Genomic DNA, 142,888 nt, shown 5'->3' on the forward strand with positions numbered 1-142,888 from the left:
AAAGCAGTCACCAAAGTGGCTTTGGACCAAGGATACATCAGTGTGTCCAACACAGGAAGTGCTTTTGAAGTTTTCAGATGTCATTCTACCAATCTGAAGGTTGTGATTGGTCCTGTTGAACTGCCAGGCAGCTACCTGCAAGACTCGGTTAATCTCTGGCCACGCCTCCTTGAGTTCCTTGGAACTCCCTGTACTCTCTGCTCTCTCCTCTTACATATCTTATTCTGCCTCCTATCTGCAGCTAAAAGTTAATTTCAATCTAAACTTTTATCCTCGAAAAGTTTTTTTTCTATCTTCTCCTACCTCCTCAATCCCCCTTACTCCCTTCTACCGAGCTATTTGGTTTACAACTTAAAAAAAGAAATGACGTATGCTGCTCATTTTCCCGTCCCCCAGCTGTCACCAACTGTCCTACAGTCTTCTCTCCTACTCTACCTTCCTTTTCACCTTTCTCCCAAAGAGGTGTGGTCGCTGGTTACCAGCACCAAACAACCTGCCCTCTGCATCCTATCCCTTCACCTTCTTCAGACTTTCGGCCCGACCCTCTTCCTTTCTTTCCCATCTCATTCACTCTTTTGACTTATGGTTGCAAACGCTAAGCAGCAAGAGTGAACCCTTCTTTTAAAGAAACCCACACAATTACCAGCCTGTCTCTCTTCAACCACTTATTTCCAATACACTTGAGCGTGCAGTCTTTTCCCAGCTGTCTGCATTTCTTCACCAGAATCACCACACAACCCTCACCAGGGTGGATTCAAGGCAGGCAATTCAACTGAGACTGCCCTCCTGGACCTTCCAGCATTCTCGACACAGTGAACCCCCAGATCCTCAACGGTCCAAAAACTTGGAATCGCAGGCTCTGCAATCGTTCAACTCCTACCTCACGGACCGCACTTTCTGGACAAACTGAAAGGAGTCTTAAATTCTCACTACTGGGATCCATCTGGGTTGTGTTCATTTTTTTAAACTTTGAGGTTCTTAACCATTAGGTTGGGTCCCCCTTACAAGAAATGAATGGTATTTCACTTCCTTATCTTTGCTTTACTGAAATGTAGCCTTGACGTTAAGCAACCGATTGACCAAATGAGAAATTAAGCTAATGCTGGTCCGAGGCAATCTATGTATGTTTGTGCACCAGTGATTTCATTTTAATGACCTAAATCGTCTCTCGAGACTTGATAGCAATATCAAAACGCTCAGACCTTATGATTTTCGAGTTTTGATTATTTGGAACCAGGTCCTGATCCCTACAATTAAGAGCTATTTAATTTAGCTAGAAGCAGACCCGTGGAGAGCTGCATTGTTGAGCGGCTGATCCCCCTTACAATAACTGAAGCACCCGAGACGATCTGTCACTCCTTCGCTTGACCGCCTCGCTTGCTCCAGTTTTGCGGCACTGTTTAGACACGTGTAGAAAACCCATGGTACGCGTTTCTACCCTGGGTACAAACATTTACCCACCAGTGTGGCTTATAGCCTTCTTAGATTTACTCACCAAACGGAAAAATGTAACCGCATTTGGTGCTTGATTTCGGAACCTGCAGGGGAGGCATCTCCCATTCACGACCTCCAACAATATTGACAACTCTGTGGGCGGGGCCTGTGACTCAGAAGACAAGAACATGGGTTTGAACCTGGGTGACCAGCAGCCCTTTGCTGCCAACATTGTTGCATCCACCCACTCCTGCAGATCTATGCTGTACATCAGGAGGCCTCCTTTCTGCTAACTGGCTCACACTCCCTCTATTCGCGAGAACCCTAACAAAATCTTGATTGTTTGCTGTCCTGGCTCCACGATGGTTGAACAAGCTCCCCACTGACCTTAGGACAGCTAAAAACCATCTAATCTGTTCAGATTGCATCTTGGCCCATGAGGTTACATTTTTATTGTCGATTGCACTCATTTTAAGTTGCTTTGGAGAAAAAAGTCTGCTAAATTAAGTGCAAGTGAATCAGATGTACACATATTTTAAGATGCATTATGGGTACTAAGATTTGTATGCAACATTTTTCACAGTACTAAAAAATATGGAACTATCCCGTTAACGACTTGTAACAAGCCTCTGTCTCTCAGAACAGGAAGCGTCAGCGTGAGGAGGTGTCCTGCCCCTCGGGGGGCGGGGCGTCAGACGGGGAGCCCCACCCCTCGCGGGCCGACGTCATCAATGAGCGAATAGGCTTCAAGCCGACGCCCAAGATGGCCGCACCGCCCACCTTCTTTGGGAACTTGTAGAAATAAGTAGACATTTTAGGCGTTGATTCTTTGCCAGCTATTTCTGTAAATATTTTTTCTAATAAATTGAAAACTTCAGCACGAAAAAATGTCTATATACATTACACACAAGAATTTTTTATAAAAAGACATTTCAATCTTTATTTTTTGATAAACATTCACATACTCCACAATATTCAGTATTCTGCTTAATCTACATTTTACTTAAACTTTGCTCCTACGAGATTTTCATCATCGACTACCATTTTATATTAAGAATTATTTTTTACAAAAAGAAAATACATTTTTTGACTTTTCTAAAGACCAGACATCCGATTTCATTTGTATGACTCAATGACATTAGTAACCAGAAGCCAGAGTCTGCTGTTGAGTTAGAAAACAAACCAAACGCACCATTTATGTGTTATATTTCATCATGTTTTACTGGTTGCCTGAATCACTTCCTGGTTTGACCATTAGCCACCCCTCTCCTTCACTTCAACAATACAACTCTAAATATATATAGATATATAGAGAAATATTTAAACAACGGTGTGACACCCTGCTGCGTTTACTTTCTTCACGTTTTCTTTAAGACACAATTTGCACATTTGTTAAACGTTATTTTTAATATTAAGGCGATTAGTGTTGCATCCTAACAGAATATGAAGAAAAAAACGACTTGCTACGACTAAGGGATATAAAATGCTAGTAGTTTGGTATGGTGTGTGTTGGCAAAACAAGATTGCCATTTTCTGGCTAAATTTGACATGATTTGGCGCTAAAATTGGCAAATCATTTTAAGGTGTATATAGGTTTGTTGTTATTCCTCAACCCTGTCGACAGCTTTAAATTCAACATAATTTACCTGCTCTGAAATCTCATCTGTAGGCCTGAATAAGATATCAGAGCTCGATTACCAACATCGCCGCCGGCTAGCTCAATTAGCATGGCTAAGCTTCAGCAATTATAACATCAATATATATGTAAATTTTAATGTTAGTGTGTTTAAAATAAATGTAAAATGTTAATCAAATCGTTCATCAATAGCACCCTGTGCTAACAGAGCAGGTGACTACTGCTCCACTAGCCTCCACATGTTTAGTTCATGATTGTCCCTTCAAACTAAATGCTATAAATCATCAGCTGCCATGCTAATGCTAGCTGGCTACATTTGCTAGCTGATTGGTGTAAACAGACAGACAACCAATGTCCCCACTTCTCTTGATTGGCCAACTGTTAATGTAACCATATCAGGCTAACTAGCCTACTATAACAGTTACCAGCTACATAGAAGTTGATTCTTGCTAAACCAGCTAACAAGTTAAACTACTTTCAGCTTGCTAGCCATAACAGGCCTACAGTAGTTTAAACTAGCTGGCTAGCTATAACACACTGTAGCTGCTGTGATGATAATGCACAGGCAACTACTTTTATGATTCGAAAATCAAAGACGATTAAAAAGAAAATCAACAAAAAAATTAAACAAAATAAAACTGCCTTAGCAGCTAGTAAAACCTCTAGTGACAGCTAGCTAGCTGTTATTGACAGCAAGCTTCTAGTGACAGCCAGGGGTTAGTGACAGTGCTCCGTGATGTCGACGACCACCGCTTTGCGCCAGCTGAACAGGAAGTAGCCGGCCCCCGCGCCGAGGGCCACGGCGATGCACAGGAAGCCGTTGTAAGTCATGAAGATCAGCATGAGCAGGTAGGACACGCTGACCTGGAGCACGTGCAGCAGCGTCTGGACCAGGTGAGGCACACTTAGCATCCGCTGGCTGCCCCGGGGTGGGGGGGAACAGGGAGAAGGACACAGGGAACAGAGGCTTTGTGATTGGCTGAACATTGGAATAGGATCATAGCAAAGATGCTCTGATAAGTAGAGTCTTGAGTGTAGCTGCTATCTACTCATGTTCAAGCTACATTCACATGTTTGGCCCTGCTGTCAATTCATCTGATAACCTCCATGATGGAGTCAAGGATATTTATCAAATGGAGCTTTTATTTTTGATAATTATGCAGATTCATTCCTTCGTTGCAGACATGAATAAATAAAACAAAGTTCATAATTAGATTATTTTTTGATTCTAAAAAGTAAATTAATAGTAAGTCGGGCATGCCTGTAGCCAGCTGTGAGGACACCCATGTTTGACCGAGGTGAAGAGCTTAAATTCAAATTCAAAACTAAATAAAACTTAAAAAAAAGTTTAGATGAGTTACTTTGTGTCTGCCATTTGTGACAGAGGCCACAAACAAAACTGAACCCTCCCAACTGAAGCCCCCTGGTCTAGTCAAGGTTATTTTACCCTACAGTCTGGTCCAGTCCAAATTATTTGACCTACAATCTGGTCTAGTCTGGTCATCTTACACTACAATGTAGTTCAGAGTATCTTTCTTAAATGATAATCAAATACATGTTCCCAATCTCAAGTCATTATTGAAGCTCGCCGGGCCAGGCTATAAACGTTGGCCAACAATCTATTCTATTTAACAACTTAACAAAGAGAACCACTTAAATAATATAATCGAGGCACCAACAAATTTAACTTAACAATCTCCCCTCTTGATACTTGGCTGTTTGTGACAATATCTAACGAGTTTTGACACAGAAATGAAAGGAGTTGCATATGTTAATTACAGACAAAATATTTTTTAAGTAAAATTTGTTTGCGCCTCTATTATATTATCTATGGTAGCCATTTACGCGGGAGCGCACAGTGATTAGTTGTTCTGATATTTGATGTTTGATTGTTATACTGTCAGGACCTTGGAATAAATGGAATAAACAAGTTAGAACAATTATTGAAGTTTAACTTGCATTTCTTTTTTTTTATACTTTAGTTTTTATCACATCTCAACTACACATATTAAGATCAACTTGCAGATGTCAATTCAGTGCAGATAAAACAAACATACAATAATGAACAAACAATTATAACAAAAACAAACAAAAACGGAGCCTGTGGGAAAACGTGGCGTAGATAAAAAGATTAAATACATACCTATGTAAAGATTAAGCGCAGCTCAAGTAGCTGCCTTACACTTGAATGCAAACAGACTGTGAGCCAGTGTCCTTATAGTTCGTCTAAGTAAAGTATCCACTTCTGCCATCTCTTAGCATACAAATCTAACCTCAAACGTATCACACAAGTCAGTCGTTCCATTGACCTTATTTCCTGAATGACATCAAACCATTGTTGCTGTTTAGGTGAATCAGGTTTATACCAGCTTCTAGTTATGGTTTTCCTTGCTGCTGTAAGGAGTACTTTTACCAAGTATCTGTCCCTCTGTAGAGTAACCAGTGAAATGTGACCAAAGTACAAGACAGTGCATGACAAAGGAATCTTATATCCAAGCACATTAATTAAGATTGAATGTACATCTTTCCAAAATGACTTCAGTTTTTCACAACTCCAGAAAATATGCGTGTGGTGTGCTTCTAAGCAGCCACACTGTCTCCAACATGGTTGGGGTGTTGAAGATGCTTTACTGCTGATTTTAGGTGTAATAAAAAAACGCACCAAATTTTTCCAGTTGAAAACCCTCAGTTGTTGTGAACTTGTGGAAGTATGTTGAGTTTCACACATATCGTACCATACATCTGATGAAATGTCTACATTTAATTCTTTTTCCCACCTTAATTTTAGATACAATGTTGAGTTGCCCTTACATTCCATAATACTGTCATAAAACATGGAGAGTACTTTTACACTTTTACTATTTGGTTTATATGCATTGATCATATTCTTTATAACTGGGTTTATTTCGTGAGAAATTTCCATCTTCATTTCTTTATTATAATAATCTCTAAATTGTGTATACCTAAATAAATCCAGATTATGAAGAGAAAATGTTTCTTTTAGTTTTTGGAAAGTCTGTAATTCTTTGTTTTTTTCCATCAGTGTACACACTGCCTTAATACCTTTTACTCCCCATTGCTTAAATATGGCATCATTTTCTCCTGGTTTAAATTGAGTGTCAAAGGCTAACCATCTAAGTGCTTTCTGGTCTTTCCTTAGTTTGAATTGCCTTACAAAATCAAACCAAAACTCCAGTGAGCCAGAGGTTATTGAATCTATTTGACTTTTGACTAATAGGGGGATTTCTTTTTCTCCTAAAACCGACTGGATCTGATAACCCTCAACATATGTCTCAATTTCCTTCCATCTAGCAAAATAGTTATCATTACACCACAGAAAAAGGGGACGGAACTGAGCTGCATAAAAGTAATCTTTGAGATTTGGGAGTGCCATTCCTCCTTTATGCTTGGCCAACTGCAGTGTTGTGTATCTTATTCTAGGCTTCTTTCCATCCCAGATAAACCTAGAAATAAGTCTATCCCAGGCAAAGAACTGGTGTTTAGGAACCCTACTGGCAAAGCTTGAAACAGGTATAGCAATCTAGGCAACATGTTCATCTTAATTACATTTATCTTACTGCCAAAATCCAATGGATAGGTGGACCATCGTTCAATATCCTTTTTAATATTCTGATTAATCAAATTATAGTTTGCCTCGTATAATCTGTTCAAATTTTTTGTAATGATTACCCCTAAATATTTTATTTCTTCCATATCCCATTTTAAATCATGCCTATGTTTTATTTCTTCTGAAGGCTTGTAATTAAATGACAAAAGTTGTGTCTTTGTAATATTTAGTTTGTAACCAGCATAATAATTAAATTCTTCGAGGATGTCCTTCAATATGGGGAACGACTTCTCAGGATCCACTAAATGGACCAAAATATCGTCTGCGAATAAACTAATTAAATGATCTCTATGTCCAATTGTGATGCCTTGCAGTTGTTCATGTTGACGGATTGTCTGGGCCAGGGGTTCAATATAAAAAGCAAATAATGTGGGGCTGAGACAACAACCTTGTCTAGCTCCTCTTTGTAATATAAATGATGGAGATAATGACCCATTAATTTTAATTTTTGCTGTTGGTTGTTGATAAAGGGTTCTCTTAAATCTACGGATTGCTCATTGAAGCCAAATCTATCTAAAGTTTGATACAGGAATTGCCAATTGACCCGATCAAAAGCCTTTTCAGCGTCGAGGCTTAGCATTACTGCCTTTTTATTTTCCCTTTCTATTCTATCTATCAAATGTAGAGTCCTTCTAATATTGTCATGTGTTTGTCGGCTTTTTACAAATCCTGTTTGGTCCTCGTCTATTAATTCTGGGAGAATATTCTCAAGTCTTTTTGCGATAATGGCTGTGTACATTTTATAATCTACATTGAGAATTGAAATAGGCCTATAATTACTACTATATTTCCTATCTTTGCCCTCCTTTGGGAGTATTGTAATGACTGCCTCATTCCATGATGGCGGAAGTTTACATTGTCTTTTAATCCAATTAAATGTTTTTAGCAGGAGTGGAGCTAGTTCTTCTTTAAAGGTTTTATACCACTCCGCAGGGAAGCCATCACTACCTGGAGTCTTACTTGATTTTAAGTTGCCAATTGCATTATTTATTTCTTCTAGTGTAAAATCTGCTATAATGAAATCATTTTGTACTTTGCCAATACAAGGCAAATCAAGTTCATTAAGAAACATTTGCATGGCTTCCACTTTGGTATTAGAGGTCTCTGTATACAATTGTTTATAATAATTTAGAAAAATTGCCTCTATTTCCTGTGGTTGATATTTCAAATGATTTGTTTCTGGGTCCCGTATCTTATGGATGGAACTATCCACTTGTTGTTTACGCAAGCGTCGGGCAAGTAATTTGGCTGCTTTAGGACCTGATTCATAATAGGTCTGCTTATAGAATCGGGCCGTCTTCTCAACTTCTTGTTCTAATAGATCATTCATCTGTTTCCTTAATTGTTTTATATGCACCAGCAGTTCTGCGTCTGTTTTTTTTATGTTGTTGCTCCACATTTGATAAATCTAATACCAGGTTATTATATTCCATGATTTTCTTTTTTTTGTTTAATGCTGTTAAAGCAATCAAATTCCCACGCATCACCGCCTTCAATGAGTCCCACAGTATAGATGGGTCCACCTCTCCATTGTCATTTATCTTCAGATAATCTTTAATTTCCAGTTTTATCTGTTCTACAGCTGCTTTGTTATTTAACATACCTACATTTAACCTCCAACCCGTCTTCCTCTTCCTTCCTTCCTTCTATTTGAACCGTCAAGTACACATCACTGTGGTCAGAGACATCAGCTACCCCAATTCTACATTCTTTCACCCTATAACAGTCACTTTTTGGCATAAAAAAATAATCTATCCTGGAGTAAGTACAATGTGGAGCTGAGTAGTGAGTGTAGTTTGTGTCAAATGGATTAATATGTCTCCAGACATCACAAAACCCGATATCATCCCAGGTTGTGTTAATCAATTTTGATAATTTATTTCTATTTCTCGTTAAGCTAGTTGTGTCTAAATGTTGATTTAATACTACATTAAAATCACCACATATACAGACACCCTCAGCTTCCAGTGCAATCACATCCATTAATGATTTGAAAAACAGTTTGTTAGTATCAGGTGGTGCATATACATTTACTAAGTTTACTATATCCTGTTCAATCCTACCCTTAACAATGAGATATCTGCCCTCCTTTTCTTTTATTTCTTTAAAAGATTCAAATTTGAATTTATTAGCAACCAGAATAGCAATCCCTCTTCTATGACTTTGCACAAATGAATTATAGAAAGTATTTTTAAAACCAAATCGTTTCAATTTCTCATGCTCTTGTTGGGAGAGATGGGTTTCTTGCATAAAAATAATATCTGCCTTCTCTTTTTTCAATTTTGCCATTACCTTAGACCTTTTAATCGGGTTTCCCAAACCGTTCACATTTAAGGACATTAGCTTTACCTCATCTGGCTGCATCATAACTTAACTGAGTCAATCTTATAACATTATGTTTCCACAGGCTTAACTTAGTAACCAATGATAACTGGAACACAATAACAAGCCCAGAACGGCTTAGAACAAGCATTATAACTGTAAAGTGAAAGGACTTCCAAAGTCTGAAGAGCATTCTCCAGTTTTCAGCTGAGGGGGAAATAAACCTCCCACAAGGAAAGGACCCCCTCCCCAATTAGTCCGCTACAAACAGTCACTTGAACTGACGTGTGAGTCCGTTGGTAGGGCCGAACTCTCACTGCCCCGCCAGCCAGCGCATGAATACAATGTTTATCTTTATGTTAAGGGTCGCTTGTTTACCATCCGTTTTTTAAACACTACTGTTCTTCCTGGCGTCTATGCCGAAATTTCCGTAGGCGCTCTTTAGCGCGTCTGGCAGTGCCTACATCTGCATTTGATCCCACTCGCTGCCACGGTGTAGCCCGCTGGAGAAGCTCCAACAGGTGACTCCTACCGGGTGGTCTCTGTGGCACCTCGGCGCTGTATCCCTGCTGCCAGAGCTCCTGCGCTGCCTCCCAGGCACTGCCGTACACCTGCACACCGCTCTCCCAGTGAATGCGCATCCGCGTGAAGGGCGTGTGGAAACGAATGCCCTTTTCCTTGAGAGCCTTTTTGATATTGGTGAACGCCTTGCGCTGTTGTAGAACGGTAGCTGTATAGTCTTGATCGAAATACAGCGGTTTCATTCCCATTGTGATTTTCTGTCGCCCTGCTTTTTGGATAACCATCTCCTTGGTGCTGTATTGCTGGAAATTGATGATAATAGACCTCGGAGGCGAGTTCGGGCCCGGTTTGGGCGCCAGGGCTCTGTGTGCGCGTTGTATTTGTAAATCCACATCGTCGTTCAGCTTGAGTTCGGACCGGAGCATTTTTTCGACAAACTCCATCACCGAGCCTTGTTCTGCGTCCTCCGGCACACCGTGGATCCTCAGGTTGTTTCGTCTTGCCCTCGACACTATGCCATTCAGCTTGTCTTCTAGCTTCTGCTGATCCTGTATGGTTTGCTGAAGGGCTGCGTTAGCCTCCGCGCTCCACGTTTCGGTGTCGTCGATCCGCGTAGCCATCTCGTCGATTTTCTCGTTGTGCTCCTGCATGGCTAGCATGTTTGTAGCTAGCTGCCGGTTCACATCTTGCTTGAACTCGATGAGCTCTTCTCTCATGTCACGTTTAATTTCGTCTTTGAACATTGTTAAGTCTTCCTTTAGTTCAGACTTGAGTTCGCTGATCTGCTTACTTATAGTTTCACGCCCTGTGCGCACCGCTCCCGGTGTTGAGTCGCCGCCATGTTGGCCCTCATCTCCCCGCATGTCGTCCTCGGTTTGTTCTGCACGGTGGGAATCATTCTCCGCTGTATCTTGCGCCCCTCTACCTCTGCCTTTCTTTCCCCCCATCATAATGTGAAAAGAGACCACTTCGTTATATTTTAATTAAGTTAGCGGGGGTTAATAATACGCTGACTCGCGGGAGCAAAGTGCTCAACCTGCCATCTTGTTCTGTAGCCAACCGGAACTAACTTGCATTTCAATGGAATTATAAATTCCACAGAATTTTCCTCCTTGAACTGAACTACGGTGCATTCGGTAATCGACTTGTATGGACTTCCTGTAAACATGGACCTACCGAATTTTTCAAATTCAAAACAGTTTGGCCGCGACAGCCAATCAAATTTGGCGAAGCCGCTGAACAGGAAGTAAGCAAGTAATTTCACAGAAGCCCTTTGACATATCATAACCAAACTTGGTACATAGACCCATCACATCATCATGGGGATACTCATCAAATTGGTGACCTTTGACCTCTAGGGGGCGCAGTAATGAATGAAGATGTGTTTTAACTCCTCTCTCTTCACATGAGTATCTTTCAAACTTATTGCCAATGTCTGGTGATACTGTCAGACCAACTCGTATAGCTGATGAATAATGGCGGCCAAAATATCAGATTTTGGCCGCCAAGTTGAAAGTTGTCAAAATCAATAGTACATATCCACAGGCCACAAATTCTGTCCAATCTTCGTGAAACTTGCCCGACTTGATCTTCAGACCAAGCTGATCAAATGCGTACGTCAGCTTTTTCAAAAGCGTTTGGCCATGACAGCCAATCAAACTTGACGGCAAAGCCGCCAAACAGGAAGTAAGCCCATTTCTCAGCAACTCTTAAACATATCATGGTCAAACTTCCCCAACAGGGAGTAAGCCCATTTTCCAGCAGCCCTTTGACATATCATAACCAAACTTGGTACAAAGACCCATGCCAAAACTATTTGTCTGTGACAGCCAACCAAACTGGAAAGCAAAGCCGCCAAACAGGAAGTAAGCCAATTTCCCAGCAACTCGATCAAATTCCTTATGAACATCTTTACTGTACCGACAGCGATATATTGTTTCACTTCCTATGACAAATGTACTTATTGTAACAAATGCACTTATTGTAAGTCGCTTTGGATAAAAGCGTCTGCTAAATGCCCTAAATGTAAATGTAAAATGTAAATGTAAACTCTTTGACATATCATAGCTCAACTTGGTACATAGACTCATGACATCATCCTGGGGACACCCCAGTGTTTCCCATACATAGATCAATGTGAGGGGCAGCGCCACAGAATGAACACAGAGCGCCACAAATTGATTCTGTTTTTTTGTTGTTTTTCGCGATTTTGAAATATAAATATTGTTCCGTTCATTCATCTCCGCATAGCACTCTTTCTCCCGTCATTCTCGTTCACACACGCACACAGAGACAAGCGCGCATACATGCCAATGGTGCGCGGGTACACCACCACTTATTGGATAAACCCGCGCTTCACTGATACACTGCACACGCACTGACAGCGGATTCGCCCGCGCCTCCTCTCAACGCGCCTACAAAGAAAAACCTGAAGCAGCGGGATATTTGCGATTAATGTGAAATGCAGTTATAGCTTATACAGTATATATTACGGTGTTAGACCTCCAGGCCATTGTGCCGGTGATTTGAATTCTCTCTGCAGCAGGGACTGGAGAGTCCCCGCCCCCCCACGATAGCAGAATACGTATGGCAGCCCTGATACGTAGGCGGATGCGTTAACAGCAAGTCTATTCCAGCCCTTAGAAAGCAACTTCAATGTATTTTCATTGTGATAACTACTAATTACTGAGACGGTCATCATGTAGCCACCTAACCAATTATGTCTGTCCACCAAAATTAGTTAATGGAGTCATATTCTGCTTGGACCTCTCATTGCTGCTCGCAGCTATATATTTATCTGGACCCTGGGTTCAACCCTGGGTTCAATTTTCGCCGGAATTACACTTAAAGGACCCAGGTTAAAATAGGTGCATCCCAACTGCCCTGTCTGTGCCTCTTTCTCCAACAGAGCCCACTAAGGAACAGATCCACAGTTCAGATTCAGTGTTTACACGCTACTGCACACCCTCCCGGACTTAGAGGTGTGCGGTTAGAACTCTGAGCCAAGATGGTGTCTTTTTCCCCTTAGAACCTCTCCCCTTCAACAGACGTTTCACAACCGAAGCTAGCCTCTGATCTCTGACCGGAGCCGGGCCCCCATACCGTGAGCCGGCTCTGCAGACGCCCCAGACCTGTTTAAATTGTCCTTTCTTTTCTGGAAGTTTGCCCAGGTGGAACTATTGCGGGACTTGGACCTTAGTTAGCCTATATACCAAAATAATAGGCTGACACTCACCAATCACTAACTAGGTAACTTACAAAATGCGCTGTTGGATAAAGTCTGACATCAGACTCGCTCCCCGACAGAGACTAATTAGCGTACTGGTGCGGTTTGTTTGTTTGTGGTGTATGCATATATTGCATACACCACACATGCATGTATGCTTGTTATATCGTTTTTTTCTGTGCATATTTAATAATGGAGCTACAGAACCCACTCCATTTCCGTGACCATCCGTTAATTTGTGTTTAGTTGAATGGGACATTTTCCAACGGCCCAAATGTACAGAAGGGTGTTGGACCCTTGTGAACAAATAATGTAATACTGGATTGTGGTGACCTAGCCATAGTGTGTTCCATCTTACCCGACAGTCTTGTGGGTCTCCACCAGCACCGTCCCCTCCCCTCCAGGGACCGGCATGGAGTTGTAGCGGACGTTGACCTGACTGCGCCGCAGCAACGCCTCGCGACCGATCTTCAGCCCCTCGTACAGCAGAGCCAATAAGAACACAACCACGCAGGCCCCCGCCATCGCTGATTGGAGGAGAGGGTAAAGAACAACAAGTGGGAGAGATGTAACAGAAATGTGATTACTAACTACAAATAACAACGAATAAGGGGCCACAATAACAACCTTCTTTATTCTAAGTTGACTGGCTATTGTGGTTCATAATAGGATTATTAAAGGTGCATTGAGAATGACCTCCTGCTGAGTTGATGACCAATCCGGAGAAGAGGAGCTCCACGTTGGTGTATTCAAAGTTGAAGGTCATCGCCTAGGCAAACATAACCAGTCAGTCAATACAAGAAAGTTGCGCTCCATTGACTAGGCGCTCCATTGACTGAATGCGAGCCGTCCTCGGACATGGCGTCCGGGGGCTTGTTCCTAATGTGGTACAGCAGTGTTTCTCCTGGGATTCAGTTGTAGATTAAGTTATCGGTGGCCCTCGTGTATGAGCGAGCAGTAGTTGTTGAAAGCGCATTTCTCTGATTAAAATGACACATTTCAGATAATTACACCGCAGTACTCATAAGAACCCGACAAACATTTTGAGGAACTACATAAAATCTTAAAAGTGAAGGCATTAGAAGTTGCAGGACTGTGCAATTACTGATATATATATATTATAACCGAGCTTCGTATAGCGCGCTTCAATTTTTATCTCAAACTGCTAGCTAGCAGTCTGTGTATATGTGAATCAACCGATAGACAAATCTGGCCTCGCGTCTTTGCATTGACCCGAGTAGAGGCGACTGTTTGTATGGATTCCTGCTTTGCCTTCATATTTGGTGTGAACGCACCTTAATCATCACCTAGGGAAACGGTCATAAATACATAACCTAGTTAACCAGTCAGTCCATGGATCACCTAGCCAACCAGCAATACGGTTCAACATTTACATCACTATGATTCGATAACATAATAATGAACCTAATCAACTATGTTATTTCACCATCATATGGTGACCCATCTTCCCGGTGCTGTGGTCCATGGCGCTGTGGTCCATGGCGCTGTGGTCCATGGCGCTGTGGTCCATGGCGCTGTGGTCCATCGCCATGCTGCTGTGGTTCATTCCGCTGTGGTGTGCGTGGTCCATTGCATGAGGGAGGGGCTAGAGAGAAAGACACACCACCAGTATTCATCAAGTCATGGGTCGGCTTAGCTCAGGAGGTAGAGCAGTTGTCTTGTAACCGAAAGGTTGCTAGTTCGTGTTGATGTGTTCCTGAGCCAGACACTTAACCCTAACTGCTCCTGACGGTTGACTCTGCCGTCGGTGTGTCAATGTGTGTATTAACCGATGTAAGTCTCTTTGGATAAAGCGTCTGCTAAATGCCCTAATTGTAATACACTCCTTATCCACTCATAACAAACACCTTGACTACTCATGAAAATCCTCATATACTCATCCATATATGACACTCCTCATCCACTAATAACACACTCCTCATCCATTCATAACACACCCATTGTTAACAATAACCCACTCACAAGGCAGTATTCACAGAGGATGTGTGGATACGTACCTGTTGTTTTTGTAGGGTTTAGGCATTACAAATGTATGGGATTCTTAACGCCTATGGCTCAGCCCGATGGCGCAAAAGTAAAAGTATGTGTAGACGGAAAATATCCCAAGTGAGCAGGGCTCCAAAAAGTTTGCTACCGGACAAATGGAGGGAGATTTCTGAAACCTGCAATACATATATATATATATAATGTCTAATTTTTTTTTAAGTTTTGGAAAAACTTCAAAAAATAACATGTTATTCTAAATAACCATCAGTCCTAAAGAAACAATCTGGTATACATGCTCTATGGACATGACAGATTATAAATTGAAGAAATTCTCAGGTATGCAGATATCCAAATATTGTCATGAGCGAACATTATTCCAACCATCACAAGTCCACCTCAGAAGGTCCCAGGGCCTTGAAAGTTGTGTAGCACAAAGAGGACATCTCCCACACAACTTCTGTGTCAATAGCGCACTCAATCACTTAAATTACAATAAATTCTCTTAGTGTCTCGGATTCACCTCTAATTGTTTAGGGAGTATAATCACACAGCCCGTGATTGAAATAAGCACAAATTGCTGAAAAAGGCCAGTCGCTGAGGTTGGTGGTGCGTTTTGGTTGTGAATTCCTTTCTTGCTTGCAGTACTAATTATAATTATTCTATTAAACTGGCTGTGAACACACCCGTAACGTTTTATTAGGTGGTTGCATATCAACACAATTGTTAGTCTGTATCTTCATCTTTTTATCTTGTCATTCACAGAGTGTGAATACCTATTGTTATTGTAGGGATTATTTTAATTAGGTATTCACAGAGTATCTGTGGGATACCTGTTGTTATTGAAGGGATTATTTTTATTAGGTATTCACAGAGTATTTGTAGGATACCTATTGTTATTGAAGGGATTCTTTTTATTAGGTATTCACAGAGTGTGGATACCTATTATTATTGTCGCGGTTGGGTGTTATTCCAGATTGGTAACGCCCATATCTCCACGATGGACTTGTCAAAGGTTTGGTGCCAAAATTTCAATAGAGGGCACTATAACTGGTTTCAGTTCAACGATCGGCATGTGCACCCTAATAAATGACAATTTCGGAAACTTGGTTTACATGCCTTATTTTGCATGCTGAACATTTTTACCGTTAGGACCCATAATGTCCGTCAGGATAGATTTAGCTGTAGAGTGAGTCCTTTTCAAAATCCACTTTAAGTCAAGAAAGGGGGTTTACAGCGTAAATTAAAGTATTTGCCGTCTAAAAATATAGTGCCATTTACTCCTTTAAAATGTACATGTCCATGTAGTGTTGTTTTAAACCACACCCTTTTTTCCACTTGATTTTTTTGTGCACAAATTCCCCTTCTCATATTGGTATTGGTCCATAGATTGTACCTGAAAAAGGATTTGATCCAAGTCAACAATCCTCTGCCCCCGTTCTTGCACATCACAGGAAGCAAAGTAAGTTCCAAACATAAGCATCTCTACGTAGCCTGCACACCAACGAGGCCGATTACAGCATCTTCATAAACAATCCAGACACGCAGTAAAATCAGTTAAGACTATTTATTCTATAAACAAATACAATACAATAATGGATACGTAGTATTGATACTTGCAGAGCATATCACAGGAGACAGTGTTACACTTAATTTATTCAACGCTTCTTTACGTCTAAATTTATAGAAACGGTCAAACTGAAGTGTAAAAACACCAGGTTATTGCTCCAACGTCCCGGAACTATTAAAAGTAATATAAAATGAATAAAAAAATAAAAAAACATAGCTGGGATAACACAAAAAAAACATACAATGTATGATATACATTTATATATATAAACAATATATAAGGGATGTCCATGGTTAACCGGGCAACCGATAAGATCTTTAACCGGTAAATACTAACGGTTAAAATTAAATTAAATCATCTTCATTTCTCTCAGATGACAGGAGATCGTTAATTTTTATTGATATTGATACCATTTTCGAGACTCCTTGAAATATAACTTGTATTATTGCTTTAATTGCTGATAAGATCATCATAGTTCAAGATAGGACGTTAAACAGGTCCTAATTCCATCTTTACTATCTATTTTATATTGATGGGAAAACAGGTTTTCGCCAAAATCTCAAATTTCTGTTTTTTTTTTGTTGCATTTGAACACATCAATCATATTACTGAGCCGACCTGAAAACATCGCATTTTACACTGTTTGCGACATTTTTTTTAAGCTAACTAGCTCTATATCCTGCCAATTTTAACATGGACTTAAAAACTGGATTACTATTTTTAACTGACGGGACTTTCTACACCGCCCGGTTGTGTGATTACTACCGCTGCTTTGAATGACTGTTGAGGCACGCGGTGCCGACTCCGTCGACACCGGGCCCGTCGACACACGGTCTGCAGCAGCTGACAGAGTTTTCGGTTGGACTAGACGGATACTGAGTTGAAGGAGTTTTTTTTAACCCAAAGACAGTGAAGGTACAACACTTTTATATAGGCCTACAGTCCAGTGTTAAGATATGACCAAAATACAAGCTGTGGTCGCTCACACTAAAGCTCGCTGTGGGCGTGAACCAACCTGTAGGCGGCTGGCTATAAACAGTGCCGCGCCTAAGAGAGACGTATTAATAGGGTTGGGCATCGTTTGAATTTGAATGATTCCGGTTCCGATTCCTCGTTTCGATTCCGGTTCCTAACGATTCTCGATTCCGATTCTCTTAAGAGGCAGGGTCAAAAAAGTTTACATGTTTTAGATGAGCTAGGTAACCAGAGGTCTTTCTGGATGAAATAGTCTGAACTTCTCCATGAATTTTAATTCTATGAAATTTTTACTTTTTATGAACTTAATTTTGAATTTCTCACAGGGCTGTTTTCAACTAGTATATAAATATCAAATCTATGAAATGAATATAAATGTTATGAATTTTCTTTTCAGAGGTATACTTTAAACAAGATAGTTTAATTCATTTTTGAAAACTTCACATTTAGACATCCTGCAGGTGTAACTGAGCTCCCACTCATGGGCTAACCTGGTGCAGAATATCGAACAAACAAAGAGGAGCGAGAGAGTCGGATCCGGAGGATGAAGCAACGGAGGAAGGCCGGCGCAGCGCGTCAAAGACGGGGCACGCCGTTATCTCTACATCGTGACCCCGGAGATGTTTAATCATGTTGGTTGTACACCCTCCTTTGCACAATATAATCGTTTTGCAAGTGTTGCACCGAGCCGACTTGTCATTTATTTTATCAAAGTTAAGCCACACTTTCGAGCGCCACCGCAGTTTCCATGTTTACGCGAGCATAAACAGTTTCGCGGCTTCTCCGGAAGCTTCTTCTTCGTTAGTTTTCGGCGGCTTCTTCTACCGGTCGGCGGACTGGGCATCGAAACTAGGAATCGAATTTTTAAAATTTGAACGATTCCGGGAGAACCGGAATGTTAGTCCCGGTTCCAATCGATGCTCGATGCCCAACCCTACGTATTAATCGCGCGACTCAACGAATCGATGAGCAAATTCGTTGCCAACGCTTTTAGTAATCAATTTTTATCAATTTTATCGATTCGTTGTTGCAGCCCTAAATAAATGCACTTTATTCAAGTCATCCTCTCCTTGTGATGACTTTGTTTAAGTCTTTATATACCAAGTGAACAATAATTTGAAATAAAATATAAATTGCAGAGCAGCTGCTGCATTATCTGACCCAAGCAGACCACAACAATATGCCATCCAGCATGCCTCGTCGGTTTATTGTTATTCTGGATTCTGTATCACAAGGCCTGAAAACAAGTCTAGGGAAAACACTTTATTATTGTTATGATATTAAACTAACAGTGAATACAGCTGTACCATATTATATTAAACTACAAGTGAAGTTGTGAACATACACCTGTAACACACTGTTATTATATAAAATAAAAGTGATTACACGCCTATAATGTATCCTATGAAACGTTTTTTAACAGTTAGCGACACAGGAATGAGCTTTGAACTATAAGATAAGATAATATCCACAAGCTATATGAATGGTTGAATAATGTTCTAGTTTTGATACAAACCAGACATTATATTATTCTCTGGTGGCTATGGTAACACTATAAAAGCCAGACACAACCTTTACATTTTGGTTTCCATTTAAAGTGCACTAATAGTATTTTAGTACCCTTAATCTATTTTAGCGCTTCCAAAACGGCCCTCGGGGTCCATGAAATCACTTCCTGCCACTGTTGGCCAATGGCAGGCAGCATATAATCCGTTCTGGTCTCACCAAGGGAAGGTCAGCTGGCATTAGATTGGCCAGAACTCGATTAGAAATAAGGTCAGCTCGTCTCTTCTGACCAACAAAAGGAGAGGAGAGGAGGATGAGATGAGGAGGACGAGAGGTGAAGAGAGGAGAGGAGGATGAGATGAGAAGGATGAGAGGGGGAGAGAGTTGAGGAGCTTCATGCCTTTTACAAGAGTAAACTATGATCCTACCAAATATATACATACATATGCAACTTTACATATATATTACACACACGCGCACTATAAACATATTGTTGAAGTAACAATCTATATATATGCACACACACCCATTCAAAAGTTTGGGGTCACCCAGACAATTTCATGTAAACTTAATAAACTTTATTCAACAGTTTTCAGCTGTTCTAACATAATTGCACAAGGGTCTTCTAATCATCAATTAGCCTTTGAACACGATTAGCTAAACAATGTACCATTAGAAGTTGCTGGTTGCTGAAATGGGCCTCTGTACACCTATGTAGATATTCCATAAAAAATCTGCAGTTTCCAGCTAGAATAGTCATTTACCATATTAACAATTTCTAGACTGTATTTCTGATTAATTCAATGTTAAAAAAAAGAAAAGATAATGACATTTCTAAGTGACCCCAAACTTTTGAACGGTGGTGTGTATATATATATATATATATATATATATATATATATATATATATTTACACCACCATATATATATATAGACAAACACACTCAACATAATATATAAATCCTGCATGATTTTAAAATGTGTATTTCTTAATAGAGACAAGAGGTTTGGACCATATCTCTATTTAAAGTCAAAGTCCTGACAGAGATTTTAAGAAGGACGAGCATATGTTCTTACCCTGATCAGAGAACCAAGAGAGACTGTCCAGAGGTGAGAGAGGTATGAAGAGAGAGTGAGAGATAAAGGGCGGGGGGGAGGGAGGAGCTTATGGGAACAAATCTGTTCTTTGAAGTTTGGAATCAACGTGTGACTGTGTGTCTGTGTGGGGGGGATTATACAACAACAGAATGTTTTACACGTAATACATAGTTACATACACCTTGTTAACTAGGCTAGGTCCTGCTCCGTTCTGACATTGTAGTGTGTTGCTGTGATCCACAAAGACTTTCAAAAGTCAGCATTTATAGTTTTATTGTTTAGTAGGTATCATGGTTACTATGGGTGGAGGTGGTGGTGTATAGCAGGTTACTATGGGTGGAGGTCCTGGTGTATAGCAGGTTACTATGGGTGGAGGTCCTGGTGTAGAGCAGGTTACTATGGGTGGAGGTCCTGGTGTATAGCAGGTTACTATGGATGGAGGTCCTGGTGCAAAGCAGGTTACTATGGGTGGAGATCCTACATTCTGGATTTAGTAGTGAAAATGAAATATGTTGATCTTGATAGTAAGGTTAGTGTGACATACACACACACACACACACGCACTTTGAACTTAGATGTGGAGCTAGCCCTGCTTACTAGCCACAAAAAGGCCATCCGATTTGCAGATTAAGATAAGATAAGGCTAGGTTATGGTACGCTTATGTGGCTAAGGTAAGCTACAGCCAGTAGATCGGAGGTCAGCGCTCCGCGGCTAGGCTAGGCTAACAGCTAGAAGGAAGCAAGACGCTTACCTGGAAATAAAACCCGTGAATCAAGAGTTTGGCGATGAGAGAAGAATGAGGCAATTTGTCACGGCTGGTTTAGATTGCTCCTTGAATGATAACTTTGTAATGTTAAATGTAATAACTTTATTAGCAGATATCTTTCTGTTGTATAAGTAGCGGACTAGAAGGGGTCTTGTGACGCCAGCACTCAGGCTGCACGCAAGGCGGTCCTGGCCAATCAGCGCGTATGACCACAGAAGCCCCGCCCATGACGTCTCTGGCCCTGGAGGACGCCACGTCGCCGTTCAGAAATATATACATTATATATCATACAATATATATTACAAGAGCCCTATAGTGTGTCAGTCCAACATATCTTTATTATTATTATAAGGTCTTCAGCCCCTATCTACTCAACAAAGCCAGTCGATTGGCATGGCTTATCAGACTTCATGGCTACAGTGGCAATGCAAATTACTTTCTTAACTGCTCTCAGTCAGAGAGAGGTCCAAGAAGATTCTAAGTTTGTGATTTATTTTAAATTTACTAGTAATTATATAGACAAGGATAATATAATTTGTATGTAATTGTATATTATAGTTATGATTAATATTTCCACGACAGTTGTGTTCTTCATTGGGCTTCTTGGAGAGCTGTGCATAAGCTGTTGATTTCATGAATGAAACTACCTTCAAATTATGTCAATACAGCCTTCGTCATAGTGTGATTGGTGTAATGCAAAATTATGCAAGCAACCAGTGGTGGCTGGTGATCAAAAATGTTGGTGGGGCACAGTAATAGACAGGGGGTCTGGGGTTCCCCCCCCCCCCATAAAAAAATGGAATTTAATAGTTTTGATTTCCTGTATTCTGGTGCATCTTTGGGGATGGCCACTACCTATTTACCTACTATTCATTCAGATTCATAGCCTACATCCTGACTTTCAGGGCCTGGAAAAGCTTACACGGCATATACAGACCTACTTCATGGCCATTCCACCAGCCATTGCTATTTAACCCATTGTTGTTATTCTGATATTGAGACCAATCATGATCACTGCCCTATAGCGTCCATTTTTTGTGAGTTTCAATGTCTACTTCAAATGCAGTTTGAAATATGGGACAGTTGCTTCATTTTGTTTATATGCTAAAGGACGTAAGACTAAATTAATATGTAACCTACTTGCTACTTTTAAGAATAACATTGCTTGGGGAGTCCACTTCCTCCACTGAAAAGGGTGGAAAGTGCTTACAACTCTCTGCTAGTTAGCAACCTATCACTTCTCTACAAGTAGTTGTGGTGCGCGAATGCTGCTGAGGGAGGTAGCCTATTTGATTGATTCGCTGAATTGTCCAATCATGTGGTGATAACAAAAAAGAAACGCGATACCATTGGTCTGGGGCGCACACTGGTGCGACCCGAGGAGCGAATTTTCTTGCGCCAATGAAAAGCTCTCTCTGCTTGATAGACAGCAAAAAGTTAGCGAGCTTACATTGACTTCAACGTGGCCGGCGCCCCTGACTTGGAGGAGGGCTTTATTTCGAATGACCAATAACTAGTGTAGCCCAAATCATTGACGTTTAGACGCATTTAAATGGTTGCTGGCAGTGATAAGTATGTCACACAATTAAACGAGGATAAACGCTATGTATTTTTGATGATTTATTTCGTATTGATAATAGTTTATTAATAGTTGGCAGATATATTCAATTGAATAATTCACGGAGGGGCGGCGCCCTAGCGCCCTCTATTGACCCACCGCCACTGCAAGCAAGTGATAACCAGTGATAAGATAAGTCAGTGAAAACCGCGAGCTGCTGACCATCATGGGAGAGAAGGTGATGCAGGCGCATTAAACGAATATGGGGAGAGATGGTGCGATATACGAGAAAGACGCAGAGGAACTTTCCTTGAGAAGCCGCGACCGAACCGGCTTGGCAGTGTAAAAAGGAAGACGTATGTTGGGAGGCGGTACCGAAGTGGGAATTAAACCCTTTGTGTACTGGACGAGGCGCGTTTCAACCTGAATATTGGTGAGGATATTTCAGTGTCATTTGACATTGGTGAGGACACGTCTTTATGTCCCCAGGCAAATCTACGCCCTTGGTTCCACCTCACCTGTAGGTCCTTTCCTGTGATAGCTCCAGTCTTTCAGGCGGGGGAAGCCCACTATCAAGGCCAATCAAATCAACAGTCCAGCATCTTCAATTCAAAGGGGCTTTGATCAGCTACTCTTCAGTTGCCTCCATTAGCAAGCATACTTTACTGATAGCTACTTTAAGGACTGTCGGGACCATTTACCTTTCTCCTGCAGGAGTGGCAGGTATTTTGGTATCTATTGGTGAGAATGGCACCGGACTGGTTGGTTTGTTGAGGATCTATTGTTCTACTGATAAAAAGGCCATTTAATACTAATGTAATCCCCCAAAGAGCTTCTGATCAACACCTCAATAACATTGAGAGTGTGGTCAACAGTGGGGGTCAGAGAGGGCACTCTGGCAGGGAGGGGGATGAGAACATAATGAAAACCAAATGAACTGTTTATTAATCAATACATGCTTTTTAAAGATCCTCTATGCAAAAAAGTCGTGGTGGCATAACTGGCGTCCCCTGGACCTGAAGCAGATGATTTGGATCGAGGGCTTCCAAGTCATCAGCATCTCCTGAAACTCTTGTTATGGGTCTGACATTCATGATCAGCTCACCAACACACGTCTGTCTGTAGACACTCGTCATCCAACCATTGCTTTTTGACCTTGGAAATTAAATCTTTGTTTGATTGATGGTCACTTTTGTGATTCCTTCATTCAACAAGACATATTGAGCTCATGTTCCCAGCCCTCTGTGTTCCAACAGTGTGAATTCCTTGATCTGTCTGGATGTTTTTCGCTGAGCACTATCTACAGATGAATCTTCTAAGCAAAATAGGCCCTTTTTATAGTCTTTGTTGCTAGCACATGGGATCCAATAATGCTGACACCGTTCGGAAACCATGTAGTTTTGACCAAAGAATAATAAAATATATATATACATACATACAGTGGGGCAAAAAAGTATTTAGTCAGCCACCAATTGTGCAAGTTCTCCCACTTAAAAAGACGAGAGAGGCCTGTAATTTTCATCATAGGTAAACCTCAGCTATGAGAGACAAAATGAAAAAAAAAAAATCCAGAAAATCACATTGTCTGATTTTTTAAGAATTTATTTGCAAATTATGGTGGAAAATAAGTATTTGGTCACCTACAAACCAGCAAGATTTCTGGCTGTCACAGACCTGTAACTTCTTCTTCTTTAAGAGGCTGTTTACCTGTATTAATGGCACCTGTTTGAACTCCTTATCAGTATAAAAGACACCTGTCCACAACCTCAAACAGTCACACTCCAAACTCCACTTTGGCCAAGACCAAAGAGCTGTCAAAGGACACCAGAAACACAATTGTAGACCTGCACCAGGCTGGGAACTCTGAATCTGCAATAGGTAAGCAGCTTGGTGTGAAGAAATCAACTGTGGGAGCAATTATTAGGAAATGGAATACATACAAGACCACTGATAATCTCCCTCGATCTGGGGCTCCACGCAAGATCTCACCCTGTGGGGTCAAAATGATCACAAGAACGGTGAACAAAAATCCCAGAACCACACGGGGGGACCTAGTGAATGACCTCCAGAGAGCTGGGACCAAAGTAACAAAGGCTACTATCACTAACACACTACGCCGCCAGGGACTCAAATCCTGCAGTGCCAGACGTGTCCCCCTGCTAAAGCCAGTGCATGTCCGGGCCCGTTTGAAGTTTGCTAGAGAGCATTTGGATGATCCAGAACAGGATTGGGAGAATGTCATATGGTCAGATAAAACCAAAATATAACTTTTTGGTAAAAACTCAACTCGTCGTGTTTGGAGGAGAAAGAATGCTGAGTTGCATCCAAAGAACACCATACCTACAGTGAAGCATGGGGGTGGAAACATCATGCTTTGGGCCTGTTTTTCTGCCAAGGGACCAGGACATCTGATCCGTGTGACGGAAAGAATGAATGGGGCCATGTATCGTGAGATTTTGAGTGAAAACCCCCCCATCAGCAAGGGCACTGAAGATGAAACGTGGCTGGGTCTTTCAGCATGACAATGACCCCAAACACACCGCCCGGGCAACGAAGGAGTGGCTTCGTAAGAAGCATTTCAAGGTCCTGGAGTGGCCTAGCCAGTCTCCAGATCTCAACCCCATAGAAAATCTTTGGAGGGAGTTGGAAGTCCGTGTTGCCCAGCGAAGGCCCAAAAACATCACTGCTCTAGATGAGATCTGCATGGAGGAATTGGCCAAAATACCAGCAGCAGTGTGTGAAAACCTTGTAAAGACTTACAGAAAACGTTTGACCTCTGTCATTGCCAACAAAGGGCATGTAACAAAGTATTGAGATGACCTTTTGTTATTGACCAAATACTTATTTTCCACCATAATTTGCAAATAAATTCTTTAAAAATCAGACAATTTGATTTTCTGGATTTTTTTTTTTCACTTTGTCTCTCACAGCTGAGGTATACCTATGATGAAAATTACAGGCCTCTCTCATCTTTTTAAGTGGGAGAACTTGCACAATTGGTGGCTGACTAAATACTTTTTTGCCCCACTGTATATATATTTAGAAATTTCTCCCTACACCACCCCCTAGTGGTAGAAATTTCAAAATAAATATTTATTTTTTATTTTATTCCAATGGGCCCCCCTCTGCCTTGCCTTGACATATTATAGCCCTTGCAGTCAGGGGCGATTTTCGGCATAGTCGATCGCCTAGGGCGGCAAATGTGTTGGGTGCGCCCTCTGGTGGCGCCCATTAATTTTAATTAAACAAGCGAAATAAAACATCTTTATTAAACATATTCCCAAATAGAACGGACAAGGGTTGGGGGGGACGAAATGTTAGCACGGATTGAAACCCTTACAGAAGGTCGCAGGGTAATGCAATAACCCCTTCCCCATGATTGTGAAGCCTACTGAACCAGACAGAGAGACCATTTAAAGGGTCAGGAGACCTTTACAAGTGTTTTGCGTTAATGAGCTGATCAGAGTTTGACACCTTGAGTTTACAATGTTGAATTTTTTCAAAATATTCCGATTTTCTGAGATACTGAATTTTGGGTTTTCCTGAGCTGTAAGCCATAATCATCGAGATGAATACAAATAAAGGCTTGAAATGTTTCAGTCTCCCTGAACCACGTGGCACAAGCACTTTGAACTTGGGTTGTCATAACCCTCCCCCTCAATAGATCTGGTGCCCCCATGTTGTATGGGTGAGTTGGGGAGGGAGGGGGTGTGGATTGGCTCTGCAGTAAACACAGACTGCCCTTTTGTCTAATGCGGCCACAAATGATAAAAGATGCCGGCTCTCAGAGAAAACAGCTCTGTGGACACGACCCCAACAAGTTTTTATTGTATATATTTACATATTCATATTTCACAAACAAATAGATTTTAACTTAAACTAAATAAACTAAATACAATTTTGAGATAAAAAAACAAAAAGAAAAAGAAGTCATATTTATTCATGTATATTTTTGGCATTCATGAAAACATTATAAATGAATAACAGTCCACCAAAATTATAGCCTTGTGATTGAATCTCAATTGACATTGAGGTGAATTATGTCAACACAGAGAACAACAGAAATAAAACATTTAACAAAGAATTTGACCATCATCTTCGGAAGAGGTAAAAAATGAACGTGTTCTGAGAGTCGATCAGTATTGAAATACATTGTACCTGCAGATCGGTATTTAAATCGGTGTACTTGCAGCAGATCGGTATTTAAATATGTTGTAAGTAGAAACAAATTAAGCCAAACCCAAAGAAGAAGATGGACTTAATCAACGTCTGGGGAAATTAAGAGAGTTGTTAGACGTTTTGTTGGTGCGTGTTACTTCCCAACCAATCACAGGCTGCCAAGGGGTTGGCCGAAGCGGATTGGCTGGCCCGGTCTCAAGGAGAAGGAGAAGTCGGGCGGAGCTTCGAAGAGAAGGACCACGGTGGAGCCAAGGTTAAACTCTCCTAGAGGCTCCCCCTTCCTCAACGCCAAGCCTGTCCCCGGCAGCTCCCCCTGGGAGGAGGGGGAGGCGGCCAGTGGGCTGGAGGGGGAGGCGGCCAGTGGGCTGGAGGGGGAGGCGGCCAGTGGGCTGGCGTAGCTGCGGTCATTGTAGGAGCCGGTGGTGTAGCGAGGCGCGTTGGTCTGCAATTCCTGAGACAGCCAGACAGACAGACAGACAGACAGACAGACTTAATTACTCTAAACGCTATTACGTCCCAGTGAGACATTGCTGCAGTAGCTACAAGTCTATAAATATCAAATATTAGCAAAATCTTCGCATGACAAAACCGTAGAGCTGCCGAGGCATAGCCACAGTAGAGCTGCAGAGGCATAGCCGCCGTAGAGCTGCAGAGGCATAGCCGCCGAAGAGCAAACGGCATCGGCCTCAGGACTCTGGCATTGGTGACAGTCTCCACATGCGGTCCATTTGGGCAGCAATTCATCGGCTGTACCTTTTTTCTTTGAGCATAAACTTGCTAGCCTCAGCTGCACAGTGAAATTTAGAGCAAAGTATTGGCTCTTTAAAAGGTTTATTCTTTGTGATTTGGGACTTGGGAGGGACGTACAGGGTGTAAATCCAGCACTGAAAACTGGCAATGAGTGTTCTAGAATGCACCACTGGCTAAGCTAAAGTTAGCATTGGCAGGCTAGCTCTCCCAGCAGAGGAACAACACCAGTAGACGTTTTAGAACTATGTCAGAGTGTTTGAGGCTGAATTATTAGATTGCTTCTTTCCTGATAATGTAATGCTAACCAGCCGCATCGTGGTGGTCGCAGATCAACCCTGTCCCTGATGACTCTTTTACCATGACCATAAGCCGATCCCCACCTCAATATGGCCTCTGATCATATGGGTTACTTCCTGAAGTCCGGCCTAGGCTGCCCCTTGCTGGTCGCAGGACAGGATGCAAAACCATTTAACCTAGCCCCACCCCCTCACCTGCTCACTAAGCCCCTCCTCCTTACTTGGTCCATCAACCCCGCCCCCTTATCTGGTCACTAAGCCCCTTCTCCTTACTTGGTGCCTAAACCCCACCCCCTTACCTGGTCGCAGTAGATGCGTATGGAGCCTACGTTGGTGGCTCCCACGGCAACCAATGAGAAGAAGCCATGCTGCCAGCGGCCGGCTAACGCCACACGCTCGTTTACACAGAACAGCGAGCGCACGCGCCTGGCCACACTGGGACTCACCGACAGCAGTGGACCTAGAGACAGGACATCATCATATAGACAGACATGACATCATCCTATAGATGTACATGACATCATCATATCGACAGACATGGCATCCTCCTATAGCTAGACCACATCCTATAGATGTACATGACATCATCATATAGATAGATATGACATCCTCCTATATCTAGACCATGTCCTATAGATTTACGTGACATCATCATATAGATAGACATGACATCCTCCTATAGCTAGACCACGTCCTATAGATTTACATGACATCATCATATAGATAGACATGACATCCTCCTATAGCTAGACCATGTCCTATAGATGTACATGACATCATCATATAGACATGACATCCTCCTATAGCTAGACCACGTCCTATAGATTTACATGTCATCATCATATAGACATACATGACATTCTCCTATAGATGTACATGACATCATCATATAGACAGACATGACATCCTCCTATAGCCAGACCACATCGTATAGATTTACATGACATCATATAGACAGACATGACATCATCCTATAGATGTAAATGGCATCATATAGACAGACATGACATCATCCTATAGCTAGACCACGTCCTATAGATGTACATGACATCATCATATAGATAGACATGACATCCTCCTATAGCTAGACCACATCCTATAGATGTACATGACATCATCATATAGACAGCCATGACATCCTCCTATCGCTAGACCACGTCCTATACATGTACATGACATCATCATATAGATAGACATGACATCCTCCTATAGCTAGACCACGTCCTATAGATTTACATGACATCATCATATAGATAGACATGACATCATCATATAGACATGACATCCTCCTATAGCTAGACCAGGTCCTGTAGATGTACATTACATCATCACATAGACATGACATCCTCCTATAGCTAGACCAGGTCCTGTAGATGTACATTACATCATCATATAGATAGACATGACATCATCCTATAGCTAGACGACGTCCTGTAGATGTACATGACATCATCATATAGATAGATATGACATCATCCTATAGCTAGACGACGTCCTGTAGATGTACATGACATCATCATAGAGATTTACGTGACATTATATAGCTAGATCGATCCCACATGTTGTAAATCAAGTCGAATATTGTTCATTGATTAATGGATTGTTGTTATTATAAGTTATTTATCACATACAAATATTTACTGCTTCTTGTTGCAGTTCATTTTAAATATTTGGTTCATGGATCATTATAAAATGAATAGCTTTTTAGGCATTTCCTATATTGATTATTATTCCTATTATATCATTTTATGGACTAAATATTTAATTTAACCGGAAAAACTATCTAGATTATTTTAATGATAATAATAATCATTATTTGCAGCCCTACATATAGATCTACATTTCATCATCATATAGATGAACATGAAATCATCATATAGATGCAAATTACATCATCATATAGATGACCATTTCATCATCATATAGATGAACATTACATCATCATATGGATGTACATTTCATCATCATATAGTTTGGGATGCTTGATCGCCCAGTGTCTCTGTCAATACATGTATGGAGAAAGAGAGGGAGAGAGACCAGGGAAGTGTCGGCGGTGCTCGATCGTCCAGTCTGCAGGGGAGTGGAAGCGGTGGTAGTCGCCAGGGGCCAGGTACACCACGCAGTGGTACAGCTGGTTGCCAGGGCTACACAGGAGCTGTTCCTCGAAGGCCGCCGGGTCTGGCAGAGAGGGGTTGTGGCCTCCTGGAGAGGCGGAGCAAAGACTATACTCAGCTCAAACAGTTAGCAAACATGCAAGTTAGTCAGCAGTGTTTGACGTCCAAAGCTAGTCCCTAGCTAGCACTCGTAGCTACCTGTGTTTGGGGTGGAGCCCCAGGTGATTGGTCCAAGGAAGTCATGCAGCTTGTAGGTAACACCCTTCACCTGCTCCAGCTCTCCGTTCACAACACGCCCACAATGGAGGACACGGCCATCGGCTGGGCTGATCTACCAAGAGAAAGAGATGGCCATTCAAACCCATACTGACTTTACCAAGAGAGAGAGTCGTTCAATCCCATGCTGACTACCAATAGTCAGACATTCAGTTTCTAAAAAGAGAGAGTCATTCAACTCATACTGACTCTACCAATAGAGGAAGTCATTCAAACTAGAGCTGGACTGATGTATCAGTTTGCCGATCTTATCAGATGATTTTATTTTATTTGTACAAATGGTGTTGTTTTATTAAGGAAAAAACCTCTTTATGAATGCTCTGAAACCTCTAGATAGAGCACCTCTGCCACTCCCAACACTAATAGTTTGACATCATGATCTGTGTGAAGGTCAGTAGTTCCTCCCCATACTACACGTCATTTGTTCCTTCAGCTCATTTGAATGTTGCTGTGGCACAAAGCATTGGATATAGATATAAAGATCCTGGTAAAAATAGATATATAGATCATGGTAGATATATAAATCATAGACATCTCTTTATATATATATATATATCTATGATAGATATAAAAATATAGATATTGCGAAGGATTGTAGTGATGTGTGTACGTATAACATGCCTTATATAACGATCCTTCTGTATGCTTTTAAAATAACATTAACAGACTGAAGTCATCTTTGCTATTGTCATGTTTTTATGGCAAAATGTTTTTATGGCACTTCGCAAGGAATTGTTTGGCTGCCTCTCTCATAGAGTTTTGCTAGCTTATCCTCTCCACTGTTTCCCACTGGCCATGTCCTTCTTGCAGTACAGTATGTATGATGCACCATTTGAATATGATAAAGTGATAAGAATTTAGGGGTACACCTAAAGCCAAAGGCCGGGAACCATTGTAGTGGACTATAATATAGTAAAGTGTTTATTAGTAAGGTATAAAGTATTGGTCTCACCACACAGGGACAGACCGGTCTAGCTTGGGTACAGCATAATACATATTGTAGATTGTAGTCTCACCACACAGCTAGAGGGACAGACAGGTCTAGCTTGGGTACAGTATAATACATATTGTAGAGTATAGGACAGTATAGTGTTGTGTATCGTCTCACCACACAGCTAGAGGGACAGACAGGTCTAGTGTGGGGTTTCAGCGGTCGTCTGAAGAACTCTCCCAGGTTACGATAAGAAGCCAGATCCTCCACCTCCGCCTCCTAACACACACACACACAAACACACAATATTAGAACTATATATAGCTTCATGTTGACGCTAAAGGTCCAGATATGGAGCCTATAGACAATATTAAAACTATATATATACCTTCATGTTGACCCCATAGGTCCAGATATAGAGCATATAGACAATATTAGAACTATTTATACCTTCATGTTGACGCCAAAGGTCCAGATATAGAGCCTATAGACTGGCTTCCTGAGCCATGCTGGGAGCTCAACACGATTCAGACGACCCCACGCCCGCGACACCAGCCGAGTGGGGATGCTGCGGTACAACGCCACCTAGGGGACGGCCAGAGAAACACACTGGATCTAATGTGGCTCACCACCGCCTACTGGAACACCAGAGAAAGACACTGAATATAATGTGTGGTCCAACGCTGCCTAGTGGATGTCCAGAGAAACACACTGGATATGTGTCAAATTAGTAAACATGATACCTACCTACCTAGATACTAGAGATGGGCATTGCCATATTTTTCATTATTCGACTAGCAAAAACAAATTTTAAGTCGAGCTTGCATGTCATTTTCAAAAAGGCTTTGATTGGCCATTGATCGGGTCTTAGTTAGTCAGTTAGTTAGGGATGTTCCTTACGACTCATTTCTCAGAAGGTTAACCAGACTGAAACAAAGAAAATGCCTAGAAATCTATGAAAAGCGAACACATTACAATCTGAGAGGCCAAACAGGGTCAGGATAATGTATTGTGTGTATTATAAAAGCCTTTTTTTTTGAATATGCAACATTGACACCAATTGTTAAAATGGATACCGCAGTCTAAATGCAGCGCATGTGAGAGTTCTCTGCACCGCACCCTCCGACTGGAGGGCCCCGCGGGACGCCAGAGGAGGACCCTCAACGCACGCTGGAGCCAGACCAGCTGACTGCTACAGTTTGTTTTGAGAGGAGCACAATTGGTATATTTCGACAATGACAAGCGGTGACGAGTCCTATACTATAAGTTGATCAGCTTTGCTATTAATTGATTGTTTTCTTCTTATTATAAACCACCTCATATGGTCTCCGTCTTGAAACCCTTCTCCAACCCTTCTCCACCTTTCAAACGCATCCTCAAGATGTGGCCGTGTTTGTCGTGGTAATCTATTGATCAGTATTACAGTTAGGAGTTACAAATTGAACTTGGACACTATGTTTTTATAACAAAATCCTATTTCAATGAATCTGAAAAGCATTTTTACAATTGCAACTGCTCTGTGAATGTGTTGAGCATGGCCACCAGTTGAATTGTTGTCAGGAGAATGGGACAGAAATGAGTCGTCTAGCATCATCTGAAACCTACTGTCTTTCATGACATTATAACAATGAACATGGTTCTTTAGATGTATTTAATGATGCTCATTACTGTGAACCAGTGAGCCGCCATTTGCTGAAAGTCAGAAAAGCAAGTTAAGACCTAAGTAATTATAATCTGTTTTTCTTGCTGTGAAATGGACATAAATCATCGCCATTTCATCAGGCTGCCTCCAAAACGACCGGAACAGGGCGAGTCATTGCGTGCTCAGTGTCCTTTGGCAGGAATGGAAGCACATTCATACATCCATGGTTATTATTCTGCTAATCTAATTAAAACAAGGTTTCAAAATGAAGTCAAGAAGAGATCAAATGACACCAACTAGAGAATGCTGTGGGGAAAGGCGAACCAGATTCGCCTTTGTTTGATTAGTGTGACTACTGTGTACCGTTACTGTGAGCACAGCCCACTTGGAAAGATGATCTCGGTACGGGTTGTGTGTACCCGGGTACAGTTTGTGTGTACCCGGGTACCGTTTGTGTGTACCCGGGTACCGTTTGTGTGAAATAGGGTAGGGTTTGTGTGTACCAGGGTACGGTTTGTGTGTAATAGGGTACGGTTTGTGTGTACTAGGGTAGGGTTTGCGTTTACTAGGGTACGGTTTGTGTGTAATAGGGTACGGTTTGTGTGTAATAGGGTACAGTTTGGGTGTACTAGGGTAGGGTTTGTGTGTACTAGGGTACACTGTGACTTCCGCTGCATACTTTCTGAGTCAGGTCCCGCCTCAAGCTCTACTCACGTAAACTCATGCGAAGCAAATATTCTACTGCATTACTTGGCCGAAGTTTCTTCCATTCAAAGTTTGCACCATTCAAGCCAACTGCGCCGCCAGCTCGACCGGCAGAAAATTAACATGCTGGATTCACATCAACAGACGGTAACATGGTAACCATTTGCCCCCTAGAGGCAAACGAAGCATCAATCAGAAACCCGGCAGACCTTGGCAGATCCCATTAGGACTTAAGTCATAATCAAAGATACAATGCACAAAATTAGTAAGTGCGTCTTACAAAATGATTTATATATATATATATATATATATATATATATATATGACATGACAGCCAATCCAGTAAAGACAACTAGCCAAACGAAGAGAGAAAACTTGCAAACAGCGACAGACATGATGGCTAAACCGGAATAGACAAGTAGCCAAACTGCTAGTGCCATGATAGCCAAAACAAATGAAAACTAGCCAAACCGCTAGTGACTAGTAGCCAAACCACTAGCGACCAGTACCCAAACCACTGGTGACTGCTATCCGAACCGCCAGCGACAACTAGCCAAACCGCTAGTCACCACTAGCAAAACCGCTAGTCACCACTAGTCAAACTGCTAGTGACCGATAGCCAAACTGCTAGTAACCACGAGCCAAACCACTAGTGACAACGAGCAAAACCGCTAGTCACCACTAGCCAAACCGCTAGTGACCATGAGCAAAACCGCTAGTGACCACTAGCCATACCGCTAGTCACCATTAGCCAAACCGCTAGTCACCAATAGCCAAACCGCTAGTCACCAATAGCCAAACCGCTAGTCACCACTAGCCAAACCTTTAGTCACCACTAGCCAAACCACTAGTGACAACTAGCCAAACCGCTAGTGACCACTAGCCAAACCGCTAGTCACCACAAGCCAAATCGCTAGTGACCACGAGCCAAACCGCTAGGGACGACAAGCAAAACCGCTAGTCACCACTAGCCAAACCGCTGGTCACCACTAGCCAAACCGCTAGTCCCCACTAGCCAAACCGCTGGTCACCACTAGCCAAAAAGGGAGAGACATGATAGCCAAACCAATTTTGACCACGGCGAGTGAACACTACGTCCCGTCCCCCTGTCGCCTGAGCCTTACCCTGGTTGTCGGGCCCCAGTTGCCGACAGCCAAACTGCTAGTGCCATGATAGCCAAAACAAATGAAAACTAGCCAAACCGCTAGTGACTAGTAGCCAAACCACTAGCGACCAGTAGCCGAACCACTAGTGACCGCTAGCCGAACCGCCAGCGACAACTAGCCAAACCGCTAGCTGAACCGCTAGTGACCACTAGCGGAGCCGCTAGTCACTACTAGCAAAACCGCGAGTGACCACTGGCCAAGCCACCGCTAGTCACCACTAGCCAAACCGCTAGTCACCACTAGTCAAACCGCTAGCCGAACTGCTAGTAACCACGAGCCAAACCGCTAGTGACCACTAGCCAAACCGCTAGTGACAACAAGCAAAACCGCTAGTGACCACTAGCCAAACCGCTAGTCACCATTAGCCAAACCGCTAGTCACCACTAGCCAAACCACTAGTGACAACTAGCCAAACCGCTAGTGACCACTAGCCAAACCGCTAGTCACCACAAGTCAAATCGCTAGTGACCACGAGCCAAACCGCTAGGGACCACGAGCAAAACCGCTAGTCACCACTAGCCAAACCGCTGGTCACCACTAGCCAAACCGCTAGTCCCCACTAGCCAAACCGCTGGTCACCACTAGCCAAAAAGGGAGAGACATGATAGCCAAACCAATTTTGACCACGGCGAGTGAACACTACGTCCCGTCCCCCTGTCGCCTGAGCCTTACCCTGGTTGTCGGGCCCCAGTTGCCGACAGCCAAACTGCTAGTGCCATGATAGCCAAAACAAATGAAAACTAGCCAAACCGCTAGTGACTAGTAGCCAAACCACTAGCGACCAGTAGCCGAACCACTAGTGACCGCTAGCCGAACCGCCAGCGACAACTAGCCAAACCGCTAGCTGAACCGCTAGTGACCACTAGCGGAGCCGCTAGTCACTACTAGCAAAACCGCGAGTGACCACTGGCCAAGCCACCGCTAGTCACCACTAGCCAAACCGCTAGCCACCACTAGTCAAACCGCTAGCCGAACTGCTAGTAACCACGAGCCAAACCGCTAGTGACCACTAGCCAAACCGCTAGTGACAACAAGCAAAACCGCTAGTGACCACTAGCCAAACCGCTAGTCACCATTAGCCAAACCGCTAGTCACCAATAGCCAAACCGCTAGTCACCACTAGCCAAACCACTAGTGACAACTAGCCAAACCGCTAGTGACCACTAGCCAAACCGCTAGTCACCACAAGTCAAATCGCTAGTGACCACGAGCCAAACCGCTAGGGACCACGAGCAAAACCGCTAGTCACCACTAGCCAAACCGCTGGTCACCACTAGCCAAACCGCTAGTCACCACTAGCCAAACCGCTAGTCACCACTAGCCAAACCGCTGGTCCCCACTAGCCAAACCGCTGGTCACCACTAGCCAAAAAGGGAGAGACATGATAGCCAAACCAATTTTGACCACGGCGAGTGAACACTACGTCCCGTCCCCCTGTCGCCTGAGCCTTACCCTGGTTGTCGGGCCCCAGTTGCCGACAGCGCCAGGCCTGCGGAGAGGGGCGTGGCCCAGAGATAAAAAGTAGAGCAGGAATGAGAGGGGCGTGGCACGGCGCCTCAGAGCACCCAGGCGCCTCCTTAAGGCCAGCTGAGGAAACTGCAGCCTGGGGACAAATACATGCGAGCGAGAGAGCGGGAGGAGGAGATGAAGACAAGAAGGGAGGAGAATAGAGACGAAGTGAGAAAGGATGAACGTAAAGCGAGGAACAGTTAACAATAAGCTTCTCTTGGGGTCAGAACAGGCGCTACAGGGCAGCAAACGTAACGGGCTAGCTAGCAAGCAAGTGCTAAAGGCTAGGATATTGATGGCAGGAAGAAGTAAATAAGTTACATTGCTAGTGGGTGGGTTCAGCTAGCTAGACCGGGGGGCAGCTAGTGCTATCGGCTATAGCGAGCAGGCACTTAGGGCAGGCATATTGACGGCGGGGAGAGATCAACGAGCTACATGGATAGGTGTGTTTGCTAAAGGCTGACATTGGACGGCCGTCAGGCTAGGCCTCAAGCAGACACGTGCTTGAGGACACATCCATGGAGTAGAATCTATTTGAGCATAGCTACCAACACAAAGACACAAGGCCAACTCCTGCATGGGAATAATGAGGCTAACAGGCAGCTAAATATAGGTTAGCCCCGCTAACAGCAGCTAACTAAGTTGGGGCAACCTGACCTACTGAGCACACACCTAATCTGCTTACCTTTATAAAAAACACACACTCTCTGTGCCATCAGCATGTTGCACGCCCACCCTGGGCAGCTGATCGAGTCAACAAGCCTCTCTACCACTCTCTAAACACATGCTGTCAGTTTGTCTCCCTTCCACTCTCTCTCTCAACATATGCCATCAGTGTCCCTCTACCATTCAACCTCTCTAAACACATTCTTTCACCATGTCTCTCTACCATTCTCTCACTCAACAGTTTCATCACTGTCTCTCTACCAGTGTCTCTTTGCTAAACACATTATATCACTCTCTCAACAAATATATTGCTATCTCTTTATCCTTTCTATCACCATGTATTTACTACTCTTTCAACACATTCTATCACCATTTCTCTACTACTCTGTCTCTCTCTCAACACATTCTATCGCCATATCTCTACTCTCTCTCAACACATATCACCATGTCTCACCCACTCTCTCTCAACACATATCTCTTTCAGTGTATTCCATTCTCTCTCTACCTGAATCGAGCGACCCTCCGCTCTCTCTCTCGCTCCGTTTTGCTTGTTCGCTCTCCCTCCCCGCCTGATGCCGTTGCCCCAAGCGACACATGCCGGCTCCGGGGTCGCACGCGGTGTAGGTCTTCCCCGTTACCACGACGACCCTGTGGCGACGGCCGACGAAATCTCACCATGATGAGGGAGAAGAGGAGGAAGGTAAAGGTAACCTCGGACACATGTTGCCTAAATCACCTGACTATCAACCTTTAGAAGGTCCAGAGGGTTGCGTCTAAAGGGGGGTTGAGTATACAGGGTTGAGTCTACAGGGGGTTGAGTCTAGAGGAGGGTTAAGTCTAGAGGAGGGTCAGGTCTAGTGGGTTGAGTCTACAGGGGGTTGAGTCTAGAGGAGGTTTGAGTCTAGGGGGTTCCCCTGGTCGTGTGGTGCAGGGCCGGGTGGTGGAAGGATTTTGAGCCCATCTCCGTCTGTCAGAGGTGATGTGTTGTAACGGTAGGAAGGAGAGGAGGGGCTTAATTTCCTCAGTCTCCCTCCCTCTCTCTAAGCCTCTCTCTCAGGGATTATTAGCTAATGCTACGTCAACCGCACTACAGTTCAGTGTCTGGCCATAATGTAATTATAATGTGATGTATTTATATGAATTCATAATATTACTATCGTAACATTATAATTCCAAATAATATAAAATACTATAAAACTACTTGAATCCATTTTTTCTTCTTTTAAAGTTATTATATGTTATACCACAACATTATAGGATACTAGATTCAGATTGGTCAACAACGTTCCTTTTCTTCTTGGCAGAGGTGTCCAGCTTTCAATCAGTGGACAATATCTTATCATTGTTGTTGTAAGTAGAATAAACACCCCGGGCTGTACTCTGTGTGTGTGTGTGTGTGTGTGTGTGTGTGTGTGTGTGTGTGTGTGTGTGTTTGTGTGTGTGTGTGTGTGTGTGTATGTATACTTATTATTGAATTAACTATTACGTAGTATTTATTGTCATTGATTATGTAGAATGTGTGTAATAAGAATTATTTATTACGTAGTTTTGAAGTTAATTCTGCAGTACTTATTATGTGGTTCATGTGTGTTATGTCTGTATACTCAGGTTTTTGTGATGAATATAAGGCAAAGGTGGCATGAGCATTTCGATATCAGATAAGATCGGGGTAAACATGCGTAAAGACATATCTGGCAGGTGGGTGGGTGGGCGGACACACACACACACACACACACAGACACACACACAAACACACACACGCACACACGCACTTCTACAAGTTAGCCTGAACTTGTATTTGTACCTCTTGAACTATTTAAAATGCACACCTCTATAACAAGGTAAAATACACACCTCTGAAACTAGTAAAAATAAACATGCCCAAAACTATTTAAAATATATTCCCAGAAAACAAGTAAACAAACACACCTCTTAAACTATTGTCAAAGGGTAGCTTCGGGATTTTTCAACCTTGACACAAACAATAGTATTAGTCCCTTAGACCCAAAATCGACAATCATCTTTTGATTGGTCGAGTATTGAGCAAGAACGCTGCTGCCGTTACCTGCTAAACGGGCTTTACTGTAATCCTTTGAGTAATAACCCTGTCAATGTACCACCTCTAAAAATGAAAAAAACGTCAGGCTCAGATTATATTCCAACAAAGGATCCTTACAAAGGAATAAACTTGTTTCTTAACCTTTAGATGATCAGTCTGTTGGTCATTGAGTCCAACCAAAGTCTTGCTCAAGGAGAAGTATTGGGAGAATTTAGTTGTTTCAGGAAGAGAACACTGGAATCGTGAGAGTTTGTCGGGTTGGAAAATAGAAAGTGTAATTGCTATCTTAACTATTCTCCACCAGGGTGGAGAATAGTTTTGATTTTAATGACAAAGGGAAATATCCTGCAACAACATAACTAAATAAAGTAAAAAGCAAATCCTTTTAGAGGACGTAAATTAATGGACTGCTTCTGCCCCAAAGGTTTATATTGCGGCCTGTTTAAGGGGATTACGGCTTCAGCGTTCCCGCTCAAGACGGGTCCAAAATTTTTCTCCTAAGCATACAATTATGGTGTGGATAAAAATATTTCAAATCCACACCTCTAAAAGTATGTAAAGTTCAAACCTCTCTTACACTATTTGAGTAGTAGTAACAGAACCAGCAACCACCATACACAGTGTTTCCCCCAGCACTGTATGGTTAAGGCCTTAACAACAGTAGTGCCCCGCCTTGACTACCAATGTATAAAAAATATATATATAATAATAATAATAAATATTTTTAAATTATTATGCAATAACAAAGTACAAAACTCTCGTAGGGAAAGAAAACATATTTCCATCAAGTACAAAAAATAAAGATAAATAATGCATCGGTAATACTGTTCAAAACAATAGTCTGCCATAAAGCTTTTTGAATGGAATCAAAACGGCGGCATCAGATGGTTGTATATATTATTGCGAACTGAAACCCTGCCAGTGCCCACAGAGCTGTTTAAGTATATTTCCCTCTGTTGATGTGGTTTGTTCCTCTTGACAAGACTCAGAGCGTTCAACAGCATAATAAGTAGCTTGCATGTCTCACTTACATTAATTCTTTCAAAAAACAAGTGTGGACTCCTGATCCAAGCGACCAGCATCTCCCCTTGTTAAAGTAAAAGAAAGGAAACTAGTTATTTTTCTAGGAGATAGGTGATAGGATCAGTGTCACTATTGAATTTGGTGCGCTGATGGAGCGCACTGAAAGAATCAAAGGACCGGCATTGGACGGCAACGTGGCATATTTCCATTTTTGGTCAGGAATTGAATGATTCATGTTTCGGTTGGTTAGTGTTCATTGGAGTTTAAACCATGTTTGAAAACATATTTTTTGGATTGAAGCACAGTGATTATGGTACCACGCAAAAAACACAAGGGAGGTCTTCGCCCGCAATATTCTCTCAGCATGAACATACGCCGTGCAACAGGCTCACATTCTAATGTTTGTTTCTCAGCCTATTAACAACGTATTGTTGTGTTTTTCATGTCGGTGGGAGGTACTTTCTATCCATCTGAGACGACATTGGGTGTCAGCGTAGGTGCACAATGTGCCGCGTCGTGTTTATAGGACGGTTCAAACTAGGGATGGGCAACGATCGTCGAATAGTCGAATAGTCGGGAGTCACAGAGAATATTGAATAATGAATGTGACTATCGTTATTTATTACACAGCTCTTCGCAATGCTGTTGAACGCTCCGTTCACTTGCATGGGCCTTCACAACTTCCAGTGGTGAATAATTTTTTGATAATTCACCGTTGCTAAGCATTTAATGACCGCTGTCAAGGAAAGTTGAGGGTTTTTTTTCGATCGTAGCACTCGGGAAGTAGTCCGGTAACTTATCAACCCCAGCATCCTCAGTTGCTAAGCGACGTCAACGTCTTTGGCAGACTATTAACACTACAGATACTGGTAACAAATAAATTGTAAAAAGACACACTGTGAAGTTTTTTTTTGGCCATAGTTTCCATATGCTAAAGACGTGTCTAGTTCACAGTCATGCATGCTGTGTTCAGTAAAATGAATAGCGATCTGTTTTCGGCGCATGGAGGCCTATCTGCCTGAGCCCACGTTGAAATAATTTTGATGTTGAATGTTGATGGCGCAGTTGTTGAAATAAACAGATTGATTTCACACAAATCATAAAAGCCTCCCCCTGTGTCATTGTGTGTGCGTGTATACGAGGTGTGTGTGTGCGTGCAGGGTTCTTGATTGACCGATTTTCGAATACTTCTCAGCGAATATCGAATAGTATTTTTGCCAGAAATACACATCCCTAGTTCAAACTGAGCACAGGGGACACTCCGGTCCCTTTCAGGAGAATTGTACGGACAATTATGTAATTTTAGTTTTTGGTAAGGAATTGTACCATAGAGGTTTTTGTTGTGGTTTGATTGAATAAAGTTTGAAAAGGTCCATTAGCGCGAGTCACGGTTATAAGGCAAAACATACCGATAACGCCTCAGAACCCTTCACATAGATACACCTCCTCTCGGCTGGCCGTGTTGCTAGATGAGTGCTCATGTATACGCTTCAAGGATGTACAATAAGAACGATACGTTTACTCCAGAGGCAGTCTGCTGTCAGAACCTCTGTTTTAACATGCTTGATGAAGGTTTACATATTGTATCGCCAATAATTGGCTACATGTGTTCTCTAGGTTGGGTGGGGCAATGTTGGCAAGATCAAATATGGGACATCTGCCCGTCATCGCTATGGAGAAACCACCCAAGACCTCCCGGACGAGTCTGAGCCTTCACTCGAAGGAACGCCACAACTACACCCTCCAGTCCATGCACAGCCTATAAGAGTACAGATGGAGGCAGATATCAAGGCTGCCTACGAAAATCTCCCTTCCTTATTCTAGCCACTCCTCCTCAGACATCTCTTAAGTACCAACAGACCAAGGTTGGGGAGCGTTGAGATCCTTGTCTGACATCTAGTGATCAAACATGGATTCAAAATAAGTTAGGTAGTCGAGCGTTAACATAAGACATCATAGATTATTATGTAAGCGCTTTTCATGGTACACAAAGATACTTTACATTCAAGACAAGATATACAGATACATCTTAATGAATTAGAATATTTTGGAAAGGTTCCTTTATTTCAATAATTCAATTTAAAAAGTGAAACTCATAGTGAAAATTATATAGATTCATAACATCCAAAGTGAAATATTTCAAGCCTTTATCTGTATTAATCTTGATTATGGCTTAAACCTCATGAAAACTCAAAATTCTGTATCTCAGAAAAATATGAATATTACATAAAACCAGAAAGAAAAGGAAATGTCGGCCTTCTGAAAAGTACGTTCTTGTATATGCAGTCAGTACTTGGTTGGGTTCCTATTGCATGAATTACAGCATCAATGCAGAGTGGCACGGAGTAGATCAGCCTGTGGCCCTGCTGAGTTGTTATGGAAGCCCAAGTTGCTTCGATAGCGGCCTTAAGCTCGTCTGCATTGTTCATTGTTCTTCTTGTGTCATTCATCATCCTCTTAACAATACCCCATACATTTTCTATGGGGCTCAGGGTTTGAACCAGGTATTGGTACTTTTGTTAGTGTGGGCAGGTGCCAAGTCTTGCTGTAAAATAAAATCAGCATCTCTATAAAGCTTGTAAGCAGAAGGAAGCATGAAGTGCTTAAACGTCATGGTAGACTGCTGCGTTGACTTCAGAACACCAGAGGATGACACCAGAAGATGACATGGCTCCCCAAATCCTCACTGACTGTTAGCTTCCCACTGAACTTCAAGCAACTTGGATTCTGTGCCTCTCCATTCTTCTTTCAGACTCTGGGACCTTGATTTCCAAATGAAATGGTCGAAATACCACTGAGTGACAGAGACAGTTCTCTTAGCCTAGGTAAGATGCTTCTGACGTTGTCTCTGGTTCGGGAGAGGTTTCACACAAGGAATGAGACAGTTGTTGTAGCCCATGTCCTAAATATTTCTGTGCGCGTGTTGGCTTTTGATGCACTGACTCCTGCCTCAGTCCAGTCCTTGTGAAGCTCCCACATATTTTAGAATGGCCATTGCTTGACAATCCTATCAGGGCAGTGGTTATACCTGTTGCTTCTGCACCTTTTCATACAACATTTTCTCCTTCCACTCAAATTTCTATGAATTTGCCCGAACCAGAGACAACGTCAGAAGCATTTTCTCCTTCATACAACATTTTCTCCTTCCACTCAAATTTCTATGAATTTGCTTGGATACAGCTCTCTCAGCCATGTTCTTTAGCAATGACCTTTTGAGGCTGAGCCTCCTGGTGGAGGGTGTCAGTGACTGTGTTCTGAACAGATACTGAACTGAAATACTGAATTTTGGGTTTTCACGAGATTTAAGCCAGAATCATCAACATTAATACAAATAAAAGGCTTGAAATACTTCACTTTGGATGTAATGAATCTATTTTATAGATGAGTTTCATCTTATATTGAATTTAAATGAATTAACTTTCCGCAATGTTCTAATGTAGATGCACCTGTATATAGCAAATTAGTAAACATTTTAGGTTGGTTGAAATCACACACACACACACACACACACACACACACACACACACACACACACACACACACACACACACACACACACACACACACACATTAATTGTGTATATATATGGTTCTCTGACAAACCTGATTATCACTGGCAAGAGGGGGCGGAGCCTCTATCCCAAGCTCTGCCAATCGTCGGTCCTGGTAACGGCCATATTGGTCATAACCAAGGTAGCCAGTACCTGAGAAAACCAGCAGGGGGAGGAGTCGAGAGCGGGCCTGCAGGAAGTGGGGAGCAGGGGCTCTTCCTACCAGGAAGAAAAGGATAATAGAGGACAAGTCTGTCAGGCATTCAGCTCTATGGTGACATTACATCTAGCCCTATCCTTACCTCACACTCATCTATATCCTTACATCCTTATCAGCCCTATGCTAACATCCCTATCAGCCATGTTGACCTCACAATCAGCCTTCTGATGACCTCACTATCAGCCTCATGATGACCTCACAATCAGCCTCACGATGACCTCACAATCAACCCTGTGCAAAACCTCGAAGCTCTATGCTAACCTTGATTCTAGCAGACATTGAGTTAGGGGTGAGGTTAGAGGGTTAGGGTACAATGGTTAGTTCAAAGCAGGAGTTTCAAACTGGTAGCCCGTGGGTTGTTGAATCGGACCCTGGGGGCAATATTTAAGAAACATCTACAAAATATGTAGGATAGCTATTTTTGCAAAACAAAAGAAAAATAGGCATATGAAATGGATAGATATTTTGTTATTCCCATAAGTGGAGCTAGACACCCACTAGGCCCCAAACAAATCAAAAGGTAAGAACAGCCAACTCCTTACTTCAACTAAGATGTTCCTTTCTAATGGTAGAAAAGCTGATACAAAACAGACCATTTTTCAAGATGATTCTAAGAATAAATATTTAGTCAGTGAATGGATGCCCAACATGCCTAGTGTGCACACATCAAGTAGCAGTTACAAATGATATATTCACCACCAGAACGATACTATAACGATTTATCCCTCTCGGCCTGTTGTCTATTGGTCCTGTCAGTCGGTTAATCAACCGAAAAGGGTGGGACTTTCAGGTGATATGTTGCACCTGTGATGAAATCTATTTAAAGGTCCCACATTATACCATCAGAATCTAGTGTGATTAGCCGTTACAAGACCACGTGATGTCAGAAGAGGCAGACTTTCAAAACGGCTTGCAACGGCTAATCACACTCACACCTGGTGGTATAATATGACACCATTAAGGTCTGTTGGTTTGTCAGCCACTGTCTGGTGTTCCTGTCTTGGTTTGTGCTTCCTTTGATCAAGGTACCTTCAACCAGAGCTTCTGGTAGTTTGACTTTACCTCAACAATAATACGCTTTATTCTCCACACACACATTCTTTGCCTCACTACTGATTAACTACAGTAATGTATATATGTCATTGGTTTTGTTTTGTTTTTTTAAATTAAGTTGAGTACAAAAATAATGAAGAAAACCTTTTGAAAAGTAGATTTCTGTTGGAACTACCTTTTTTGTCACATTCCATTGTTCGGCCCAAACTTAGTAGCATTTGGTCTATTATGGCCCTCGATGCTTATATGAGTTTCACACTCCTGGTTTAAAAGGTTAGGGTAGGGGTAATGTTTAATTGTTAGGGTTTAGTTTAAATGCTTTGGTTTAATGGTTAGGGTCGTTAAAAAGTGAAAACACACCGTTTGAAAGAAGACGCTGGGTTCCTTTCCAAATAAGATGGCTCCTGTTGAGAAATAGATCATATATTAAATGAAAAACATACATAAATATATTGCACGTAATATGGCATTAATATCAACATAGGAATGATATTAAATGGCTCAAATGAATATGTACAATTAGAAAGCCAGGCATTTCTAAATACCAAATGGTTCTACGTGTTTAAAAGCTATGTTACTGAAAGTGCAAAAATGCAATTAACAATGGTAACAGCTCGAAAACAGCTTTTTATAGAAAAATGATAAATGTAAATGACTTGATTGACATTGACACGATCAACCTCTTCATTACACGACCTGTCATTCATTCAACTAGGAAATTACATATGCCTTCTCCAACTCAATCCAGGTAAATACAGAAACAACATTCACATTTAGGGCATTAAGCAGACACTTTTATCCAAAGCGACTTACAACATTTGTCAGAAGAAGGAGAAACATCTATCGCTATCAGTACAGTAAGGATGTTCATAGAACCAAGTGCCTAGCACTCACAATCGCTAGGTTAACCAATTCCCTGTATACAACAAAGATAGCTAGGATAAGATGCTAAACAAAGTACTATTTTTAAGTACCAGGAAGTACCAGGACGTGCAACTACAAAAAGTGTGTACACTATGTACTAAGACGTACAACACACAATGTGCGTATATTAAGTACCAATAAGTACGTACATTAACTGTCAGAACAATAACTAAGTACTAAGTAGGAAACTCATGACAACGTTGGCTTGGTTCTTGTATTATTGTATTGAGAGCATCGTCCTCTAGACCCAGTAGTCCTCCAGACCCAATAGTCATCTAGACCCAGAAGTCCTCCAGACCAAGTAGTCCTCTAGACCCAACAGTCATCTAGACCCAACAGTCATCTAGACCCAGTAGTCCTATAGACCCAATAATCCTCTAGATCTAGTGGTTCTCTAGACCAAGTAGTCCTCTGGAGACACAGTAGTCCTCTAGTCCTCTAGACCCAATAGTCCTCTAAACCCGAGGGTGTTAACGCAATGAGGGCGCCATGGAAGCCTCTACTGAACTGTCAACATATCAATCAGCGATGTATATTCAGATTGGTCGGGGCACGTGTATATAGATCCAGGGACGACAAATACCTCGGGTTCACCAAAACTAGAAAGGATAAACTCTTAATAAACTTGACAACAGATAAACACTGAAAAACCTTTTAAGCAGAATATCCGAAGAACGAGAAAGCTGCCGCACGGGCGCCGCCATGTTGGAAAGTGTCAGCGTAAGGTGACCAATCAGAAGCGTGAGGGAAGGTGACCAATCAGAAGGGATGTCAACAATGACCTGTCTCCGCAGTTACGTATCGCGTTGGAGGTGACACAGTCATAGCAATTGAAAGTAGAAAATATAAATCACACAATATTGAAACATTACTTGGACCGAAAAAAAAAGTAGAATTATTTAAATCCTTAAAAAGGAAAAAAATAATTGTATTTGTTTCTTTTGTTGTTGAATTTTATACTGTTCGCTTTGAGAATCAATGAAAGACCCGCTTCACATGCTGTCACTCACGCCCCACACCTCCTTTTCTCACTCAAATTACGCGCTATTTTCCGACTGCGCGAACTTTTTCAACAACCTAACCTCGTACATAAAAATACAATGCCTCCGTCAGAAACGTCCATTGCTTTTCATTATGTAAGATTTGGCCAGTTGACAGTGGCGTAGCTTTTGTAGAGGCGCGTTCAGTGTCCTGGTGATAACGAGGCGGCTCGCTAAGGGTGACGCTCACGTTTACGCACTATATGAAACAATAACGAGTATCGAATGTATGACACAACTTGTATTAACAATATTAACAAGAAAATAAAGACAAAGGTAATAAGATTCAAGAAACGCTGAATTATTGGGTTGTACCATTGCGAAAAGGTTCGCAATGGTTTATGAGATGAGTAGTTCCTTAACGTGTTCACAAAATAAATGTACCATTGCCTTTCCTTCATTTTTACAAAAAAAAATTGCCCTGGATCAAACGTTTTATGGTCATGATGACTAACTTGACGGATGATTGGCTTAAAAATCAATATATAATGATTTAGCGAAAAGTCAACTGTGAAAATGAATGGGAAATTTACTTCCGGAACCAGAGGTTTTCAAAAACGTGGCGGTTGTTTGATGATTTAAATAAGCTTTTCATGCAAAGAAAACGACAACTTATCGCGAAGAAGTTTGATAATGTTAGGTTTTGTTTGAGGCCGCTTTGTGAACTACAGCTCTTCGCTGCTCTTGATGTGAATGATATACGAACTTTTAGATTCCCGAACGGTCGCTGTCGGGAACACGCGTAAGCGTGAGCGTCATCACTGGCGAACCGTCTCGTTATTAACAGGACCATGACGAGTCTAGTCTTCAATTCAATTCAATTCAATTTTATTTGTATAGCCCTTAATCACCATTACAGTCTCAAAGGGCTTAACAGGCCAAATATTTATGCCCCCCCCCCCCCCCCCCCTTTACCCAAGCCCCCACAAGTGCTCCCTTAAAATTAGCAAGGAAGAAATCTTGAGAAGAAACGCATAGTAGGGGATCCCTTCTTCCAGGGATGGTCAGGAGTGCAATGGGTGCCATAATTGAGATACAGGTAAATACATGCACATCATGTTAAAATGGTGATGTGGTGCTGGCCGGTTAACCATGAGGAGAGTCCAGGCATCCAGTCCAGTCACCGCAACACGCTAGAACAGACAGAAGAGTGAATTAGAACGGAAATGTACATAATGGAAATGTATACTGTATTAACAAAAGCACAAACAAACACAGAGTGGTCTTCATATCGCATCTGTGTGGTTTTCAAACTCCTTTGTTCCAAATGCAAGATTGTAGAGGTGCGTTTTGAGCTTTCCTTTGAATAGCTCCATAGTGTCAGCTTCCCTGATCACCGGTGCCAGCCTATTCCATAGGAAGGGGGCTCGTTAGGCACTCTCTGTCCCGCAGATTTATTTTTAACCCTCGGTAGTGAAAGAAGGCCAGCTCCGGAAGACCGGAGGGAGCGAGAAGGACTATAAGGAATGATCAGGTCCTTCGGGTAGGATGGAGATAGTCCGTGCAAGGCTTTATAGGTTAGCAGTAACACCTTAAAATCCGATCTGGAAGGCAAGAATAGGTGTGATGTGATCAAACTTTCTCGTTCTGGTCAGCAGTCTAGCTGCAGCATTCTGTACAAGCTGTAGGCTTCTCGTGGTAGAGTTTGGTAGTCCCGAGAACAATGAATTACAATAATCCAATCTTGATATAAATGCATGAATCAGTGTCTCTGCATCTGCTGCAAATAACATTGGTCTGATTTTTGCAATATTTCTCAGGTGGAAAAAAGCAATTCTAGCTATACTTCTAACATGTTGGTCAAAACACAGTAAAGGGTCGAACAGGACACCAAGATTTCTGACAAATGCACTTCCTCATTGTGTTTTCTCTACAGCCTTTAACTGAACAATTGCACAATAAACGGTCAAACTGTTCAGATGAAAAATTGTCATTTAAATCCACAAACAAGATATGTGTAATCCGGGGCATATAAAGAGACCAGAAAATAATTACTTTCTCTCCATTGAAACCCATTCACGTTTTACGATCTCATAGGTCCCATGGGGGTCTACCGGAAGAGGCGGGACTTCGCCACTTTGTTGCGCTTCTTAAGCGCTTCAAGACAGGAAATTACGTCATGTTCGCGCGTAAAAGCAACTCCGGCGGGCGGTGTAATCGAATGCGGCATAACCGTACGAATCGATAAGCAAAGATGGCTGCGCCCGTATTGGATGGTAAGTTATGATGTATTTTCAGTTTTTCCCCTATATGCACCTGGGTGCTACGCAAAATAATGTAACATTCCGTGCGCTACGGACGCTGGATATGCGCTTCATATCCAGGTCAATTCACACACTTGTGAGTAAAGCATATAAACGGAGAGTAGAGGAGAGGAGAGCTCAGTCTTATCTCTTTAAAAAACTAATGTTATATTATTTTTGCGCTACGGACGCTTCATATCAAGGTCAATTCACACACCTGAGTAAAGCATATAAGGAGAGGAGAGCTCCGTCTTCTCTTTCGAAACTAATATTATTTTGCGCTACGGACGCTTCATATCCAGGTCTATTCACACACCTGTGAGTAAAGCATATAAACGGAGAGGAACTTCCATAAAGTTGGAAATAAATTGGCAGATTCGGAGTTTGCGATTCAATAGATCATCAGTGAAACATCGTTGCGACACAATTGACACCTCTAGCTAAATGTAGTAACCTAGAGAACCAGCTACAACATTGTTTTCATCCAAACGAGCCGTCTTTACCGAACGGTGAATTGCATTGGCTTCTATGAGCTGTCGGCTTTTAGCCGCGAGCTTAGGGACCGTCTGCAAAGTGCAAACCTGAAAATAATGGCGTCGCCATTATTGACTCTAGAGCCCCAAAACTCGTTCCATAGAGGCATGTCCTCTTTATGGTCCTACTACGACCTTTAGTTTTGAAAAATATATCTCTCCTTATTTTTGAGGATTTTTTATTTAGGAACAATTTCAATAGCGTTGCCATTATTAACTAGTTTGGCTCGGCCCGCCTAATTACTTCCGCTTCAGTACTGGGTCTTTTAGTGGGTTTTCTCCGTCCAAATTTTGTGCGTCCAATCAGCGAACAGAGGGAGTGGCTGAGAACAGTGACGTTAAAGTCAGCTCTCGTTGACGGACATCTTCACGCACAGTGTTTGGTTTGTTTACAGCCTCCGCGCAACGTGATTCCCAGCCAAACGTTAGCGATTGGTTATGGCAGATACAGAGTGGCACTGGGCAGATCCAATAGTTTTAAACCTCAACAGACACCCGCCTTCAAGTGAGTTAACATTAGTCAATTGGGTGGGTCCAGACTCTCTGTGCAAATGAAATGCGAGAGTCTGGTAGGACCAGGCTAATTATTGACTCTAGAGCCCCAAAACGTTTTTCATATAGGCATGGTCTCTTTATGGTCTTACTGCAACCTTTAGTTTTGAAAAATATATCTGTACTTTTTTTTAAGGAATTTCTTTTTAGCAAGAATGTCAATATACATTTTTTTTTTTTTAGCAACAATTTCAGTAGCGTCGCCATTATTGACTCTAGAGCTCCAAAGTTGTTCAATGCATGGCCTCTTTATGGTCCTACTACAACCTTTGTGATGGTGAGGAGGGGAGGGAGTGGGAAGATGCATTCAGGGCCGACGGACTGGGGGTGTAAGGTGGACAGGCCCAAGGCATAGGGGGGCCCATGGGAAAAATAAAATGTATTTTGTTTTTTTATGGTTTTGTGGTAGGAGCCAAGTGGCCACTTGCCGCTGTATTTAGGTCATGCAAATGAGCAATCGTGAAATGCCCACCCCCCCGTCAGGATGCCTCATCCACCCCCCCCCGTCAAGATTCCTCAAATAAACCCCCCATCAGGACCTCTAGTATAAAGTGCCCAGAATTTGGTGCTACGCCCCTGGATGCATTGGTTGGAGGCACAGACCTTTTCGATTGTATTATTTGTGTTATGTGATTTTACTGTATAGGGTGGTTGTTGATATAATATATTTTTTGTTAAATAATTGTTTTAAAGATTATACTTGTATTATGTTCAGTCTCTCCATATTCCCCTGCTCATTACTGTGCACAAATGTACACCCTTATGGTGCCGGCCGACGCATAGAAACCTCCCGGCAGGGTGCACTTTGCGAGCACACAAAAAAATTTGCGAGCGGAAAAAAAATATTTCACTTCCGCTGCTGCAACTCCATCCTAGGGGAAACACTGATTTTATTTGTATTTTTTACCACTTTGGTCCCTTTTAATGTAATTTGAAATGATCTTACACACTTGATTAAATTGCTGCTTTAATCCGGTCACCCATGTATGCATTGCACGGTCTTGCTGTGCGTGAAATACAATGTAAAGTTTTATTTTCGAGCTGGTTTGCTAAAGAGGCTAATGTAGCTAACAATAACAATGCATGGCTTTGTTGAAATCTTAATGTTTCGCAGTGATCCTTCAAGGATGAGGCTTCCGTTGAGTTGTCCGTTTAATGGGGGGGCTCCCAACGTTTGGTTATTATCAGTCTGTGGCCATGATGTGTGGCGCTCAGTTTCATAATCTATTTGGTCCGTTGTCTAAGGTCACGCCAATTCTGTGAGTGCATATTAAATGTGTGTGGGATATCTTGACAGTTTCTGTTTAAAAAAATATTTTAATTATTATTTCACATTGACCTGACACAGTACCCAAAAAGGGAGCATGAGGGACGTGTTTTTAGCCTACTATTGTTGGAAAACTATACTTTAGGTGGGAAATGGGTGAAAATGTGTGTTGTTGGTAGTGGTTTAGTAGACAATGGATAGGCATACAGAGAGAGTGAAGAAGTGATAAATGGTTGTAGATTAGTGTAAGGTGGGTTTCACCTTAGAGTGTTCTGTTTATTCATTCACAGCATACTTCTCGAGTTGCAGTCTAACATAAATCGTGCTTTTCTTTTTAGTCTTCCTCAACCAGGGCATGGTTGCGTTCCTTGACAAGGACAGGACCGTGCCTTACCAGCCCACAGACGGATGCATTGGGGATGAGGGCACCGGGGTGGCTACCAACCTACACCCTGCAGATTGCTCTTGCACGGGTGAGTTATTAAGAAGCATTACACTGTTGATGAGCGTTCTTTACCAGTCATTTATCCCTGGGAGCTGCAAGTACTGTGCTGACATGTTTCCTTTTTATGATTCAGATACCTGCAATATCAATCCAACTGCACCACTGCCGGTGAATGAGGGTTTTACCAAAGCGCAGACACACTTCCTCATCCACCTGATGAAGGTCCACCTTGAGGTAGAGGGGGGGGTACCTGTTAAATCCCTGGATGACCTCAACCGGCGGCTGAGGCTGGGCAAGAAAACAAAGAAGCTGCTGTGGGAGGAGATGACTGGAAAGCTTGCCGGACAGTTCAAGGAGGACTTCCAGACCGACAAGGTGGCGCGTAAGTGGTTGACGCTGGTGGAGAGGTATGAGAAAGTCAAGCAGAAGAACGTGTTGAAAGAAAAGAGGCCTTTCCGCTTCCAATTCTACAGGGAGATGGACGAGCTGCTTGGGGGAGACACTGACGTGGAGCCACCTGGTGTGAAGAGCGATTGTGCTGGTGTGTTGACAGGCAGACCCGGTGCACTTAGGCAGTCCAACGGTGCTCCCTCGCCCGCGTTATCAGACGGCGCTCCCTCAGCTGGGCCTTCCAGCAGCACAGTGTTGCCACCTCCAGGTCGAGCCCCCATCGGACCCTCTGACACCCTGAGGTCGCGGAATCGGAAGAGGATGAATGACCTGAGGGACTTGACGGAGGATGACCTCTTGGCCTACCTTGAGAGGTCAGATGCTGCTGCCATGGTTGCTTCCCAGAGGCGGCACGAAGACACCCTGAGCGAGATGAGGGCGCTGAGGGAGGACCAGAGAGAGCTCCTCCAGTTGTTCAGCAGGATGGTGGACAAGATGTGAGACGGGATGACAACGGACACAAACCTTCAAAGGAGACTGTCTCCTTTTCTATTTTTTTAAGTCTTTTATTTTCACTCTCAAATCTTATATAAATTTTACTATTTCATCCTTGTACTTTTTTATTATATTGGGTCAATCTAAACATCAACATCACGTCTATTGGTATACTTCCGGAACCACACTAAATCCCATTAATTCTCTCCATTAGATTTTGATTAAAAGCCATTATGTCGTAACCATCCAAAGTATACTTACAACGCGCCATTATATTGTGAAACGATAGTATATGCTCCTGCATAAGCCACAAGTTAAAGACGTTAGCATCTAGGTTTTAGAAAAACACGTGGTCATTTGAAACTACACACTACCCACAATCCTAAAGTGTAACACGTCTTTGATTTGTGGAGCTTGCTGTTACCAGGGAAACGTTTACCCTCGAAAGGCAAGTCGTCGGACAGCTACCACTGAATTAGATTGCTTAGCAAAGCAGGCATGATTTCCCTTCGATTAATGGAAGGTTAGAGAGTTGTAAGAGCTGTAGAGGAAAATGGCTGTACATGTTTAAAAAATATGTAAATATATGATATAGCACTTTGGTCATTTTGGTAGTATAAAAAAAAAACATGTTGAATGAATACGAGACTGAATTCACATGAGTAACGTTATTACGCTGTGACTGCAGTTGGGAACGTACCATGTCGATGACAATTCTATACACTTCTATGAAACACTACATACACCAAACATGCATACACAAAGAAAATATATGACAACTTGTATAAAAAATATAAACAATATAATAAAAATGACGAGATGCAAGAAACGTGCTAAACAATTGGGTTGTAACCATTCTGAATAAGTTCGCAATGGTTTATGGGATGAGTAGTTCCTGCACTCATTCCAAAAAATAATGCATTCAGTCTTGTACCTTTTCCTTTTCTGTTTTCCAAATTCATTTTTGCCACAAATCAAACGTTTTATGCTCACGACTACCTTGATGAATGATTGGCTTGGTTCCGTTCTGGTTATGAATGGAGACAACCGAATGCAAGAATGAGTTCACATCTGAGTGTAGGCTACAAACGCGATTAGCTATTTAGGCTACTGACTCTCCAGTTAGAACTCCTCAGTACTGATATCGCTGCGTTGTCTCTGTTCTGGAGACAACGCAACAACACCTCTACCCAAGCCCCCCTCCTGGAACCGTGGAGCCGTCCAATCGCATTAACATCAGTGAAACCGCCAATGTGTGTAGGGTTAGCCGGAAATTTTCCTCGGGCAGTGTAAACGCGCGGACCATGCTGGGAAAAAGGCGTGCATAAGACAGGCATACTTGGCAGTGTAAAGATGTGTAGTAGCCCAATTCGGCGGGAAAACCAATCTGGCAACACTGCCTGAACGTTCACGCTCTAGCCGCAACCTAAGTCAATGAGACCAATGGAAAATATACAAAGCAGTTAAACTGATTCTGAAAAAAGTATAAATTATATAAATTATTTTTTTTTATATCTTTTGTGTTGATTTATTAAACCTTTGTACGGAAGTTAATGGTTAATAATTTACCAAATTACGAAGTCTGAAGTAGTTGAAGTATCAGAGAATGGGCGGACGGCTTCGCCCTCTGCCAATTGACTTCCATTGTAAAAAAAAAAATCTGAAAGGAAGTGTGCGATTCCAAGCTAATCTGAACATTGGAATAGAGTCTCTAGGTGAAAAAACTATGATTTCCCCCGTGTGGACCAACGTAGTTATGCTACATTTTGGTGTGAGACTTGTTTGTTCATGTTTATTAGTACGTTTTGGGTTGTAATTTTGCTTCCCATCAAGATGTTTTCCATCGAGGCCAAGGAAAAGAGGTTAGGAAAGGACATAGGACATCATTTTGTTGACTATCCAGTCGCAGCCTTTCTTCCTAGGAGCTCGGTGACAGTCCCAGTACACGGTTCCCGGAGCAAGAAGAAGGGAAGAAGTGGTCAATATTTTCTTAGAAAACTTTTATTGGAGAAAACCTGACAAAATGGTTTTTCATCACACAAGACATACGACTCACTACATTCCTATCCTATCGTACTGAAATATAAAATGTTTCTTGCTAGAGATCTATGCAAATAGATATTTAGAATCCAGTAACCAGTCATACGAGTTCAAACACCTCGTCTCTAGCAAATGTACAAATGAGTGTTGGTTAACATTGTTAACTATTGTTACTGTTACTTTTTTCTTTCTATAAGTATGGCTGCAGGGTGTAGGACTCAGTGGCAGCGACCAGTAAGGTTGTATATTGCGACCAACTGAATACCCCAACCTCTCACAATTTAGGAGATTTATGGTGGACTATGCTGGCATGTCAGGGGCTAGGAGGTACTTCCAACACGCGGTCATCGTAAAAGAGTACAGTAGAAACATGGTGTTGCACCGTCCTTGGTAGAAGACCAGCTCCCCATGTAGATATAAAGGCTCATTCTAAGGTTGTGAAAACACAACCATTCAGATTTTCATGGGATTATACAGTAATTCAACATTCTCTGATATATTATTTTATTTTTTATACATTTCTACAAAATCTGGTCACAGAATTGTACTCACCGCATCTTTATGGTTTACTAAAACCCTGACTTCAGTAGTCTTCTCAACAGCAACTCCAATTCATTGTTAAACAATAAACATTTACAATTAATCAAAATGTGTATGTATGTAAAAAACGTATTTCCACATTTTTATATACAATTATAAAAAAAAGTATATGCTATTAAAACATCACAGATCCTTCTTTTAGTTAATTATAAAAATATATTATTTGTTAAAGGAGCTATATGTTACAAATGTACTGTACTCCATCATAAAATGACTATGATATGCATCAGAGATAAAGGAAACATGGAAATCCAAGTACTGGCTTCTCCAACTGGATCAACTGAGACTATACTGGAATCTACCACACCTAAAAAGCCTCGTCCTCTTTCCAAGAAGCCCCATGACCACAGCTGTGCGAAAAACACATCTGACAGATGGAGACAACTTAGAAGCCGAGAAGGATTTCAAGACGGATGCCACATAAACTGGTTTATAATTTGCAAACAATAAATAAATGAAATACGTATCCATTAGCGCAGGGGTTCTCAAAGTTTTGACAGCTGAGGGCCAATTTAGGAAGCCAAAATTTGACTGAGGGCCGCCAAAGGAAAGAAAAATTAGGCGGGAAACGCGTCAGCATCCCAGTGCTGAAAAAAAACATTGCACTGTGGACCGCTGGGAGTGAGGTCAAGTGAGGTCTAAATCCCGAAACTGAGGTTCATCCTTTCAAAGTAATGTACAGTCGGATTAAAACTAACAAATGTACCAGGATTTAATTGAAAGCTAGAGAGTCGACTTTTCTTTTTATATTTATTTATTTTAGTTTAAATTAATATTGACATAATAAAAAATATATATCTTCATGGTATCAACATTGCGGGCCGCCAGGAATGTTTCTGTGGGCCGCCATTGGACCGCGGGCCGTAATTTGAGAACCAATGCATTAGCGGATCACCTTACAGTGTAGGACTCATCGTAGCTTATCATTGTCAAAGAATAATGTAGCACTTGGCTCGTCTTGCTCTTGTGCGTTCAGTGTCTGAACTGAATGCACCACCTGGCAATCGGCGTGAGCTCAAATAGGATGAATTGGGACTGCACTTCCAATTTACCGGCTTGATGTTTAGGTTATATATTGTACCTTTAAAAAGGTGCTGTAGGAACATTTTAATTTTTGTGCAAATTGTTACAAATGGCCTGGGCTGCTCTGTAAGAATACCTGTTTCGAGTTGATGTGCCTGCACTAGAAAGCTTCCAGGTCATTTCTGACCTATAAGGTCATCCATTTCCTGATTGGTTCAGATAATCCTGCATGTCAATCACAACTATGTGAATTGCAACACTTGCAAAAAGGAGAAGAAAAGGAGGGGACTTCTTTCTGTACTTTAGTTTCTAAATGACACTCTCTTCAGCTCTCTCTCGTTACAACTCACTTAATACCTACTGCACCTTCCAACGAAAACAATTAACAAGATTATGTGAAAACTTGATACCATATTACAAACTTCGATGTTTAACAACTTCAAATATGAAAAGTCTAGAACAACATTGCATTTTCTTTCATCATTTAAAATTGGCAAGAACAGAAAACAGTTAGTAATCACATATTCTGTAAAAATGTAGTCACCAATCCAACTATAATAAATAAAACATTTAATTAAATGAAATCACAATTTGTAAAATCCCATCTCATCTCATCAAATCACACCTCATCCAATCACACCTCATCCAATCACAGCTAATCCAATCCGCTGCGAGATAGAAAGTCCTCGAGTGCGCTCAGTCGCTCCACCAGCCTCACATCAGCATCCTCCTCCTCATCGCCAGCCAGGCCCCCGTTGGCACGGCAACGCCTGCGAGTCACTGCTGATGAGCGCATGGATGATGTCAGCAATGCTGTGGAGATGAGTCCACTTCCAGCTGAGAGAGGGACAGAGAGAGAGAGAGAGAGAGATAAGGTTGAGAGAGACCGAGAAGGATTTGAGAGGTCAGCGGCAGAAACATAAATATTAAAGGGAGCTAGAGACAGAGCAATAGAAAGATACAGCTAGGTGGAAAGATAGTGATAGCAAGATAGAGACAAAGAAAGATAGACATAGGGAGATAGAGACGTGCACTGTAGATAGATAAACAGTGTATAGAGACAGAGAGATGGATAGCTACAGAGATGGAAAGAAACCTAGGTAGAGACATAGAGAGACGATAGATGTATTGGTCTACAATATCATGGCTAAAACCCCTTTTTAAATAGAAAAATGCTCATTTCAAACGTGTATAGTCTATTCACTATACAACTACTTTTTAATTTCAGATCTCTCACAGCACACATGCAGCTGGTCCCAGCCCCCTGAGAACACCCGCCCATCCTGAGCAGATCCGTTCAGCTCCTCACGCCCCACGGGATGAAAGGGTCACAGGAAGGAGAGAGCCATGTGTACCAGTCACTCCCAGACCGGTGCCTCCACACGGCAGAGCACATTGGTAGGGTGTTCCACATTTACCGTGGAGCTCATGCCCGCTACAGGTTTCCTCACAGAGGCATCTGACCTCTTCAAAGCACTGCTGCAAATGTGCAAGCATTTATTGCCAAAATTTTGCAAAGAAGTCATCAATGTGTTTTTCTAGTAAATACTGCACAGTAGGCATGGCTAGAGCAGGAACTAGCTTGCAGGCAACATTTCTTACACTTGTGTACTGAAAATCTTTATTTTTACCCCTGTTGCATGGTTACTTGAAATGTAACCAGTAGAAGGGAGAAATCTTTAACCAGGGAAGACCATACATACATATTTGGACATATTTGAAGAATAATGTACTAATTATTCTAACAGTTATTAACTACCCTCCCTGCCAGACTTCTGTCCCTTATCCCCCATGTTCTCAAGGAGCTGATCAGGAAGCTTCTGGTGGGTTGAGATTATCATTAAATGTTCTTGGCCTGGAGGTTTAAGAAAGAGGGGGCCTGATATCTCCATGGTTACGACCCGGGCGATTTTATGATACTTTTTTTATTACCGTCGGTGTATAACTGTTATGAGTGTGATAATAAGTGATGTTCTATATGAAATCCAACACACTGTAGTGTTATACTATAGGTGTCCGGGAAGCCTTACCCTCGGACGCGGGTATTAAATACATCCACACACACCTTGAGGTTAAACAATAAGTCCAGGAAAAGCCCAGCTTTCTTGCGGACACCGCAGTCCACCGCTCCCCACACAGAGCTCCACCCATCCACACACAGCGCCCAGACAGAGCTCCACAAACAGCGCCCAGACAGAGCTCCACACACAGCGCCCAGACAGAGCTCCACACACTGCGCCCAGACAGAGCTCCACACACTGCGCCCAGACAGAGCTCCACACACAGCGCCCAGACAGAGCTCCACACACAGCGCCCAGACAGAGCTCCACACACAGCGCCCAGACAGAGCTCCACACACAGCGCCCAGACAGAGCTCCACACACAGCGCCCAGACAGAGCTCCACACACAGCGCCCAGACAGAGCCCCACACACAGCGCCCAGACAGAGCTCCACACACAGCGCCCAGACAGAGCTCCACACACAGCGCCCAGACAGAGCTCCACACACAGCGCCCAGACAGAGCTCCACACACAGCGCCCAGACAGAGCTCCACACAAAGCGCCCAGACAGAGCTCCTCACGTCCACACACACCGCTCCGCTGGCACCACTTGGTCCTGTTGTCTGACCACCTCGGTAAAGGTAGTCTGACGTCACTGAAGATCGCCACCTGCCTCCGCAGCAGAGGGGAACGTTCACGCAATGTTTTGGGGAGAATAGAAAAAACATAGGACATACACCTTTTGTCTCTAAATTCAAGACCTATTTCAGTACAGTGATAAAATGGCATAGATTACTATGTTGGTCTTACGATGTAAGATCTATGACCATGTTAAAAAAAAAGAGAAGTGTTTTGGGTTCACTGGCTCCAGTGCATCCACGTAAATAAAATACTTTTTTTCTCTTTGAATCTACCCTTGCACAAGGAGTACATGAGTTGCTATTCACAAAACACAGTGATATGTTCAAGATTAGGATAATGGGTAGACATTTTTCGGTATCTAGATTCTAAATGATTCATGTTTAAAATTGTCAAATACTTCAATACAATCTAAATGCAGCAATTTTAGAAAATGCTGGTGGTGGTAAACAAAAAGTTCATTGATGAAATTAACATTTATCTTTCCCTTGTTAACAGTTAACACATTAACATATCTATGGTTTGATATGACAGTAACTGGGAAAGATACTCAAATTTCCTGCTTGTTTATGTGGACTTGAAAGGTCCCTGTTGAAGGAATACGGCCCTTTATGATGGATACCATTCAGTTTAGTTTCTGTTACCTCATCACGTGTCTTCACTATTTAAAAAAATAAGCCTATAAATAAGTGCAAGTTGTGTGTGTAGTTTGAGTTCGTTATTATAAATGTTTAATGAGTAAAACCAAAAATGTTGCCAATAGTAACAGGAGAAGGCACTAATCACACATTTGTAATTACTAGAAGCCTCATGGGTCATGGCAGAGCTTCAGTGTAGCCTAGAAACTTCAGAAGACCATAGGATAAGAGAAGGCTACTCCAATGACTGCAAGGAAAATAAAGTTGTGTGAACATTGTGCAAAGTGCAAAGAGGAAATTGCACCATAGGACCAATCCCTGTGGACAACTCACACAGGCGCTATTGTGGATGACGGATAGCCAAGGAAAATACATCACTACCTGTTCTGTTAGTGTTTATCAAATAACAAACCTGTTATTTTAAGAAGGTCAAGCATTTTGGCATCTTTTGGCCATGTTTAAACATTGAATTTGGGGCCAAATGGCCAAATGTATGGCTGCAACAGATTATTGGGAGCCATGGAAAACTGAACCCTGGGGAGAACCCCAGAACATTTAAACATTATTAGTAGAACCTCCCAGTTTAAAGTCCATCTCTGTCAGGTTCTCATACAGGAAAGTAGTGCTACCAAAGGTTTGAATAAGGATTTTATATCCGGATACAAAACTAACACAGTATAATTTGGTTACTTGAATATTTGGGCCCAGCCCAAAATATTATATAGAGATAGATAGATAAATAGATAGAAGACGGAAAGAAAGACAGAGCGAAAGAGAGGAGGAGAGGTAGGCAGGAGGTTAGGTTGATAGATATAAGGAGGACTCACCTGGTCCAAGGCGACGTCTTCTTGGCCTGGGGGCGTGGCTAAAGTCTAAGAGGCGTGGCCTCTTTTGGTGAGCCATGCAAAGGACACGCCCACCTCGCTCCCGTGGCTCCTCGAATATAGTCTCCAAGCTAAGATTAAATAATAATATATAATAAATATGTGTTACAAATAGTAAATATAATATAGTCTTCAAGCTTAGATTCAATAATAATAAATAATAAATGTGTTACAAATGGTTAATATAATATAGTCTCAAAGCAGGAATACAAATATAATATAAATAATACAAATATTAATAACAGTATATAATTAAATTATATGTAAAAAATATAAAATGTTTAGTATAATGTAGTCTCTATGAAAAAATAACAATAATAATGTTTAACAGTTTCACACTCTTCACTTCCTATGGACCTGAAGAGGACCCCCTGCTGCTGTGACGTCAACATCCAGACAGAGGAGTCGTGAAGTCCTAAACCTCAACTGTTGTTGATACCATCTTGTTTCTCTCCCACTCTCACCCTCCCTCCCACTTTGTCTCTGGACTATCTCTCCTCTCACCTTTGAGCAAAGTATTCGTATTTGTGCATAATGGAACCGAACTGTCTCTTTTACCAATATGCATATGCATTAAGAAATATGATTATGATTCTTCTGAAATATGATTATTTTCATATAATTCCTACCTAACAAACTAATATCTGAATATTCGGGCCCAGCACTAAATAACAATATATTATAAAAATATGAAATTAAAAATACATAATTTTAACTCCAAGCTCCATCAAATATTAATGATCATAATATAATAATATAGAAATGCGTTATAATAAAAAAGAAGACGATAATGATAATCATCATACTGCAATAATAATATAATTAGAAAATCATAATAGTATCAAATCATAATTACATAATAAAATGGTAAAACAAATAAGATATGATAATGCTAAATGTTGCTTTATTAAGGGTGCTGAGTTGTGATGTGAGGACAGAGAATGAGAGGCCTGTGAGAGCTCCTCCCTCCAGAGGCACCTTTGGCGGTTGTGGTTGGTGTAGATGAGTGTGTACCTGTTGTTGCTAGGCGACCGATAGTTCTGATTGGTGTAAATCTCCTCCAGGCTAAACTCTTTCTTCTTTAGTCTGAAGAGGAATGGAAAAATAATCAGTCACCATTGGCTGGTCAGAAAAGGTCCCTAGGGCAACGACCCCTGACCCCAACATGTTACACCAACATTTTAAAACCTATTTGAAATAATTATATTTAGTCAGTAACCCCTGTAACCTCTAGGGTCCTCTCACCTCTAACCTCTAGGGTCCTCTAAGCCCTAGGGTTCAGGAGGCCCCTATACCCTCTAGGGTCCTCTAAGCCCTAGGGTTCAGGAGGCCCCTATGCCCTTGGAGTGAAGTGTAGTTATTACATATGGGTAATAAAAAAAAATATCAGAAAAAAAAAAATACTACGGTTAATTTTACATTCTTTCGTGCAGTAGTAGGCAGTATGCACCCAATTTAGCCGGTGGCAAAACACGTAGAATATCTACCTGTTTCGACATATATTTTGGGGGACCACACATGACCAATCAAAGAGGCCCATTCGCGGCTAGTGCCGCGCTCTTTTGCCGCGCTCTGACCACTCTGACTTTCTTTCAAGCCAAGCACGAAGTTTGATTTAAAGATGTCTCTCTCTACCTTAAAAAAAAGAAAAGTTGACTCAGAGAACAGGCAGTTCAACAATGAATGGACAGAGAAATACGCGTATATTGCCGTTGATGCGAATCCTGTGTGCATAATCTGTAACGAGTGCCTCGCCGTGTGCAAAGAATATAATTTGAGAAGGCATCTCAAGACAACCCATGCTAATTTTGATGCTATTTTCCCACCGGGCTCTGCTGCTCGGAGGCAGAAGATAACGGGCCTTACATCTTGTTATGAGCAAAGATGTCGCATTTTGTTTCGGGCCTGTACGGATCAAGAGAGAGCAACTGCGGCATCATTACGAGTGGCATGGATATTGGGCAAAAAGAAAAAGCCGTTTACAGACTCAGAGACGGTCAAGGAATGTATGCTGGCATCCATTGAGGAGGTGGTAACTGATGAGAACACACGAAAAAACTTTATCGATTCGATCAAACAAATTCCAATTTCTGACACGTCAAATATGAGGAGAATTGAGTCCCTTGCATCGGACGTTTTCGAGACGCTTTTGGACAAGCTGAGGAGGGCAGAGGTGATGTCTTTGGCCGTGGATGAGTCGACTGATAACAGTGATGTTGCACAGCTGTGCATCTATGTGCGGTTTTTTGATGGGGAATGTTTTCGTGAGGATCTGCTTGGACTAATTCCCATGGAGGGGCACACTACTGGTGAGATTCTGTTCACCAAAATTGCTTCATTCTTTGAGGAGAATAACTTGGATTTGGCGCGCGTCAACATGTTGGTGACGGATGGTGCGCCCTCGATGGTGGGCAGGGATCAGGGGCTCGCCGGGAGGATGGCAGCAGCGGCTCCGCAGGTGAGATCGCTACATTGCCTCATCCACCAAAGCCTCCTGTGTGCCAAGCTCAGTGGTCAGTTAAAAGAGACCATGGACGCCGTCATGGGAATTATAAACTTCATCCGTTGTACCTCCAGTTTACAGAACCGCCTTTTCCGCAAGCTGTTGACTGACATGTCTGCTGAATATAAAGATTTGCTCATTCACAATGACATTAGATGGCTTAGCAAAGGAAACGCTTTGAAACGTTTTTGTGAACTAAGAGAGGAGATTCTGGTGTTTCTCCGGTCTTCAAAATTGAAAAAAGCTGGCAAGTTTCTGTCTCTGATGGAAAATGATGAGTTAATGCCGCTGTTTGCTTTTTGAGCGACGTTTTCCATCATTTGAACCAACTCAACATGGAGTTGCAGGGCAGAGATAAAACAGTCGCAGAACTTGTGGAGAAACTTCATGCTTTTCAAAGAAAGCTCTCACTCTTCTCTGCTGATCTATGTCCTGGCAAGATGCTCCACTTCCCCACATTGAAAAAATCTGGCTTCATTCTTTGAGGAGAATAACTTGGATTTGGCGCGCGTCAACATGTTGGTGACGGATGGTGCGCCCTCGATGGTGGGCAGGGATCAGGGGCTCGCCGGGAGGATGGCAGCAGCGGCTCCGCAGGTGAGATCGCTACATTGCCTCATCCACCAAAGCCTCCTGTGTGCCAAGCTCAGTGGTCAGTTAAAAGAGACCATGGACGCCGTCATGGGAATTATAAACTTCATCCGTTGTACCTCCAGTTTACAGAACCGCCTTTTCCGCAAGCTGTTGACTGACATGTCTGCTGAATATAAAGATTTGCTCATTCACAATGACATTAGATGGCTTAGCAAAGGAAACGCTTTGAAACGTTTTTGTGAACTAAGAGAGGAGATTCTGGTGTTTCTCCGGTCTTCAAAATTGAAAAAAGCTGGCAAGTTTCTGTCTCTGATGGAAAATGATGAGTTAATGCCGCTGTTTGCTTTTTGAGCGACGTTTTCCATCATTTGAACCAACTCAACATGGAGTTGCAGGGCAGAGATAAAACAGTCGCAGAACTTGTGGAGAAACTTCATGCTTTTCAAAGAAAGCTCTCACTCTTCTCTGCTGATCTATGTCCTGGCAAGATGCTCCACTTCCCCACAATGAAAAAATCTGGCCTGCAAATTACCGAGGTGATGTCAGGGTTTATTGACTCATTGAAAAACAATTTTGCCACTAGGTTTGAGGATTTCAGCATCTCCAGTGAAGTGATTAGATTTGTGAAGGACCCTTTCTGTGTGAATGTTGAGGCAGACTTTGCATTGAAAGGAAAGGAGCTGGTATCGTCATTGGATGAGGGGTCTTTACAACTGGAACTCATTGACATTCAGTCGTCAGATGACTTGCGACAGTCATTGCAGCAGGCAGAAAAATTCTGGAACCATGAGGTCAGCCGAGAGAAATTTCCACATTCAAGGGGTCTTGCACTTTTTCTTCTGACAATGTTTGGCTCAACATACACTTGTGAGTCGTCATTCTCACACATGAATGCCATTAAAACTCACAATCGCATATCCCTCACTGACCAGCATCTGCAACAGTGCTTGCGCATTGCCCTGACAACATATACACCTGACTTCACTGCCCTTGCCAAGTCAAAAAAATGCCATTTTTCTCATTAGATGGCAAATGTTGGCAAACTACATGCAAGGTAACAGGCATGTTAGTCAAGCAAAAAATGAGGATTGATTTTTGAACAGTATGATGCAATTAACATGTTATTCACCTCATATTATGCTCTTAATATTTTTCTTGATGTGGTATTATTGTTGAATGCAGTTTGAAATGTTTTGCCTTGATAAAGTGCCATGCACTGTTATGTTGTTATAGTTCTAATCTGTACCATACTATGCACTTTGGTTTTATTGTTGTTGGTGGATATACATTTGATGTTGCCTGTAACTCAAATGAGTGCAATCTTAAATACCTGTGATATGGCTGAACTAGACTGATTGTTAAGGTGTCTGATTTATGTTCAAAATGGAAAGAAGTGAGTACAGTAGTAGTCCATGCGTGGATTTATGGGGCAGTCTATTTTATTTTTTTAGAAGGAAAAAAGTGTGAGTTGGATTCAGTTACCATTTAGCTGCATTTCTGTTTTTAGCCAGTGGAGAAGGGGGACAGTTTGATTTTTCTGAGAATTATTTCCCTCTTTACTTGTAACACTGAAATTTATCTCCTCATTGTCAATTGAGGATAACGAGCTGTAAAGTTGGTACAGTTATGTGCTCTTAAGTGGATGTTTTCTGTTAGTTAATTGCATTTCTCTAATTGTCTGTGTCTCGTATTTTTCAACATTGTATTGCCATTTGAATGTAACAATGCCTTGGGCCTTTGTGTCTTACTGCATCACAATGTTCATATGTTGTTCTGCATTTACAAAATAGATTATATTGACTCCTTCAGTATGTAATTTCTTTGTTACCATAATTACTCATATTCTCCGGCCCCTTATTTTGCCTCAGTTTGATGAACTGGCCCCAATTCCAAATTAATTGAATAGCCCTGCTCCAGGGTCCTCTCACCTCTTGGGTCGGGGGAGGCCCCTATACCCTCTAGGGTCCTCTCACCTCTTGGGTCGGGGGAGGCCCCTATACCCTCTAGGGTCCTCTCACCTCTTTGGTCGGGGGAGGCCCCTATACCCTCTAGGGTCCTCTCACCTCTTGGGTCGGGGGAGGCCCCTATACCCTCTAGGGTCCTCTCACCTCTTGGGTAGGGGGAGGCCCCTATACCCTCTAGGGTCCTCTCACCTCTTGGGTCGGGGGAGGCCCATGGGTGTCAGCTCAGCGTCTCGTTTGGGCATCGACTTCCTGATTGGGATTTCAGATACACGCTTGATCTGGACCTCCAGGTCCAGGTCAAGCGTGACCTGTCCGGTCTTTCGTTGTCCAGTCTTCCGTTGTCCAGTCTTCCGTTGGCGCTCTGCAGCAGCGGGAGCCGGTGATTGGCTGGCGGCCGTGCTGCTGGCCGCTCCGTCGGCCAATGAGCCGTGAGCCCCGGGCCTCTTCAGCCTACGTGCACATCTGGAGAGGGACCTGGAGTCACATCATTGGTATTGTCACGTTTGACATTTTTACTAAATATTTAAACTAATTATTCTGTTCATGAGATACGTGACCGACCTTACAGAGCTGCACTTGGGTGCCAAAGGTTTTCCATAACTAGAAAGATCAGAAATAAATCAAACACATGATGAATACAGACATGAATATCATTGTCATTCATAAAGACCGACAGAGAGATTGAGAGACAGAGAGACAGACAGTACCTGTGGTCGTTCCCTAGACCGGGCGGGGCTGTCCGGTCTCTTAGCGGGCGTTCTGGAGGCCATTGGCCCGCTGTCGCTAGGAGACAAAGTCTGGCTGTCTCTATGGCAACAGGCGAGAGGTGGACAAGAGCATGAAGAGGGCGGAGCCGAAGGCCTGTCGTCATAGAGACATGAGGTGAGTTGATTTGGAGGGTGGTTAGTGATCGGCCCTGTGGTGAGCGGAGGGAAAAGAAGCAGGATCCTGATTGGCCTGTGGGGAAGCTTGACCAGAACAAACAGGAGATTGGAGTCCCTGATTGGCCGGGAGGTGGCGTAGAGGTCTCAGATTTGCAAGGAGGTGGTGCGGAGTGACTTGCTGAATGGCTGCTTAAGATGTCTTGTGATTGTTCAGACTGTGCTGTAGCCTTCTTTATTTGGACCAATGAGAGACCAACAGGGGGACACTGGTCTGCTGGACATGTTTGGCATAATGGATAATCTCCAACAAACAGGACGTTATGAGTGGCACCGTTGGACCACGATTGGCCAGGGACACGGGAGCTTACTGATTTGCCTAAGCAGTGCGAGAGGGGGAGCCGAGATTGGCCGCATGGCAACACCATATTACTTGATTGATGGAGAGGTGGAATAGAACACTGTGATTGGACGATGGTCACATTGGACGTGACCACTGAAGCAGCGGGACAGGAATTGGGAATGTCCCTGCAGACTCTTCTCTTCTTAAATCCCTTTAGCTCCTTCCACTGTCCTAAAGACCCGCCTCCTTTTTCTCCTGACATAGGCTTGCTGCCATCACCAGCGGTCTTTTTCAATTGAAAATGTCCACCGTTCAAAGACCACCTCCTTTTCCCTTTAGCGGGCACCTCCCCTTCCAGCACAGTGAATTTAAGCTCCTCCCCCATGGTGCTGGAACCTGGTCTCTGAGTCGTCAGAGCATCCGTTGCTAGCGGCGACCTGCAGACCAGGAGGGAGGGACACCCCACTGCTAGGTGGGGCCTCCCCGTTGCTATTGAGGGCGTTCCTGTTGTTAGGGGGGGCAATCCAGGTGCTAAAAGGGGCATTTCTGTTGCTATGGGCGACTTACAGTTCAGGTGGGAAGGCGTTACCGTTGCTAGGGAGGGTGTTCTTGTGCTAAGGGGCAATGAATAAGTCATGTGGGAGGGCATTCCCATTGATAGGGTTTGCGTTCCTGTTGCTAGGGGCAATGCACGGGTCAGGTGGGAAGGTGCTCCTGTTGCTAAGGAGGGTGTTACTGTTGCTGGGGGCAAAATAGAGGTCAGGTTGGAGGGCACTCCTGTTGTTAGGCAGGGCGTTGCTGTTCCTCGGGGCGTCCTGCAGGTCAGGCGGGAGGGCGTTGGTTTTAATAGAGGCGACATACAGGTCCTGGTGGAGGAGACGGGGGGCGTGGTCTCCGTGCATGGCGCCGCCTCTTTGGACATAACACACAGAAGAGGACATCAGCGTTACAGGGATCTTAACTTTACAGCATGGCCAATAAAGGAAAGCAAAACAACACGAACAAAGATGTCACTTCAAAACTACATCCGCAGCGCCACTGTGCAATTCATCTCCAATCCCTCACACGCCGGTGAAACAGAGAGGAGATAAGCTTATGCTCCATCCTTTTCACAAACGTTAGTTGATTCAATTATACTGGAGTTTTACGTTTTAATCCAGGGGTAAAATAGTGGAGCGATAGCGGTTTGAGGAGGAGGGGGATCATGATGTTACAGTACAAGAACAGGTCTCCATGTTTTGGAGACATTGGTTGTTGAGTTTTGTTCGCTATTAGAATAGCCTACCACTCTTCCGGAGAAAGTTGGTAAACAAAACACAATTGTTGCGATACAACTGCACACCTTCATGTTAAACTCAACCTATATTCCCGTAACGCAGTGCAAGTAAACATTGGCTTGGAGTAGGGCTGAACGACTAATCAAATTAATCTGAAATTGCGATGTAATAGTGAGCGATTTGCAAATCGCAAAGGCTGTGATAAAAAAAAAAACAATTACGCTTCAATTAAAGTTAGTTAAAGATTTTATAATATCAACTCATGCATCAATTCATCTCAACACATAGGCCTGGCCTAAAGGAAAAAGCAGTAATATGTTGACTGCTTACAATGTTGTGTTGGTCATATTATATAATGATTTATTGCTTGTTTATTGAATGATACAGGACATAAGGAACTTTAAAAACAAAAATCGCAGAATAAATCGCAATCGCAATATTGGTCGAAATAATCAAATTCAATGATTTGCCCAAACCGTTCAGCCCTAGATTTTAGCGTAAGATTCCTTTGATGTGAGCTACACACAAAGCTCTCAAGGAGACGGTGAACCGGGTGAAGGGTTTTTTCCGTTCTAGCCACTGAACAATGTGCACGGTGGATCAAGCCTCTCAGCGGATCAGGAGCGGCACAGCTTGTTTAATCAAAGGATTGGCAAAAATGGCCAATTAGACCATTAGCCATTTTTCAAACTGCAGTGATTCTTGCGCAAAGGTAACATGTAGTTTCATCTTAATTACAACAGAGGCGTATAACAATGCTACCATTCTGCTACAAAGGCGTGAGCAGTTTCTGTTGTTTACAGAAACTGATCCGGCAACTTGACAGCATTCATGAGTGAAAGGGGCTCATATCCATCTATCCATATCCCTCTATCAACCCCCCTATGCCTCTATCTTTCCCTCCACATCTCTGTCACTTTGGCCCTTCCGCAAAGCTCCACTCATCTATGTGCCTTTATCCATCCATCCGTATCTTTGTCCCCTCAATATTTCTCTCCCTTGATACAGCTCTATATGACCTCCCATATACCTCTATATCTGTCCCTCCATATTTCTCCTCCCATCTATCTCCATCCAGCTATATTCTTTGATACATAGAGAACTACGTATCTATATAACCCTCCCTCCAGCTTTCTATCAACTCCTCCATCTCTCTATTCCACTATTCATCTATCGCTAAATCTGTCAATCCCTCTCCAACTATGTTTATTCCACCAATTTCATACTTCCTGATGAAAACACATTGACAAAAGTTTACTGACCACCTGGTCAGGGACCACCTGGTCGCCCCCCGGCACCACCTGGTCAGGGACCACCTGGTCCCCTCAGGGACCACCTGGTCAGGGACCACCTAGTCGCCTCAGGGACCACCTGGTCAGGGACCACCTGGTCCCCTCAGGGACCACCTGGTCAGGGACCACCTGGTCAGGGACCACGTGACTTGCATGTGGGGCATGTTCTAAAGATGGCACTAGTCACCATGGAGCTCTGACCCGTGCATTGATGTAGATTTGATGGCAATGTCAATATTGCGCACTGCCAGCGCTCTTCACAAACGCCCAAATTATGTATATTACGGTTAATATTCCAGAAAAAAGTTGGGCTGCTTCAAAATATCAATAGCACGTGAATGCCGCTTGGACCTGTCGCTTTTGGCTCCACTTATTGGTGCATGTCCGAAATGGTTAGGACAGAGCTTGAGTGTAAAAGACACGGTTACCGCAGAGCTTCAGTGTAAAAGACAAAGCTTGGGGGTACTTAAAGTGATGATAAAATGTAAAGGATGGTTCTATAAAATTGCACACAGAGAGTAAACACACAGGTGCTATTCTATGACGACCACCGCAAAGGGGAAACACATTTAAACTTCCTAAAATAATTCGTAATTCTCTCCGATAACACATTTCATTCTCCTCACCTTTAGTTCTATTCTTCCTGGCCATGCCCCCTGACATGGCCCCGCCCTCCTCCAGCATAATCCCACCCCTTTGCATGACAAGCAGAGGCAGGTGGAGCCACAAGCGTTCAAGCCCGGACTCCACAGCAGCCAGACGGAGACAGAGGGGCGCCAGCGCCTCCTTAAGGAGACTGAGGGGGAGGAGCTGCTGCTCCTCCGACAGGCCAGGCCGCCTGTCCTGGAGGGGTGGCCTGGTGGAGTTTGGGGGCGTGACTCCTAGATTGTTTTCATGTTGTTGACTGACATCGTCACAGTGATGACGAGCATCGTTGTCAGCGTGATGACCAAAATTGTTGTAATGGTGATGACCCACATCGTTGTCATGGAGATGACCCACATCGTCAAGGTGACGACCGACACAGTCCTGCCGTTGATGAATGACTTCCTCAACATAAAGGTGATGACTGGCATCATCATGGTCACGTTGAGTGATATTATGGTCCCTGACCACCCAGGGTGCTCTGAGGTCCCATCCATGACCCGGAGAGGAGAGGGGAGGGGCGGGGAGGGGGGGAGCTCCGTCCATCTGGGAGGTCGGTGGAGTGAGCATGACAGACACTGGAGAGAGAGAATAGATTAATATAATACCAAAACTCTACTCAATACAAACATATATACTATAACCTCTGTTACTCATTCAGTATTTACTGTAGCTAACCTCAAATAACAGTCTCTCAGTATTAACTGTAAATATCATAATAACCGTCTCTCAGTTTTACTTGAAGTAAATTGAATAATATGCTAGTATTTACTGTGGTTAGATTAATAATTCAGTACTTACTTTAAATAACTGATGGTAAACTGAATTACTTTGTCTATTCACTATTAAAAACTTAACTTTCTCTCTCAGATTGCATTGGTCATAACTCTCCTTCAGGATGTACTGGTAATAATCTAATCACTACCTCTCAGAATGAATTCAATGTACTGGTAATAACTTAATAACTGTCTCTCTCAGAATATACTGGTAATAACCTAATAACGGTCTCTCTCAGGATGTCCTGGTAATAACTTAATCACTGTCTCTCTCAGAATGTACTGGTAATAACTTAATCACTGTCTCTCTCAGAATGTATTGGTAATAACTTAACTGTCATTCTCAGAATGTACTGGTAATAACTTAATAACTGCCTCAAAATGTTCTGGGAATAACCCAATAACTGTCTCTCTCAGGATGAACTGGTAATAACTTAATAACTGTCTCTCTCAGGATTTACTGGTATTCAATTAACTGTCCCTCCATATTTACTGTACAAAGCATAACTAAACAGTTAGTAACTCAGTATTTGTTAATAACTTAATAAGTTTGCCTAGGTATTAACTGTAACTACATGAGGCATCGTTTCATATTTTGATATTAGAAGTTAGTGTCTCACTATGATGAACGATACAAATTACGATGTAGCTCCAGGTAGCATAATGCTAGTAACCTGTATTTATATGGTAAGCAAGCTAGCTAGCCGACCGGCTAATCCAAACTAAAGACTTACCGCGATTTCTTCCCGGTTTTACGGAGACATCCATCCACTCGAGCGCGTGCTCATGTTTGTTTTTAAGCAATAAGTCAACAACAAGCTACGGTTTGGTCCCAAGACAACGAGCCACCTCTCCGGCTATCCGACTAGCTGCGCATGGTGCATTCGAGTCGTGTTGGATGGAAGTTGCGCAGCACGTTTGGCCAGACAAGGCACGATTTCCCACCCAATCTGGCAACACTGGCTGAAGCGTAACTCAGCTAGTGTCGCCAGATTGGGCTGGAAATCTGGCAATACTGACAGCGGAAGAACCATGAAGGAGTTCGCGTGGTGCGTTCGAGTCTTGTGGGATGGAAGCGATGCAGCGGCCGAACCACGAATGAATCCATCTAACCAGTGGAGTGTCCACGACTTCAAGACGATCGACGCTCGTTCAATGACACTGGCTTTTTCTTATTTTGGGATGGTGGGAACTGGGAAGAGAGTGGATTATCAAGACATTTCGATGTATTTGTATTGAACGGAACGCTACGGTTGACCTGAGTTTTCTATAAAGTTGGTGTGGTCTTTATAATTGCTGTATTATCCGTGTAGTCGGATACATCCATGGATTTATATTGAAATATCTTATAAATATCGGCGCTTTGGTAAAGAAACCAGAATACGAGTTTTCAATAATTTGAATGTTGGCGTGCCGTGGACAGTATTTTCAAGTCTGAAGAGTGATTAAGGTTACACCTGTTGGCGTGGGCCGTAACCATGGGGATAACACGTCCTCCTTTCCTAAAACTCTTAACGCAGAATCTCGGCATTTTAAGGTTTCTCGTTCATTCAGAAAAACAGCAGAAATCAAATTTTCCATGAAAACCTCTCAGAATTCTGATAGTTGAGTCGTTAATTCAGAATAACAGCTGAATTTATGTTCTTCCTAAAAGATTTCCTCTCTGAGGCCCCATAAGTTGAAAAAAGTAAAGAGAACCCTTGGATCACACAATACACCTTCATTTTGAATATACAGGAAGTTCAAAAAGACGATGTATTCACTCATTAGATTGAAATGTAGAATTTCCTTTCTTTAGTCAAGGTCATTTTACGCACGCACGCACTCAATAAAAATACACACCAGAGGAATACAAACCCAAGCCCAGGACTTTTGTAAAACTTTAATCAGAGAGCTCATTTTTACTCCTCAACAAAATAATCGTTCAGACAGTAATACATTAAAATGAGCCTCGAATTCCTCAACAACATCCAAACTTAAAAAATTATATTAAAAAATAAACGATCAAAGTCTAATCGAGTCGTAGCGGGCGGAGGAAATGGTTAAAATACAACTAAAAGGTAGTCGTCAGAACAGTACAGTGGACATTGTTCTCCATCAGAACATTCCAGTGGAGGATGTTCTCCATCAGAAGTCCAAAAGGAAATCCCGGGACCTTATTTTCTGCATGGCACAGATTCTGTTTATTTTTTTAAACAACCACTTTATTCGTTTTGAGGAATATTTGTATGTGTACGGACAAAAAGAGAAAACTAACCTGGATCAAAAACATTGTTAATATATACAGAGTTCTACATAGAACTGTATATATACATAGAGTACATACAGAGTTCTGTCTTCCACAGGGGCACTGGTAGTTGTTCTTCATTTCATTATGCGCCATGTTAATCAACTACATGTTGGACACATTGATGCCCTTTCTCTTTGATAGGAAAACAAAAGGTGGGCCATGAAGCTTGGGGTGCTTTAGGTCAAAAACCTCCAACCAAACGAATACTATGAGAATATCCTGATATTAATATCACATCAATATTAATATCTCTGGATATGATTAACATGTGGATGTTACGATCTCTAAATAATATGTAAATCAGGATATTCCTTTGATAACTACAATATTATTTGTCATAGCATAGATATTGCTTGGTTGTTGCTTGTTACCGTCGGTAACGGCTGCTGGCTCCGCCCCGCTCCTTGTCGCGCTCACGCTCACGAGGTCGTTCACGATCACGTGAGCGCTCACCGCGGCGTGCAGAGGGGGCTGAAGCCCCGCCCTCCCCGCCCCCACTACGAGGTACGCGGTCCGACCGCTGTCGACGGCTGCTCACCACGGCCTGCGTCCTACGCAGGAAGTCATCCACACGCATGTCATAGTCGTGCTGAGGGAGAGAGACATAGAGTTAGAGTTAGAGAGACATAGGGTTAGAGTTAGAGAGAGACATAGGGGTAGAGTTAGAGAGAGAGACATAGAGTTAGAGAGAGAGAGACATAGGGTTAGAGTTAGAGAGAGAGACATAGAGTTAGAGAGAGAGAGACATAGGGTTAGTTAGAGAGAGAGAGACATAGGGTTAGAGTTAGAGAGAGAGACATAGGGTTAGAGTTAGAGAGAGAGAGACATAGGGTTAGAGTTAGAGAGACATAGGGATAGAGTTAGAGAGAGAGACATAGAGTTAGAGAGAGAGAGACAGGGTTAGAGTTAGAGAGAGAGAGACATAGGGTTAGATTTAGAGAGAGACATAGGGTTAGAGTTAGAGAGAGACATAGGGTTAGAGTTAGAGACAGACATAGGGTTAGAGTTAGAGAGAGAGACATAGGGTTAGAGTTAGAGAGAGAGACATAGGGTTAGAGAGAAAGACATAGGGTTAGTTAGAGAGAAAGACAGGGTTAGAGTTATAGAGAGACACAGGTTTGGAGTTAGAGAGAGACAGTGTTAGAGACACAGATTTAGAGTTAGAGAGAGAGACATAGGGTTAGAGTTAGAGAGAGAGACATAGTTAGAGAGAGAGACATAGAGTTAGAGAGAGAGAGACATAGGGTTAGAGTTACACAGATTTAGAGTTAGAGAGAGAGACATAGAGTTAGAGTTAGAGAGAGAGACATAGTTAGAGAGAGAGAGACATAGTGTTAGAGTTAGAGAGAGAGAGACATAGGGTTAGAGTTAGAGAGAGAGACATAGGGTTAGATTTAGAGTGAGAGAGACATAGGGTTAGAGTTAGAGAGAGACATAGGATTAGAGTTAGAGAAAGACATAGGGTTAGAGAGACATAGGTTTGTTAGAGAAAGACATAGGGTTAGAGTTAGAGAGAGACACAGGTTTGGAGTTAGAGAGAGACAAAGGGTTAGAGTTAGAGAGAGACATAGGGTTAGAGTTAGAGAGAGAGACATAGGGTTAGAGTTAGAGAGAGAGACATAGGGTTAGAGTTAGAGAGAGAGACATAGGGTTAGAGTTAGAGAGAGAGACATAGGGTTAGAGTTAGAGAGAGAGACATAGGGTTAGAGGTAGAGAGAGAGATAGAGTTAGAGTTAGAGAGAGACATAGAATTAGAGTTAGAGAAAGACAGAGTTAGAGAGAAATACATAGGGTTAGAGTTAGAGAGAGACATGGGGTTAGAGAGACATAGGTTTGTTAGAGAAAGACATAGGGTTAGAGTTAGAGAGAGACACAAGTTTGGAGTTAGAGAGAGACAAAGGGTTAGAGTTAGAGAGAGACATAGGGTTAGAGTTAGAGAGAGAGACATAGGGTTAGAGTTAGAGAGAGAGACATAGAGTTAGAGTTAGAGAGAGAGACATAGAGTTAGAGTTACAGAGAGAGACATAGAGTTAGAGTTAGAGAGAGAGACATAGGGTTAGAGTTAGAGAGAGAGACATAGGGTTAGAGTTAGAGAGAGAGACATAGGGTTAGAGGTAGAGAGAGAGATAGAGTTAGAGTTAGAGAGAGACATAGATTTAGAGTTAGAGAAAGACAGAGTTAGAGAGAAAGACATAGGGTTAGCGTTAGAGAGAGACATAGGGTTAGAGTTAGCGAGAGACATAGCGTTAGAGTTAGAGAGAGAGACATAGAGTTAGAGAGAGAGAGACATAGGGTTAGATTTAGAGAGAGACATAGGGTTAGAGTTAGAGAGAGACATAGGGTTAGAGTTAGAGAGACATAGAGTTAGAGTTAGAGAGAGAGACAGGGTTAGAGTTAGAGAGAGAGACATAGATTACAGTTAGAGAGAGAGACATAGGGTTAGAGTTAGAGAGAGAGACATAGAGTTAGAGGTAGAGAGATAGAGTTAGAGTTAGAGAAAGACAGAGTTAGAGAGAAAGACAGAGTTAGAGAGAAAGACATAGTTAGAGTTAGTGAGAGACATAGGGTTAGAGTTAGAGAGAGACATAGGGTTAGAGTTAGAGAGAGAGACATAGGGTTAGAGTTAGAGAGAGAGACATAGGGTTAGTTAGAGAGAGAGACATAGAGTTAGAGTTAGAGAGAGATATAGGGTTAGAGTTAGAGAGAGACATAGAGTTAGAGTTAGAGAGAGAGACATAGTGTTAGAGTTAGAGAGAGAGAGACATAGGGTTAGAGTTAGAGAGAAAGACATAGGGTTAGTTAGAGAGAAAGACATGGTTAGAGTTAGAGAAAGACACAGGTTTGGAGTTAGAGAGAGACATAGTGTTAGAGACACAGATTTAGAGTTAGAGAGAGAGACATAGGGTTAGAGTTAGAGAGAGAGACATAGTTAGAGAGAGAGAGAGACATAGAGTTAGAGTTAGAGAGAGAGAGACATAGGGTTAGAGTTAGAGTGAGAGACATAGGGTTAGATTTAGAGTGAGAGAGACATAGGGTTAGAGTTAGAGAGAGACATAGGATTAGAGTTAGAGAAAGACATAGGGTTAGAGAGACATAGGTTTGTTAGAGAAAGACATAGGGTTAGAGTTAGAGAGAGACACAGGTTTGGAGTTAGAGAGAGACAAAGGGTTAGAGTTAGAGAGAGACATAGGGTTAGAGTTAGAGAGAGAGACATAGGGTTAGAGTTAGAGAGAGAGACATAGGGTTAGAGTTAGAGAGAGAGACATAGGGTTAGAGGTAGAGAGAGAGATAGAGTTAGAGTTAGAGAGAGACATAGAATTAGAGTTAGAGAAAGACAGAGTTAGAGAGAAAGACACAGGTTTGGAGTTAGAGAGAGAAATAGAGTTAGAGTTAGAGAGCTAGAGACAAAGGTTTAGAGTTAGAGAGAGAGAAACATAGACCCCGTACACATGAAGCCGATTTTTTGTTGAAACCAGTCTTGTGCGTTTCGGCCGACCATCCAGACGGAGCCGACGAATCCGGTGCCCGAACCCGCACATTTCTGAACCAACCCTTGGAGATGGTTTCAAATCTATCAGGACCTATGCGGTTTCGTGTTAGGATTTGTGTGGACGCCTGAACTGAAAACGATGACGTCACTAGCTCCCCACCAGCTGGGGGACGTCAGAGTTGCGTTGAATTTTTTATCTATTATTTTATTAACGTATTTTCCGCACTATAAGGCGCACTTAAAAGCCGGTAATTTTCTCAAAAAACGACAGTGCGCCTTATAATCCGGAGCGCTTTATATATGGATCAATTGGTTAATTGGTTGATCCATACTGGTTGTAAACAGCGCTCTGTCAAAATGTTTCAGCATGAAAAACAAATAAAAACAATTTAATAATAATAATAAAATGTTTCACTACGACTACGATAAAGCCACACCGCTTGCAGCATTACGGCTATCGTAGTCAGTGCACACAGCATTTTACTGCGCTTACTCACAGTCCCAGTATCTCACAGTATCACACTCACAGTATCTTCTATGCTATGCGCCTTATAATCCGGTGCGCCCTATTTATGAAAAAAGTTCTAAAATAGGTCATTCATTGAAGGTGCGCCTTATAATCCGGTGCGCGTTATAGTGCGGGAAATACGGTAGTATTCTTTTTGTAGCTTTAAATAAAGCCCCTTGATAATTTAATTACTAACTGTACATTAAAAATTATTTCTGCTCAATTTAAAAGGTTGAATCTCCTCGTGACTGAATGTTTGTATACAGGGCGCAGGCTGTATGCGCGCAGGCTTGATGCGCAAACCTTTTTTCTGTGCAGAACCAGCCCCTTGAATATTTACTACTGTGTTTCTACAGCTCGATGCGGTTTCGCAATGACTCCGCATAAAACAAAACCAAAATCGTATTCGCCCGTTTTGCCTCTGTGGACGGGGCCATAGTGTTAAGAGTTGGAGAGACATAGAGTTACAGTTAGAGAGAGACATAGGGTTAGAGATGGAGATACATAGGGTTAGAGTTAGAGAGAGAGATACATAGGGTAGAGTGAGAGACAGAGTTAGAGTTAGAGACAGACATAGGGTTAGAGCTGGAGATAGATAGGGTTAGAGTTAGAGAGAGACATAGGGTAGAGTGAGAGACATAGAGTTAGAGTTAGCGAGAGAGATATAGGCTTAGAAATAAATAGAAACATAGGGTTAGAGTTAGAAAGACATATGGTTAGAGTTAGAGAGAGACAAATTGTGGCTAGTCTGCCCTTTCGAGATATGGTTTGACCCTATATTTTGGTCTTGGCCTAGTCTAGCTCCTGATGTTAGCCTACCATAGCTACTGGTCTTGGCTTAGTCTAGCTATTAGTCTGAGTCTAGCTCTTTGTCCTCGTCTAGCCTAGCTCCTGGTCTAGCCTAGCTCCTGATCTAAGCCTAGCCTAGCTCCTGGTCTTAGCCTAGCTCATTGCTCACCGGGCTAGGTGCAAAGGGGCGCGGCAGACGCTTTTCTCTGAATCGTGTGTCGTGGTGTGGAGGTGGGGCAAGGGGGGGTCCCTGGTGGTGGTGGGCCGAGTAGGAGGAAGAGGCAGGATGGTGGTGCATGGCGGGGGCATGGTGGTAGTACGGAGGCCCCTGGTGGTGGTGGTGGTGGGGAGGGGGCGGGGCCTGCTCCATACTGGGATATGGTGCCTGGAGACACAAGTACATATTATAAATGTATTAATATACAAACAAATATAGCACAGGTATAATAGCAAAGATGTTAGCTACCTAGCTGTAGAAAGAAAAGGTAAATTGAGATGCTAGCTAGCTATAGATTGAACAGGTAAAAAGAGATCTTAGCTGTAGATACAAGAGGTAAACAGAAGCTAGCTAGCAATGGATAGAAGAGGTACCATCGTCTGCCATGTTGGTGGGGGTCCCAGATGATAGTCCCTCATGTAGTCATTATAAGACTAGAGAGAGGGAGAGACAACAACATAGTTGACTCAATGTAAACATTGTCTATGAGAATAGTCTAATATAGACCATTCTGAGGTGAGTGAATTTCTTTTTTCATTATTACTGAAAGAAATATATTAATATACTCTGACATTTTACTGGTAGGTGTGTATATGGTATTATCTTCATTTTTGGGCCATCACTAAGAACCTATTTCAGTATGCAGCAGAATACAACAATCCAGATAAATTAAGTGGTTTGAAAAAACTAATAAAAACATGTTATCTTACCCCGTTCAGAAACACATCTCTTCGTACACCAGAGAATCGTCTGTAAGAAGTTCCCATTACATGTTTATACAGTACATAAGACATTACATACTTAACATTAACCATTACATATACACAGTACATATCACATTACATGTATATACAGTACATACTCTAAATGACCCATTAATGTATATAGAGTACATAACACCGACATACTCTACATAACATGTGTATACAATACATAAGACCGTACATACGCTACATTAAATACTTCACAGTGTATATTAGGGTGGGTCAGAATAATGGGGTCTTGGTTGGAGATCTGTGTTCTAGACCTTTGTTTTAAAGTGGCATGGAGGCACTATTAAAGAGCCTGATGATGCAGCACCACTGAACCCTGCATCCCGTTGGCCATCACTTAAATCGTACTATTAAAGTAAGTACACGTTCATTATTAATATTTTTTATATATTCATAGTAAAGTGAGTACACCTTCAATATTCAAATAATAATATTAGGAGAGTACGATTAAAGTACACATGAATATGTAAACAAATGTTTACCTGTCAATGGGTGCGTTGCGTAGATCCTGAATGGAACCTGTTTTTCATTAAATCAATTACTAGGAAGCAGCATGAATAAATAATGCAACATTATAAAACAGCATGGATATACATAGAACTATTTTAAAACAGATGATTAAATATAAAAAAGTATTAAACTGTATGCATTATAAGTTATAATTATACAAAAGTATGAATATATAATTATTATTATAAGAGCGTATGAATATACAATTATTATTATAAGAGCGTATGAATATACAATTATTATAAAACCCTATGAATATATAATGATTAATGGTTAGGAGTGGGGTTAGGGAATTCTTCCCTCAACCTTTCACCATCACACTCCGGGGAGCCTACGGGGGGGGGCATGGGTTGGGAACTTATTGCTCTTCCAAAGGTCATGCATGATCGCAGTGATTGAAAGTAGGTTGAGGATAGAAGAAGACAGCTGGAGCCTGGATCCTGGGTTATAAAGCATGGTTTGGGCAAATCCATGCCCTTGTAATTCCTAAAGGTCCAGTGTGTCAGATTGAGGCAGTTAGGTATCAGATTGCAACTTTTTTAAACTATGTCTGTGCAGCGGTGGATGTCCACGTCTGATAGACTGTTAAGCTGCTAGGACACGTCTAGCTCCACTGTGTGTGCAGATGTGTGGAGGTGTACAGCGTTTATGTCAAAGCCAGAGGGAGGGTTAAATGCGTTTAAAACACGTTCTCTCTAGAGGTCTGGGCTACTGTAGAACCATGGCAGTGCAACATGGCTGGCTCCTTTGTAGAGGACCCTCTCTCAATGTAGATATAAAAGGGCTCAAACTAAGGCAACTAACAACAATTAATATGTTCACGGGATTATACACTAACACTTATAATACACTTATAATACATGAAGGTTATTATTCATTTCTGCTAATTTCAAGTCCATTTCACTCAATGCCACTTATTTCAACCCACTGGACCGTTAATGTTTTCAAGTTAGTCTAATCACTATGTGTAGGGGAGTATGAACAGCAGTATGCTTTTACCCTCGCCAGAGGCCTATTGCCATGGATCTGTGGGAGGTGGCGGGAGGCCGAGGAGAGCAGAAGGATAATAAGGTTTCATCCATTAAGCCTTTCCTCCTTCATCTCTTCAGAGGACAAGATGGTAGCAAACCATTCACCCAGAGGGGTAATGGGTCGCTAGGCGCTCTCTGGTAAAGGTATATATAGTGGAAGGTTGGGAGTTAGCAGTGGAAGGCTGGGAGTTAGCAGTGGAAGGTTGGGAGTTAGCAGTGGAAGGTTGGGAGTTAGCAGTGGAAGGTTGGGAGTTAGCAGTGGAAGGCTGGGAGTTAGCAGTGGAAGGCTGGGAGTTAGCAGTGGAAGGTTGGGAGTTAGCAGTGGAAGGTTGGGAGTTAGCAGTGGAAGGTTGGGAGTTAGCAGTGGAAGGCTGGGAGTTAGCAGTGGAAGGTTGGGAGTTAGCAGTGGAAGGTTGGGAGTTAGCAGTGGAAGGCTGGGAGTTAGCAGTGGAAGGTTGGGAGTTAGCAGTGGAAGGTTGGGAGTTAGCAGTGGAAGGTTGGGAGTTAGCAGTGGAAGGTTGGGAGTTAGCAGTGGAAGTTTGGGAGTTAGCAGTGGAAGGTTGGGAGTTAGCAGTGGAAGGCTGGGAGTTAGCAGTGGAAGGCTGGGAGTTAGCAGTGGAAGGCTGGGAGTTAGCAGTGGAAGGTTGGGAGTTAGCAGTGGAAGGTTGGGAGTTAGCAGTGGAAGGTTGGGAGTTAGCAGTGGAAGGTTGGGAGTTAGCAGTGGAAGGTTGGGAGTTAGCAGTGGAAGGATGGGAGTTAGCAGTGGAAGGTTGGGAGTTAGCAGTGGAAGGTTGGGAGTTAGCAGTGGAAGGCTAGAGGTGAGAAGGGGTAGGTTAGGGGTGGCGGTTAGGGGTGAGGAGGGGTAAGTTAGGGATTAGGGGTGGTAGGGTAGGGTTAGGAGTGGTAGGATAAGGGTGAGGAGGGGTAGGTTAGGGTTAGGGGTGGTAGGGTAGAGTTAGGAGTGGTAGGATAAGGTTGAGGAGGGGTAAGTTAGGGTTAGGGGTGGTAGGGTAGGGTTAGGAGTGGTAGGATAAGGGTGAGGAGGGGTAAGTTAGGCGTTATGTTGACCTGGCCGCTGGTTCATCTCCTGTTCTGCCCGTGGTCGCTTCCGGCCGTGTACCTCATACTCATCCGAGCGACGCCTAGATCACACATACACACACACACACGTGTCAACAAAAACACACACCAAGACTCATCACACACACACACACACACACACAAAGAGTCCCCACAAACACACACACACAAAGCGAGATCGCACAGACACATCAGATGCATACTTGTATACATTTCTGTAAGGCTGTAGAAGTATATATAAATCAATAGGGAATAATGTTTAACATGAGATTAGCCTGCAGGTATTTCACATTTATCAATGGTAAAATAATTACATTTATTATAACTATATTAAATTGGCAATCTTGAAGAATCCTGTTTTATTCTCTTTGGTGAGAAGCGGAAATTTCCCCAGAGATGCAAACAGTTTGGCCACTGATACATAACATTGATAATACTGCAAACACAAGGGCCATATGACCAACCACCATTTTGTTACCTCATTTGGTGATAGTGACTTTACATACAATTATTTACAATACAATCTTAGAGATTGCCACTTTAACAACTTTTAAATTATCATTCGATGATTATCGATAAGATTGTGTTTACCTTGTCTAGTAATTGTGAAAGCTAAATATATGGTATGGTCTTCGAGTGCATGAATACTATTAATTAATCACAGATACCTCAAGTGTAAGAACACTAGCCTGAATATGCTATTCAATACTACCCCCCCCCCCAACACACACACACACACACACACACACACACACACACACACACACACACACACACACACACACACACACACACACACACACACCTACCCATCCACCCACCCCTGTCTTATAGAACATTGCGTCCATTCCATGTTCTCTCTGGGCATGTGTGTGTGACATACCGGTCTCGCAGTGTGGAATTGTGGGAAAGAGGGGGATGGTAGTGGGGTTTAATAGTTCATAGCTTAGCACCAAAGGTCATCAGGTCCTTATGGGCAGGGGGGGGGGGGGGGCGTTATGGGCGGAGCTTGCCCTGGCCAGAGGAGAGGCTTTCATGGGAAGAGGCGGACTCTATTATTAGAGTTGGGTGGAGTGGGGGGGAATGATGACAGTCCCAAAAACGTAACAAAACCAAGCCCGGCCCCTTACTCACAAGGCCACGCCCCCCCAGGCAAGCTCCGCTCACAGGAAACTCAGTCCTTGAACAGTCCAAACCCTCGCCGCCTGACCCGGCCCCCAACAGTGACCCTCATCCTAGCAACCAACCCAAGTCCAAGGTGGGGAGTGGTCTTTCCCCTCCCTCAGCCAGAGTTCATTTTGGAACAACCAATCAGATCCCCACACAGTCCACAGACCTCGGCCCCATTACGTCCACACTCTGCCCTCTACCCAATGTGACCTTGAATAGAACTACAGCAGAAGTGGCGGAGGCAGGCAGAGGGTCCTTCTTTCTCTTATTTATACGCTCTCTCCATTTCCACTTCTTTTTTTTATGTTGTTCGGAAAAAACCCAGTCCACTCTGGGCTATCATCCCTCTCCTCCAGACTGATGCTTTCTTATATAAAGTCTTTAGGTTAGGAGGAATCTATTTATTCTAACGTCCTGAAGGAGCCTGTCGGGTCACACCTCACTCCTGTGAAGAGAAGATGGTTTTAACACACAGCATTCACCTGGAGAACCTGGCTACAGTTGTACATTTGTAGCCGTCTTAAGTACACAACACCTGTAGCAGTCTGTGCTACAGATTAGGAACTATTCAAAACTTAAGTTACATTTCCAGTTATAAATTCTATCACTTATTGATGATTTGAAAATGTTATGTTGTTAAATATATATTTGGTCGATAATTGGTTAATTACCAAAACACAACCAATGATTGCTTATTTCAATCTGCAAACAGATACATTTTTTCTTAAAATCTAGATAATCAATATTACTCTAGGTAACATTTCCTATTAAGAATGTCAAACCATTTTTGACAAAGAGAGCCATGTACCTTCAGTACTGCATGCAGTTAGGTTTGTTTGTCCAGTAACAATGTGAGTATATCATAAAATATTATATATCATATATATATATACTAGTTGAGATCAGACTGATACCTTGTTTTCTAACTAAAGCAAGACTGAAAAAAACTTGTTCACTAGCTGAGGAAAGAATGAAGGTACCTTGTTCACTAGCCGAGGATAGATTTATGGAACCATGTCCACTATCTGAAGAGAGACTGAAGGAACCTTGTTCACTGACTGAGAACAGACTGAAGGAACCTTGTTCACTCACTGAGGACAGACTGAAGGAACCTTGTTCACTCACTGAGGACAGACTGAAGGAACCTTGTTCACTCACTGAGAACAAATTGAAAGAACCTTGTTCACTCACTAAGGACAGACTGAAAGAACTTTGTTCACTCACTGAGGTCAGACTGAAGGAACCTTGTTCACTAGCTGAGGAGAGACTGAAGGAACCTTGTTCACTCACTGAGGTCAGACTGAAGGAACCTTGTTCACTAGCTGAGGAGAGACTGAAGGAACCTTGTTCACTTGCTGAGGTCAGACTGAAGGAACCTTGTTCACTAGCTGAGGAGAGACTGAAGGAACCTTGTTCACTAGCTGAGGTCAGACTGAAGGAACCTTGTTCACTCGCTGAGGTCAGACTGAAGGAACCTTGTTCACTAGCTGAGGAGAGACTGAAGGAACCTTGTTCACTTGCTGAGGAGAGATGGTAGGGGAGGGTCTGCAGGACCCCCTCCCCCCCAACCCTGCACAGGACGACATCCCGCCTGCGAGCCAATCAGAGGCCAACAGTGCTGAGTGGCGGTCAGAAGGGGGAGGGGGTGGTGGGCGGGTCCCCCACCTCCTACCCCGTACTGACCAGCTGATGATAAACAAGAGGGCTGGGCCTAGCCCCGGGGCTAAGCAAGCCCCCGCTGCTAGCCCCCGGGGCTAGGTGGGTGCGTCCCGCGCTGTCCACTGCCTGGGGGTGGTTTAGCTAACCTTCCCAGGACGCCACCGACATCGCGGTGGGGGGGGCGGCCCCTCTCAGCCGGGCCGCCGGGCATCCCGGCCGCTGTGGAGGAGTGATGGTGGTGGTGATGGGCGGGGCCAGCATGGTGGTGGGCGGGGCCTGCGTGGGCAGGGGGCAGGGAGGGGGGAGGGGCCATCAGGCGGTTGCGCCGGATCTTGCGGGCCACGGGGCCGGCGTCTACGCTCTCATCAGCAGGGAAGAGAGAGCAGAGCTGGGCTCCGACGTCTGGCTGGATCTCCTGGAATATACAGACAACATATGGTGGTCAATGCATGTAACAGATAGAGATAATTATAGGTAAGCAATACGAGTACTGTGATTGAGAAATAATGGTGACTTTAAAAAAAGCTCCTCATTGTGATTGGTTTTACTGATTTATTCGCTGGCTAGATCTGTATTATTTTTTTTGATATCAAGTTGTAAGTGTGTACAGTCCTGGTCAGCTCCATTATTTGTAATTATTTTGTTGACGTTGGGGAAGATCGCAATGAATAATCGCGTTCAATGGAAAAGGCCTTTTCTGTTGGTCATGTTTACAGTTAACTACTGCGTCAAGCTTATTTAAAAAACAATTTATACTATATATACACACACATTATATAATCATGAATAACCATTATATACTTGTCTACAATTCTAATATACTGTGTAACACCATTTGTACCACAAGAAAAAAGATAAATGCAGCGCACAATATCGATATTTAATTTAATATATTTTTTAATTGTTTAAATTAAATTGAATAAATGTTTTAAATTGATAATAAATGTTAACAATAATTACGTAAATGTTTATATAATAAATAAACCTTGTCCAAAAAAAATTTGGTAAGTTTTTTGTTATATTGAAGGCATGTCGATTAGACAGGTGTGTGTTAAGTAGACAGGCGTGTACATTATAGACATGCGTGTACATTATAGACATGCGTGTTCATTATAGACAAGTGTGTTCAGTAGACAGGTGTGTTCAGTAGACAGGTGTGTTCAGTTGACAGGTGTGTTCAGTAGACAGGTGTGTTCAGTAGACAGGTGTGTTCAGTAGACAGGTGTGTTCAGTAGACAGGTGTGTTTAGTAGACCGTTGTGTTTAGTAGACAGTTGTGTTTAGTAGACAGGTGTGCTGAGTAGACGATGTGTTAAGTAGACGATGTGTTAAGTAGACAGGTGTGTTTTGTAGACAGTAAAGGTGCACTGGGTAAAGCATTGTTTCGGTTTGTTTCATTGCTTTCGGACTAGGTCTTTATTTAGGTATTCACAGTGTATGTGTGGTTTACATTTGTATTTGTAGGGTGTCATATTATTATTTATTAACAAAAGTATCTGGGGATAACTATTGTTGTTGGTTTTTTAGGTACTATGTATATTTTTATTTTGGAGCCTGTTGGTGGGCAAATGCTTAAGACGTATGCAGGGCTTATAGCAAGAAAGATTTGTGACTGAAAAGTTGCCCAGGAGTAAATGTGTACAATGTATTGAATTAAGTATTAAAACAATTAAAAACTGCTCTATGTCTGAAATCTAGCGTGGTGCCTGAGAACTTAAAGCCCTGCGTATGCCACACATGTATCTATGACAGAAGAGCCGCAGGTCTCATAAAGGTTTGGTACCCTTTCACCCATAGGAGACTAACTTTAATCCAGATAATGCCCAACTAACAATGTATACCCTAACCCTAACCGACAGGTGAGTATAGTAGAGTGTTGTGTTTACCTGTCCGTCTCGTCCGATCTTAACTGGCTTGTGCTCGTTCCAAGGGTTACTCAGGTGGGCGGTTTTGGTGAAGGGCAGCTCCCGCCTGGTGGACACAAACAGGCTTTAGACATTTAAACATCCCCCCCATACTGGGGCCATACTGTAGTTCACGGTGTATGTGGCTGATGGTATTCTTAGTCAATATACCTGCACAGCCAATCGATGTGGAAAACCCCACCCAGCATCTTGGCGTTCATCCCAGCTGGGAGGACCCAGTGGATGGGCGAGCCACCATGCTGTGACTCTGAGGATAGACGAGCAAAACCTGCACACACACACACACACACGCACACAGACACACACACGCACACAGACACACACACGCACACACCATACTTTAAAGACAAGATATATCTTCAGTCTTTGAAAGTTTTAATCCAGGGGTTAGTCTAGACTTAATGTAGTGCACACAGCCAGGGTTAATGGATTTTCAGTTCTTTAAAGCAAAAAACATCAAAGTAGCAAATCACCCAATGGGAAAAACTAGATGTGTGTGCGAGAACACATGTGTGTGTGAGTTTGTGCTTGTGTGTAGATGTGCATGTGTGTTTTGGTACCTTGGAACTTGCCGCTCTCCCGTACAGAAAACACCAACATAACACTGCGAGCGGAGCGGAAAGCAGTGTTCAGCTTCTTCTCGTTCACTGGTAGAGTGGACCACACTCCCTATAACATAATGTATATATTAATACTGTAGAGTGGACCACACTCCCTATAACATCATGTATATATTAATACTGTAGAGTAGACAACACTCCCTATAACATCATGTATATATTAATACTGTAGAGTCGACCACACTCCCTATAACGTAATGTATATATTAATACTGTAGAGTCGACCACACTCCCTATAACGTAATGTATATATTAATACTGTAGAATCGACCACACTCCCTATAACGTAATGTATATATTAATACTGTAGAGTCGACCACACTCCCTATAACATCATGTATATATTAATACTGTAGAGTGGACCACACTCCGTATAACATAATGTATATATTAATACTGGAGAGTCGACCACACTCCCTATAACGTAATGTATATATTAATACTGTAGAGTCGACCACACTCCCTATAACGTAATGTATATATTAATACTGTAGAGTCGACCACACTCCCTATAACGTAATGTATATATTAATACTGGAGTCGACCACACTCCCTATAACATCATGTATATATTAATACTGTAGAGTCGACCACACTCCCTATAACATCATGTATATATTAATACTGTAGAGTCGACCACACTCCCTATAACATCATGTATAGATTAATACTGTAGAGTGGACCACACTCCCTATAACAAAATGTATAGATTAATAATGTTGTATATATAAACTACTGGTAGAGTGGACAACAATAAATACAATAACAAGAATAAGAATAAAAAGCAACAAAGATTATGCAGCGTTATCTTAATCGTATCTCATGTGAGTGCCATGGCTAAAAAGTCCCTTTAGATGACTGGAGCGAGAGCGTTTCAAAGAGAAAGAGCTCTAGCGCAGCATACTATGCTAAGGTTAGATAATGTGTCCCCAAAGATATGCAACATATCTTCCATGAAGATCTCCCTCACACCCAGGACAAAAGAACCACATAAAGGGTTACACACACAATATTACCAACACATACACACCTTGGCCTTGGCGAGGGAGACGTTCTCATGGTTGTTGCTTTTAATTAGAAAGTAACGCGCGTCCCGCAGGATGTAGCGGAGCTTGCTGCTCTGGTCTGGAAGAAGAAGGACATTAATTACTGCTCCAGGGTTTCCAACATGGTTAAGTAAGACTATGGTGGCTGGACCTCGGAGCCTCTAGGGGCTCCAGAATTTGTATTTACTTCTCAAAGTTAAATGCATCAATCTACCGCACTACTAAGGGGCAAGATCTATGAAGAACTTTGTGCTCGATTGAACTATTTAGTGCTCTAGTAAAAAATGTAACTCCTAAACATGCTTTTGGACTTGCCCCTTGGAACACAGTTACAAGGGGTAGTGGATGAATTCCTTCCCTATGAAATGGGACAACCCTACAAGACCCTGATAAGTAATCGCCGATGGGAACACGCAGACAGATGAAACAGGTTTGCTGCCGGACATATGCAGCGTTCGATTCCATCTTACAGATTATTCCCAAGGCATTGTTGGAGATTCCATATAACATTTAGTTTTTGAGTGTGCCTCTGAAAGCCCTACCCCTCTGTCCACACAAGAATGGGGACATCAAACCCTTACGTGTGAACCGAGTTATTACTTTTTAAGTACTGGTTCTGGAAGGGAGTATGGTTACATTCTGTTGGGAACCCTTGATAACCCTGATATGTCTAATATACTAGCAAAGTACCGTGGTATGAGGGGGAGAATAAGTAGTATACATAGTAGTATACGTAGTACTACTAGTAGTTTAGTGTCAGACTCACTCTCCATCCCTTTCCGGACGGCCTGGACGGAAGACGACAGCTTCTCTCGTTTCCTGTTGGAACCTGTTTTCAAAGTAAGAGAAACGTTTTTTAAAAAACATGTTTAACTGAACAAACTTAGCACTAGTTAGCTTAGCACATGTTAACTTAGCATCAGCTTGTTTAGCATCAGCTAGTTTAGCACCAGGTAGCTCAGCAATAGCTGCTTTAGTAACTGTTAGCTTAGCACCAGGTAGCATCAGGTTACTCTTAACCAGGTAGCTTAGCACTAGCTGGGCTACCTGGTGGATCAGTGCGCCGCCACGCTAACTCACCACCATCGGAGAACTCTCCACCCCTCCTCCTGGCTCCGCCCCTCCTGGCCGCGCCCTCTCGGTCGGTGGAGGCGGAGTGCGATGAGGCAGGGGAGCGAGACGAGGAGCGGGAAGAGGAGTGTGTCTCGCTGCGGGAGTCTCCTGCCTCGCTGCGTGTGTCATAGGCCTCACCACGACTCCTCCCATAGCCGCCTTCTTCCTCCTCCTCCTCTTCCTCCTCCTCCTGTTCACCCTCTTCTTCCTCTTCCTCTTCTTCCTCCTCCTCCCCTTCCTCCTCCTCCCTCTCTTCCTGGTCTTCCTCTTCCTCCTCCAGGCCCTCCTCCTCTGCCTCCTCCTCCTCCTCCAGGCCCTCCTCCTCCTCAACCTCTAGCCCCTCCTCCACCTCCTCCTCCTCCTGTTCTGCCGTCTCCTCTTCTCCTTCCTCTCCCGGTTGCTCTACCTCTTTGTGGATAGGGACGGGCCTGCGCTCTTCTCGCCGAGGCTTCTGGGTGAAGTAGTAAAAAGAGCAGAGGAATGAATTTTAGAATTGCAAACTGTACATACTCCAAGTTGTATAAACTGTATACATTACAACGCATATATTAACTTTTTTTTATTTAAAGCTTCTGGTAGCTAGACGTATGTCACAACCCTCTCCCAGACTAAACTCTGTTGACCCTCAAACTAACTTGATAACTTGACATTTTTCATTAAAAATGATAGATCAACGAGAGAAGAACCACCAGAAGCCACAAAAAAGACGCAGTTACTGTTATGCCAGGGGCGGACAGTTTTTTACTCATCAACTACGACACAATCCCTGATTGGCCACGATATGTCATCCATTTTAGAACAGTCCCTGGTTGGCCTCATTTATATTTTATTTTCTGGGAATAGATGTGGGCGGAGCCATGCATTCATCTACTTCCAAAGATCCTGGAAACCCCCCTGAGGTGGTCCAGACTGATCCGTCTGGACCTCCTCAGTGGGGTTTCCAGGATATTTGGAAATAGATTCATGTATGGCTTATGTGACTTAATTGTTTAGAACTTGTTGTGCTTACATTAGAGGCCTTTTGTCAGTTTCATGCCACCTTCATAGATTAACGGTGGTGCTATCACAGTTATATCAAATGGTAGATTTGTGAGTTTTGCACACTGCACTTGTTTTGTCCAAAGTTCAAAGCCAGGTTGTGTGGAAGTCTGTGGCTGGCGCTTTGTAAGTTGTGTCCGACATTTAGTTAGCGTGTAAAGCCCTGGGAAGTAGGCTCAGTATTGTCAGAGGGGTCTGGCTCAGAGACGAGGAGACGATGTGGGGGTCACTAACACAGAAACATGCTCAAGAGGCACATGAGAAGACGACTTGAAAAACGCTCCAAAACGGTGCAGGCTATGTTGCTGTCTTGTGGTAGTATCTCCCAGAAATGTGTTCAGATCTATGCTTTTCAATGTATTCAGCGGTATTCCGGACGCTGATCGCTAATGGGGATCTTACTGGTTAATCTCTACACAGCCCTAGTATAAACGGTGAACTGTTAGTCGTTGGAGGCTCACCTGCTCAGCAGCAACGATGTCCGCTCTCCTGGTTTTGCGCTCCTCATAGTATCCCGCCCTGTAGGCTGCGGAGGCCGGAGCCTTTTTGGAGGATGAGGGGGGGGTGCGCTTGGTTCCAGTGTTGGGTCTGTGGGCGTGGCCCGAGGGGCGGGGTCTCTTGGTCCCCTGGCAGTCTGGACGACCCGCCTTTCTCTTGGTCCCTGAAATGAAAGTTTGAAGTTTCCTCAGAACGATGCCTCCCTACCGTGAAAATTAATGTCGGCTTTGCTAAAGTCACCATTTGCAGTTGTAGGTTACATTTTCACAAACCTATAATTATCGCCATCTGTTATATGTATTTATCATCTCGATAGCAGTTAGCGGTTCAAGCAGATATTTATTTACACTGCGGTACGTGACTATGGGTTACTTTTGATAACATCAAGGTGTGCAGTTGCACTGTTACAGTTCAGTTTTGGATACCATTTTCTTCAAAAGAGTAAACTTTATTTGTCGAACAGGGAAACAACCTGAGAAACAAACGTCTCCAAAACATGGATGCATTAAAGATTGAACACCCGCTTCCATAATCCCCCTCATCCACAAACTGCCATTCTCTATATTCATGTACATGCATAATATTGAATTGCGCGATTATTATTGGAAAATTACACATAATTGCGTCACAGCTTTTTTTCCCCCATCTTATATTTGCTACGTGCCTGGTGTCAAAGGACCTTAAGAAAGTCTGGAGTAGCAGACAGCTTCCCCTCAGGATCAAACTGAACCTTAATGATGAAATGATTTATTCCTCTTCTCAGATTTAATCAAACAATAATAACTTTTACAAGGATAGGATAGTACGGATTAGAAATGACAGATTATTTTGGATCATATATTTCTGTTCCTCAGAGGTTTACAAAAGGACCTTAACAAGTCTTTATTTCTCACCCTTCTTGTCGGCCAGATCATGTTCGGCCTCTGGATTGTAGAGTTCATCATCCTGGTCAGGGGCGTCGGTTAGGATGTCCTCCAGAACACTGAGTTCCCCCTCTTGGGGAGGACAGAGGAGACATGGAGGGGAGGGAGTAGGTTGAAAGGCGAGTGTGCATAAATCCAGTTTGACATTCCCATGTGTAATGTCTGAAATAGCACAGCCTCCCACCGAGTAGTGAAAAGGATTCACACTGGAGCCAGGGAGGCACTACCCAAGTACCTACCCCACTCCGTACGGTTAAGACCCCAAGGTATTTAGGTAGACCCTTTGACAGTATGGTAGGTGGTAGGGCAGTGACTATAACCACTCCAGCGTGGCAACGTGATCCTTACCGCGGGGGTTGTGCTCATAACAGTCCTCATCACAATTGTTCGTTTATTTATTAAAAGGGTGTATTATATGAAATATTAATCATTTATTAGTCATCATTACGTAATTTCAGCTTTGCGTGCACGAGGGAGGGACAGCCCATCAACCATATCGGGGATTTCGTTTTTTTGTCTGATTATTATTAATTATTTCAGAGATGGAACCCACGGATTTGTCAGCGTTGATTCATTCAGTTTTATGTTCAATTTTCACTATTTTTGCCACCTTAGCCAATAGCTCATTGAGAAATGATTTATTTCAGAATAGTCTCTTTTACGCATTGGACAATTTGTCACGTATTTCCCAGCGTGCCACACAATGTCCTTGATACTAGGAAAATAACACAATGAATTTGAATATCAGCAAACTAATAATTTGTAATATTGTCCTATGTTCAGTCTGTACAAAAAGAAAACACGAACCAAGAAAAACGAATCAAGCTGTTGAGAACTCTAGCTGTAGTCTGCATGCTGATGCTGGGCACCTTGTTTACCTTTTGGAGCATTTCATCTAGCATTAATTGCTATTGGGTACGAGAAATGGCGCCATTCCCAATCGCTTAGAAGCCAGCGTTCAAAGCCATGCTACAGGCTACTGATAAAAAAAAGGCATTTTTGCCGGGGTGGAGATGGTGGTAAACCGCAGTGATACATTCCCTTACCACCAAGGTAAGACGGAATCCCTCGTGTCCCAGCTCTAGTAGGTGAGGCTAGGGAGAAGATAGGGAGGTAGGTAAACACTACCGAGGGTAAACACTGAAGACTGGGTACATCAACCCTACAGATCAAAGTTGCTGGTCTGTTACTTACAGTAGAGGTCTGGTAAGAGCTGATTTAAGGTTGTGTGCAGAATTTAGTCGTCCCGAGTGGGGATTACAGATGGCAACCAATTCAATAACCCCCCCGACCCATCCCTTGGCAAAATCTACGGCTGCCAGTATAAGGTGCCAGTGCGTACTTAAAAACAAATATCTTCCAAGACATGGCGGGGATAGTAGCCCATCAATTTTTCTTAACACACCGTCCTCTTTTTTGGTCCATAGCAGTAAACTACTTTCACAGACTTAAAATGATCGCTATATGTATGGACTATTCGTATTAATAGCAGTCTGCGCTACAAGCCAGTGTTTACTTGAATGGCCGCATGTGAATATAGGTTGCATTGCATCTGCCATTCACCACCCTATTTTACACTTGAAACTCCATTATAATTGAACATCTAAATAAACAATATTGTTGATTAAAGGACAGAGCATGCTTGTCTTCACTGGTTATATGTGGCATGTCCAAGAGAGGGTAAAGCTTGTCATTTTAAAAGTGCCACGGTTTGTGGCATTTGTCAATATAACGCTCCTTCACAATTAATGCATTATAAAAATTAAATCGCGAATGCATGGGGATTACCCACACCCTCCCCTCCTTCACGCAACTTTTGGCACAAAACTAGTTATCGACCGACGTGCCCGAAAACCGGCATCAGCCGATTAACTTGAATTGCCTATTGCAGGGGTCAGCAACCTTTTCAACTTGCAGTGCCAGTTTGACATTTTCTCGTTAATGAGTGTGCCTTAAGCAACAATATATTAAAAATTAAGCTGAATTATGACACAGCGACCAAAAACATTTCCAGAAGACCTGGAATTGTACTATTTCCATATAGTCCACAATCGTGCATCAACATTTTAAATGTTTTTTGGGTTGTTATATTTGCAACATGGGCTTACAAATTATAATTACATATCAGAAACTCATTCAAAAACATATTTGCACTGTGAGAAACTTAAAAAACGAGAATATATGAGAATGTTGGAACCATCCACATCAATATCTTTAAGACATGTACAGCTTTGCAAAACCATGTGAAGGCGATGCATACAGGCCACTTGCAACAATATTTTAAATATTTTCTTCTCTATTACTAACAACATAGGTTTAAAAACTATTAATTTATCCCATTTCAGAAAACTGCTTTCTGTAACTTATTTAAACATATTTGCACTGGGAGGAAATGCCCAAAACAGAATAAAGTGCAAAAAAAAAAAATGGTAGCAATGATTATGCTGCCGCATTGTGCTGTGAATTTTTTTAATAATAATCCAAAAAAAATGTTTTTTTTTTTTTTTTTCAAAGTGTGCCAATGTTTATGCTGCCTCGTGCCAGTGGTGGCACGCGTGCCTAGGGTTGCCGACCCCTGGTCTATTGAATCAAATAACATGAAACAAAAACGATTGTGCCGTCATAAGGTTCAGTCACAGAGCGACTTGATCCTGCTTTAACACAATTCATCTTGACTCACGTTAAAGGCAGGCTCACTCAAGATAGAAATAGCTTTTTGATGATCTATGTTACAGGATGCAATAACCAGCCTGCGTTTCACAGGCTTCATTGTCCCTGGGTTTTTTGTTTTGTTTTCTAGGTTTGGCCAAAGGTTGCATACCCAGACTTGTCGTTATCCACACATCACCATTTGTGAGTGCTTAGGCTCTAGCTATGTTTAAGTATTATCCGGATTGAATATTTCATTTGCACAACCATTTTCTTTTCATACCAAGATTACATATTATAGCCCTTGCAGTTGTGGAGATATACTATACTTACTTTTGGTAGGTTATTTTTTGAAGAAAACTAAACAGTATCGAAAATCAATATTTTCCAAGCATTACATCACCAATAATACAATTTAAGAAAAGTAATTGTATTACTAATTAATAATATATCGCATTATATTACAGCTAGGCTATCATATGCTAGCAGGCTGTAGGACCAAAGGCTAGTCGTGGCTAACAGGTTCGAGTCCTAGGCTAGCCGTGGCTAACAGGTTAGAGTCCTAGGATAGCCGTGGCTAGCAGGTTCGAGTCCTAGGCTAGTCGGTTCGAGTCCTAGGCTAGCCATGGTTTGCAGGTTCGAGTCCTAGAATGGCCGGCTACGGCATCAGAGGCTAGCCGTCCATGTTACCAGAGGCTAGTCATCCATGCTATCAGAGGCTCGCTCACCTTTTTCGTCTCTCCGCTCCGCCGACATCATGAGGGGAACCTGCCTATTGTCTCGCGGTCTTCTGCTTCCCACAGTTCAAAAGACACTTAAACGTATCTCCAGTATTAATTTATGAATTAATTTTTATTCAGTGGTTTTTTTGTAATAATTGTGAGATTCCAGCTAAAACAAGAAGCTTTCCCGATGTGCGATTCCAAAATCCCCCATAATGCAGTGCAAGGATGGAAGGCAGCACACTTCCTGTTGTCATTCTCTCCGGTTCCTGTGCGACGTCACGGTGCGAGAGTACACACTTCGTCTTTTATTTCTCCCGTTGTCAATGACTTTTCTATAAAACGGAAAACTAATAATAGAAACGATCAAATGTCGGACGAGGCGACGCGGCGCACGGTGTCGGACATCCCGCTGCTGAAGACCAACTCCGGCCCGCGGGACCGCGAGCTGTGGGTGCAGCGGCTCCGGGAGGAGTACGTGTCCCTCATCAAGTACGTGGAGAACAACAAGGCGGCGGACAACGACTGGTTTCGCCTCGAGTCCAACCGGGAAGGCACCCGCTGGTTCGGCAAGTGTTGGTACGTGCACGAGCTGCTTCGCTACGAATTCGACGTGGAGTTTGACGTGCCCGCGACCTACCCTGCCACCGCGCCCGAGGTGGCGTTACCGGAGCTGGAGGGCAAGACGGCCAAGATGTACCGTGGGGGCCGCATCTGCCTTACCGACCACTTTAAGCCGTTGTGGGCGCGCAATGTGCCCCGCTTCGGCCTAGCCCACCTGATGGCGCTTGGCCTGGGCCCTTGGCTGGCTGTGGAGATCCCCGACCTGGTGTCCCGGGGCCTCGTCACTCACAAGGAGAACCAGCAGGCCCCCTCAGCCGAGGCTTCGTGAAGACACACAAAAAGACTGTTGGATAAAGTCTTGAAGCGGACTATTGTTCACTATAGAGATAAAGTCATGAAGGACACTGACTGTGTTCACTATATAAAGTCCTGAAACAAACTGCTTATATTGACTATATAAAGTAATGAACAGACTGCATATGTTCACTAGTGATGGTCATTAAACAGACTGCATATGTTCACTTGTGATGGTCATGAAACAGACTGCTTGTGTTCACTATATAAAGTCATGAAACCGCCTGCTTATGTTCACTAGTGATGGTGATTAAACAGACTGCTTATGTTCACTGTAGAAAGTAGTGAACAGGATTCAGGATCCTATTCGCCCAAAGTGCTACTATGACAAGGGAAAGTCTTTCTATGACATATATGTTCATGGAACATATGTTCACTAGTGATGGTCATGAAACAGATTGCTTACAGTATGTTCACTAGTGATGGTCATTAACCAGACTGCTCACTATTATAGGGGTGAGGTCATGAAACAAACCACTTATGTTCACTAAACAAGGTCATGTTTCATTCATATTTTTTACATGTTGGGCTGGTGTCTTCGTAGTGCATTAGGACTAGGGGCTTACTCGTGGAGTATATGAGGGGGCTACTGATCGTGGTATGTATTAGTACAACCTGTATTTCTATAAGATGTGGACCACTTAGCTTGAGGCTACAACATGTTTGTTTAACAGTGACTGATGTTCGTGGAGGTAACCTGAAGTTATTCATGTGGTTACATATGTTGTCTGATTTAAATATGGTCCAGTCCAGAATATCTGTGATCACACCAAGATGTCAAATATTTTTTAAATCTAGGCGGAAAGTAATCTTGAAGTTGGGAGATTAACTTTATTGGTATCTTTATTATAAAAGAAAATGTCATTACTATAAAATAATGTGTGCAATCCATGAGTGGAACTGGTGTGCCGTGTAATAAAACACAGCTGGCTTGGAACAATGAGTCAATATGAGATGAGAACACAGGCAACAACACAGAATCACCAGCCCTGTGTAGACAGAACATCACGTCTAACTATTACTGACGTCACGGGTACGATGGATCAATCTTTGAAGCCCGCCGGTCTCCAACGGATGCATGTTTTCAGAGTGGTGTGTCATGAGTGGGAGGGGGGGGGGGGGGGGGGGGTGATAGAGGGGTTTTCACTGTCATCAGAGAAGGGGGGTGTGTTGTCAAAGGGGTAAGTCCTCATAGGCAGGTCTTCATGGGGGATGTGTCCTCAGAAAAGGCCGTAGTGCTCCAGTGCGGTGGTGGCCTCCAGCAGCAGGGCCTTGCAGTAGATGCGTGCAGTGTGCAGCAGGGTGAGGGGATCCAGGGTGCTGAACATGGTGTCTGCCAGAGCGAAACCCAGCGTGGAGGGGATGACGCCCCGGCCATACTCCACCATCCAGGTCCCTGAAGACCACTGCACCGCCGCCGCCTCGCCCACCCCGTGCACCAGGGTGTCACCTGACAGGAAGAACGGCCAATCACATCAGAGTGTGTGTGAGTGAGTGAGTGAGTGAGTGAGTGAGAGAGTGAGTGAGTGAGTGAGAGAGAGAGACCTGGATAATATAGCTGACTCTTGGTGGTCCCCTCCTTCCACTGGTGGAATGTTCCAGAGATGATGGTGTCAGAGATCTCAGCCCAGTAGCGACCTGAGAAGTCCCACAGGAATCAGTGTTATATGGTCCCTCCTGAACAACCCTTCCTCCCTTTCCTTTATCCACTAGTACAGAAGAGAACATTTCCCTCTCCTATATCCACTATTACAGAAGAGGAGAACATCACCTCTATCTACTAGTCGAGAAGAGGAGAACTTCTCTCTCCTCTATTCACTAGTACTGAAGAGAACATTGCCCTCTTCTCTATGCACTAGTACCGAAGAGGAGGACATCTCTCTCTCTCTCTCCTCTTTCAACTAGTACTGAAGAGGAGGACATCTCTCTCTCCTCTATCAACTAGTACCGAAGAGGATAGTGTCTAGCGATGATTTCATGGCTGGTGACAGGTGGGTGTAGTGGTGAAGTGGACCTGAGTGTCCTCCGGTGTCCAGGGCTGTGCCGAACAGCAGGACGTACTCGGTGAGGGAGCCGTGGAGAAGACACATGGAGCCCATCCATCCGCCAGCGTTCACAAAAACCCACTGGAGGTCCTCGTCTGGCAGGATGTGCCCAGGATATCTGGGGAAGACACACACTCAGCACCTCCATCCCCGGTCTGCTCTCACCCCTTTGACTTACTGGACAGTATCATATTTAATAGCCCCCCATTGTTTGATGGACTTATATCTGTTGTGTGAGAAAAGGGTGCCCATCAGAAATGAGGATCAAGCATTCTATAATTAATTTATATGCAATTATTAACCCTAAAAAAGCATGATATGGGAAGTGTATCACATTTTCTGCCACACAAGAACCAACGCAATAGCCAGTGTCTCAGCTTCTGTTACACTCCCATCCCTATTGCTGACCAATAGCTGGGAACTCCAGGTGTAGCGTTTATGTACCTAGCGTACTCATTGTTAAATACGTTTGAGTAGCTATTGTTAATTGTTTATATGGTTTTAAAAGAAAACGATGAAAGGATTGGAATCCTGCAATATTTGACCTTTTTCGGAGTTCCACCACGATCTTGGCAAAGGCTTGTTCATGGTCCTGCCCTGTAGGGAAGGCAGGGAATACAAGGCAGTTATAGCCATATGTTTTAATATATTTTAATAAAGTTTGCTACTGTTGGTAACAAACTTACCTGCATACTGTGTGGCTATCTTAGCGACGTCTTCCTTAGTAAACACGTATTGTTTGGTGGCCAACCAGTGTTTCACTAACAGCACGGCCAGGATCGTAAACCCCAAGAACACACAGAGTTTACATATTTTGGTACCTAAAGACATGCTGATATTTGACTGACTAAATACATTTATTCACGGTTAAAGCAGACGAGGTTGGACGACATGTGGAACATGGGGGTTGATTGTAAACGCCGGATAAAAGTGACTCAGGTGACTGCTGTTAGGGGTGGGACATAGTAAACTAACCAATCAGAAGCTCGGAAAACACCGGATGGATCACATGACGTATGGTACGTTCTTAACCATTCGAGTATAGACATAACGAACAGTTGTAGAGGAAACAAAGGTCAACTGGGATTGTAAAATAAATCCATCAGACAACATATCAATACAAGAAACCCTTTAGATTTGAATAATGGCAAGTTAGTTCTTCAGGGGCCATCCCCTTGTGTTGCCGGCATCTGCGGGACCTTCTTAGCTTAGTATTGTAGGATTACATTACAACTGACTTTAATAAAAACACTAATCGGGAGTTAGTGTTAATGGATTATCAACTCTTATAACAATCGCAATATGTTATGTTATACCCTCTGCTATGGGGTACTCTCTCAGTCTGTAGAGAAATCCTCCGGTACAGGGACAAGACGTCCTCCAAACATACACCTAACGTCAGCTGAAGCCCGCTATTCAATACAAATACGTCATTGGTTTGGGTTTTGATCAATCACACGCTCGAATAGGTGGTGGTGGTCTACTTCTGGCTAGTTTTAAAGAAGAACATCTTCCCACCGCTCTCTCCGGATCCCCATTCAGGAACACACCATGGTATGTTGGAGACGGGACAAAGTGGACGAACCAATCAGTAGCTCAATACAACACGTCGCTAGTTTTGGCCACGCAAGGGTTGCCAGTACAAACGAAATCCCCCCATTCAATGTATTTTCGTATTTGCATATTTTATCCTAAAAAAACAACTGTATACCACCCTGCTGTTGTCACTTATTAATTAATATGACATATTTTGTAAACTACCAAAAAAAGTGTGGTGGTTTGTTATCTTGTATGTATGTATAAGTGTTGCTGGTTTTACTGAAACATGCCGTGGTGCTGCCAGTCATGAGTTCAGGGACTCGAAACAAGCAAATAAGGATGTGCAGAATTATGAACTAGAACAGTGAGCTTGTGATCACTTATTAGTTCAACTTATACATTTAGTAGCGATTAGAAATTTGTTATTTAAACTGATCTTTTCAAGATCATTTGAATGCTCTCAACATGAGCGGCCAGGACGGCGTCAAGTTTGATCCAAAAGGTAACATTAGGGCTGAAAGTTAAGTTATAGGCCTATCAATTATTTTTCAAAGTTGACTGTCATGGACCGATCTGTAGGCTGCAACCAACTATAAACCCAACGCATGTTATTTCTTCTCATAAGAATGTGTCATACTTTACTGTAATCCCTTAAAACGGCGGTCCATATAGTATTTTCTGTTCTACAACTGTCTGTCTGTCTGTGTCTCTTTCTGTCTGTCTGTCTGTCTGTCTGCCTCCTTTTCTCTCTCTCTCTCTCTCTCTCTCTCTCTCTCTCTCTCTCTCTCTCTCTCTCTCTCTTTCTCTCTGTGTGTGTCTGTGTCTCTGTTTGTTTGTCTGTATGCCTGTCTGTCTGTCTCTTGTCTCTCTGTCGTGCTCTCTCTCTTGTCTCTGTCTCTCTTTAACGCTCTGTATAAGAGGACCTTGTGTTGAGGGAGTGTGTTGCTTTCACTTCTTCAGACCACACTCCTTAATGGGGTTTTACAATTGTAGCGCTCTCTTCTGGATTTAAATAATGATTGGATATTGTTTTTTCTTGTCAATACCCATTTTTTGATGCCTTGAGTTGGTTATAATGATGTAAAATATCAAATCAACAGAACTATACCAGCTAGGCTAATTGTCAATATGTTCGGACATGCCTCTCATGTGAAACACTGTGGCAGTTTCAAATACAACAATGTCTCCCCATAATGACGAATAGTTTCATGATAATAACTAAACAATGACCCAAACACAAAATTATTAGTATGATGGGTATGAAGTGATGGGCCATTTTGGTTCAGTGAGAGGGATGTTTAAACAGACTGGTGTTTAGTGAGAGGGCTGTTTAAACAGACCGGTTTTTATTGAGAGGGCTGTTTAAACAGACTGGTGTTCAGTGAGAGGGCTGTTTAAACAGACTGGTGTTCAGTGAGAGGGCTGTTTAATCAGACTGATGTTCACTGAGAGGGCTGTTTATGCATGCGTTCAGTGAGAGGGCTGTTTATGCATGCGTTCAGTGAAACAGACTAAGCTGGCTCCGTCCCCCTCCCAGAGCACCAGCACCAGCGTTACAACCCCCTGACGGATCGCTGGGTGCTGGTCTCCGCTCACCGCATGACGAGGCCCTGGGCCGGCCAGAAGGAGAGCGTATCCGAGCAACAAGTGGCCCGGAGCGATCCTCAAAACCCCCTCTGTCCCGGGAACACACGAGCCAACGGACAGGTGAACACACACACCTGTCTTCTTCTTACGGCCGGAGATACACTTTAATATCTACAAGTTTGCATGTGCATGATGACATTACACTACACTGCAAGAAGCAATAAGCACATTAGAGATAGGGGCAGTGACAGGGTCAGGGTTCAGGGGTCAGTGAAAGGGTCAGGGGTCAGTGACAGGGTCAGGGGTCAGTGAAAGTATCAGGGGTCAGTGACGGGTTCAGGGGTCAGTGACAGGGTCAGGGGTCAGTGAAATGGTCAGGGTTCAGTATGCACGTCAGCAGTGACAACAATGCACCCTTGTAAAAATATCTTGCTGTAGAGTGGGATACTTACATCTGACCACTAGGGAGCAGTAGTTTCAGTGCTGTGTACACCAATCTCTCTCTCCTAAAATACACACCTGTCTCTCTCTCTCCTAAAATACACACCTGTCTGTCTCTCCTAAAATACACACCTGTCTCTCTCTCTCCTGAATCACACACCTGTCTCTCTCTGCCCTAAAGGCTCCTGCCCAATAGGCCACATTTAAACTCCGGGCTAAGGGCAGATTCAGACCAAATCAGCACATTTATCATTTGATTTGAATGGGGTTGTGCGTTTAAGCTGTGAGTTTATCGGTCCCAGGGGTTGCTACCCAACGTCACACTACCGTGGCCAATCACGTAAGCCTGCCATCAGACCAGAAGACGCCCCTGTCGCCCTCATCTCTCCCGTCTCCCTCCTCTCTCCCCTGTCTCCCTCCTCTCTCTTCCTCTCCCTCCTCTCTCTCCTCTCCCCCCTTCTCCCTCCTCACAGCTGTTTCTATCTCTAACACACACCTGTTTCCCTTCCCAAGCTTCCTCCATCTTGGCTTACAGTTTTTTTTATCTATGTCGAGAGCTTTTCTCTGGATCTCTGAGGCCTTTAATCATCTCATCCACTCTGCTCCACTATGCTTATTAACTGTCAAGTTCTCCAGGCTATTCTGCCTCAATGTCTTTCTTTTATTTTCCAAGATTTCGAAAGTTTCAAGATGGTTTTCCATTGAAGGACTTTTTGTCAGAAGATTGCTAGGTGTTTACAGTAGGTCGTTATAATAAGAAAAGAGAAAGTAGATAAACAGTATTACCCTACAGTCAAAATTATCAGCAATTTCATGCTTTAATTGTTCGCCTCACAACATTTGCCACAATTTACCTCCCAACAAATCAAAGTAAACAAATATACCCACACAAGGGGAACATATTTAAGAACCAATAGCGTCAATGCATTCTTCTTTACGTTGATGTGCACCCAGTTGTAGTTTTCGTTTCTTGTTTTCTCCTTTTTTTCGTCTTCTTCAACGTGTGGACGTGTCAGACAAAGGAAGCGTTAAAGGGGTAGTTCGGTATTTTGGACATAGGGCCTGATTCCCAAGTTAGTCTTGGTGTTCTTTATCATTGGAGACAGTTTTCAACACATTTCATTCAGTCCTTCTAGTTGCAGAGTTCGCTCGTCCTAGGCTAGCGCACGGATACGGGCAATACTAGCCTGCTAATAAAACAGTCTTACCCACTCCACAGTACACCCGAGGCAAATCAACTATAACGCCAGACGGTCGATGTAAATGTCTGTGTTGATAGAATAATGTTAGAAATAAAACCAACCTTGCATTGCATTGCATTTTGAGGGACTTGCTGTGTTTCAGCAGCAGTGTTATATTCCTGGTAGTAGGCTACGGCAGCGGTGGACTGATGCCTAGGTTAAATTCCGCTGCTGCTGAGAAAGTAGTCCCTAAAATTGCGATGATTCATGCGATGCAAGGTTAGTTTTATTTCTAACATTATTCTATCAACACAGACATTTACATCTATAGTCTGGCGTTATATTATTGCCCTGCGCTAGCCTAGCACGTTTTCAACACATTTCACACAATGAAATGTGTTGAAAACTGTCTCCAATCATAAAGAACACCAAGGCTAACTTGGGAATCAGGCCCTATGTCCAAAATTCCGAACTACCCCTTGAATAGATTAAATCAACCACATCTAGCGTGACCTCCACCGCTCAGTGCTTCCCTCTGGTGGGACATTTATAAATTAATTAAATTCATTTTCATTTTAACTTTTGATCTCTGACGGAACAAACATCTTTCTCTATCTCTGGCTCTTAACAAACACACACCTGTAACAGGTGAAACCAGACTAGATGTATTTGTACGGTATATATTTAATTACAGTATAGTTTACAGTATAGAGTATTGCAGTATATATTCATACAGTATTATAGAATAACTTTATGCAGAATATATATATTATAGCAGGTGAATGAATGTGAGTTAGTGTGATAAATATATATTTCAATATATATTCTCTTTTGAACAGGTGAACCCAGACTATGAGAGCACATTTGTGTTTGATAATGACTTCCCCGCCTTGCAGCCAGATGCACCTGACCCTCCCCAGGGTAAGCATATTAGTACAATATGAACACTATCATTATTACAATATCATTATTATTATTACAATATGATCACTGTTTTTATAATAACAATCTAATAATTGTCATTACAATATAATCACTATTATTATAATTACAATATCATTATTATTATTTAAGTATAATCACTATTATAATTACAATATCATTATAACTTAAATATGATCACTATTATTATTCCAATATTCTCACTATTATTATAACAATATGATCCCTATTATTAATTATTAATAATACATTATTGATGATATATCGAATATATTTATAATATTATATATATATTATTAATAATTTAAATATATTATTATTAAAGGTCCCATGGAATGCTACTTTATGGATGCTTATATATAGGTGTTACTGAGCCCTTAATACAGTATTTGAAGACGTTCAGGAAATTCAGCCTTGGTGCAGAATTACACCCACAATGAGCTTTCCACAAACGTCCCGTTTTTCAGAGGTGGGTCAAGGTGGAGGGTGGGGGTGTGGCCCTGAGCAGCTTGTGGCCACGGTACAATGCGCTAGTGTTTACAGTGGATGTATTGCAATGGCTCGGATTAATAATATCATCCGGAGGCACACACAGCATTTGGCTTTGTTTTGTAAGTATTCTAGAACCCTCCAGGTGCTCCGGCGGGAGTCCTGGAGCTCTATATCTAAATAACATAATATAATATATAGATATCTATATAATATAATTTATATTATCACGGCCAAAAGCTGTGTGCGCTCCGGATGATATTATGAATCATTGATGCACTAGATCAGGGGTCTCAAACTCGCGGCCCGGGGGCCAATTGAGGCTCACGGGATGATATTTTGTGGCCCCCTACTTGACATCAAAGTTTAGTGTTAGTGCGGCCCGTGCGTTGTTGTCAAACGCACATTTATGCTGAGTGACTTGCCACGCTTTTTTAGGGTGACTAGATGTCCCGGTTTTGCCGGGACAGTCCCAAAGGACGCTAAAATGTCCGGGTTTCCACCAACCACTATGAAATGTCCCCTGTTGTCAGCGATTACATAGCCAACGTGATCTAATTATAGCCCGATCATTAACTTAGATTGGGTCAGTTGTGCTCCTTTTTTCTGTGGAATAATTAATGCGGCCCAGCCTGACCCAGACTCTACCTCCGGCGGCCCCCAGGTAAGTTGAGTTTGAGGCCCCTGCACTAGATGAATAATTCCAGAATGGGGGCCATATATGTAGTCATAAAACAACTGGTATGACGTTATGGTAGCCTATACCGACTAAGTTTGTTGATCTGCTTCTTTCAAAACATATCACAACGGTGCTGCAGCGCGCCGCTTGCTATTGGTGCTAGCTATTGGGGCGGCAATTGACGCACGTGAAATGTGCTTTGGCACCGGTGTGTGGCCGGCTTGAAGCACAGACTGAATGGCGACATGGAGGAGGAGAAAGGGATTTTTGCCGTTTGGGGACTCCTGGTACTTCAACAACGAGACTCGTTGTGGGGGATAGCTCGGCCATGGTTTAGAAGGAATTGGGGGAAAGGAACTTTGGCTTTGACTCTCTGAAGTCCAGATTGAACAGTGAAATGGAGGAGAAAGGGATTGTTGCCCGGGATTGTCTCCCGCGGCCGTTGCCCCGCTGCCGGAGAATCACCGTCACGGGGCACCACCGCCGTGGGGCACCACTGCCGCGGGGCATCACCGACGCGGGGCACCACCGCCGCGGGGCACCACCGCCGCGGGGCTGCTGGGCACAGCCGCCCGGCAGAGGGGCACAGGCAGGAGACAATCCCGGGCAACAATCCCTTTCTCCTCCACGTCGCGGTTCAATCTTGACTTCAGGGAGTCAAAGCCAAAGTTCCTTTCCCCCCAATTCCTCAACCATGGCCGAGATAACCCCCACTACGAGTCTCGTTGTGTGGAGATGTCAGAGAACCTGATGCAGTCTAGTCTTTTCACCAAATGGGAGCTTTATGCAAACCTTACCTTATGTTTTGTGTGTGTACAACACTTGCGTTACAGTGTGTGTATTCACACACACACATACAAACACACACACACACACACACACACACACACACACACACACACACACACACACACGTGGCGCTCGCACGGCCGTAGCTCATTGTCTCAATGGCGGGCAAAATTCTCTGGGCGGGCAAAGCAGAGAAAGGCGTCTGAGCTTTGTTTTTCAAAGGCAGAGCAGGATACCTAGTGCTCGTTTTACACCTAATGCCAATTGTAGCTACTGGGAGACTATAGGCAGGCTATGGGAACTCATGTTAATGTTAGAAAACCTCAAATTTTCATGCCATGGGACCTTTAATAGCCGGGATTAAACTAGAAAAGGCATTTCCTGCCTAACGTTATTAAAAGTAGTCCAATTAGGCGGCAAAAACTGCCCAATCTGGCAACACTGCCTGCACGTCCTTGCGCTCTAACCGCAGCAGAAATCAATGAGACCAACTGAAAACAAGCAGACATGGAACTTAAACTGTGATTTTGAAAAAAGTATAAAGGTAATCGAAATTCTAAATTTCAGATTACTGAAGATACAAGTGTGTTGATTTGTTGAACCTGTCAATATTTCCAAGTTTAAAAGTCTGACGTAGTAAGTGTCAGAGAATGGGCAGACAGCTCCGCCGTCCTCCCACTGACTTCCATTGTAAAAATAGTATTTTAAAAATATAATATTTTTCAAATTATAAATATTTAAAAAATCTGAAAAGAAGCGTGCGATTCCAAGCTAATATGAACATTTTCATATTGGAATGGAGTCTCTAGCCGGGCCCCGCCCACACCCACACACAGACCAACAGGGAAGGGGAGACTTGGGCGTGACTAGGCCTAGGCTCAAACTGGATCACTTTAGTTTAGCAATTTGTTGGACTCTCAAATCTTGTCTGGATAAAACCCATTCCAGGATCAGATGGTGATGTGTTGTTCCAGTCTAAAGCAGCGAGGGGCAAGTGGTGAGAAATATTGTTATTATTATGTTGTTATAGGTTAAAACAGTATAGATATAGGATAAAGAATTATATTATTATAATCTATGCAGTATATGTGTGATGTATTATAATCTATAAAGAATATACGCGTATATATTATTATTATCTATAATTTTATTTTGTTGTTTTCATTTGATTTTTTATTTTTTTGAATTTTTTTTAAGAGGAGCCCCAACCAACTACTAATACAGTAGTTGGTTGGGGCTCCAACCTTGTATATGCAAGTAAGTTCTTGCATATACAAGCACTTACTTTTCAGAAGGCCAACATTTCCGTATTAATATATATAATTTTTACTGATCTTAGGTAATATTAAAATTGTGTGTTTGTCATGTTGTTATAATATATATGTGATATTCTACAGTCAGGTGATGTGTTTCCACCCCTGGTCTGATATCACCCTCCCCCTCATGAGACAGGAAGAGGTCATCAAGGTGATTGACAAGTGGGCGGAACTTGTGGAGGAATTAGGCGCCACCTACCCCTGGGTTCAGGTAATGAACATATACACGCACAAACACACACGCACACAGGTGGAAGGTTTGACTCTTGTTTGGTTTGTTTTCAGATCTTTGAGAATAAAGGAGCTACGATGGGATGTTCTAATCCCCACCCACACTGTCAGGTAACAGACAGACAGACAGACAGACAGACAGACAGACAGACAGACTGACTGACTGACTGACTGACTGACTGACTGACTGACTGACTGACTGACTGACTGACTGACTGACTGACTGACTTTCCCTTGGCATCACGAAAGGACTGTTAGCTATTGCGGCAATCACTGCCAAAAATCGCAGGCAAAAATAACTTTGGAGCCCACAACAAAAGAAACACAGATAAAATATTGTCACAGCAAAACGATTCACAGAAACAACTAATCAGCTCCATGATTTGTAAATATTTGATTGACAATGGAAAAATGTTCAGCGTCAAAAACGTTCTGATTTATATCACGAGTAGCCCAGTCTGATGTGAGTGTCAGCACGCCCACTCTGTGACTCTAGTGACTTACGTTCTGGAACCCTGAACGTTTATGTAGTGCATTTGGGAGATTGGCATAAACATAGGATTGCTCACTGGTTTTCTCTAAATTACGTTATTTTAGTAACGGTAACAAAATGGCATAGATTACGGTCTGTTCCAGAGTTGCAGTATGGCTTTGTGTAATTTTGATAATGTTGAATTTGACTACAGATAGCAGTCAGGCAACGGATCTTCCATGTTCATTCGTCACGGCTCACAAGTCACTGCTAGACTTGGCTGTTTTAGCTGGAGGAGTACCCAGAGGCTGTCCAACCAATGCTGAATAGTTTTTTTGAGACACCATGTTGTATCCCATAATTTGGGATAAAAAAGGGTCGGTTCCAATACTACTTCTTATGCTCAAGCTAGGGCTGTGTTCCCGGTGCTGGGAGCCCCAGCGGTAGATAAAGGGTCCAGGAGAAATTGGGACCGATTGGGAGAGCTGATCAGGGCCAACTTTAGATTTTCTGACCAATCACAACATTCAGACTTAGTAGCCGATCCAGTGTTTATCTGTGGCCATACATCGGTGTGGTACGTAAATGTCTGCATTGAAGAATCTCAAATACCTCTTGTTTGGAAAGAGTCCCAAAGACAATTCAGCCGCCTTTTGAGCTTCTGGTGAAGATTCAGCAGAAACCGTGAGGTAAACGCCTTGAGGTGAGGCAGGAGGCACAAGGCAACCATCTGGACATTGAGCTGGAAGCACGAAGAAAATATCAGCAGATTTAGCAAGCCGCACTAGTCGGAATCGTGATAGACCATTGAATTCTAGCTGAAATCCTATCAGTCCTTATTCTCTCACGTTGTCTGAAAGCTTTGTATTAATTTTCATGTCTCCATAGTTTCAGTATTTCAACTCCTTGCTTCCTGTGGTGTTATAGGTGTGGGCCAGTAACTTCCTGCCTAATGAGGCAGTGGTGTCGGACCGCAGTCAGAGAGCCTACTATCAACAACATCAGGAACAGCTGCTGCTACGCTACGCTGAACAGGAAGCTAACCGACAGGTAACACACACACAAAAACACTCACCACTGGCTGCAACCTCCAGCATAAACAATACAGTACGCATGGTTCTACTCTATTGAGTACCCATGATGGTTCTACACACCATCACAAAAATTCTGTGTGAACCCCGTTTTAACTGAGGTTAATCTCTCCTCTCTCCTTTCCTCTCCCCTCAGGAACGTGTGGTGGTTCAGTCGTCAAATTGGCTGGCTGTGGTTCCGTATTGGGCCACATGGCCGTACCAGACGATGCTGTTACCACGAAAACGACACATTCTCAGACTCACTGACCTCACCCCTGAAGAGAGAAGGGGTAAAGAGAGAGAGATGTTATTCTCTTTGGGGTGTGGTAACCCAGGTCTCCCCTCTAGGCGATCTGGGCAGTCGAAAAGTGCCACACACTGTGGACAATTTTAGCTACATTGGATACTTACTTCAGTAACAGTGATAATATGCCATAGATTACTATTTTACCGATCATATAAGATCAAATTACCTGTTTAAACCGTAAGGTGATCCTCGGGTTCAGTGGGTCTTTAATGGTGGCTCATGCATCTTGGTTTACATCATATTGCCGTTGAAAAGAGGCATTAGTTTGGGCATCAAAATTCTCTGACCGAAGGTGCAAGTAGAAAAGGATAAAGTTAGGTAAATAAAATAAGTAATTTTCACAATAAATAAATTCTAAATAGTGCAAAATAATTCTGAAGAGTGCTAAGGTAGGAAAAACAAAACTGTAAAACAAACGGTATATATACATTAAAGTTAAAAAAAGAAAATGGTCCAGGGTTCATTGGGGGATATGGGAGGGGGTTTCAGAGTCCAGAGTTCGTGGGGGCAAAGGGGAGGGAAGGGAGAGAGTTGACAGCCTCGTAGAAAGGCTGTCAACTCTCTCCCTTCCCTTCCCTGGAAACGATTTTCATTTTCAAGGGTATTTCTTATTCTTGAATCCACCGTTTTTTTAGTTTTATGGCCGCTCTGTCTTTTTGTCCTCCATGGAGCCCAACCGGACATATCATAGTACTTCTATAACTAGTAATAAGCCTATCATACTACTACTACTTATTATAATATTTATATTACTGGTACATATCATAGTAATACGCCTATAATATTACTACTAGTTATCATAGTACTTATATTACTGGTACATATCATAGTAATAAGCCTATCATACCAGAAGTAGTTTTAATACTGCTTTTAGTAGTAGTAGTTCTATTACTAGTAATTCTTATAATACTAGTCATACTACTACCACACACACACACACACACGTTACATTCTTGTTAACGTCAAGATTGTGTGCAAACCAACTTCAGCTGCTAGCGTTCACGGATAAATATCTTAAATACCCCCGGAATGAAGTTAAGGGGATTCCAGTAAAAAGGAAAAGAACAGGTGTGTTTGTGTGTGTGTGTGTGTGTGTATGTGTGGGGTGGGTTTTATGCTTATACTACGTCTACTACTTACCATACTAATGCTACTAGGCCTAGGTTCAAACTGAATAGCGTGAACACATACAGTGTATGTGGATGTGTGGGGCTTGTTCTGGGCAGTGATGTATTGTGACGGTTAAACTTCTCAGTTTAACACCACATAGACAACATTGGGTTCATAGACAACATTATATTATATATTGGTCATTATAAACAATTTACTCAACAACGTTACTGAAAGAGTATAAAAAGTACATTATATAATATATACTCATAGATTTTTGTTATTAACTGATACGTTTTATTTTCAGACCTGTAAACACTGGGTGATAATGTGTGTGTGTCTGTGTGTGTAGTGATAACGTGTGTGTGTGTGTGTGGTGATAATGAGTTTCCAGTGATGATAAGGTTATTTTGTGATTATGAGTGTGTGTATTTAAATAGGATGCGTGTGTGTTTATACAGGATGTGCGTGTGTGGTTACACTGAGTGTGCATGTATCCGTGCGTAATGCAGTATAAGTGTTAAGACAGGAGCATCACCGATGTGTTTCAGACCTGGCGGACGTCATGCGCCTGCTGCTCACCAAGTACGACAACCTGTTCCAGGCGTCCTTCCCCTACTCCATGGGCTGGCACGGTGAGCCGCTGTGTGTGCTGTGGTGAATTGTGTGTGTGGGGATAATGAAATGTGTGCTGTGATGATAGTGAGTAAGAACGTACATATATGTTTATGTAGCACTTTTTAAAGTGTTGAACGGTAACAAAGAGCTTGAGTGAATGTGCGTGTGTTGAGATAATGGGTGTGTGGTAATAGTTTGTATGTAAGGGGATAATGACTGTGGTATAAGAGTGTCTGTGTGGCGATAATGTTTATTTGTTTATTATATATATATATACATCCCAGGTTGCTTTAAAATCGATCTGCAAAGTGCGCTTGTGAACGACACAGTAGATTGAAATTAAAATCAAGGAGTGTTCTTGCTTCCTCTCAAGAGTGAGCGCACAATAGTACCACAAACAGACCCAAAACATTAGCAGAACTGCCTTAGCATTTTTAACAGTTAAGAGAGCTGTAGAGTTTAACTAGAACAGGGGTTGGAAATAGGCAGCACATGGACCGAATCAGGCACCAAGACACATGTTTCGACCCACCAGATGATTTTATAATAACATTCATGACCCCCAAGACGATTTTATAATAACATTCTTTTTTGTTGTTGACCATTCTTGGACCAACTATGAGGTCCCCGATATAATGTCCAAATGAAGAATTGACCTCAAGTTGCTCAAGTTACATTTTCATTTAGGCCCCAGTGAGGCGTTATGAAGGCTTGGTTTCTCAACACTCAATCAATGCATACATTTTGCGGGGGCTCTAATATTGTATTCATTGCACACAGTGACAGCTGCTTTGGTACAAAGTAGACACACATGCTTGACATTGGAGAATCTAGATATATAAAACTGCTATTGTTTCCAGTCTTAATTTAATGAGCTGTATTCATAGATGACCGGTGCCATCAGAATTTTGGCAAGCAGGCTAAATGTCGCGGTAACGTGCCAACATACAGTACGTGCACATGTAGGCCTGCGTGATATACTGTAGGCCATCAAAATTAGATTTGTATCTGTTGTTTCATGAGTAGGCTCGTGAATGTCTTGAAAACGAGGTCTCTTCCCCTGCAAACCAATACAATGTGGACTGAATCCAACTGTTAGCTCAAACTCAAATTCAGCCTATTATATGTGGATTAAGCCTATTATACGTGGATTTTCCCCCGATTAATACAAGTCGTGGCCAGACCTGGGACGTTCAGGTGGTGCATCACACTATCAACATTAGGCTCTTCCTTCTGTTAGTCTCTTCTGAAGTTATGTTACGTTAAGGTAAAACACAGGGCAATTTAACACAAACTGCACTTGAGTTTAATAATAGTGTGTAAAGTTTTGTGAGTATATCAATCAATTTGTGTCATTCATAATGAGCATACTTTACTCAAACCTTTATCCAACTTTAAAGTAATTTATATATATATGTATATATATATAGTGATATAACCTTACGTTTTTCTGTGAGGAATGTGTCCGAGCCCTTGATTGACCACGTCATCTCTGATGGAATTCCTGTATTTTTATCATCAAAATATACATGTAAAGAACAAAAGTATTGCAATTCCATTATTTTGCAATACTATGTGGCCTTAGTGGTGATAATGAGTGGGCGTCTCCTCCAGGTGCTCCCACAGGTCCTCACCTGTCTGGAGGGGTGGACCACTGGCAGCTCCACGCCCACTACTACCCCCCCCTGCTGCGATCCGCCTCCGTCAGGAAGTTCATGGTGGGATACGAGATGTTGGCCCAGGAGCAGAGGGACCTAACCCCTGAACAGGTACTAGCTCACCCTTGGTACCAGCTAACCCCAAACAGGTAGCTAGTAAGCCCTGGTCCTGACTAACCCTAAGTACAAACTAACCCCGACAGGAACAGACTAACCAATGGTCCTGACTAACCCTAAGTACAAACTAACCCCGACAGGAACAGACTAACCAATGGTACTAACTAACCCTTGGTACCAACTAACCCCCGACAGCAGGTACAGACTAACCAATGGTACTGACTTACCCTTAGTACCAACTAACCCTGACAGGAACAGACTAACCAATGGTACTGACTAACCCTAAGTACCAACTAACCCTGACAGGAACAGACTAACCAATGGTACTAACTAACCCTTGGTACCAACTAACCCCCAACAGCAGGTACAGACTAACCAATGGTACTGACTTACCCTTAGTACCAACTAAGCCCCGACAGGTACAGACTAACCAATGGAACTGACTTACCCTTAGTACCAACTAAGCCCCGACAGGTAAAGACTAACCAATGGTCCTGACTAACCCTAAGTACCAACTAACCCTGACAGGAACAGACTAACCAATGGTACTAACTAACCCTTGGTACCAACTAACCCCCGACAGCAGGTACAGACTAACCAATGGTACTGACTTACCCTTAGTACCAACTAAGCCCCGACAGGTACAGACTAACCAATGGTCCTGACTAACCCTTGGTACCAACTAACCCCCGACAGCAGGTACAGACTAACCAATGGTCCTGACTAACCCTAAGTACCAGCTAAACCTGACAGGAACAGACTAACCAATGGTACTAACTAAGCCTTGGTACCAATTAACCGTCGACAGCAGGTACAGACTAACCAATGGTACTGACTTACCCTTAGTACCAACTAAGCCCCGACAGGTACAGACTAACCAATGGTCCTGACTAACCCTAAGTACCAACTAACCCTGACAGGAACAGACTAACCAATGGTACTAACTAACCCTTGGTACCAACTAACCCCCGACAGCAGGTACAGACTAACCAATGGTACTGACTTACCCTTAGTACCAACTAAGCCCCAACAGGTACAGACTAACCAATGGTCCTGACTAACCCTTAGTATCTACTAACCCCCGACAGGTACAGACTAACCAATGCTCCTCACTAACCCTAAGTACCAACTAACCCTGACAGGAACAGACTAACCAATGGTACTAACTAACCCTAAGTACCAACTAACCCCGACAGGTACAGACTAACCAATGGTCCTGACTAACCCTTCAACCAGGACTGACTATCCGGGTGCTGGCTAACTCCAAACCAGGGCTGGGTGATTCAGCCTAAAAATAAAGCTTTGATTTTTTCAAACTAACAAAAAAGTTTTTCTCTAAACAAACTAAAAAGACCAAAAATATGTAGGGCTGTGATTTTTTGCAACCTCTTAATGAACCCCATTTTGTACCATGTCACTGCTTCCGTGGTCGCTGCCCTCCGGACCCTTTCTTGTCTTAAGAAATGTCTTTAGTCCTAAAAGTCCTAAATTTAGCGAAAACAGTCCCCAAAACACTACGCTGATGTTCCGCTCTGCTTAGTGCCCGTTAGTAAACTCTTCGGTGTCAGGACTAAGGAATACTGGAGCTGAGATGTGTGTGGACGTGTAGCGCTCTGCCCGGGCAGCAGTTAAAGTTTACCTGACCTATCCCAGACAGGTACTGACTAATCCCCTTCCAGTACTGACTTAACCCAGCAGGTACTTACCTACTTAATTACCCCTGAATAGTTAATGCCTTACCCTCAACATGTACTAACTAACCCCCAAAAGGTAGTGACTAACCCTTGATGCCAACCAACCCTGCATACTAACTAACCCTCAACAGGTACCAAGTAACCCTACTAGGTACTAGGGGTTTAACAGTTTGGGTGTGTCCTGGTTTGGATCACTACATGGTTTATTGTTCAGTACTATATGTGTAGCCAAGCCACATTTAATCAGTTATTAGTTATTATATCAGTTATGTTTGACCTTCATCCTGCGTCCACGTGATTTTGTCCAGCTCCTGTTTCACAGTGCGTGTTACAGTGGGATTGTGTGTTTGTGTGTGTGTTTGTCTAGGCAGCAGAGAGGTTGAGGAATGTCCCTGATGAACACTACAGGAACCGGAAGAAGAGCGAGGAGAAAGAGGGAGATCTGGTGGATGAGGAGGAGGAGGGGGTGAACCCATGATAAACCGAGTTATTGTTTGATTAAATTGTTATTTCATCTCATAACTATAAAGGATAATGCTTCCTAAAAGAACTGAACAGATAATTCAATTATTGAAATCAATGAATATTAAAATAGGATTGATACCACTGCAATAAAAACATGAACACTGGTAATGTTCTTATTTATTTAGTTTTCTTCATACACACAATGCCCGGGGCTAACAACCTAACCCCAACCTTCCAACCACGGTAACCCTTTAACCATAGTAACCCTCGTAACCGTTCAATACTAGTAGTCTCAATTGTAGAGTATATTCATTCGTTTCTCAACCATCTATCCAATGAACACACGTCAATTTTGTTGCACACCAACATGAGACAGAGCCAATATAGCGTGTGGGGTCATCCCTATGTTCCCCAGGTCCTATGTTCCCCGAGTACAAAGGGTTAGGGTCAGGTTGAGGTTTAGGGTTAGGTTTAGGGTTAGGGTTAGGGTTAGGTTTATGGTTAGGGTTAGGGTTAGGGTTAGGGTTAGGTTTAGGGTGAGGGTTAACCCTAAACCTAACCCTAACCATAACCAATCGGAGGAGAGACATCCTAACCAATCACAGGCGAATCAGAGGCGAAAAAGGCGGTACTTGCCCCTACCATCCTACGAAAAAAAGATTTGCTCACAGGGTCCTATGTTCCCCGGTCAGATACAAAGCGGAGAACACCCGGGGAACATAGATACGCTCCCTGGCGTGTACACCAATATGAGACAGAAGCTAATGTAGCGTGTACACCAACATGAGACAGAAGCCAATGTAGCCTGTACACCAACATGAGACAGAAGCTAATGTAGCCTGTACACCAACATGAGATCGTAGCTAGTGTAGCTTTGTGTGATGTGATGTCTTGAAGTGCAGTAAGCCTTTAACTTGTTCGGCACCAACTACATATATGGGCCACCCTGACATCCAGGACGACATTTAAACTAAAGCATTTCAATTGGGATATTTTCTTTCTATGTAGGCGTAGCTTAGTTACCATTCCGCCCACTCCCAATGTAACGTTTTTTTTACCTGTGATCGAGAGACGCTTCATAAACCACCTCCAGAGCGCAAGCTAGTTTACCTTGTGTCTCTGTTAGAATAAACCAAGTGCTGAACATTTACCACTCTCTAGGTCATACGTAGCCCGACAGGGCCATACCACAATGGATCGAAATAGTTTTCATCAGCCTCCTTTCCTTAACCTTTGTGGAAAACGTCATCGGGTCAAGGAGAGATGAATAGGTACTTGCTTTCGAACACAGGAAAAGATAGCACTGTTTTAAATAAATTAAACTCCACTTTTTCTAACCGACGTCATTGCGCGACGGCAAGTATTTTAATGTGATTTACTTTGTGTGTGTCCAGTCAGACTTGTTGTCTCCCTTGTTCTGTGTGGTCTTGTAGGCTATACTGTGTGAGCCGAATCACCGAAATGAATTCCCGACGATTTGGGTAGTTTGGTATTAATAAAGACTTGACTAGGCTATCTATCTATCTAGGCTATTAATCAACAATTATTCGCCAAAGGCAAAGTGAATAGTGGGGAATTGCCCCCGAGACCGAAGGTTTATTTGTTGTTATTAGCGGACATTTTGCGATGAAAACAATGTCGAGTTTGAGATGTCTATCATGGGATATTGCCCAATATCCCGAGATAGCGAACCGATCAAATTGCGCCATCTTAGGGGGTTCACGTGTAGCATATACTAACTGCATAATATCTATGTATTTATCTATGTATCTGTATAATCTGCTGAACACTCTCTTACTAGTCTCTACTCTCAAGGGTCTCAATGCGGCTTTGGTCCGTGTCTCCCCAACGTGATGTCATGCAATGCATTCTTGGGGAAATGAGAATCAATAGCAAACCGCTAAAATAGTACCTACTTTTTCTTATTACATTCCGTTTTGTGATACCTAACAACATTAAATACAATAAATAACAGTTTAAATCGTTATAACCAACAAGCAAATTGCACAAATTCATTGGAAAATAAACCCTGCAACACAGCCTTTAAGAAAGACGTGAATAAGGCAAAAATAACAGATTTATTCCGAATTCAGGCATCAACAAGTCGTGCAGGTGAATTGACAGAAAAACCGTTAGCCAGAGCTCATTAATTGACGTTATTGCTAGGCGGGAGCTAGCACAAGCTGCTAGTCAAATGTGTATGTGCTGGCTGGTATATTTCAAACGAATTAATGACTTAACTGATCTTTCTCTTTTAATGGATGGAGGATATGTTAACAGATTTGGAACATTTTCGGCTTAGGCCTATCTGCCTAAGCCCACGTTGAAATTATTTTGATGTTGAATGTTAATGGCGCATCGGTTGAAATAAGCATTGATTTCATACAAATCATAAAAGCCTCTCCCTCTGTCATTGTGTGTGCGTGTTAACAAGGTGCGTGCGGGGATTGATTGACTGATTTTCGATATTATTATACGAATATTGAATAGTATTTTTGCCAGAAATGCACATCCCCAATTAATACCAGTATAATTTCGATTTTTCAATGTTAAAGTTTGTTTTTTTTGCGTTTAAGATATTAAGTGATTTCTTGCCGATGATCCATGGCTGCCTTTGTGAATGTCGGCACACATCGAATAATCAATTATTCGTTCATACCACCCACTGATTATTCGACCATGAAAATTTTGAGTTATTCACATCCCTATACCCACTAACTCGCGGCCTATATACAAGAAAAAAGTTTGAGCATTGTGATGACGCTGATCAGACAATGCTAGGAGAAGAAGTCATGGCTACAATTACAGATGTGCACACATTGCAAAATGTTATAGGTACAACAGAGGATAGAATGCAGTGTATGCTAAACAAAATGCAATTCAAGATTCAAGAAAACTTTATTTATCCCCAGGGGGCAATTCAATTTAAGGCACGTAGAGCAGACATAACAACAATGACAAACACGACTAAAAATAGATAAATAAATAAATAAGTTATGGACATTATAAAAACAAAACAAAAGCATATCTGCCAAGATATGCTTTATATGTGCATACAATAAACTAAACATAGTTTATTGTATGCAGACAGAGTCCTGAGGGGTAACCCAATGATTTTGGAACCTAAAGTGGCAGTCCTCTGCAGGCGATTTCTGTTCTGGAGGGTGATTGAGTGGAACCAGCAGGTTATGGAGAAGGTGATGATGCTCTTGATGAAGGACTAGTAAAAAGTCTGGAGGATGATCTTACTTACTCCAAAGGAGTTGAGCCTCCTTAGAAGGTACTGCCTCTGGTGACTTTTTTTGAGAATCTCCTCGGTGTTGGAGGAGAATTTGAGCAAACTGTCGAAGAAGGTACCCAGATATTTGTACTTCTCCACATGCTCAACAGGCTCCCCATGGATTGTGGTGGTGACTGCTGTAGCCAGCGCCCTCTGCTTGTCGGAAGAGGTCACCACCATCACCTTGGTTTTATTAGTCTTTAGAGTCTTTAGAGTCTTTAACCATTAGCTGTTCCTCCACCATCGTCCAACCCCCTGTCCAATCTGGGAGCTGTCTGATGGCCAACCAGTGTAGTTAGTGAGGTAGCAACCACTTGGGTGTGTAGCAACCACTTGGGTGATGCACTGCAGCCAATCTGCGCCAGAACGCTCACCACACACCAGCTTGAGGTGGCGAGTGAGGGAATTAATGAGTCAGCCAATTATACAGGAGGATGATTAGGGGGCCAGAAACAATCAGCCTGGTTGGGCCAGGACACCGGGGAAACCCCTACTCTTTGCGATAAGTGCCCTGGGATCTTTTATGACCTCAGTGAGTCAGGACCTCGGTTTTACGCCTCCTCCGAAGGACGGAGGTAGACTGGGACAGAGATGGTGGGTCCCTGAAACCGGGCCTCAGCGAGCGCATGCTGATGGATCGCCAAATCAAGCTTGGCCCTCTTCAACTGGAGCGCCTGGCGTGCGTCATTCGCCTCTTTAATTTTTTCCTCTATGCCCTTCAGCACCACCAACTTCTCCTTCTCGATTGAGATCAGCTTCTCGCTGCATCGACAAGATGTCAGCAGGCGTCTCGAAGGCAGTGGTGTGCCTTGTGAGGAGCTGCCGGCCTGTCCTGGGAGATCCTCAAAGCTGGGGATGTCCTCGCAGCTGGGGATGGGTAGCGCCTGGCCTGAGAGCGACCAGCATCACCTCTTCTAAGGTTGATGCCCCCCGAGATCCCATCACAGGAGATCTCACCTATTATCGCAAGCGCCTTCTCCTCCATCTGTCTTAATTCTGGCACTTTGCTGGGCCCAGCACCAGTTAGATGCCGGTCTCTGCGGACTGCAGCATTGTGATTTTCCGCACTGCTATGGCGAAATCTTGCCACTTACCACCTCTTGCCAGTCCCTCAGTGCGCCTGAACCGGAGGCTAATTTTCCGAGCTATTTCAGCCCATAATTCCTGCTTAATCCGGTTGGATTTGTTGGCCTTGTTTAGGCTAACTTCCTCTAAAAGAACTTCGGTCTTGTCGGCCGTGTAAGTTGGAGTTCTTTTTTCTGTGTTTTTTTCTCCATTATCACCTACAATGTTTAATGTGGGGGGGGGGGGGGGGTTGCTCTTCTCTGATAAGTGATGTTAACCAATGGCACACTAGACTGAATTACATCAGTAATTTAATGGGGCTGTTGGTCAATCGGCTCTGATTGCAAAGCAATTAGACACTATTATAAAAACATACAGTATGCTACAACATTTTTTCCAAATAGCCTAGATGTTTTAACAGTTAATGGAAGGAAGTGATGGGTGGCGTTGCAGCATAGACACGCAGGGTAGCAGGACAGGCCAAGTTGTTTAATTGTTCATTCCAAGTTCGCATCCGTAGCCATTTGAGGCTTAATGAAACGGCATGTTTGAATTAAGGATGTTGTCTCGGCTGTTCTTTGTTTGGGCCATGGGTACAGCAAGGCGAGGTCAGCTTGACTCATTTCCAATAATTTCAAAAAACTAAATTTAGGAAATTATACTGGGAAACTAATAAACCATTATAAGAAATGAGTGAACGTATTAAGTGGTCAAAATACTTTTTTCAACCAGCGCCTCTTTCCCTTGACATTTAGTTTTTACCTGACAAACACACACTGGCCGGGCGGTGTGCAAAGCTCGCACACAGACCCCTACAGGTAACAAAAATCAAAGCAGTCTCAGCATAAACAGTATTAATAAGCTAAATAAACTATTCAAAATTTTGCTTTTTTTCATTTTGCTTTAAAATTCTCTAATTTTGTTTGAAATTCATTTTTGGAAAAAGTTACAGCCCTAATATATTACAAATAAAAATGGTAATTTTCATAAAAAAGCAAAAGCATTTCAAAATAGAGATTGAGCTTCCTTCATTGGTCTTTGTTACGTGTCAGTGTCCCACCATGCTGTTTTTGCAGCCCTGGCTTGGTGTTTCCCATTCTCCATTCAACCCTCAGCTCCACCCACAATGACCTGTGGAAAGATAACCAGGACAGCAGGCAGGTACTGGGGCCATCACAACCATTACAAAAATATATATACTTTAACACTATTCAGTATGCTGGGCTTTTTGTTTTAGAACTAAGTGACTGTTCTCCATGTATCACATAAATATATTTAATTAATAAGGTACATTAGTGCAGCTTTTAATCTTTTATTGCTGACATCAAAACTTTGCAATAATGAAAGTATCGTTTTTAAAGTTTTCAAACTTTAAACTAGGCTTCCGTAAACCTCAGAATAGAATGATATAGCTTAAGAGCTACTATAAGAACCCAATATCATTTTACCATGGAGTACACCTCCCATAGGCCTAGGCAGTGTCCTGGAGGAGAAATCAAAGATAATAGCTGTGAAAGAAAAGATTCAGAATGGCCTGTCTTGGTTTAAAGCCCACTCACCACGACAAGGTGCAGGCCAGGAATGGGGACATATAAGACGGGAAAAACATAAACAGAGTGAAAAACACAAGACATAACAAAATCTGACAGACAAAACACGAATGAACATAGAGAGTGAACAGGCATGAGAGTAGAAATAGTTACATCCTGCTGAGTGATGAATCAGTGCTGATGTGAGGCACTAGCAGCAGGGGGAGAGTCCATTCCTTGAACAGCCGATCCCACACACAGACCCCTGGGGAACACTGGGGAACTTATGGAGACAAAACACTGGGAACCTATGGAGAGAAAACACTGGGGAACCTATGCACAATGAATTACACTATTGTATGTTCACTTTATATGCGACAGACTGCTGTGTGGCAACTGCCTTGCTGAACTGCTGCCTCTCAACCTGCCAGGCTCACGACATGCCTATATTGTGAAATAAATGTTAGAAAAAATCATGCAACATTACACCATTATCTGTGAAGGCTTTGAAAATTGACAACAGAACAACGCTTAACTGGAAGAAATTCATTTTTTTTAAAAAGGGTCCTATGTTCCTTGCTTTTCCCAAAAAGGGGCCTATGTTCCCCGATACGTATGTGACCGGGGAACATAGGACCCCTTTTCAAAAAAAGGGTCCTATGTTCCCCGGTCTGTTACTTTCTCCACCATTACTGGAAGAGGACGTCTGGTTACCCTATGGGAAACCCATTTGATTCCTACCTGTTCCACTGTTAAATAGCGGCCCAAATTGGTGGGCGCTATCCTGGTCATTTCTCTGCGTGAGAAATAGGAAGTGTGGCGTCAGAGCGTGTGCATGGGTTGAATTGCGTGTGTCTCACGCTGAATGCGTGAGACTTGAGAGCCCTGCAATCGCGATCTTTTCACGAAATTGGACCTGCACAAACTATATATTATATGCTGAGCCTCCACTGATTCCGACAATCTAAACCATATCATTCTGGGACTAAAACTCGCAAATAACAACCTAAGAAGAAACTTCCCCCTTTCTTTTAACAACCAAAATTGAAATTTTACCTTTGTGATTTTTGTCCACAAAATTGATTCTGATCTCATTAAACCACCATAAACAGATAATCCAGCGGTCAAATTTTTGCAACTAAACATGGTGTTTACAATAAATTACTAAGAGAAGGTTTCTTAGGTAAAAGGTAAATTGCCTTCAATCATACATGGTTAAAATACATGGTTGTTGGTCGTTTCTTTCTAATGAAGGTAGTTGGGTTCTTGTTCTACCTTGATGTAGCCTATTATATACAGTGGGGCAAAAAAGTATTTGGTCAGCCACCAATTGTGCAAGTTCTCCCACTTAAAAAGATGAGAGAGGCCTGTAATTTTCATCATAGGTATACCTCAGCTATGAGAGACAAAATGAAAAGAAAAATCCAGAAAATCACATTGTCTGATTTTTAAAGAATTTATTTGCAAATTATGGTGGAAAATAAGCATTTGGTCAATAACAAAAGGTCATCTCAATACTTTGTTACATGCCCTTTGTTGGCAATGACAGGGGTCAAACGTTTTCTGTAAGTCTTTACAAGGTTTTCACACACTGCTGCTGGTATTTTGGCCCATTCCTCCATGCAGATCTCCTCTAGCGCAGTGATGATTTTGGGCCTTTGCTTGGCAACACAGACTTTCAACTCCCTCCAAAGATTTTCTATGGGGTCGAGATCTGGAGACTGACTAGGCCACTCCAGGACCTTGAAATGCTTCTTACGAAGCCACTCCTTTGTTGCCCGGGCGGTGTGTTTGGGGTCATTGTCATGCTGAAAGACCCAGCCACGTTTCATCTTCAGTGCCCTTGCTGATGGAAGGAGGTTTTCACTCAAAATCTCAAGATACATGGCCCCATTCATTCTTTCCGTCACACGGATCAGACGTCCTGGTCCCTTGGCAGAAAAACAGGCCCAAAGCATGATGTTTCCACCCCCATGCTTCACTGTAGGTATGGTGTTCTTTGGATGCAACTCAGCATTCTTTCTCCTCCAAACACGACGAGTTGAGTTTTTACCAAAAAGTTATATTTTGGTTTCATCTGACCATATGACATTCTCCCAATCCTGTTCTGGATCATCCAAATGCTCTCTAGCAAACTTCAAACGGGCCCGGACATGCACTGGCTTTAGCAGGGGGACACGTCTGGCACTGCAGGATTTGAGTCCCTGGCGGCGTAGTGTGTTAGTGATGGTAGCCTTTGTTACTTTGGTCCCAGCTCTCTGGAGGTCATTCACTAGGTCCCGCCGTGTGGTTCTGGGATTTTTGTTCACCATTCTTGTGATCATTTGGACCCCACAGGGTGAGATCTTGCGTGGAGCCCCAGATCGAGGGAGATTGTCAATGGTCTTGTATGTATTCCATTTCCTAATAATTGCTCCCACAGTTGATTTCTTCACACCAAGCTGCTTACCTATTGCAGATTCCCAGCCTGGTGCAGGTCTACAATTGTGTTTCTGGTGTCCTTTGACAGCTCTTTGGTCTTGGCCATAGTGGAGTTTGGAGTGTGACTGTTTGAGGTTGTGGACAGGTGTCTTTTATACTGATAAGGAGTTCAAACAGGTGCCATTAATACAGGTAAACAGCCTCTTAAAGAAGAAGAAGTTAGAGGTCTGCGACAGCCAGAAATCTTGCTGGTTTGTAGGTGACCAAATACTTATTTTCCACCATTATTTGCAAATAAATTCTGAAAAAATCAGACAATGTGATTTATATGTATAGCACTTTATATCTGAAACAGATATTTATACTTTTCGTACAGCACTCATATCTGAAACAGATCTAATTAAACAAAATAAATGAAACATTATTAGAAGTGAATGTATAATGACATTTCGTTTTAAACTCGCCACAAGGGTGCACAATACAATGGAGAACTGGTAGGATAATAAAAGGAAAAAGTTAAGCCTCGATGCAAGACAATATGATTAGGGGTGGGAATATACAAACATGAGTAATCCTCAAAGCAAAAAAATGAACCTAAGGTGGGCCATGCGACGGTAGGCCTGCTGGCCATGCTGAGAGCAGTTTCCATCGTCCGGCAATTACCGGTCATTGACCGGAAAAAAATGAGGAGGACCTGAAATTCTAAATGTCTCTGGTCAGAATGACCAATGGAAATAAATCTCTCTGCACAATTTGATTAGCCAAACATTTGTTTACCCAATTCATGTAAAACAATGAGGGTTTTGATTTGCCCAACCCGTCCAGACCCAGATATTTCCCCACTATTCTCGAGCCGGGTCGGGCCGTGCCTTTGATCGAGCGTTTGTGTTTTTTTTTAATCATTGCTTTATTGGCCTAATCTGGGGAGAAATCTATGCCATAAACAGAAACATTGTAGGCCTTTATTACACGGGTCTTCTCAATGCTGGGGAACGCTCCGTTCACTTGCATGGGTAGTATTCCGGTAACTTGTCAACCCCAGCGTCTTCGGTCGCTAAGCGACGTCAACGTCTTTGGCGGACTATTTCACTGCTGATCAACACTACGAATGCTGGTAACCAAGGGCGTAGGAACCGGGGGGGACGGAGGGGACGTGTCCCCTCCAATATTGGAGACAGGCGCATTTGTCCCACCTAAAAATAATACCGGGGGGAGAAAAATATTTTATTTTATTTTGAAAGCGCAACACAGCGTCTTGCCACCGCTTCTTATTCTAAAAAACTGGATGATTGAGCGTGCAATTAAAGAATTGATTTGATATTTATCAGTTCATTACTGCCATTCAAAATGTGTTTTCCTTTACATTTACAAATGTATCTTTTTAGTAGAATAAAATATATTTGTGAATTTTTTCAGTGTAGTTAATTTATGACATATTTCTGTTCAAACCATTAACGGATCTGTCAGGTTTCGGACACGGGCTCGGACAGAACATGCCCGGGCTTGGGTCGGGCTTGATTTTCTGGGCCCGATCTAAAAACGTTAAAATTAAACCTTCCAGGTCACATGACCGGCACCAATTTGTACTAGCGGAAACACTGGCTGAGAGTCTACCGTAAAGATTGATAGATTGCGGGGAACATAGGAACCTTTTTTAGAAAAAGGGTCCTATGCTCCCCTTATGTATTGCTACAGGGGAACATAGGACCCTTTTTGGGAAAAACGGGGAACATAGGACTTTTTTTTTTATAAAACGGGTACTATGTTCCACGAGTGGGGAACATAGGACCTGGGGAACATAACACCTGGGGAACATATGGATGACCCCGTTAAAGTTGCTTGGAGTTGCTTTGGTTGAAAGTGTCAGCTAAATTACTAAATGTAAATGTACGTCACTGTTAAACGGTAGTGAGCCCTTAGAGGATACCTTCTCCAGTGCTAAAGAGGTGTATCTTAACTTCAGTTAAACTTTAAACAGTAAAACTTCAGTTAGAAGACAGCTAGTGCCCCACAGTGCTCAATGGCACTTTAGTTAAACGCAGTAAGCAGTCTGCTAGCGCAGTGCTAAAGTGACAGCTTGTGACATTGACAGCTCGCCAACAGTGGAGACAGGGGACGCGACGATGATGCATATCAACACATTTCTGCCATCGCTCTAACTGTGTCTAAACCACAATGTAGATCACAGTGTTGCCACAGGGGACAAGACCAGACCTGGCTGGTTGAGTAACGTTGACTCATTACTTCATATCCAGAATTCTGTCTGGGTTCATACTAACACTGCCTGCTTTGGGTTCATACTGACACTGCCTGCTTTGGGTTCATACTAACACTGCCTGCTTTGGGTTCATACTAACACTGCCTGCTTTGGGTTCATACTAACACTGCCTGCTTTGGGTTCATACTAACACTGCCTGCTTTGGGTTCATACTGACACTGCCTTCTTTGGGTTCATACTTTCATTTGCTTAAATAATATGATTATTTTATGTGTATTTGCTCATTTGCATTATAAATTAAAGTTACTGACACTGTCTCTAAGTTTCCTGCTCACACTGCCTGGACTGGTTAATGAGACCCAGCAGATCTATCATCTTATAGCAGAAATTCTGGGGGCACAAGGGACAGAGCCAGGGCCAGAATCCACAAAGCGCAAGGGAGAGATACAGCTTGTTTCTTGTTTTGTTTTGAGATATTCTGCATATGCCGAAGAAGGGTGTGCTTTAGCATCTCTTGCTGCCATGGGGAAGTTTGTGGTGACACTCTCCAGTGAAGTAACCTCAGCATGACGACGGGACAGTCATACCAATCTCATGACACCCTCTCTGAAGGGTTTAGGTAACACTGGTTTGGGCAGAGAGGAAGGTCCAACCCTGAACATCCCAGTCCCACCTCTCAGCCCCCACAGTATATATATATCTGGTGAGAGATCTGCTCCCCCTCCGACTACGACTTCCCCAGTGATCAGAGAAACACAACCTCCAGCAATCTTATCTCCTTCTGTCTCCAAAGGTAGGACCATGGTTGTCTTTACTTTTAGTAGGATTGGGACAGATAATCAAGTTGATTTCCTGAATCTGTTTTTATTTGTGGATTTCCCTCCCTCCGTCAGGCACAGTGACCAATCAGGGCAAAGAGATGGAAACCCTGTCCCTAGTCCTGCTTCTCCTCTCCCCAGCGTTCGCTATGCCAGTAAGCTAACTAGCTCCGGCTTACCTTTTTTTTCTTTCATACCCTCACAAATAATGAATTTCATTGAAATGCCTTGATTATTTATTTTTGATTGATTATTATTCTCACACACACACACACACACACACAGACACACACACACACACACAGACACACATCCACACACACACACACACGCACGCACGCACGCACGCACACACGCACGCACGCACGCACACACACACACACACACACACACACACACACACTAACACTACACACGGAACCCATGCAGATGCAGTTTAATTCCAGTAGTCTGAACTGAAATCGTCTCTTTTTCCTGCAAAGATGAGGCGGTTGGTTTCCTCCTCAGAGTCGTCCTCTGAGTCTGAGTCCTATGAGTCCTCCTCCTCCTCCTCCTCCTCTGAGTCCCATGACTCAGCTTCCTCCTCAGAAGAAGAAGAGGAGCGTTTCACCCCTGGTACACTGGCCCCTCCCACTGTTGCCGTAACAACTATCACAGCGGCAGACTTGGGCACGACTGCAATAGGACCAAGCACGGAGGGGAGCACGCCCACTATGGCCCCGCCCACCAGCACGGTGACGGACGCGGTGACATCCTGCGTTACCGAGGAGGTTCCAACTCCCCCCTTCACAGAGGCCAGAGGAGACGCCTAACAGGCTGAGCTGCTGAGAACATCCTGTTGACTTAAAGGTCTCATGTTGTCCTGTTTTTATCTCAATGGAGGTCTGTCTTGTTGGTAGGACATTGGTAGGACAGGATCTCTGTCATTGTGTTATAGTTCTATATCAGCATTTTTATGTACACACCCAGGGGAAAAATATTATATTTCAACTATACTTTTGAAAGAATGTACCAAGTACACTTTTAGCATGTAACTGTACTTTGTGCTTTTTTTGTCGCCTTCATGGTACTCAAGAAGTCCTTGAGTACTACTTGACTATTAGTTTAGTATCCTTTAAGTGTAATTAGTAAGTATGCTGAATTGGAACAACTTTTTAGGAACTTTGTGGGCTGCACCAGTGAAAATTATGATTCTTGAGCATTCGAAACACACTTGCAGGTGTTTTATATAATATATTCATAGTGTTTTAATTGTATTATATCACAAGTGTGTTGGAAATATACTAAAAAAGCCTTTGGACTTCAATTGATAGTATTGTAGGAGTGTATTTTGGAAACACTACTCTTTACTTATTATTCTAGCATGCCTGTAATATTTCAAATTTAATTATAATGCACTTTCTGACTTTCTATTTCTATTTAGGACTTTTAAAATGTACTGTTATGTTATAAAAATGTGTGTACAACAGTTAGTTCCGACCAAGTAATTTGATTGGACAACAGGCATTCCATTCCGAGTGCTGATATAGAGTATAACAGCACTGGGACTTAAATAAACATGCATAACTCTGCTTAACAGCTGTTTTAATAACCGTTAATGTTGTTAACAGACTTTATGTAGCTTAGATTGCTAGTATGTTTATGTGTTGCTTGGCAACAGTTCAGTCCCAGTCTAGTTGCGGATCTATTTGTGTTGGCGGAGACAAATAAATCATTAAATAAACAAACAAATCATAATCTGTTGTTGCTTATTACTGTTAACTAATAAATGGTGCCTTTAGAACTGTTGCATAAAAGCAATATCACACTTGAGGTCGTGCTGTTGTACTGAATATCAGCATGGCTGGGATTATCTTCAGGACTCGGCCTAGGGCCTCGTACCTATGACCGAATCACAGCCGTGCTGATATTCAGTACAACAGCACTCCCTCTCGTGTGATATTGCTTAAATATTGATAAAGTTCTATCACAATTTAAGCATCATAAAGGCATGTACTTTAAGTACAATATTATTATACTATAATGAGTAGAAGTGTAAATGAAATGTATTTTATCACTGCTTTCTATACTACAGTCTGCAGAATATAAGTATTTTAGGTACAAGGCTGTTATAATGAATAATACTTACAAAACATTATGCTGATAGAAATGGGAACCAGATAATACTTAGAAATCCTAAATAGATTGACTTGTAAAGAACACAGTACCTTTGGGCTGGGTATTGCTGGGTATTGATACCGATACCGATTGAGGGCTACGTATAATTCGATACTATTTTTTCTTCTACTTCACTCGAAACCCATTATGTGAAGGGAAGGGATCAGTTGCGTGTAAGGACACCACTCCTTCCCATCCAAATTATGTTTACACTAATACATTTTGAAAGTGTTAAAATATTGACATATTTATTAATTAACGGTACACAGCTGGAGCAAGGCATGCTCTTTCCTGGCTGGTTGTGTCTCCAACAGTTGAAACATTCGCCTTGCTTGAGTGGAGGATGCCTGGGCACATGTATACTGACCAGGTCAAACAAGATGGGGAACGTTCCTCCCCTATCCCACCACCACCCAGCAGGATTAGTGGAGGGCAGCTCTACAGGTAGACCTCTGTAGTCTTCATGCTCCTGCTGTGCCTTCTGTGATCGGTCAAGGAGTTGCGCTGCATGGATGTTTTCAAGGGCCAGTTCCTCCTAAGTGAACATCTCCACCAGTGCAGAGGCAGATATGCAGTCACATACTATGAAAGTATCAACCTAAAACAAAGAAAAAAATCAAGATCGCTTGATTAGGATTCACTTAAGCACTGAAATCATCTTAATGCTAAGTGCTAAGGCTAGTCTATTTAGGGATGAGTAAGTAATGAATGGTAATTATTATGGCAAGCTTGCCAAAAGCATAGCAAAAAGCATTGACCAAACACGTTTAGCTGCTGTAAGTAACCAATACACAAATTTCAAGTATTGTCAGTTGTATCTGGTGCAATTACAGCACGGCTGCTAATAAGGTAAAGTTAGATTGTGAAACCTACCACACAAACAAACGGCCTACTAGAGCCTGCCCAATGCAATTTTTGTTACAATAAAATCCTGGCAAAATTGTATCACCCAAGAGATAGTAATGTAAAAGTAAAATAGCCATACTTTTGACCGCTTATGGCACCTCGGCACTCCGAACAGCCCACTCCGTCAAACACGCTGCGCTCAACTTCACCACAGACTGTATAGGCTGTTGGTCACCTGGCAATCCATTCACCTCTGTCATCAACGGCAATCACCCCCAAGGTCTTGGGGGTTTGGTGTCATCAGCTGGCTTCTAAGTTAGATGTCCCTATGGACAGGGTTTCACAAAAATAAATGAAGATCAAATTGAGTGCAAGTTTGTTTCCCACAAAGAATACCCCAACACATACATTTGGTTGATTCTGAACATACATACATACACAGGAGTCTAAACCTTGGTCTTCTCTGTACTCCATGATGATCAAAAATGGATCTGGGTCATCACCCTCCTCCCCATCCATCCTGCTCCTCCTGCCTCCTCCCCATCCATCCTGCTCCTCCTGCCTCCTCCCCATCCATCCTGCTCCTCCTGCCTCCTCCCCATCCATCCTGCTCCTCCTGCATCCTCCCCATCCATCCTGCTCCTCCTGCCTCTCCTCCTGTGTGTCCTCCTTTTAGGTCTCCTCTCCTCCTCATCCTATTAGGCTAACGCGGGCTCTGTGACCTTGCCGCTAAACAAATCCTTGTTGCTGCGGATCAAGAGCACACACCTGACTGACAACCTTATCCACCATTGAAGATATTCGGGAGATAGTAGTATCGACGCTGATGAACGACCAAGCCCCTCCCACTAGATGTCTAAGCCTCCTGCTGGAGGCAGTAGGCCTGTCTGTTAATGCTCTTGTTCTTCAGTTGGAATTTGGTGCTCAGTATTTTGACGACTTGAACCTCCAGCTATGGGGCTTCTGCTGGTATTTCGGAATCTACCTTTGCGGCCGGTAGCTAGATACTAAAGATCTACTACAAATACTCTCCATACTGAACTGTAGTATTACATTTGGCCCTTCAAAGCAGCGCCATCTGAAAAGGCACTAAATGGGTGTCCACATTTTCTGCTGGCATTCAGCCTAGCCAATGACCAATTAAAAATGTATACATTTACTATTTTGCGTTACATGACATATCCAATTTGGAAAGTAGTACCATGTCATTGCAGGAACTCCGGGAATACATTTGCAAAGTTATTGACCGCTTCGTATATCTTGCAGGATTTGATAGTATTTTCAATGAAGCGAACGTGCACAATATAATCTTCATAAGGTACAACTTCTGTGTTACTGCTTGTAGTGTCATGGATAAAACCTACGATCTAATACTCAAATACGAGAGGTCGAGAAGGACTAGGGTTGAATGATCAAGGCTTTATTCTCACTGCAGAGTAACAACAACACCTGCGTTTGTTTGCAAAAGAACTGCCCAAACCAGACCGTTAACTCTGAGGTACTCTAGCTCAGTGACTTCCTAGACCAATCACAGAGCTCTAAAATCAAATCTACGGGCACTCCCCCGCCCCATGTCCATATTACATTCTCATACATTAAAGCATTACGTACAGAAGAGTTACATGTTAAACATTATAGTTATATGAAGTTACATATTATGCATTACAGTTATATGAAGTGAGGTCTTTGATTAAAATCCATTCATCGCCTTGTTTATTAACATGATCTTAAATCATCATGACTTACCACATGTGTTTAAGAGATGAGCCCTGTGAAAGCAATTTTCATTTAAACAGTAGAATATGCATAGTAATAGTTGAGTATGAGTATGAATTAATTGAGTGAAGTCAGCCAGCTCACAGTGCCAGAATACGCATCACAAGAACATAAGGAGGGGAACCGCATTATTAAAGCCATGGTTGCTGTGGCGAGAAACTGTAGTACACCGGTGAGCCTGCCACTACTTTTCCAGTGAAATAAGGCATGCTGCTGAAGCTTTAAAGAAGAACTCACATCCAATCCCATTCTTATCTGACTGGCACTGATTGGTTTGAAACAAGGTGAAACTCAATCATAATCAGTGTGCCTAATGAGTTGTAACAGCAGGCTTGACATCTATACATGTTGTTCATGAAGGAGTCCGTTGGTATCAGGATTATTAAACATGTATGAATGCACTGGAAGCAATATTAGATAGAGCGGGGAAAACCATAAATGTCTAAGAGATGCACAGTGTACAAAGAAGATGTTGATTAGTGTGGCTAGTAATGGTAAATCCACATCCCACCTAGAGTTAACTAGGGCCTATTCTTCCTTGGTCTAGTTGGGAGTATCCTGCTCCTGGTTTGTGTTATTTTGAGCATTGCATGATGTTGCTGCTTTAGTAGTAAAAAATGACGTAGCTAATGTATTGACTAGTTCCTGGTCTTGACTAGTGTTAACTGTTTCAGAGTGAGCAGGGGGCTCTGGACATCGTACAGGAAGAGCTCATGTTGCCAGCCCTCATCACCAGGACCCTTTAACATGGTCTGGGCAGCCATGTTAGATCAGAAGCCTCATGCTAGAGGCGGAGCAGTAGGCCTGTCTGTTGATGCTCTTGTTATTCAGTTGTGTCTAAATTAGGCAACATTTGAGTTACTGTAATGCCATGTGAATTTCAAAGATGTGAATTCAAAACAAACACATGACCATGTCTTGAAAGTTGAGAGAGGCTGCTGCTGGAGTTATGGGGCTTCTGCTTATGTGGCGGCTAGTAGCTAGATACTAAAGATCTACTACAAATACTGTCCATACTGAACTGTAGTGTTCAGGGGCGTAGGAATGAGTTTAACATTGGGGGGGGACACATATCGGAAACCTAGATTTCTTCCTTGCTAATTTCAAGGGAGTTTTTTCTTGCCTTTGTGGGGGCTTGGGTAAAGGGGGGTGTCATAAATATTTGACTTGTTAAGCCCTTTGAGACTGTAATGGTGATTAAGGGCTATACAAATAAAATTGAATTGAATTGAAACCTGACAGATCCGTTAATGGTTTGAACAGAAATATGTCATGAGTTAACTACACTGAAAAAATTCACAAATATATTTTATTCTACTAAAAAGATACATTTGTAAATGTAAAGGAAAACACATTTTGAATGGCAGTAATGAACTGATAAATATCAAATCAATTCTTAAATTGCACGCTCAATCATCCAGTTTTTTTGAATAAGAAGCGGTGACAAGACGCTGAGTTGCGCTTTCAAAATAAAATAAAATATTTTTCTCCCCCCGGTATAATTTTTAGGTGGACAAATGCGCCTGTCTCCAATATTGGAGGGGACACGTCCCCTCCATCTCCCCCGGTTCCTACGCCCTTGGTAGTGTTGCATTTGGCCATTCAAAGCAGCTCCACCTGAAAAGGTGGAGTCCTGGCATTCAGCCTAGCCAATGACGAATTTGACAGTTTAAAATTGATATTTTTATTATTTGCTGTACAAATATCAAATTTGGAAAGTAAAACCATGTAATGGCAGGATCACATTTGCAAAGTTATTGACCACTTATCTTGCAGGATTTGATGGCATTTCCAATGAAGCAAACGTACACAATGCAAACTTCATAAGGTACAACTTCTGTATTACTGCTTGTAGCTAGGAGAATGCTGCTTCTGGGGCTTCTACAATTACAATTAGGGCATTTAGCAGACGCTTTTTATTAAGAAGCGACTTACATCGGTTAATACACACATTGACGGCAGAGTCAACCATGCAAGGTGACAGCCAGCTCGTCAGGAGCAGTTAGGGTTAAGTGTCTTGCTCAGGGACACTTTAACACTCGGCTAGGAGGAGCAGGGGATTGAACTAGCAACCTTTAAGTTACAACTGCTATAAATTGCACATTGCTCTACCTCCTGAGCTAAGCCAAACCCCTTCTAGCTACGTTAATGCTGCTGCTGGGGCTATTGACTGTAGTTCCTGGTTTGGAGTAGTGTTATCTGTTTCAGAGTGAATGGGGGGCTCTGGACATCATACAGGAAGAGCTCATGTCGCCAGACCTCATCTCCAAGACCCTTTTCAAGATGATCTGGGCAGCCATGTTAGAGGAGAAACCTCTAGAAGTGTAGACCTCCTGCCTCTAGCAGGAGGTCTAAAGCCTCCTGCTAGAGGTCTAAAGCCTCCTGCTAGAGGTCTAGAAGCCCGCTGCTAGAGGTCTAGGAGGCTCCTGCTAAAGGTGGAAAGCCTCCTGCTAGAGGTCTAGAAGCCTCCTGCTAGAGGTCTAGAAGCCTCCTGCTAGAGGTCTAGAAGCCTCCTGCTAGAGGTCTAGAAGCCCGCTGCTAGAGGTCTAGGAGGCTCCTGCTAAAGGTGGAGAAGCCTCCTGCTAGAAGTCTCCTGCTAGAGGTCTAGAAGCCTTCTGCTAAAGGTGTAACGTGAGCGTTTGGCTGAACCCAAGTGCACAGACGGGCGAAGAGCGTGGAACAGTGTCAATCGTTTATTCGGATTCAGGATCGGCAGGCAGGATAGTCAGACAGGCGGGGATCAGGAGCAGGCAGGGTAGTCGGACAGGCGGGGATCAGGAACCGGCAGAATAGTCAGACAGGCGGGGATCAGGAGCAGGCAGGATAGTCAGACAGGCGAGGATCAGGAGCAGGCAGGATAGTCAGACAGGCGAGGATCAGAGAGCAGGCAGGATAGGTGGTAGATCAGGATTCGAATCGCGGGAAAGCACTGTGAAACACAAGAGACAATCTGGCAGGGAATGTTCGGGAGGAAAGGACTGATATAGGGGAAACACAGGTGAAGGTGGTTGGGTTAATTGGGAGTGATCAGGGTGGCAGGCAGGTGAATGGGAAAACCAGGGGCGGATCATGACAAAAGGTCTAGAAGCCTCCTGCTAGAGGTCTAGAAGCCTCCTGCTAGAGGTCTAGAAACCTCCTGCTAGAAGTCTAGAAGCCTCCTGCTAGAGGTCTAGAAGCCTTCTGCTAAAGGTTTAGAAGCCCGCTGCTAGAGGTCTAGGAGGCTCCTGCTAAAGGTGGAGAAGCCTCCTGCTGGACTTTGTGGCTGGGTGAGGCTGCACCCCTGTTTCACCACCATGACTTATTTGTTTGGGGGAAACCAGTACAATTCACCAAGTGTGGCAATTTACATTGTTATCGGATTCCTTAACATATTGTTAGAATATAAGCCTGAGCCTGTCCGTGGCAAACGCAAGCACTTTAATGGTGCATTTCCACCGGAGGGTGGCTGCACCCTTTCAGGCGTATCAGTACCCCAACGGAGGAGTACTGCAAGAAGAGTACGGCTCAATACGGCTCAGTCCGGGTCACGCCCTCTTTTGGTGGTGGAAACGCGATCAGTGCTGCACCTTTGTGAATTGAACCGACCCGCATCCTCCAGTGAAAACGCGCCATAAGAGAGCGAACATTGACGGGCACTTGCCCCATAGAATTACTTTGCAGCTTGTTTTTGCAGGTAACTGCTGAAGTGATCACTGTCAATACTGGATATAGAATTCTGGATTGGTCCCTTGACACAGAATTATCGGTTTGTTAAACAAACGTTTATGATTTTTTATATGATGAGATATTTTTATAACTTTAGTACTAATCTATAAATGTCAATAATGGCTTTATCAACCAAAATATTTGGTTGATAAAGCCATTTCTGTGTTAATGTCATTGAAAAGGTAATAGCTACCTCCATTTATTTGTTGAAAATCTTCAAGTCTCCCCAGAATTGAGGGCCCTTCCCTTATACAAAGTTTGTGCCAAACGATATTTTAGTAGCACCACACGATATTTTATGATCTATATATATATATATATATATATATATATAGCCCAAAAATATCATGTGGTGGAACACACGACTTCAAGAGACCCCATTACGTCAGACGGTATGTGTGTAATACATTGGTATATATATATATATTAGGGCTGTCAATAGATTAAAAATTTTAATCTGATTAATCACAGGGTAGCTGTGGATTAATCACGATTAATCACGATTAATTGCCATTCATAAATATGCCCGGAATTTCTCTGTATATTGTTGTAGGAACGGAAAGATAAATTACAGAAGGTGGATATATAGGCATTTAGCATGTTCTTTTATTCATGAAAGAATCCAGATGATGTGTTATTAATAATGAAAAATAAAATCAAACTTAAACATACCACACCATATTTCAATTTTTGTTTTGTGCCAGTCTCTTTGCAATGCCTATGAGCATATAAATTTTTTTTTTTTTTTTTTTTAATAAAACTTAAAGATAACAGTCATCCCAAACGTTATGGGCATCTTAGCCATTGCTAAGTTTAGAATGGTTAGACATTGGTTGAACATTTTCCCTTTTTTAAATTAACAAACTACCACACCTTCGTACAACAAAATGTGTCTCTTGGCTATTCTTCTTTTAGCCAGTTGCTGAGGCAAACTAACTGGCTGACATTTTCTGAAAGTAAGGCTGACCGTTTCTTTTGCACCATGTGGCCTGCCACTGAGAAGAGTCTTTCACATTGAACTGTGGATGCAGGAGTCGCTAGATATTTGCGAGCCAGCAGGGCCAGCTTGTCATGGGCTCCTGAATGAGCAGACCACCACTGCAATGGACAGTCCTCCATACTAATGCAGGGCTCTGCCCTGTACCTGTGTATGTCTCTGCCAGGCTGCACCTCCTCATCAGAATCTGAATCTGAGCACATTTGTAGGAGCAGGCTCATTTTCTTCTTGGGTGGCCCATCTTCAGAAGTCTGTGGAGACCTTCTTGGTGATTGTTCATGCAGCATGCCTCCCAGTGTGGTCCACACCTCTTCTCTTTCACTCTTGGGCAGGGTCTTCAAGTCTTTAAAGCGTGGATCCAGGGCCGTTGCAAGCTTGAGCCATGTGTTGTTGGTCTTTTCTTGGCGGGAGGCTAGGTCTTCTTTGAATGCCGTCTTAAATCGCATCACATATGCAGGGTCCTCATCAGAGACCTCCATTACACGACGCAAGTGGCAGAGGGCAGGCAGTACAACAGAGCAGGATACATAGGCCTCCCCACCCAGGATCTCAGTTACATACCTGCAGTTGAATGAAACACACACACACACACACACACATCATTAAGTGATTACAACAGAAGTTGGTAGTTTACAAAAAGGTAACATATAATTTCAATTTAATTAATTACATTTTATTTCAAAATATAGGCCTATTAATAATTAATATGTGGATTACTTACCGACAGGGCTCTAGAAGAGTCTCAAGTCTTTGCACCTTGTCCCATTATGGTGGTGTCAGCATAACTAGTTTGTGCTGCTGTTGGTCCAGGGTTGCTTTTATTGCTGCTTGATTGCGGTTCAGACGCTTGACCATATCCACCGTCGAATTCCAACGTGTTGGAACGTCCTGGACCAGCGGCTCCTGCTTCTGTCCAAGGGCAGCTTGTTGTGCTTGAAGCTCCGCGGTGTTTGCCGGACTGTGTTTGAAGTGGCCCACAATTTTGCGAGTCTTGGACAATGCACGCACAAATCCGCTGTCAGAGAGGCTCACCGTGATGCTTCTCTGTAGGATGTGAGCTATGCAAGGCATGTGCTCAAATGTCAAAAGTCTAGCCGCAGCGATCATATTGCGTGCGCTGTCGGTCCCTATAGTTGTGACTTTTCCTTCTATTTCCCACTTGCGCGCTACTGTTAGGAACTGCTCAGCACATACTTCTGCAAAGTGACGCTCTTCTGTTTTCATTGTAGTTAGCGCAAACGACTTCAGTTCCCATTTTTTAGTGATATGATGTGCAGTTACACCCAGGTAATTGTTGTTACTCACAGAGGTCCAGTGGTCTCCTGTCAGGGCGACATAGTCAGCTACAGCCAAATCCTCTTTTCTTTTTCTTTTCCGTTTTGTAGAGGTCGTGGATTTTAGTCATTACTGTGCCTCTTGACGGTGGCTTGTAGAATGCGTCGCGTGAAGCAACTTGTAACACTTCCGCGAGGCCCTTGTCCTCGACAATATTAATCGGCCGACAGTCTTTTGCAATCCATTTGGCAATTTTTTGGGTCAAGTTCTCAGAAATAGACTTACTTAATGCACGGCCTTCGGTGAGCGTTGTCTGAACTAAGCCCCCTGGTCTTGCCCCAGAACTTGAAGAGCCGACAAACGCATGCTTAGCGTTGATATGGTACTTTAGGCTGGAAGTGCTTCGGTGAAACGAAAACTCCTTCTTGCAGAGTGTGCAAATCACTGCTTGTTTGTTAAGTGTTCCATCTTTGTTTTTTTTAAATTCAAACTTTCCATCCAAAGGGCCAACAACTTCTTTCGGTTCAGTATCCATCTTGTGTCTCAGTCAAAACTCTAGAGCGGCAAATAGCGGCGGCAAATAGCGGCGGCAAGTGCTGGAGCGGGAAATATTGGGCGGGTCATTTTGCGCATGCGTTAATGCGTTAAATAAATTAATGCGTTAATTCCACAAATTAATCACCCTGCGTTAACGCGTTAATTTTGACAGCCCTAATATATATATATATATATGTTCAATAATTGTTGGATTAATTAACTTGGATCACTAGCTTCTTGCCAACATCCTTTTTTTGAAGCGTCACTTCTTGCTTGTGATTTCATGATTCAACATAGTTTGGAGACCTAAATTGTGGGGTGGAACACACGACTTCAAGATACGCCATTACGGCAGTCAGTATGTGTGTAATACATTGATCGGACAAATTTGAAAGTTGTGTAGTGAGTAGGGGGAAAAGTTGTGAGCTACATAGGTATTAAACCAGTATCATACCATAGATGTGACTTTTTATCGATATTTTTTTGTGTTGTACTCAGAAAATGGGTTTATTGTTGTGCTCTCTGCACTGCAATGCATAATGTGCAATTTATCTTTAAAAAAATTGTATATTTTTTATTATTACTATTTATTGTGTTGCTCTCTCTCTCGATCTCTCTCTCTCTCTTTGTATTAATACTATGAACTTGACTTGGGAAGCCCTGCACAAGAATTCCTGTGTTTAGTTTCTGCACAAATGGTGAATACAAAAACCTTTGACCTTGGAAATATTTTACTATAAAATGTATTATTTTTTTATATTAAATATAATATTTATTTAGAAGGCTTATGATATCCTACTATAGACAGAATGTTACGTAAACCACTGGTATGATATCATACTAATATATACAGGAAGGGTTGTGATTAAAAACAACTACAAATTGGAGAAGGAAAATAATATTTATTTTATTGCATGTCTTTCTTTCTTTCTTGTCTGTCTGTGTTTGCCTGTATGTCAGCCCTTGTGTCTGTCTGTTTGTCAGACAGTCTTTCTGTATATCCATGAAGGTGACCTGTGTTTACATGTTTTGTTTCCCAAATGTAAAACCTTTTTTCTCATGAATGGAAAACGGTTAAATTGATTGTGAAATGGTACAAGCTGATACATTACCATGACCATAGCACTGAGCCTGGATGCATTCCTTTCACAACCTGCTGTGTGTTTGGTCTTGTTTTTATTGTGAGTACAAGAGTGTGCATGTGCTATCTTGGTCCAGAGAGCATGCTAGGCTAGGCCACTCCAATATGAGGGTCTAAGGTTTATTACAGCAAGTACCTCAAACTGCCACACGCGGCTGTGCACTCATTAGCTATTACTGAGATTTCCTAAACATTAACTATGCCATAGTTTACATAATGATACATGAATAAATACTGTTTTACACTGTAGATATCAGGCTCCAATCGTGTGTATTGATTTCACTTTTAACCTTTGACCTCGAAGTGCTAGAGGGAGGGGCTGAAGGCCAGGGTGTAATTTTCCTGTCCCAGGCCATAGTCTTTCCTGTCTAAATCCATGTCTTGCCCATCCCAGGGAATAGTGACAGCTCTACGGTAATACAACGCTTTGACCTGACTGAGTGGAATAATATAAGATGGAGGGCTAGAGTCCCTGTATGATGCGGCAGCAGAACCCAGCAGATAGGGGCGGTGTTGAGCAACACTGTGAACTGGGCAGCCATGAACTGTGCTACCACACTGGTGTCACTGTCCACTTCCCTCGGCCGTAGGGGCGGGGCTTCATTTGGCCAACATTGGCATGTCAGTGGTGTTGACAGGCACCAACGCCCCCTCTTCATCTGAGTCGCCCTCAACACTGTCGGACTCATCTGATTGGCTATCGGCAGCGCCGGGTGTGGCTGTGGCGTCCTCGCTGTCCTCCGACTCGTCGCTAGCGCTGGCACTATCGCTAGGGCTGGCAGTGCTCTCCTCTGCCTCCTCGTCGGTGGCACTGGAGCTGTCAGTGGGGGCGGCGTCGCTGGGGCTGAAGCTAACCTCCTGCTCCTGGAGGTTGGGGAGAAGGGCCTGCTTGGGACTGGCCTCCTGGTCTGGGGAGGAGGTGTCCAGACCCTGGCTCTCCACCTCAGGAGTACTGGTGTCCCCCTCCAGGAGATCAGCATGCATCTGCAGCGCCTGGAGAGAAGGAGGAGGAGGAGGAGACGGAGGAGGAGCAGGGTTATAGTTATATCATTTTGATTTTAAAATAATGATCGAAAAAAGGGTAGTGTATTGATAATTGAATATGGGGGACATGTCAGTAATGTCAAGCAGGATTAGGCCATGTCTCCGAGTCATGTGCCACTGATCTATTTCCTATAGATCTATTGGTCTTATTGCGTATGGATGTACTAGTCGACTGGAGGAGTGAAGGAAAGAACAATGGATAAATACATTTTTGGATCCATCCTTTTACATTTTGGAAAATGGGCAAACAAATCAGTGGCCAGAGAGGGAGGCTTACCTTGTAGACCTTCAGGCCCTTCTCCACCTCGTTTCCGTTGGTCATGTCGTAGGCCATCCTCTTCACCCCGTTCAGCACCTCGTAGGACTTGTAGGGCGAGAGGCCCTTGTGGTAGGACTTGTCCTCCCCGTACAGGTTGCTCTTGTAGTCGCTGGGGAAGCGCAGCAGGCTGTCCCCGCGTCCCTGGTCGGTGACCACGGTGGGGGTGATGGGCTCCATCGTGGGGTCCGCCGTGGGCTCCTCTGTCCCGACCGCCATCGCCGTTGTCCCGGTAACCGGCGAGGGGGTGGAGGGCTCGCCGGACTCATCCTCATCGGATTCCTGCGGGTGGCAGAGGGAAAGGTCTAGGAGGATTGCATAGTAGTTTTCTTCTTTGTAGATCCATAATCCATACGCTGTACGATTTACCGTTCAGCCATTTATCAGACGCTTTTATCCAATGTGTCATCAGGGGAATTCAAGTATGTGTCATTTTTTTCCCAGCCGGACTTAATCAGCACATTAGCACATCTTTATCTTTAAGTGGCAATCTCCAAGATTCTGCTTCATTGTACATTTTCCCAGAGATATAAACATTGTCCCAACCGACAGCCAGTCCATATTGCTCATAATACTTCAAATGCGGCTTTCTTTAGTGGTCTGTAACTGTATCAATCAACATTGTGCAACCTAATTGTGTCTTGAAAGACATGTATTCACATCTTTGAGATTGACATAGAATACTCAATAATGACAAAGTTTTGGCATGTTTGATGAAGCTTCATGTGTATCAACTTCTCATACTTGAGTAAACTCTTAACAGAGAATGTCTACTGTTGTTGGAGGGGATTCTAGCTTTGTGTTAAGAATATGATAGGATTACCTTATCTTTTACCTGAGGGTCTATAGACCTCAAGTGCTTTAATCAGAGTTTATCAGTCAAATGTACAATAGCATTGAGAAATATTTACATGCCGATTGAGTAGTGAAAAGGTTGTGACTCATGGGTTTCTGGGACTGGGTAATTTTCTCAAGCAAACAGTTTGACGCTGTTGTCCATACACCCGTTCTCTTTCCCTGCTCCCTTCGCTTTCAAATCATGTTCTTGATTTTTCTGAAATTAGGTCTGGAAAATGATTATGGAGGGTTTCCTGAAGCTCTGTAGGTATCTCCTGCAGTCAAACACAGCCTGACGTCAGCAACCTGCTGCTACTCACATTCTCCTCTGTGTCTTCGCTGTTATCTTCCTCATCATCAGCGTCATCCTGGCTTTGGTCAGAGGCGGTGTCTGGTGTGGCCGAGGGGTCGGGCAGCGCCGTTGACTCTGAGAGGATGTCTGTGATGGTAGATTTCACCGCAGAGACGAGGTCCACAACCGCCTATTCAAAAAAAAAAACATTCACAAGTTGACCAGTGGTAAAAAGGGGTAGGTAACCAGTGACAACCTGTACCTAAATAAAGACCCAAATATGTTCAGGAGACGATTTGTACACCACAGCATCTACTTTGTTGATTACCCTATTGGCACGGAGCACCACTACTGAGTGAAACCAGCTGTCTCCCTGTAAAGGACAGCAAGAAAACCTACAAGATGCCCAACCTCTCAATCTAGAATATTCTCTCCGTTATTAACGGACACATGGATAAGGGACCCTAGTGTCCCCTGTTGCCAGCTAACCAAGGTGGGATATGATGGGTGACTCGCCTCTTCTTCTGACGTCACTGAACTGTCGTCCGACGCCCGGACCCTCTGGAAGATCAACCACACCAACTCCTTAGTTAGCTCTCACCACACTAACTCTTTAGTTAGCTCTCACACCTCACCAACTCTTTAGTTAGCTCTCACACCAACTCCTTAGTTAGCTCTCACCACACCAACTCTTTAGTTAGCTCTCACACCTCACCAACTGTTTGGTTATCTCTCACACCTCACCAACTGTTTAGTTAACTCTCACACCAACTGTTTAGTTACCTCTCACACCTCACCAGCGGTTTAGTTAACTCTCACACCTTACCAACTGTTTAGTTAACTCTCACACCAACTGTTAAGTTAGCTCTCACACCAACTCTTTAGTTAGCTCTCACACCTCACCAGCTGTTTAGTTAACTCTCACCACAACTCTTTAGTTAGCTCTCACACCAACTGTTTAGTTAGCTCTCACACCAACTGTTTAGTTAGCTCTCACAACAACTGTTTAGTTAGCTCTCACCACAACTGTTTAGCTAGCTCTCACACCAAAACTTTAGTTAGTTAGAGCTTTACCTGGACTGGAGCTCGGTTTCCCTTGCCCCGGGCGGGTTTAACCTGCACATACAAGAAACATCAGTTCAGTCTCTCTCTCTCTCTCTCTCTCTCTCTCTCTCTCTCTCTCTCTCTCTCTCTCTCTCTCTCTCTCTCTCTCTCTCTCTCTCTCTCTCTCTCTCTCTCTCTCTCTCTCTCTGTCTCTTGCTCCATCTCACCTGTTCCTCTGAGCTCTCTGAGCTGTTGAATGTTCTCCTGGCCTGAAACAGAACAAAACACAACATATTGCTATGGTATCATCATGGAACCATATTGATTCTACAAATGGCATTGTTTTTCAAATAATTATTGTAATATGTCGTCATATTCATACTACATATATCATTGTGAGTCATGTGTGAGTGTGTGTGTGTGTGTGTGTGTGTGTGTGTGTGTGTGTGGGTGTGAGTGTGTGTGTGTGTGTGTTTGTGTGTGTGTGTTAGTGTGTGTGTGTGTGTGTGTGTGTGTGTGTGTGTGTACCGGTCTGCACAGCACAGTGGTCAGAAGCAGAGTGAAAATAATGGCCGCCTTCATCATGTCACTGAGAGAGAAAAAGAGAGGGAGACACAGGGACAGAGAGAGACTATTATTCAAGATGAATCAGGAGGGCAGGTCTCTAACCAGCCAGCAAACTATCAGCAGCACTTCCTGGTTTGCTCAGACTGGAAGTGGTTTAGTCTTTAATGACAGACTGTAATGTGCTGCTGTCAGGTACTCACTCTGTCATCTTCAACCTTCATGCGTGTGTGTGTGTGTGTGTTTGTGTGTGTGTGTGTGTGTGTGTGTGTGTGTGTGTGTGTGTGTGTATGATTGTGTGTGTGTATGTGTGTGTCAGTTTGTGTATTGGATTCCTTCATTCATGGACTCCTTAAACCACCCTTTCCAGCTGCATTCTTATTTCACTTGTTTCGATTTTTGAAGTAACATTTCACCTGTACTAAAATAACATTTCAACATTTGCTAAAAGGGAAACATGCTTCTTTTTTTAGGAAGGGAGTAGTGCCCGTGTATATTCGGTTGGCCGTGGCGGGATTCTGTCTTACCACCCTTAACACAGGCTATCCTGGAACATGGGGGTTTCCGTGGTAACTACATCCTGTTAAAGACACGTTGTTTAGGTATGGCTATAATAAAGACCCAGCTACTGTGTAATTCTCTATATTCAAACTGAAAAGCATGGGAAAACCACAATGTACAGCCAGGAACGCATGGCAGACACCCATGTGTGTGGGTGTGTGTGTTCATGTGTGTGTGTGTATGTGTACGTGTGTACATGTGTCTGTGTGCGTAAGTGAGTTAGCTTTTGCAATTTAAAACAAATAGAAGCTGACCCCTGAGACAGCGAACAGATATATGTCTTAACTTAACCAGAACAGACAAAATGTATGACTTTAAAGGGAAATTGCTAGCTATGCTGCTCGGCATGAGAACCGACATTCCTATTTA

At 42.9% G+C, this 142,888-nt stretch overlaps 11 protein-coding genes across 14 annotated transcripts in view; 5 read left to right on the forward strand and 6 right to left on the reverse strand.

Moving 5' to 3' along the window:
• The window catches only part of cdc26 (cell division cycle 26 homolog), a 3,188-nt gene extending 877 nt beyond the window's left edge, over positions 1-2,311 (forward strand). The window contains exon 3 of the mRNA XM_079755450.1: positions 2,075-2,311. Coding sequence (XP_079611576.1) covers positions 2,075-2,233 — 159 coding nt within the window. The 3' untranslated portion in view covers positions 2,234-2,311. The remainder of the gene's footprint in view (positions 1-2,074) is intronic.
• A 572-nt stretch (positions 2,312-2,883) lies between these two features.
• On the reverse strand, positions 2,884-20,854 carry slc31a1 (solute carrier family 31 member 1). The gene is made up of 5 exons (XM_079756084.1): positions 20,674-20,854; positions 14,216-14,374; positions 13,465-13,537; positions 13,127-13,295; positions 2,884-3,989 (listed from the first exon to the last, which is right to left on the reverse strand). Exons 2-5 carry the CDS (start codon positions 14,357-14,359, stop codon positions 3,788-3,790), a joined length of 588 nt encoding a protein of 195 aa, XP_079612210.1. The 5' UTR covers positions 14,360-14,374; positions 20,674-20,854; the 3' UTR covers positions 2,884-3,787.
• A 5,194-nt stretch (positions 20,855-26,048) lies between these two features.
• Positions 26,049-48,371, reverse strand: pisd (phosphatidylserine decarboxylase). Of its 2 annotated transcripts, XM_079755365.1 has the most exons (10): positions 48,346-48,371; positions 47,442-47,483; positions 44,747-44,790; positions 43,166-43,332; positions 31,243-31,377; positions 30,970-31,071; positions 29,784-29,916; positions 29,509-29,673; positions 27,771-27,931; positions 26,049-26,876 (listed from the first exon to the last, which is right to left on the reverse strand). In XM_079755365.1, exons 2-10 carry the CDS (start codon positions 47,459-47,461, stop codon positions 26,574-26,576), a joined length of 1,230 nt encoding a protein of 409 aa, XP_079611491.1. In that variant the 5' UTR covers positions 47,462-47,483; positions 48,346-48,371; the 3' UTR covers positions 26,049-26,573. The 2 variants fall into 2 exon arrangements, with proteins under 2 accessions (XP_079611491.1, XP_079611490.1); XM_079755364.1 differs by lacking the exons at positions 47,442-47,483; positions 48,346-48,371 and adding an exon at positions 45,962-46,295.
• Positions 48,372-48,485: 114 nt separating this feature from the next.
• Positions 48,486-53,087, forward strand: LOC307089181 (uncharacterized protein). Its single transcript, XM_079755327.1, has 3 exons — positions 48,486-48,566; positions 51,284-51,418; positions 51,524-53,087. Exons 1-3 carry the CDS (start codon positions 48,545-48,547, stop codon positions 52,279-52,281), a joined length of 915 nt encoding a protein of 304 aa, XP_079611453.1. The 5' UTR covers positions 48,486-48,544; the 3' UTR covers positions 52,282-53,087.
• Positions 53,088-54,298: 1,211 nt separating this feature from the next.
• Positions 54,299-71,245, reverse strand: LOC307089275 (uncharacterized protein). Of its 2 annotated transcripts, none has more exons than XM_079755478.1 (8): positions 71,110-71,245; positions 69,581-70,177; positions 65,869-67,297; positions 65,723-65,761; positions 65,351-65,623; positions 61,115-61,186; positions 60,044-60,171; positions 54,299-56,775 (listed from the first exon to the last, which is right to left on the reverse strand). In XM_079755478.1, the coding sequence occupies exons 1-8, from the start codon at positions 71,141-71,143 to the stop codon at positions 56,594-56,596; spliced, it is 2,754 nt and encodes a 917-aa protein (XP_079611604.1). In that variant the 5' UTR covers positions 71,144-71,245; the 3' UTR covers positions 54,299-56,593. The 2 variants fall into 2 exon arrangements, with proteins under 2 accessions (XP_079611604.1, XP_079611603.1); XM_079755477.1 differs by having other exon boundaries at positions 65,351-65,635.
• A 987-nt stretch (positions 71,246-72,232) lies between these two features.
• On the reverse strand, positions 72,233-94,634 carry ythdc1 (YTH N6-methyladenosine RNA binding protein C1). 2 transcript variants are annotated; one of them, XM_079755343.1, is made up of 16 exons: positions 94,432-94,634; positions 91,025-91,126; positions 90,095-90,294; positions 88,563-89,043; positions 88,249-88,311; positions 87,467-87,561; positions 86,377-86,485; positions 85,967-86,084; positions 85,778-85,862; positions 84,039-84,307; positions 81,052-81,125; positions 78,925-78,961; positions 78,380-78,419; positions 78,044-78,103; positions 77,622-77,837; positions 72,233-73,254 (listed from the first exon to the last, which is right to left on the reverse strand). In XM_079755343.1, the coding sequence occupies exons 1-16, from the start codon at positions 94,460-94,462 to the stop codon at positions 73,033-73,035; spliced, it is 2,202 nt and encodes a 733-aa protein (XP_079611469.1). In that variant the 5' UTR covers positions 94,463-94,634; the 3' UTR covers positions 72,233-73,032. The 2 variants fall into 2 exon arrangements, with proteins under 2 accessions (XP_079611469.1, XP_079611468.1); XM_079755342.1 differs by having other exon boundaries at positions 88,563-89,046.
• Positions 94,635-94,686: 52 nt separating this feature from the next.
• Positions 94,687-95,510, forward strand: ufc1 (ubiquitin-fold modifier conjugating enzyme 1). Its single transcript, XM_079756229.1, has one exon. The coding sequence runs from the start codon at positions 94,796-94,798 to the stop codon at positions 95,315-95,317; it is 522 nt and encodes a 173-aa protein (XP_079612355.1). The 5' UTR covers positions 94,687-94,795; the 3' UTR covers positions 95,318-95,510.
• A 122-nt stretch (positions 95,511-95,632) lies between these two features.
• On the reverse strand, positions 95,633-98,914 carry sigmar1 (sigma non-opioid intracellular receptor 1). The gene is made up of 5 exons (XM_079756228.1): positions 98,075-98,914; positions 97,934-97,985; positions 97,358-97,506; positions 96,889-96,981; positions 95,633-96,793 (listed from the first exon to the last, which is right to left on the reverse strand). The coding sequence occupies exons 1-5, from the start codon at positions 98,217-98,219 to the stop codon at positions 96,564-96,566; spliced, it is 669 nt and encodes a 222-aa protein (XP_079612354.1). The 5' UTR covers positions 98,220-98,914; the 3' UTR covers positions 95,633-96,563.
• A 341-nt stretch (positions 98,915-99,255) lies between these two features.
• On the forward strand, positions 99,256-114,260 carry galt (galactose-1-phosphate uridylyltransferase). Its single transcript, XM_079755362.1, has 11 exons — positions 99,256-99,429; positions 100,465-100,634; positions 102,976-103,057; positions 105,984-106,032; positions 106,433-106,562; positions 106,637-106,693; positions 107,982-108,104; positions 108,282-108,417; positions 110,096-110,179; positions 111,777-111,931; positions 113,999-114,260. Exons 1-11 carry the CDS (start codon positions 99,393-99,395, stop codon positions 114,107-114,109), a joined length of 1,134 nt encoding a protein of 377 aa, XP_079611488.1. The 5' UTR covers positions 99,256-99,392; the 3' UTR covers positions 114,110-114,260.
• An 11,055-nt stretch (positions 114,261-125,315) lies between these two features.
• On the forward strand, positions 125,316-127,145 carry LOC307089779 (uncharacterized protein). The gene is made up of 3 exons (XM_079756202.1): positions 125,316-125,402; positions 125,503-125,582; positions 125,910-127,145. Exons 2-3 carry the CDS (start codon positions 125,529-125,531, stop codon positions 126,237-126,239), a joined length of 384 nt encoding a protein of 127 aa, XP_079612328.1. The 5' UTR covers positions 125,316-125,402; positions 125,503-125,528; the 3' UTR covers positions 126,240-127,145.
• Positions 127,146-138,461: 11,316 nt separating this feature from the next.
• The window catches only part of LOC307089545 (uncharacterized protein), a gene marked incomplete at its 3' end in the record, with an annotated part of 5,894 nt that continues 1,467 nt past the window's right edge, over positions 138,462-142,888 (reverse strand). Inside the window, exons 2-7 of the mRNA XM_079755892.1 lie at positions 141,923-141,983; positions 141,622-141,663; positions 140,840-140,911; positions 140,379-140,540; positions 139,183-139,503; positions 138,462-138,854 (exon numbers count right to left, since the gene is read on the reverse strand). Of these exons, the coding sequence (XP_079612018.1) occupies positions 138,462-138,854; positions 139,183-139,503; positions 140,379-140,540; positions 140,840-140,911; positions 141,622-141,663; positions 141,923-141,979 (1,047 nt within the window). The 5' untranslated portion in view covers positions 141,980-141,983. The remainder of the gene's footprint in view (positions 138,855-139,182; positions 139,504-140,378; positions 140,541-140,839; positions 140,912-141,621; positions 141,664-141,922; positions 141,984-142,888) is intronic.

The sequence above is a fragment of the Pollachius pollachius genome, assembly GCF_949987615.1.
Source record: "Pollachius pollachius genome assembly, chromosome: 18".
Lineage (NCBI taxonomy): Eukaryota > Metazoa > Chordata > Actinopteri > Gadiformes > Gadidae > Pollachius > Pollachius pollachius.

Coding starts and splice junctions, on each gene's coding strand:
- galt (XM_079755362.1), top strand. CDS start 99,393: ATGAGCGGCCAGGACGGCGTCAAGTTTGATCCAAAAG. Junction 100,635..102,975: donor ACACACGAGCCAACGGACAG/GTGAACACACAC, acceptor TCTTTTGAACAG/GTGAACCCAGACTATGAGAG. Junction 106,694..107,981: donor ATCCCCACCCACACTGTCAG/GTAACAGACAGA, acceptor GTGGTGTTATAG/GTGTGGGCCAGTAACTTCCT.
- pisd (XM_079755364.1), bottom strand. CDS start 46,014: ATGGCGGCGCCCGTGCGGCAGCTTTCTCGTTCTTCGGATATTCTGCTT. Junction 31,378..43,165: donor CTCTTGCCAGTGATAATCAG/GTTTGTCAGAGA, acceptor GCCGTCCCCTAG/GTGGCGTTGTACCGCAGCAT. Junction 29,674..29,783: donor GGGCTCCACCCCAAACACAG/GTAGCTACGAGT, acceptor CCGCCTCTCCAG/GAGGCCACAACCCCTCTCTG.
- slc31a1 (XM_079756084.1), bottom strand. CDS start 14,359: ATGGACCACGCACACCACAGCGGAATGAACCACAGCAGCATGGCGATG. Junction 13,538..14,215: donor AGATGGGTCACCATATGATG/GTGAAATAACAT, acceptor ATGTTTGCCTAG/GCGATGACCTTCAACTTTGA. Junction 3,990..13,126: donor GAGACCCACAAGACTGTCGG/GTAAGATGGAAC, acceptor ACCCCGGGGCAG/CCAGCGGATGCTAAGTGTGC.
- sigmar1 (XM_079756228.1), bottom strand. CDS start 98,219: ATGTCTTTAGGTACCAAAATATGTAAACTCTGTGTGTTCTTGGGGTTT. Junction 97,986..98,074: donor GATAGCCACACAGTATGCAG/GTAAGTTTGTTA, acceptor CCTTCCCTACAG/GGCAGGACCATGAACAAGCC. Junction 96,794..96,888: donor GAGTCAGCTATATTATCCAG/GTCTCTCTCTCT, acceptor TCTTCCTGTCAG/GTGACACCCTGGTGCACGGG.
- LOC307089779 (XM_079756202.1), top strand. CDS start 125,529: ATGGAAACCCTGTCCCTAGTCCTGCTTCTCCTCTCCCCAGCGTTCGCT. Junction 125,583..125,909: donor CCCCAGCGTTCGCTATGCCA/GTAAGCTAACTA, acceptor TTTCCTGCAAAG/ATGAGGCGGTTGGTTTCCTC.
- ythdc1 (XM_079755342.1), bottom strand. CDS start 94,462: ATGATGTCGGCGGAGCGGAGAGACGAAAAAG. Junction 88,312..88,562: donor TGGAGAGTTCTCCGATGGTG/GTGAGTTAGCGT, acceptor CTTTGAAAACAG/GTTCCAACAGGAAACGAGAG. Junction 78,962..81,051: donor GGAGATGAACCAGCGGCCAG/GTCAACATAACG, acceptor AATGAAAAACAG/GTTCCATTCAGGATCTACGC.
- LOC307089181 (XM_079755327.1), top strand. CDS start 48,545: ATGGCTGCGCCCGTATTGGATG. Junction 48,567..51,283: donor GGCTGCGCCCGTATTGGATG/GTAAGTTATGAT, acceptor TTTTCTTTTTAG/TCTTCCTCAACCAGGGCATG. Junction 51,419..51,523: donor TGCAGATTGCTCTTGCACGG/GTGAGTTATTAA, acceptor TTTATGATTCAG/ATACCTGCAATATCAATCCA.
- LOC307089275 (XM_079755477.1), bottom strand. CDS start 71,143: ATGGATGTCTCCGTAAAACCGGGAAGAAATCGCG. Junction 65,636..65,722: donor CCCAAGTGCAGCTCTGTAAG/GTCGGTCACGTA, acceptor ATGTGACTCCAG/GTCCCTCTCCAGATGTGCAC. Junction 60,172..61,114: donor CGGTCGCCTAGCAACAACAG/GTACACACTCAT, acceptor ATTTAATCTTAG/CTTGGAGACTATATTCGAGG.
- ufc1 (XM_079756229.1), top strand. CDS start 94,796: ATGTCGGACGAGGCGACGCGGCGCACGGTGTCGGACATCCCGCTGCTG.